The following is a 138220-nucleotide window of genomic DNA, read 5'->3' as shown; positions in this document are numbered from 1 at the left end:
AAGCCACATTGACATGCCAATCTCTTACATTTCCGTACAAATTCCATCTCCAGCTCCACCCACTTACCCATGGGTTGAGCCCACCTAAATCCCATATAACCTCGTGTTGCAGCAGCTTTGTCTCCTGCGTCAGCACTTCTCCTGCTGTGTTTGTCTCACTTGTTGACGGTTGCTTGTGTTGCGATTGAAACGTCGTGATTTATAAAATTTTTATCAACGTGACTTTACCGAAAGAACCAGAGAGTATGGATTCCTGCAGTCACGAAAGCTTCAAATCAAGATTTGAAAATAACTTTGTGAGATTGTGGTAATAAGGTAATCTTTTGATGTGTGTGGTGACTTGTAAACAGCACTAAATTTTCCATTATTTTCAAGTATAGACTTTGAAAATTACTGCCACAAAATGCTGGCAGACATCACAAGAATAAAACTAGCGTTTTATTAATCTCGGTCCACTCTTATCCATTTGCATTTTTGCAAGGGGCTCCAAAATCTATTTTTTTCGTTCTTGATATTGTAGCGTATAACAGCCAATTCATATTTTTTTTATTCTAAATAGTTTCATATTACAATTACAACTTTATTGTGAAATAAATTACTCTTTGCTCATCATACTATTTGTGCTTAATTTACTTCAGATTGTTGCGTATATTACTTTTTAAACATGGGAAAACACTTAAAACCATTTATCAGTAAATAGAAAAGGAAGTGACTTAACTTAAAATTCAGGGAATGCAATCTCAATTTCAGGACCGTGCCTTTAACTTTACCTTTTAGCACTGGTGTGGCACATGTTGTGCACACGTTGTGGTCTACCGTTGCAATTTCTGAGCAGCTGTAGAGCTGCGACGATAGTTTCGGAGGTCAGCCAATTCTTGTAAAGCCGAGAGAAATAAAAACACATCCCCTCTCGAGTTATTTGACGTTTTTTTATGTATGTAAGCTCCAGCTGAACAGTGTTAGACTACAGTGCCAGTTAGTGAGATATTGTATAAAGCTGGACATTTCTCATGTAGCATCATACTGCATGGTTGCTTGTTGAAATGAATGTGGATTTTTGTATTATAATAAAATAAATATACAGAGTGAAATGTAACTGCTCAGTTTTATATGGCAGTGACGCATATCCATCAAGGTGCAATATGGTGATCGACTATTTGGTGCGAAACAACTGTGACCATTGGGATGTCTGGTGCAATGCGTGTTTAAACTAGTAATCTATCTGGAAACTACTGTACGTGTCAATAAGAAAGTAACTGCAATAAGTTACACACTTTTCACTCATCAATTATAGGGTGGTACATTGGACCAATGTGAAATGTACTTTCTATTTTTAAACAACCACATGCCAAACTCGTTACGAATAATTTTTGTTCTACTTATTACTGCCTTGATGCAGCACAGCCAAAACCGTTTAGCCTGGCCTTGAAAATGCGATATATTCTACTGCCTATTTCACAACTATTTACACTAGGCAAAAAAAGCAAGTTAATCGTTTTTGTGGATTTTCATTTCATAATTGACAGTGCTTTTAGAGTAATTATACTACAAAATATAGTATAGGTGCACGGTGGTCCGCAAACATACTTTGAAGGTTGACTGGTATGCAGGTACAGAAAATGGATGGAGTGCCACTTCAGACCTGAGTTATTTTCTCACTAAGGAGTGAACACCATTTACTTGTTGCCTTGTGATTTATTACCGGCTGGAGGAACAACACAATGTTGTCTGATTAATTACAATAACGAGCATAGCTTTTACACATATGCTATTGTTCAATAAGTCTTGTAATACATGTATTTATGTCGTCTTATTTTTGTATATGTTTTATTTAAACTCTTAAAATAATTATTTATGATTATAATCACGAATAATGTACAGCCTTCAATAAAAGCACTGCTGGCTGAAGGTCTCCCGGCATCATGTTGGTCATGGGGGGTTGTTTGACCATACTTTACCACACTGGTCAGTTGTTGATTGGTAAATGGGGGTGCTGGTCTGAATGGTGAAGGAGGGGCAGGTCTAATTAACCATGGCTGGGAGTCAAACTCAGGTAAACAGGTCTATAGTGTTGTGTGCTATCCACTCTGCTCCACACTCTTATTGTTATACAGTAAAATGTTCAATCCCATCCTATGCTTTTTAATCCCATCCTATTTAAACTGTAGTGACCTTCGACAACATTCATGAACATAACCATGAACAGTACATTTTTTCCACCCTGGTTTAATTAATTTTTAAAAGCCAAATCTCCCTGCAAAAGTACAGAGCTGGAAAGGAATAATAGTGAAACATGTTATTCTCCTCCGGTCCAATATAACCATATGGCAATAAAAACATGCACTGTTCATATGCAATAACTGTATGCCCTAAGAAGTCCACAATTCATGAGAGCACTATAGGGTAAGGAGGGACATTCGCAAAATGGTTTTCAAATTAACTGCTCGCAAAATCAGAGTGGATGCACTCTGTTAACGTGCATATTTATGTATTTGCAGATAACTTTTGAAATCAAGTGTCAACTGTATTGTGCTCATCCATGCACTGTGCCTCCATCTCACTATATATAGGGCTTATCAGGTGTTCTATGCATGGGGCTGCGAGGTGTGGCCAGGAGGTGACAGCACCAAGTGTCACTCCCTCGTACGTGTCGTGAGTTTCCTCCCGGTTCTTCGGTTTCCACCCACAAACCAAACACTCAGCAATAGTCATGGCCAACATCCCAAATGTAGTACCCTCCTGAAAAAAATCTTGAGACTCAGTAAATAACTACCATTATCCACTTTGAATGAGTGGCAACACTGAATTTCATCCTATAGTATTCCCCATAAACATCTCAACAAAAGAACCATGTATCAATAACTGCTATACACTGTTAGAAAACAACCAATGTTCATACTACTTTGAAAAAAACATAATCCAAAGAACAACCACGTGTTTTGTTACAATTCTATGGTTCTTTCGGTAAAGTCACGTAGATAGAAAAAATAATAACAATAAAAGCATATTTCGATTTAAAGCTTTCGTGACTGCAGGGATTCATCTTCTTGGTTCTTTCGGTAAAGTCACGTAGAAGGGAAGTAATAAAATAATAAAAATAAAACATAATAAAATAATTCTCACGACGTTTCGGCCACAACGCAAGCAGCCGTCTTCAGGTGAAAACCAGGTCTGTCGAGGCGACAGCGTCTGAATGAAACAGCACCATGCTTGGAGCATATATTTAAGCTGGGTAGGAAGGGGGGGAAAGGGCGCCTTGACAAAAACATTTGCATATCAAGAGGAATTTAGCATATTTATGGGAAATGCAGGTATGTGATTAGAACTACTTATGCCCGTGCATTATGCAGGATTATTTACATTGGAGAAACCAAACGACATGTCTCGGACCGCATCCGTGAACATAAAGCAGACTTGAAACATGGTAGGACAAACACCTCGGCCGTGGCAGATCACTGTTACAATTCAGTGGGCTCACATGATATTGACTTCTCCAAGACAGAGGTTCTCTGCAAGCCATCTGGCTACCATGAGAGATTCGTTCATGAGGCGATCCACATATACAAGCACAAAGACAATTTCAACCGAGAAGATGGATTCTGGCTTAGCAATCATTGGAAGGACGTAATAAACCATTTCGGATCTTAACTGATTGTGTTCACGTTTACGGTGACTTTCAGACCGGGTTCCACTCACTGGCATTGTATTCTCCACAGGGAAAGGATTATTTGCTCCGCTGCAAGTTTCCCATCCATACTCTCCCATTGACATATTTCGTTGCTTCCTCTTAGTATCTTTCACACGACGGTCAATGGTACAGTGTAAAATAACAAATAGTATAAAATGTATATGCTTAATACAATGTACAAAGTAATATATAGTATCGTAATTGTATAGTGAATATACAGCAGTGTGATATACATTAGGGTGGGTAGAATAATACATAGTGTAATATTACAATGTATAAGGTATAGGGTGGTTTATAGCAATACAGTATATTATTTAATGTTGGGTTTGTCTATGGCAATATATACGGTGTAGACTCGTGTGATGTAAGAGAATAAAGTTTAGATGGAAGCATATTATATTTTTTACGACGTAGAATTGTAATGTATTACTTACTGTAAGTAACTCAGCTTATTGTAGAGTATATTTAGTATACTGATGATACTATGTAGTTTATACTTTAATTGTTTACGTGTTGGTTTTAGTTACTGCAGCTACATACTATTAACACTCCTTCCCTTTATTAATACTACCCCTATCCCCTCCCTTTGATGCTGCTAATCCTGCATAATGCACGGGCATAAGTAGTACTAATCACATACCTGCATTTCCCATATCCCCTGCCTTTGATGCTGCTAATCCTGCATAATTCACGGGCATAAGTAGTACTAATCACATACCTGCATTTCCCATAAATATGCAAAATTCCTCTTGATATGCAAATTATTTTGTCAAGGCACCCTTTCCCCCCCTTCCTACCCAGCTTAAATATATGCTCCAAGCATGGTGCTGTTTCATTCAGACGCTGTCGCCTCGACAGACCTGGTTTCACCTGAGGACGGCTGCTTGCATTGTGGCCGAAACGTCGTAAGAATTATTTTATTATGTTTTATTTTTATTATTTTATTACTTCTCTTCTACGTGACTTTACCGAAAGAACCAAGAAGATGAATCCCTGCAGTCACGAAAGCTTTAAATCGAAAGCAAATACCGTTCTGTAAATACAGAATGAGTAAACCAACAAATTACTGGCGAGGCAATGTTACGTCAATGGCATTCAGAGGAAATGGTTTTGATAATTGTGTAAAGGAGAGCCGACACAAGATTGCAGGGGTTTCGTCCTTTAATCCTTTTCTTCCATCCACACCTGTCCCCAGCCGTCCCAATATCGTTCCCGCCAAAAGGCCCCCTCTTCCCGCCCGTTCTCTCCTTATATCTCCTCGATCACCCCTCCCACTAACCCACCTATTGGTTGGAATCCTTCCCCTGACACCCCTACATCACCCCCCCCCCGCCCCGGAGAAAAAAAACCGTCCTCGGTTCTGCCTCCCCCATGGACCATTTAAGTCTCCCCATGCCTCCCCCCACTGACAGTGACGACAGCCCTTAACCCCCCCCACAACCATACAATGCAATATAACACAACAAATCAATTGCGCGGCCTGCCCAGGTCACCAGCCAGCATCCCGTAACAGCCCGGACATCCACAGGCAGCAGATGACCGTGGCGGCCCCCTCCTTCGAAGGCCCTCTCGTCGCGGTCCCTGGTTCGGTGGTGCCGGTGTCGCCTTGCCTGGCGCCGCTGTCTCTCCGGCCCCCACTCGTGCCGCCGCTCCGTCAGGCCTCACATGGGGTGCTGTAGGTGACAAGGGAACACAGGGCACCAAACCCCCTGCCGGTCGGCGCGTGGTGGTCGGCGACCTTGGCCTGGGTAGGGATGATGATGATGATGATGATGTTGGCAGTGATGTTGGTGGTGATGTTGGTGAAGATGACGGTGGAGAGATGTATGGCTTAAGGCGGGTGGGGTGTACAAACCATCGTCGCTTACCCAGTTGGACCTGGACGCACTGCGGTCAGAGTGCTTTAATGACCTCGACCGGCCCTTTCCAGGGTCGGTGCAGCTTTGGTGAGAGGCCAACCGGCAACTGAGGACAGTGTAGCCATGCCTGGTCCCCGACTTTAAAGGGCTTGGCTGTCACTGTCCTCTCCCGTATCCGTACATTACTCTCTTGGCTTGTGGCCGATGCGGCCTCGGCTGCTTGGCGGGCCTCTCTCAAATAAATGAGGGAGGTCTTTAGTGCCTTCGGCCATGCGTCGGCTCTTGCGGGAATGTCCGTCAGCTGCACCTCAATAGGCGGAACGGGATCCTGTCCGTACATCAGGAAAAACGGCGAGAACCCCCTCGCCGCGTGCGGGGCCACCCTGTACGCCGCTAAGACTGAGGGAATGTGGAGGTCCCAGTCGGAATGGTTTTCGTCCACCACTTGGGACAGCATGGCCGCTATGGTGCGGTTAAGCCGCTCTACCATCCCATCGGTCTGGGGATGATACGGAGATGTTCAGACCTTTTCAGTGCCCAGGATACAGCAGACGTCCTTCAATAGCTGTGAGGAGAAATTCCTGCCCTGATCCGTGAGCAACCGCTCCGGTGCCCCCTTATCAAGGACATAGCCTCCCACGAAGGCATCGGCGATGGTCTGTGCCGTTTGGTCCGGGAGGGCCCACGCCATCGGCCACCTCGTGCAGTACTCGACTCTGACCAACAGGTATTTATTTCCCCGTGGCGTGACCGGCAGTGGTCCCAGGATGTCCAACGCAACCAATTCGTTAACCCTGGTCACCGTGATGGGCTGTAGGGGCGCCCGGCTTACCCGGGGTGGCGGCTTTTGCCGCGCACATTCGACGCAAGAAGCGACCCATCGATGCACGTCAGCGGTCATACCTGGCCAAAAGTACCGACCCTGTAATGTGTACAGTGTCTTCCGCCCCGCCAGGTGCAGCAGCTGGCGGCCGTGTACGTCCATAACCAATTGTTGACGCAGCGACTCCGGAACTACCAGGCATTGCCGGCGCCCTGTCGGGTCCCATCGCATGAGGAGGTCCTCCCATACGATGTACTCCTCCCCCCCTGCCTCTGCTGAGGCGCGTAGCGTTTGCAGTGGGCCTTCCTCCAGCTGTAGCCGTCTCCAATCGTCCAAGGTCAGCCCCAGGTCGTGGTCGGTCAGCTGGACCTCACCCTGTGCGCCCTCCGCCGTGCGTACGGGAGCGATGACCGTCCCCTCCGGCCTCGCCTCCTTGCAACGTGCCCCGCCTGTGGTGCATGCACAAGGGCCCTGTAGCGCCAGTCGGGACAATGCGTCTGCGTTGGCGTGTCTGGTCCCTTTGCGATGCACTACTTGGTACCTGTACTCCTGCAGGCGCTCTATCCATCTGGCCAGCTGGCCCGAAGGCTGGTCGATGCGGAGCGAATACTGCAAGGCCGCGTGGTCAGTGCGGACCGTAAATTTGCGACCATACAGGTAGGGTCGGAATTGCTGCACGAAGTGAACGACTGCCAGGAGTTCCCTACGCGTGACGCAGTAGGGCTGCTCCGCTGATGAAAGCACGCGACTACTGTAGGCGATAACCACCTCCCGACCCTGCTGGACTTGCGACAAAACACTGCCGATGCCCACATCGCTGGCGTCCGTGTCCAGGATAAAGGGAAGGCCAAAATCCGGAAAGGCCAATGGTGGTGCATCTGTCAGACGTGAGCGCAGCTGCTGGAATGCCTCTTCCTCCAGAGGGCCCCAATAAAACCTCTGGTTCTTCGCCGTCAACACGTGCAAGGGCTTGGCAATGGTTGCGAAGTTGGGTACAAACCAGCGGTAGTAAGAAACGAAACCCACAAACCGGCGTACCTCTGGGACCGTTGTGGGAACAGCCCAGGCCCTCACGCAGGCCGTCTTTTCCGGGTCTGTAGCCACTCCAGACTCACTGACGACGTGGCCCAAGTAGCATACCGACGACTGCATAAGGTGGCACTTCGACGGATTGAGCTTCAAGTTCGCGTTCCGGAACCGCAGGAATACCTGACGTAATCGGTCAATGTGTTCCTCGAATGATCGGCTGAAAACAATGACGTCATCCAGGTAGATGAGGCACGTTTCCCATTGGAGGCCTGCTAAGGCCAACTCCATTATGCGTTGGAACGTCGCCGGCGCAGTCTGGAGGCCCATAGGCAGGCAGTTAAACTCGAACAGGCCCTGTGGTGTCCGGAACGCTGTTTTAGGCCGGGAGTCTGCGTCTAGTGGGACCTGCCAGAACCCGGACAATAAATCCAGCGTACTGAAAAATTTTGCTTCTTGACTAGGACCACCGGTGCCCCCCAGGGACTCGAGGATGGAGAAATTATGTCGGCCCGCAGCATCTCCTGCACCGCTTGTTGAATGTGCCCTTTTTCCATTGGGCTCATTCTATATGTGTTTTGGCGCAGGGGTGCGGCATCTCCCGTGTTGATGTGGTTCTGCGACAGATTTGTGCGCCCTAGGTCGAACGGTCCCCGGCTGAACACGTCTGAGAACTCCTGCAACAACGAGTGCAGCTGCAGTTTCTGGTCGGGCGGCAATCCCGGCACAGGCCCCGCCAGCTGGTCCATCCACGATTCGGCCCCTCTGTCCTCGGACTGGCTGAAGCTGCCTACAAGCTCGGGCTCTGTCCCTGGGGCTCATAGTGACAAGGGACTAACGTGGGCCAGAACTGTTCCCTCCTGCATTGTCGCTGTTCTATCGGAGGTGTTCAGCACCTGAATGAACAGATGCTGGTTCCTCTGTACAATAGTTTCGGCTCCCACCTGCGCATGGCGATCCATGGCAGCTGACGCTGGAGACACCAGGATTGGTGAGTCTGGTCGGGCTGTCACGAGGGGGGACCGATATTGCAGCGGAATTAGCATCTGGGCTTCCGGGGGAATGGAGACAGACTTACTGACCAGAGCCTGCACGTAGGGTACACCCCGGCTGGCCCCCTCCGCCTTTAGGAAATGGAGATGCGTTCCCTGGACTTCCACCCGCCCATTGGCCAGATCGATTTTCATTGGCATCCGCCTCAGAAAGTCCGTCCCCAACAGGCAGGGTACGGGCAACGTTGCGGAGACAAGGATGGGTCCTGCTACCGAAAGCTGCCCAATCTGTATCGGGGCTTCAACCTGGCCCAGGAAGCCCATGCTGCCTCCATTTGCTGCAATGAACGTTGTCTTGACGGGGACTAAAGGTCGGATTTTATCCGGCAGCATCTCGTGCATGGTGCTCGAGATGATCGTGGCTGATGCCCCCGTATCCACCAAGATACGTGCCGACACTCCCGCGATTTCACCGACCAGGACCGAGGTTCCTGACGTGGCCGCTACCACCCGCCTTGCCAGCTTCCTCCATTGTGTGGCTGAGTCCGGCCACTGACCAGGCGGCGTCTCGTTATCCTGTGGTGCATGGTGAGATGATGGGGGATGGATGTGAATGGACCGAAGATGGGGTTCCTCCCTTTGGAGTGCGTCGCAGCAGGGTGAACGCGCCCTTGTTACATAGTGTGGGCTTCCCCCTGGGTTGCGGGCTGGGCTCTCTATGTGGTGCAAATTGCCCCCCCTTGGTGACGTAGGATGGGCCCCCCTTGTGGTGTAGGGGGGCCCCCCCGGGGGGGCCCCCCCATTATAGGGGGCGGTGGGGACTGGGGGGTGGGCCTTCCCGTGAGCCCCTCCCTTCTCCCTTCCCTTTCCTTTGTCACGGGGGCGTGGTCCCCCTGGTTCCGTCTCACTCTGCCGCAAAGCGGTGGTGAGGCGGGCCGTGGAACTGCTCCAGGGCGCAATGTCAATTTTGTGGGCTGCCTCCGCCCCAGGGCCGTTGCCCCTGGCAACTCGCCGGCGTCGCAGGTAACTGGTGACGTCACGCCCGCCAGCGACGTCACGCCCGCCCGCGAAACCACGCCCGCCCGCGACGTCACGCCCGCCCGCAACGCCACGCCCAGCCGCGACGTCACTGCCGGCCGCGACGTCACCCCCGGCCGCGACGTCACTTCCGCCCGTGGCGTCACTTCCGCCCGCGACGTCACCTCCGCCCACGACGTCACCTTCGCCCGCGACGTCACTTCCGCCCGCGACGTCCCTCCCGGCCTCGGCGCGATTCCCGGCGCGGTTCCCGGCCTTGGCGCGATCCCCGGTGCGGTCCACGGCCCCGGCGCAATTCCCGGCGTGATCCGCGACACCACTTTCGGCCGTGACGTAACTTCCGGATGCAACGTCACGTCCGTTCGCGACGCCACTCCGGGTCGCGACGCCACTTCTGGTCGCGACGCGATCACCGGCCCCGGCGCTATCCCCGGCGCGATCCCCTTCCCCTGACCCGGACAATGGGGACCGGGGAACGACACCGACGGCGCCCACCCCGAGGAGACTCCCGGTAAGTTCGCGGCGTTGGAATTGTAATTGCTCGGCCCGACCGAGAGGCCGGGCGGGACGGCGTTACTCGCCTGGATCCTGTCGGCGTTCGGCCCCGGCGGGTTCCAGGTGACGTTGGCGGCCTCCGGCTCCGTGCGGCACCCCCTCGCCACATGCCCCTCTCGACCACAACGGTGGCAGACCCACGGGGCGTTCCGTCGGGGGGGCTCGGCGCGATGTTGTAGAGGCGGCTGCCAGCGACGCGGCAGCTGGTCGCGCCCCTGGTCCCTCTGCTCCGCCAGTCCCCGGATCGCCGCGTACACCTCCCGCAGCGATGGCTCCATCTCAGACGTCGGGGGTCCGTTCCCAGCTGCCCCACAGGCAGCCTGTGGCGACGGTGCAGGTTCGGCGGTTGGTGTCGCTGGACCCAGTAGCGCCGCGGCAACGGCTCGGCTGTTCCCCCCTGCCGCGCCAGCCACCCGGCCCACGGGTGGCGCCCGGCCCATGACCTGCTCGTGGGCTTGGATGGTCCGGTCAGCCCACAGCGAGGTGCGCTCCCCCGGCGTCACCACGGGCATTACAACGCCAGCGCGGCAAGCGTAGGCGATGAGGTGCTCGACCACGAGGTCCTCGAGCGCTTCTTCAGCCAGGCGAGGGAAAGCTCTCCTCGCCAACACGAGCAGCGCACCCCTGTAGGCTAAAGGGGATTCTCTAGCCCCTCGCTGGCGGTCCTGGAACCGTTTAAAGGCTCCTTTCGCCGGGCAATAGATCTCCCCCAAAGCCTCGTAGGCCGCCTGTAGCGTGGTCTTGCTGTGCGAGGGAAGGGAGGTGTAAGAGGAGAGTGCTTCTTCGCCCAGAACGGATGGCAGCGCTCGTAGTGCCTCTTCGTCTGTCCACTCGAGAGCGTGGAAGGCAGCCTCAAATCGGCGGACAAACCCCTCCCAATCTTCTTCCTCAGCCACGAACTTGTCGACGGGCCCCAGCTGACGTGGCCGTCCTGCCACCTGCTCTCCGTGTTGGTGTTTAGCCCTGGGGGTTTTGGCGGGAGCGGCGGCGGCTGGCGTGACGAGGTTGGTTGCGGCTCCTGCCCGGCCGGCTGGTCAGCCTCCGGGTCCCGTGGCCTCTCCTCCCGTAGTACGCGTGGGGGTGGGGGTCCCGGGGCTGGCGGGCCCCCCATAGGGAGCCTCTGCAGTAGCTCCTGGAGTGCCCTCTCCACGCAGGTCATGCGGTCCTCCATGGGGTCCTCCAGGCGATCCGGGCCCCCTGCTGCTGCTTCTGATAGCAGGCCCCCTTGTTGCCCGGGATGGGAAGGATACACGGCCCCTGCTTCCTCTTCTCTTGGCTCTTTTCCGCGGGAATTCTTCTTTGTAGCCATTGTATATCCCACCGCTGCCACCAGATGTAAAGGAGAGCCGACACAAGATTGCAGGGGTTTCGTCCTTTAATCCTTTTCTTCCATCCACACCTGTCCCCAGCCGTCCCAATATCGTTCCCGCCAAAAGGCCCCCTCTTCCCGCCCGTTCTCTCCTTATATCTCCTCGATCACCCCTCCCACTAACCCACCTATTGGTGGGAATCCTTCCACTGACACCCCTACAATTGCAATGTGTTTATGAACAGAATTCATTACACAATGCAGTACTATTTATATATATATAATTATTGTTTTTTTTATTATTAAATACTAGGTTGTTGGGGGGCGCCTATGGCTCCCCCGGCACCCTCACAAACGGCCCCGCCAGCCGCTGCTGGGAGTGCACCCCGGGAGCGCGAGCCTCAGGCGGCCATCAGTGGAGAGCATGGGACTCCCTCAGGGCAGCAGTGGACGGAGCACGGCTCTGCCTCAGGGCAGCAGTGGAGAGAGCGTGACTCTCCCTCAGGACAGCAGCGGACGGAGCACGGCTCTCCCTCAGGGCAGCAGCAGAGAGAGAGCGGCTCTGCCCCAGGGCAGCAGTGGACAGAGCACGGCTCTGCCTCAGGGCAGCAGTGGAGAGAGCGCGGCTCTCCCTCAGGGCAGCAGTGGACAGAGCACGGTTCTCCGTCAGGGCAGCAGTGGAGAGAGCGCATCTGGGTCTTTCACGGCAGCAGTGGAGAGAACGGGGGTCCCTCAGGGCAGCAGTGGACGGAGCACGGCTCTACCTCACTCTCACTCACCCGTCTCCTCACTCTCAATCACCCGTCTCCTCACTGTCACTCACCCGTCTCCTCACTCTCACTCACCCGTGGACCGAGCACGGCTCTGCCTCAGGGCAGCAGTGGAGAGAGCGCGGCTTTCCCTCAGGGCAGCAGTGGGCGGAGCACGGCTCTCCCTCAGGGCAGCTGTGGAGAGAGTGCATCTGGCTCCCTCACGGCAGCAGTGGAGACAGTGCGGCTCTCCTTCAGCCAGCAGTGGAGAGCACGGGGGTCCCTCAGGGCAGCAGTGGATGGAGCACGGCTCTGCCTCACTCTCACTCACCTGTCTCCTCACTCTCACTCACCCGTCTCCTCTGAGCTGCATGCGATTGTGTGCGAGTGATAGTGTAGCGGTTAGCGCGCTGCGCTATGAACCCGGCAACACGGGTTCGATTCCCGCTCACGGCCAACACCATTGACGATTTATCTAAACCGGTCCCGGGCCTCCCCTAGGTCGACTCAGCCTCAAATGAGTACCTGGTGTGGTGTGTAAACATTGCCACTCGGGAGACAAAGGCGGTCGGGCGTGGTGCTGGCCACCCACCCCCTCGTGTGCCGTGCTGGCCTTCATAGGTGCTTGCTAACAGCACTTGCCCCCACAGTCTGCGCAGGCTATACGGGGATCTTTGTCTTTTGTGAGCTGTGTGTATGAGTGAGCCGTGTGTGAGTGGATCGACCATCAGCTTTCCGGCGCTGTGGCCGTGATGTTGCTGCTTCTCGGGGCTCTGAGGTGCAGGGCGCACGACAACAACACGAAGTGGGCAGCTTGCGGTCACGTGATGTACTTCAACCAATCCGGGGGCGTACATGTTTGGGAAGGGCGCACGTCTGGTTGGCTGCTTGCTCGCGGTCACCTAACGCACTTCAACCAATCCGTGCCGCGTTAATCACAGACACAGAGTGACAGAATGACAGAGCTGGGTGTTTATATATATTTTAGCAAACATTATTTGAAAATTTATTTAATCAAAGAAAATAGTATTTGTATACAAATATCAGAACAAACATCTAATGAATCATTTATATGAGCAAGAATTTAACATACTCTACTTTTTTTGTTCCATTAAATTGGAATACGGAAATGATAAAGTAAACAGTAAAAAAAGATGAATTCTTTAAAAAAATCTCTTATATATTCCATAATTATGCAGCTATGAAACACAACTAAATATTGAGCACATTATCATGCAGCAGCTGGACAGCACAACAAAGAAATACACTGATTATTGCCTTGATTGTGTGGTCAGGAGTAATAGGAAGTGGGATCTGTAGGGGTTGACATAACTCGATAGGAAGATACCCATTGCCTTCCCAAGGGTTGCCAATAGTATCTCAGGGATTTAACAAGCACAGATGGTAATGACTTAACCGTCTATTCAGCTGCCACCACCTTTAATTGAATCTTGGTCTCAAGCATGACCAATGCATCCAGAAACATCTACTACATTCCCAGCATTTCCAAAAGCAATTGCAAAATCAAGTTTTCATCTTAAAATCAGCATCTGTTATGGTGTATTTCTTTTTTATTCCATCCCACTTACCACACAATTTTGATGTTATCACATCTTTGTATTATTAAAAGCTCCCAACTTAGGAAATACGTAATACCATAAAGAATAATGAAGTATGTTGATTGGTGCACATGGAGGCCACATAGGACTGCCATATCATTTGGCACCAAAAACAATCGAGTCACTAAGGATGCTGGTTAATAAGGCACTCTGCATTGCAAGCTTGCCAGATGTTACAAACTACAGGGTCTAATAACAGCAAACTTTTCAAAACTCACAAGCCAGCATAGGGATCTTACTGTACACACATTGTAGCACATTTAACACAGTCCGTCAACAACAATGTACCAACATGAATGTTGATAAATTAATTCATGGTTGTGAGAATAACTGTAGACATCGTCAAAGCAGCAGTATCAGCTGTTGGGACAAAATAAGTGGACCTACTTACTAAATGTTTACACAGACAATAAATATCTAAATCATGGAATGGCTCAAACTTTTTCTGTTCAAAAATGTAGATAACTGAACTACAGACCCAATACCCTCCTATCTCATTAATTAATTATTTGTGAATATCATTTGGAGCAGAATAACACAATTTAGAGGCCAACCAGGAAGGCTGCAAAGTCAAAGTTGGGCTCAGGATAAATATGAGCAAAACAAATGTCATGGACGACATTTCTCACTAAAAAATTGATATGTGTCAGAGGGACGCAACTGCAAAATAGAGCAGAATATGTGCAGATATGACAGCTCATGAAGGCGGACTGGACTTAAAATTATGAAAAAAAGAGCCGTACAATAATTGGTTGGATCTATTTTAGAAAGCTGTACTTGATAATGGCATGCAACAATGTGACTATCAATCAGTGCATATTACTTCCTATGACGTCTGGATCAGAAACATAGACACTGACAAAGGAAGCATGGAGAGGTATATGCTTTGCATTACACCGACAGATAGATAGAAAGAAACAACGATCAGAGAACATAGAGTAATTAGTTAGATAACAATGAGAGTTTAGAAAAGTAATTGGGTTTAGGCAGGACACCCGAGTAACAAGGGATGATGGCTAATGGTTAAAACTGGCAATGGATTGGCAGCCAAAGGAGGGAACACACCCAGAGATGGAGCAATGAGATCAGCGCATGTGAAAGATCTAGATGGACTGTTGGATATCGAGACCTTAAAGGATAGCGACGGGATTGAGGAGGCCTTCATCCAGAAGTGGATATATCTTTCATAATTAATTTAATCAGGAGATTAAATAAGCCCATTGCTGGCCATTATAATTATTATTGTTGCCACTTACTGTATTGTTGATTTCAACCTGACTATACATTTCAGGCCATTTATACTGTGACAAATTACATTTATATAACTGCACAATGCAAGCTGACAGACTGCAGGCAGTTAGAAGCCATCAGTGCACAGGGGGGTGTTGGAATGCTATCATTGGGCGTTGGGCAGTGGACGTAATCTTATTTAACAGCTTAGATGTGAAGGTCACCCCAATGCCTTCTCAGCATGGAATATCCACACAACAACTCTACATGCTATGATACATACATTTTTTTGTTTTCTCAGATATAACTAATTTAAATCTTGCACGCTCAAATGAAGATTGTTACATTTCCAGTATGGAGAATAGCCAGTTTAAATTATGTTAATAACCTTAAACTTTGAATACAGAAACATGTAGTTCTGAAACACTCATGTGAATTTCAACAAACCTGCACTTTCAGTTCAACATGCTCTTACTGTGCTTGCTGAATTACTCACATTAACCTTGACTGCACTGCCTACTGAGCACCACCCACAAAGGACCTATGCAATGAGTGGTCATAACCATTTACCAAGCACTCCAAGCCAGGCCCATATACTTATTTGACTTCCTCTTAATAAAAAAAAACCTCCTCCACTCCTCGAACAGGTTAACACTCCATTGTGTGAGAATAACATCGTCTTAAAAAGATGATAATAATGTAGTGTCAGTAAAGCAGGTAGCACATGCCAGGTGTATGCGACTGCATCTGCAGCCATTGTACCATAATACATAGTAATATCAATGCAAATAAACACTACTACCACATACCCACATTGCAATAGGAAGGACCTAAGTGTTCACGCAGCATACCCTATTTTATCTGCTCAATCAACTCAGGCATGTCATTATATATATTTCCAGTGAATCTCAACCTTTCTGTAGACTGAGAATGTTTTACAGATGTTATACAAACATCCTCCCTGTAGTTATTAGAATGATAATAGTAGGTTTTTACCCTTTTAACTGGTACAAAACTGACACCTTTATTCAAGGCATCATGTTTGCAATGACCACAACACAAGTAGTCAAAAAAGCAAACAAAAAGAAGCAACTCTGATAAGGATGATAATATGCACTGTCCTTGAAGTTGATTGGCCCACACCCGAGACGGCTTTCTTTAGAGCCTAGTCCCCATTGGTGTAGGGCCAGATGACACCAGAAGGCGTACAACTCAAACACAGTGCAATATCAGAGTATTGAGAGCTCGGGGTAAGCATTTACACTATGAGATCTCTTTTACCAGTGGCAAAATATAATAGTAGGTTTTTACCCTTTTAACTGGTACAAAACTGACACCTTTATTCAAGGCATCATGTTTGCAATGACCACAACACAAGTAGTCAAAAAAGCAAACAAAAAGAAGCAACTCTGATAAGGATGATAATATGCACTGTCCTTGAAGTTGATTGGCCCACACCCGAGACGGCTTTCTTTAGAGCCTAGTCCCCATTGGTGTAGGGCCAGATGACACCAGAAGGCGTACAACTCAAACACAGTGCAATATCAGAGTATTGAGAGCTCGGGGTAAGCATTTACACTATGAGATCTCTTTTACCAGTGGCAAAATATAATAGTAGGTTTTTACCCTTTTAACTGGTACAAAACTGACACCTTTATTCAAGGCATCATGTTTGCAATGACCACAACACAAGTAGTCAAAAAAGCAAACAAAAAGAAGCAACACTGATAAGGATGATAATATGCACTGTCCTTGAAGTTGATTGGCCCACACCCGAGACGGCTTTCTTTAGAGCCTAGTCCCCATTGGTGTAGGGCCAGATGACACCAGAAGGCGTACAACTCAAACACAGTGCAATATCAGAGTATTGAGAGCTCGGGGTAAGCATTTACACTATGAGATCTCTTTTACCAGTGGCAAAATATAATAGTAGGTTTTTACCCTTTTAACTGGTACAAAACTGACACCTTTATTCAAGGCATCATGTTTGCAATGACCACAACACAAGTAGTCAAAAAAGCAAACAAAAAGAAGCAACTCTGATAAGGATGATAATATGCACTGTCCTTGAAGTTGATTGGCCCACACCCGAGACGGCTTTCTTTAGAGCCTAGTCCCCATTGGTGTAGGGCCAGATGACACCAGAAGGCGTACAACTCAAACACAGTGCAATATCAGAGTATTGAGAGCTCGGGGTAAGCATTTGCTTTTTTGACTACTTGTGTTGTGGTCATTGCAAACATGATGCCTTGAATAAAGGTGTCAGTTTTGTACCAGTTAAAAGGGTAAAAACCTACTATTATATTTTGCCACTGGTAAAAGAGATCTCATAGTGTAAATTATTAGAATGATGTAGGCATAAATGTGGAATGGAATACTTTTTCGATTGATGTGTAAACGATTTAATGGTTGCGGTCGCGGATCCTAACATGCCTTAATAGACCCCTTGAAGCTTTGGAGATCCGCGAATATTGCTTGCACTTCTGGGGGCATCTCCCAAAAAACACCGTATTCAGAATCCCCAATAGAGACCACATACATTTAGCCACCAAGCATGTTTTTGCAGAATGAGGAATGTCATAAAACGAGGGGAGGGAAATTACGACCAACTCCAATTTATGAAGCCCCGCAGCCACATGACAACCAACATATCAGCTGCACGAACCGAGTACTAGAGAGGAATATTTTTCAACCGAGCAACATTGTGGTTTATAATTTTAGTATTTTCTCTCACTGCAATGAGCTCGTCATACTCAGCTGAGGCGCTCATTATTGTTTTGTGTTATTATTGGATAATGCTAAGGTGTGTATTAATGTGTGGCCCACGAAAGGTATCTGTAATTCCTATTCAGGGTCTAAGTAAGGGAAAATGGTCCCACCCCTGTCGTAAAAGATCAATGTAACATTGAAAGTACTTTCCAAAAAATATATTGAAGGATGTTTCATATTTTAACCTATGCTTCACTTATATCTGTCACCTCTGTAATCAGCATTAAAATAATTATAGAGTTGCAAGTTACACTTATTGAAGCATAATTTTTGTAAAGGTGTGAAAACATATGATAATATTCTTATTTTAAAAGCATTTCTGTTGAATATTCTCACTTTGTCCTTTGAGATTAAAATTGCATTCCATTTAGTAAAAAAGTGTGGAGCCCATAAAATTCGCAAATTCTCATTGTAGGTGTATATCTAGACCAGTCTAAGAGATTCAAAATTTCATACATTTCTCTTCTGTTGAATATAATTACCATTTGAAAGGAAATATTTTATAAAGTTGTCTTAAAATTATATATTTAACATAGGCAATTGCAATACATGGAGAGTAATTTTAGGAATTATTACTATTCATCAAAACGTATAGACCTCCCCGGCACCTGAGAATTATAAAAAATATATATTGATCAGGCACTTGCATACAGCTTATGCAATGCAGGGGTTTTTTTCTGGCAGCAGCACAACGCTGGCGAATTTCCTGATTGGCCAAAAGAGGCCTCCACAGGAATTAGTCGGGAGGACGTCTTTTAAGGTGATTGGAGAAAAGGGTTTTAATGAGAATAGCTGGGAAACAAAGTGGAACCCAGAGGCGACCGTTGGGATCCGTTAGAGAGGAAGGACAGGGTTTGGCTATGGGAAATACAGTGAGGGAACATTCCAGTCTGGGACTGGAACGATATAAAAGGACAGAGCACAAGGGGAGGGGACGTTCGAGGGAAGACAAGAAGACAAGATCGAAGCCTAGGGTCCCGTATTGTGGTTGTGTCCCAATAAAGTGGCTCTTGTTACTTCGTCGTCAGAGTCGTTTCAAACGTATACATTATGCTGGTGCTAATTAGCAGAGGTAGACAATGTACAGCAACAATGTTGTCTTTAAGAAATTACACTGGCACATGACATACGTAGATACTCTTTAACCCTCGCGTTTTCTCACTAAAACCAATCTCATCTGACCGCATACTGTACCATCCCCTGGTTTTTTGTTTTATTCAACACAATACAAGCCATCTGGCTACCATGAGAGGTTCGTTCATGAGGCTATTCACATATACAAACACAGAGACAATTTCAACTGAGAAGATGGATTCTGGCTTAGCAATCATTGGAAGGATTTGATCAACCATTTCGGGTCTTAATTGATTGTGTTCACGCTTACGGTGACTTTCAGACCGCATTCCATTCTCTTCCTTTCCCCCCTCCTCTTTTCCGAACATAGATGGACTCGTCCATCTGAACAACTGCCAAATCGCTGTCCGTGGTTCTGACGTTAAGAAAAAAACGCCACTTTTTTTAAATTTCCTTGCTGTGGATTTCACACCTGATGATGATTGCTTGTGTTGCAGTCGAAACGTCGTGATAATTTTTGTTTTATATTTTTAATATTTTGTTTCCCTTCTACGTGACGTTACCAAAAGAACCAAGAATATAATATCGTCTCGATGTTGTCCGTACAGCAGGTGGAGGGCAAATAGAGCATTTATAAAATGGTTAGTAAAACTTGATAACTGATTAAACCGTTTGTAACTTTTCGTGTAATTGTAACATCTTGCCATCGTGAAATATACTGCTTTGAAATTGGTAAAATATAAAGTATACAGTATTTGACAATAGCAAAGCACTCTAAGTCGGCAGGCTAATGTTATGTTGCACAAAATTAGAGTGGAGGGTATCTGAGAGGGCGTTTACAGAGTGGGACGGAGTGATGGAAGAAGCTCGTTGTGGTGGTACATCGCAGGATCGGGAAAGGTGGTGACGGCTTTGGGGGGGGGAAGGTCTTCATTCAGCAGCAGATAGATCTTGATGATGATGTAAAATTATAACCAAATTGATTTCACTGTGTGGAAAAAAAACCTGTCAACTAAAAATGAGTAATTATGTGCAATTGGCAAATATCAAATGGATTTTAATGTTTATGCCCTGTATTATAGTAAACAAGGTGAATTTTCAAAACGATTTTATAGGTGCTCTGGCGGGTCAAGTCTGGTCAAGGTCAACACAAATACTTGCAGGTTCTGAAGTTGTGCGCACTATCACCATCGTCAGCCATACTCAATGCACTGCTGGATGAAAGCTTCCTCACGTCGTCGTTATTTGTACGTATCATGTTGTAAACATGACATTTTCAGTTATAGTTCAACATATCATCTTTTCTGTACTTAAATAATTTGCTCACTCAAACCAGGAAGTTGATATAAGAAATTAAATGCAGGATATTCACTGTCCAGGCCATAACAAAAGCAACGCATTTTCCATATTGAGGTTAAAGTAAAAAAAAGTGTGAAATATTGGAAGATATATTCATAGGATTATCTCTATTTTATCAACATTAACTTTTCCAGTGTTATCATAAAATATTTTCACACCTTCACGCCTAAACATTTCCACCACGTTCGACTATATTGGGGGTTGGAGGGTCTTAATGGCACAGAATTGACCAGATTATTACATGGCATAACGAGATATTTCCTAGTTGATATTTCCTAGTTCTACACCACAATTATGTTCGGATTTTGACATAAAGAGACAGTCTCTGAAACAACATAGTGTATTTGGCAAGATTGTACTCAATATACTCGACTTCATTCACAAGCAGATACATTGTTTAATAACTTGCAGACAATCATATTTCATAAAGATTATTAAAAAAATGTTAATGGACAGTTGGTTTTCATAGTCTAACAAATATATAGCTCTTCTTGGTTATTTCGGTAAAGTCACGTAGAAGGGAAATAATAAAATAATAAAAATAAAACATAATAAAATACAATTCTCACGACGTTTCGGCCACAACGCAAGCAGCCATCCTCAGGTGAAGAACAGGGCTGTCGGAAAGACAGCGTCTGAATGAACACCACCAAGCTTGGCAGCGTATATTTAAGCTGGGTTAGAGGAGGAGGGCGCCTTGAAAAAGGAATTTGCATATCAACAAAGGAATTTAGCATATTTATAAAAAAAAATGCAGATATGAGATTAGTCACTACTTATAGAATGTGTGGGTGGTGGGGGGGGTCTCAAAGTAATATTATGCTCGTGTATTATGTAGGATTAGCAGTAATAAAGGGAGGAAGTAATATTAGCAGTAATAAAGGGAAGGAATTTTAATAGTAAGGAGATGCAGCAGCCAAACCACCACGTAAAGAACTAAAATATAAACTACATCAATATCATCAATATACTCAATATATACTCTCCAATAAGCTGAGCTACTAACAGTAAGTCATACATTACAATTCTATGTCGCAAAAAATACAATATGCCTCCAACTATACTTTTATCTTACATCACACGGATATACCCCGTACTATATACTGCTATAGACAAACCCAGCATTAAATTGTACACTGCATTACTATACATCACCATACCTTAGGGCTTAGACTATACATTGTAATATTACACTATGTATTATTCTACCCAACCTACTGTATACCACACTGCTGTATATTCACTATACAATTACGATACTATATATTACCTTATACATTATATTAAATATTACATTTATACTATTTATTATTATACATTTATTATACAATCTGCTATACACTATACCATTGACCGTCGCGTGAAAGGTACTAAGAGGAAGAAACGAAATATGTCAATGGGAGAGTGGTGACAGGAGACTTGCAGCGGAGCAAAGACTACATTCTTCACCTGAGGACGGCTGCTTGCGTTGTGGCTGAAACGTCCTGAGAATTGTATTTTATTATGTTTTATTTTTATTATTTTATTATTTCCCTTCTACGTGACTTTACCGAAAGAACCAAGAAGATGAATCCCTGCAGTCACGAAAGCTTTAAATCGAAAAATATATATCTGCATTATATATAAAACAATTACATGAAAACATTACAATTAAATTCAATTGTGTTATACAAATGTGTTTGTATATTAAGAAATAGAGCTTTCCATCCAGCGATTGTTTACAAAACTTGCCATTAACATGATTTTAATGGCAAAAACGAAATCTATCCAGTAGTCTGGATTGTAGTAAACATTTAAGACCCGATGAATAGCAACCATTTAAAGATTAGGATATAAATAACTTGTATACGAGTCAGGGGGTGCCGTCAATTACAGGAAGGCAAACTGGGGCTCAAAAGTATTAGGTATAAGGCAATACATAATGGATGGTTCTTCTCAGGAAGAGGCACATTTCCGGAGCAGATGATGCCACTGCAGGGTTGTTAACACAGCCCTTTATCGCTTTATCGGGGGGTCTCGATGGACACAGGGATGGGTTGGATTTTCTGTGTCATCATGAAGACAGGCTGAGCCAAGCTGCTCGGGCTGCAGTTCCCCGGAGCTTTGCTTTGTATGGCAACAAACCTACAGAATAAGCAGGGTGACATTTAAAAACCATTCACATTTTCAGAGTATATTGTCATGCAAAAGTATATATTGAGACTTATTCATCAATTCCTGGACAGGAATCACATTTTGATGACAGCAACAATTATCGCAACCGCAGTATCAGATTACGTATTTTCAATAATTTTCACCAAAACACATTTCAATATAAAGCAACATACTGCATTTGCATTGGCCCAAATAAATGGGGCAATGCACATTCTAGTTAAAATAACCGTATGATAGCTACTGCCCCATTCTCCAAATGATTTTAGCACGAGCCTAATGCATTGTGTAATTCATCTACACATTTCTAGATAAAAGGCATATGAAGAGTTGAAGCAATAACATCAGATCACTTGCAGAAGCTACACTGTTACATCGGGAGACATTGAGAGATGGCGATGACTGGTGGATGCCTTCATCATGATCATGGATGATCATGATATTGATGATTTGCTTTGAAGGCAAGATCAGCAAGATAACTGGGATGCAATTAAGACCTTATTCCAACCTCCTACCATCATCTACTGTAGCAGGAGCTGAATATCTCCTCTAATATCTGGACGGCAAAATCATATATTTAGAATTGGAGCAAATCTCAAATCATCAGCAACAAAAACCTTCCAAGGGCTAATTGAGATTGTCATCAACATCCAATGCATATTGGTTTTAAAAACCCAATAAGCACACTTAGAATCTGACGCTGTGGACCGTGTTGCCATCTAATCTGGTTAAGGCGTCGTCTCAGCATAAATGCAATTTTTACAGATGTCAAATTAACAGTTCAAGTTCATTTATTAGGTATAGCCCTGTGAGCCATTCGGCTCTTGAATCGGGTGCAACCGCAACAAACAAAAAACTAAAACATGAACAAAAAACATCTTAAAGTGAATATGTGACTAAGTGCAAACAGAAAATCCAAGAAAAGACAGCAAAATATTGCAGAAAAAAACACCGTACACCAACGCTGTGTGCAAAAATCCCAGTGGGATGCAAGTCAAACAACAACAACCATGAGACAACTTAGATTAAGGCCATCAGTCTAACTCTGTACTACAACAAACAAACATGGCTAAACCAATACACTTTTCGAAATCACCAAAATAAAGCCATGAAAGCAATAAAAAGCAATCATAGGAACTGTGACGGAATTTTCACAATAAATGGCATAAACATGTACTACCAAAACCTTGCAGCCATAGCTGGCTGCATGAGCCACTCCACAACAGCAGGAGCATCAATAGGAGTATTATAATTTTTCAATGCACCTTTAAGATCAGCACACTAAATCAAAACACAGGTCATACTTTGTAGCGATCATCCGGAGCGAAACATTTTATTTTAGGCCACTGAATAGCACTGGCAGCTAGGGGTGTACAACTCCTCTAGAGCAGTTTTGAGTGAAGATCTCATAGGTAGTGACTCAAGTTTCAATTTATTGGCAACAGCATTCCAGACCCTGGGGACATCAATAGCAAAGGCCCTTCCTCCAGTATATTTTCGGCAATAGGGAATGTTAAGCTGGTAAATGAGTGTAGACCTTAGGTCAAATTTGTTCTTTGAAACAGAGATGAGATCCAGCAGGTAATCTGCGGATTTTTTTGCAAGTACATAATGAATAAATAAGATCTGGTGCACAAGCCGTCGAACATTCAGAGATGTTAAGTTTGACCCAATGTAGAGATCACAGTGGTGAGTCCTATATGGGCAGTTCAATGCAAATCTTAAGGCCGAGTGATACATTGAGTCAAGTTTCTTCAGTACAGTACTTGGGGCTGATTTATACACAATGTCACAGTAATCAAGTAGAGGCAGTATGGTAGCTTTTATCAATTCCAAACGGAACATAGGGGGGAAGCAGTGCTTGTGTCGATATAGAAAACCAATTTTTATTTTCGTCTTTTTCCCAATATAATCAATGTGATCTTCAAAATTCAGTTTTGAATCCAGGATGACCCCAAGATACTTATAGATCTTGACTTGCTCTATTTGATCATTATTTAAGGAATGTAATTGGGGGAAAAGAACTTCCCGCTTTAGTCCTGGTGAGAAGCATAGCACCTTGGTTTTGGCAGGATTTAGGACTAGTTTAAGAGCAACTAGCTGATGTTGTAGTTTGTTGAAATCACTCTGGAGCTTAGCAATCACGTCATCCGGAGAGCGGCCAGCAGCAATCAGTACCGTGTCATCTGCAAAAAGATTAACCCTGGAATAATCCAGTTCAGTGCCCAAGTCATTTACATAAAGAGAGAACAAGAGGGGCCGAGAATGGAACCCTGTGGAACCCCTTTTGTTATCTTAACACTGTTTGACCTCCAACCATCTGTGAATACAGTTTGGGTGCGAGAAAAAAGGTAATTTTTTAACCATTCTACTGTGTTTTCGGAAAAACCGAGGCAACTTATTTTACTAAGCAGGATGTTGTGGTCTACTGTATCAAAAGCTTTGGACAAGTCAAGAAAAAGACAGGCGCAGTACTGCTTATTATCAAGGCTACTGTAAATGTGATTCAGAGAGTCTAATGCAGCAGATGTGGTGCTGTATTTTTTTCGGAACCCAGATTGTTTTAGATGTAATAGATTGTTGGCAGACAGGAAACTGCTAATTTGGTAGTTCAATAATTTTTCAAAAACTTTCATCAACGGGGACAAAATTGAGATGGGTCGGTAGTTATTTGGATCATCTTTAGGACCCCCTTTGTGAAGTGGACGAACATAGGAATGTTTCCAATCTAGAGGAACTGATGCTTCTTTGATGGACAGGTTGAAAATATGGGCTATAGGTTTGTATATTAGGTGACCAACAGTTAGTAGAGCAAAGACGGGAATACTATCTGCTCCGTTAGAGGAAGACCCTTTGAGGTAGGACAGTTGTTTCAGAACATTACTTTCGTGGATTGGCTGAAAACTAAATTCGCTTAATGTTTGGATAGGGGTGTAGGGATTTGCATCAGCAGGGGTCACTCCCAATACATTATCAAATAGGGTACCAGCTTCAGAAAAATGAAGGTTAAAATTGTCAACTATTCTTTGGGGATCTGAAAAATATTCCCCATTTCGGTTAAGCTGAACGGGCAGATTATCTGTTTTGGATGCCTTTTCGATACATTTGATTGTTTTCCAGAAAATCCTGGCATTTCCATGAGATTCAAGGAGAGTGGAAGAGAAGTAGTCATTTTTTGCATGCCGTATTTTTTTGACGCATCTATTCCTTAAAATCCTGTATTCTAGCCAGTCATTGACCAAATTACTTTTCTGAGCACATGCCCAAGCCTTGTCCCTAGTTTTCATGAGCTTTGTAATCAAAGGATCAAACCATGGTGGACGGTTGCCTTTAGTTTTAAATTTAACCAACGGAGCATGTTTGTTAAGAATTTGGAGAAACGTGTACCTGAAAGTCTCCCAAGCCGTAGTCAGGTTTGGAATATCACAGACCTTGTCAATATCCGAGTGAAGCACATCATTAGTAAATGCCTGAGTGCTGAAGTGTCTCATGGAGTGCTTCTCAACCAATTTAGGGGGGGCTTTGGGTCTGGTTGATGATCTCACCCCAAAAATGAAGGAGTGATCACTAAGGTTATTACCCAGAACAACAGTCAGTGCGAAATTGTGAGGGGCATTTGTCAATAGGACGTCAAGCAGAGATGACTGTCCCGGATTTTTTAGGTTGGGTCTTGTGGGGACATTTATTAATTGAAAAAGGTTAAATTCATCTGCAAAATTTGTGGCAACGGCCGGCGGGTTTAGCCAATTCCAATTTAGATCACCCACTAAAACTATTTCACATTTAGGGAGGCCCCCAAGAAGCTCTCTCAGTGCAGATGCAGCTTCAACATCCTTCCCACTAGGCGGTCTATAGCAGCACACTACCAATATGTGTTGATTATTAGGGAGAGCTATTCTGAGAGCCAGACCTTCAAAGCAACATTTTTTAAACAAGGAGTGAGCTGGTGAACATGCAATAGTATTACGAACATAGATGGCAATTCCACCTCCTTTAGATCCTCGGTCAAGCCGAAAAAGGTTGTAGTTGTCAATCGTAATCTGCAAGTCGTTGACGGCAGGAGTGAGAAATGTTTCTGTTAGGCAAAAAATGTCCGGGTCAAGATTTGCTACTTCTAGTTTTAGTTGACTTAATTTAATCATACGCCCTCTGATGTTGACATGTAGAACACCAACACCTTTTCTGCCAGAAAAGTCTACAGAATTATATGAGTTCTTTACATTTGGGCCAGGATGAAGCTCAATACCACCCAAAGTGACATGGTATACAATAATCGATATATAAACGCCTAACTTTATCTGTGATGAACGCTGCACTTCCCGTCATTTTCATACAGGGGGCGTGTAGGTTTGAACGACGGAGGCGTACGGACAGACGTTCGATTACGTTGGAATCAATCTGCAGGCGATTTGGTGTTGAATCCCAGAATCGATTCCTAGAATCGACTGGGCCTCCACCTACACGACTTTGCCTGAAGCTTTCGTGACTGCAAAGATTTATATTCTTAGGTTTTTTCGGTAAAGTCACGGAGGTAAAATAATAATAAAATAATAAATGAAAATAACTAAATTAAATCACGACGTTTCGGAGGCAACACAAGTCTCCGGCTTCAGGTGGGACCGTGACAGCCAAATTTACTGTATCAAGTGAAGGGAAATCCAAGAGACAAGATCTTATATACTGGTTAAGGGGAGGGGAGAGGAGCTTATCTAAATGTGGCAGTCAGGGACTGAGAGGGTGGCGGGGCTATAAGGGGAAGGTACCTGTTAAGCACCTCTGCAAGAATTACGGCCGGTGTTGGCTTCCAAAACAAAAAAAATAGCAGCACTGTTAAACGCTGGGGATGTCAACAACTCGGTAAAATACATGGTTAATAACATCTTTCCAATGATTTCTCAAATTGTACCCATCATCACGGTTGAAGTTATGTCTATGTTTGTATATCTGGATGGCTTCATGCACAAATCTTTGATGGTAGCCAGAAGGTTTGCAGAGTACCTTGGTCTCGGAAAAGACAATATCATGAGAGCCCACAGCGTTGTAACAATGATCAGCAACGGCGGAAGAATCAGTTTTGCCGTGTTTCAGATCTGATTTGTCCTCGCGGACCCAATCAGAGACATGACGTTTCGTTTCCCCAATGTAACAATCACCACAGATGCAACTCAGTTTTTTAAATTCCAGGGTATTGCAAGTCAGGAATGACATTTCACAGATGGGATTAGATCACGGATTTTATGTACTGTACTGAATCGGACCTGAATCTTATGTTTGTTTAGAATTTTGGAGATCTTTTTGGTCACGCCTGCTATGTATGGCAACGTGATGGTTTTGATCGGAGTTTCAGTTGGTTGTTTCTGTATGGTGGGAGAAACAGCTTGGCGGATAGTACAGTCAGAGTTTCCGTTCATCTTGAGGGCCAGATGTACATGTTTCAATTCACTGGTCAGGTGGTGATGGTCAGCGATGCAATGAGCTCTGTGGTATAGCGTTTTGATGAGAGAATTATTTTGAGATGGGTGGTGGTGAGAATCCGGTTTCAGGTAGGAATCTGTGTGGGTGGCTTTCCTGTAAACAGAATGTCCCAAGGATCCGTCAGGTCTCCTCTCAAACAGAATATCTAAGAATGGTAGTTTGCCATCTTTCTCCACTTCCATGGTGAATCTGATGGATGGATGTCTGGAATTGATGTGGTCCAGGAAATGGTTCAATGCTGGGAGGCCATGTTGCCAAATGATGAAAGTGTCATCCACATATCTCTTCCACAGGGAAGGATGCAGGGTAGACATCTATATGGCGTCTTATTCAAACTTCTCCATGAAAACATTAGCTATCACTGGTGACAAGGGGGAGCCCATAGGGGTACCCTTATTCTGTTTGTAGAAGGTGGCATTCCAGTTAAAGTAAGTGTTGGTGAGGCAATGCCTAACCAACGCAGGTACATCCGAGTTCAGTCCATGTTGGACCAAGTCTTCAATTATTGTTAAGGTGTCAAGCACTGGGACTTTTGTAAACAGAGAGACCACATCAAAACTGATGAGGATATCATCAGGAGACAGTACCATGTCCTTGATCATAGAAACCATTTGGGTTAAGTACTGCTGAAGTGGTCTTACCAGTGAAGGGAAGCAGAGTATCTGATAGAAAACGGGCTAGCTTGTAGGTAGGAGAGTTGATCGTGGACACTATGGGCCGTAGTGGGGTGCCTTCTTTATGGATCTTGGGAAGATCATAGAATCTGGGAGGTCTTGCAGCCGAGGGTTTTAGGGAGGGACGTTTGGTTGGTTCGATTAGGGAAGTCGAACTGGTGATGATCTTGTTGGTTTTAGTCGTTAGGCTGTTAGTGGGATCACTAGTTATTAGTTATTTTTAATTATTATTTTATTTTATTATTCTGTTTTACCTACGTGACTTTACCGAAAAAACCTAAGAGTACGACTTTGCCATTTGTTTTGCAATGACGACGACAATTTCCCATTTTCCCCGCATACACTATCAAAATCAACAAGTCGCAGGGACAGATGTTCCATTACGTTGGTAAGCGCGCAACTTTATCTATCTTTCTATGATGAATAATATAATAATATATTATCAAACTTCTAAACAGAGCATCGGGTGCTTGCATGAATTCGTCGTTCGTGTGCAAATTTTGTGACTTTTCCTGGCCAAAGGCCGGAAATGCTTTTGTGAATGGGCGCCTCGGGCGTCCGCGAACAACTAGTGCAATATAAACTGTTACAATAAGAAAAAATATATGCAACTATTACCTAGACACCCTTATAAATGAGGTGCTCTATCTCAAGGGTTTATCCAGGTAAACATTTTATTTAAAAATATATTCAAAAAAATGTCAGACATTAAACAATATATATGCACACAGTATATACTTCAGGGTCATGTGCAGTCAATAACTTCTGTAATTGTACAGCTTTAATTTCATCCACTCAAGGTTCCATTCAAAACGTGATTCTGGCATATTCCCTCTTGACTATTGTTATTCTATGGCATATAAAATCAACAGCAAGCCACAGAAAATCTAATATGACAGTACATCCTTAAGTGGTACAAATGTGACAATTAACCAATTCTGTATATGAACCCAGACAATAGCATATGTTTTAATGTGATTTGGTGAATAACAATACCACTAAACAGGTCAACCCTTCATATGATAAAACATGAATTCGTAACATTTAGTAGACTATAATCTCCATTTCAATGTATTACATAGAATAAGAAAATATCATTTTCCATCTTGGAGACCTTAGACCTGCCAACCAACTGTGTACCGTTCATGTTATGTTTTGGATCCAGCCATCTGGCTCAGCAGTCGAGCAAGCAGGCTTGCAATGTGGAGAGTTAAAAATCCAGGTTGGAGGTCGACTCAGTTTGTCATCCCACCCCTGGGGCGATAACCTGAGTACTACTTTGAGGCATGGGAGGGGGGGGAGTAAGCAGGTCAACAGGGGTTGTCCTATGGAGAGACTCACCCCTGTCATAAGAAATGTCCACAACTGGCTCAGCATGAGCACCACTCCAATGATCATTTGAGCAGGAAATCACTTTGACTTTTGGAGCTTGACACACATGGTAATTTAAGACAGCCATGACTAATGTGTTCTCTCTGAACTGTAAAAATAACGAATGTTTCACATGGCTCAATTTAGGAGAATGCATTTTGTTAAAAGGTTTTCTGATTATAAGCATGAACGCATCACATTTGTTTACCTAAAGTAGCTGGTAAGAAGTTATTACGTGAATTGTTAAATCGCAATATCATGAGGGATGGTGGCAGCTTGGGGAGGCCTTCATCCAGCAGTGGATTGACCAAGGCTGATGATGACAATATCTCACTGGGCAAATAATGAAAAAAGTAGTACAATATTGCATGAAAGCAACAGTGCGCACATCATGTTTATGCTAAAAGCGCAAGTGTTCATATATTGCACAACATGCCAGATTGATGGTCATGTCGTGCAGTTCATGACTAGAAAAATATCTTCCACGAAGATCATGAACAACATTCAGGATGTTGAGAGAGCAATGCTATTGGTTAACACAAACTCAGTTTTAAAAAGGGGAAAACTCTGTCAAAAACGGGAGACTTAGAGATTGAACCACGTATGGCAAAACAATCCATTATTCGAGAAAAATGTAAAATTATTAAACCAAAATGTAGAGCTTAACACATCAACAAACCTAGTGTGGAACACAAAGGTAATTGGTCTGACAATATCAAAATCACATTTGTTTACACGCAAATTGCCATGTAACAAATGTACACGGACCAATTTTGGGTGTAGTAAAATGTTAAACCAGAATGCATATATGCTTCCTTGGTTTTAAAAGTCAAATTCAAGGATGCTGGAATGACATTAACTTTGATCGACTTTTAATTTCCATCGTATAAATGATTTAATTTCAATTTCACAGTTGCTTTGTACCGCACCCTTGCCACATTGTAAATAATTCTACATATATAATTAATGTGTCCTCTGTACCGTGTTAATGCAAGCGTTTCCAGTGACAAACGGCCCACACAGACTATATATGAATCCCAGCATGTTGATTAAACTTTCACAACCCCATATTGGACAACCCTCCTTAACAGCACACAGCCGTCCTGAAAAAAATGCCCTTCAATAAATTTCAGACCAGCACACGTATAAACATACTGAACCACAAAGACCATCTATGGGTGTCCACTGTTTAATATGTTAATAGACGAATGAAAAGGCTGCTATTACAGTATATACTTTCCTATTGGTTAAAACCTATGGTCCCAAGACCACTGGTGGTACGCAAGGCTGTGGGGAAGTTATTCTTTACTGTTCATTATCACAACTAGTAGCATCAGTCAGCTCATCGGTGGAAGTCAATACAAAGCAAGTTAATACTGGTAGGAACCTCCTGGTTACACCAGCCCACAGGGGATTATTGTGTCCATCCGTCCGTCGTGCATCCAAAAATGGGAGGGGTGGGGCTGGGTGGAGAGGGGAGGGGCTGGGTGGGGAGGGGAGGGTGGGGAGGGGCTGGGTGGGGAGGGTGGGGCTGGGTTGGGGGTGGGAGGGGTGGGGCTGGGTGGGGAGGGGCTGGTCACCCCGTGGTGCGCCTATAAAACTCAACGTTTAACCTACTCACGCCGGCTTGTGCCCGTCCTCAAAGTCGGCCATATTTGCGGAATACACCACGCCGCCGTTGACCCTGGCCATTGACCGAGCAACCCAACGTTCCTACCAGCTCCCTCCGCAGGAATGTGTTAGTTTTTATGCTTTTTAATTACATTTCACAGCACTTTTTGAGTAGTTTGAATTTTCAAGACACAATTGGTGCACAATTGTCCGCACATTCGTTTTTGGGTTGATAGTGGTCCGCGAGTCCAGAAATGTTGGAGAACCACATTTATGGCCAACATTGTAATGTGAACACAGGGCGATCTATTTAGAGATGCCCCACTAAAATACAGCGGCAGATACAACGATGGAATGTGATTAGTGTCTGTTGAGTGTAGCATCCTGTACAAGCAACACATTCTCATTTGTCACCATCTTCTATTAACACTGTTGCTTGAATGTGCATGACGGGACTTTCGTTGGCCCACACCCAAACTTCTTTGGAAAATAAGTTATGCGAGCGTGCCACCGATCCGTTAATCCCCATCCATGCTGCCTGCCTCCTTCCTTCTCCGTTCCTCTAATGCAGTGATTGTTAACCTGGGGTGCACGCATCCCCTGAGGGTGCGAGATGCCATTTCTGGGGGTGCAAGACATGGCCAGATTTTTTTAGAAGGTAAATAATCGAAACACAATTTAGCACGGGCACATAAGCACAACTACTTTGTTTAATCAAACCTATGTATTTATTAGCATACGTTTTTTACTATTGAGAACCAAAGGGGTGCAAGGCTGCAGTAAAGGTTAAGAACCACTGCTCTAATGTGATGGATGCCATCACTTTCACAACCTTTAACCAATTGTTAAGAAACTTCCAGGGTTATTATAAATCAGTGTGGCATCTATAAATGAATAACCCTCTACTGTGGAACATATCTTATCTCCATGATCCCACTTCAAAACGTGAAAAATAGTTAACAAATCATAACAATAAAAACAATGCATTGTAAATTTAATATAACTAAGATTGGCAAGGTACAGTAGGTACTGTCGCTATGTCAAGGTAGCAATTACACACAAAACGGCGTAAATCCAGCCAATGAATATACAACTCGTTAGCTTCATGTTAATGTACTGGCAAATGGATCTTGTGTGATTGCAATCAATGAGCAATCAATGAGATCCTAGGGACTTCACATATAATTTCAGCCAGTGTGAATTTCACACATTTCAAACTTTTGATGAGATAGTCATGGGTGTAGTGTGGAGACACTGGTGGAGGCACCCCCTCTTGCTGGGTGTAATTAATCTGGAAGTTGGACAACCAGGAGCTTATGTGGGCATCGGTCTATTCGTCCCACCAGCCAAGCAGGATCTTAAAAGCTATTCATATTCATCACCACTGGGCACCGACTAAAAAAATGTGGCAAAGACACTCTTCATTAAAATCCACCAGACATCGAATGTGATTAAGGGACACGCACTCACTTGAATACAAAGGACATACTGTAAGCCTTAGCATTTCCTATTAATTGAAATACTGCACAGCAACTCAGTAATAATTTACAAATATAGGCCACAACATTATTGAGGGAACTAGGACGTTACATTAATCTGAGACTTGTTTAGATAATAAAATGTTTGATGTTAAAAAAGCAACACTTGTCCATATACAGTGAGTGAAAAAAATATTTGATCCCCTGCTGATTTTTGTACGTTTGCCCACTGACAAAGAAATGATCAAATTTCGATTTAAAGCTTTCGTGACTGCAGGGATTCATCTTCTTGGTTCTTTCGGTAAAGTCACGTACAAGGGAAGTAATAAAATAATGAAAATAAAACATAATAAAATAAAATAATTCTCACGACGTTTCGGCTACAACGCAAGCAGCCGTCTTCAGGTGAAGAATGATACACTACCAAGCTAGGAGCTTATATATAAGCTGGGTTGGAGGTGGAAGAGCGCCTTAACAGAAAGAATGTGCATATGAAGAGGAATTTAGCATATTCATGGGAAATGCGTAGGAGGTGGGCGGGGGGGTTTCAAAGTCATATTATGCCCATGCATTATGCAGGATCAGCAGCACCAAGGGGGGGTGCAGGGAGTAGCATTAACAAAGGGAAGGAATGTTAATGATATGTAGCTGCAGTTACTAAACAACCACATAGAAAACTAAAGTATAAACTACATAAAAAACGAAAGTATAAACTGCATAGCACCATCAGTATACTTACTATACTCTACAATAAGCTGAGTTACTAACAGCAAGTAATACATTACAATTCTACGTCGTAAAAATTATATAATATGCTTCCATCTAAACTTTATTCTCTTACATCACACGCATATACCGTACTATATACTGCCATAGATAAACCCAACATTAAATTATATACTGTATTGCTATAAACCATCCTATACCTTATACATATTAATATAACACTATGTATTATTCTACCCACCTTAATGTGTATCGAAATGGTTTATTACGTCCTTCCAATGATTGCTAAGCCAGAATCCATCTTCTCGGTTAAAATTGTCTCTGTGTTTGTATATGTGGATCGCCTCATGAACGAATCTCTCATGATAGCCAGATGGCTTGCAGAGAACCTCTGTCTTGGAGAAGTCAATGTCATGTGAGCCCACTGAGTTGTAACAGTGATCTGCCACGACTGAGGTGTTTGTCCTACCGTGTTTCAGGTCAGCTTTATGTTCACGGATGCGGTCCGAGACATGTCGTTTGGTTTCCCCAATGTAACTGCTACCACAGAGGCAACTTAGTTTGTAGACGCCAGGGTACTGTATGTCTGGAACCACATCTTTTACAGACGGTACCAGATCACGGATTTGATGTACTGTGTTGAATCGGACCTGGATCTTGTGTTTAATCAGGATTTTGGAGATCTTTTTTGTGACCCCAGCAATGTAGGGTAAGGTGATGGTCTTGAAAGGCTCCTCAACAGGATCCTTCTTGATGGTTGGAGTGATGGCTTTGCGGATTGTGTAGTCGGAGTAACCATTAGCCTTAAGAGCTTGGCGTACGTGTTTGAGTTCACTGGAAATGTGTTCATGGTCGGAGATGCATTGGGCTCTATGACATAGAGTCTTGATGAGGGAATTCTTCTGGGATGGATGGTGGTGGGAATCCGGTTTTAGGTAAGCATCCGTATGGGTGGCTTTCCTGTCGACAGAGTGGCTCATTGAACCATCAGGTCTCCTTTTGATTAGGACATCCAAAAAGGGTAGCTTGCCATCTTTTTCGACTTCCATGGTGAATCTGATGGCTGGGTGTATGGAATTGATTTGGTCGAGAAATTGGTCTAGAGCAGGCCGGCAAGCTACCCTTTTTGGATGTCCTGATGGTGTCCTCAAGCTGCCCCTCACCAGTCTAACCGAGGAATTCAAGTGTGCAAAAACCAGGCTCCAGATGACACTGAATGAATCTCGAGACCCAGTGGTGAGCAACAACGCGCCGACCTTGGCAACTGGGCGCAAATGGAGGCCAGGAAAAGCAGTCCAGGAGGCAACAGCAGCCCTCAGACATGCTGACATTGCGGGTCATGTTCAGCAAGGGAGAGGAGGCCTTGGGCTAACTAGCCGTGCTGCTTGGAGTAAAGCCACTGCACCAGAGCGGCGGAAGATGGTAGTGCAGGAAGTACGCCATCAGGAGGAGGCTGCAAGGTGGGCCAAGGCAGTCTCTCTTGCCAAACAGGGACAGTGCACTCGATGGGACAGTGTGGAGAAGAGGAAGATCAGCTGGAAGGATCTGTGGGCCATGGAAGCGAGGCAGTTGAGCTTTTCCATCAGAGCAACATATGACGTCCTTCCAACACCAGTTAATCTTCACCAATGGTATGGTGAAGATCTGGACTGTGCCCTCTGTTCCATGCCAGCCAACCTCAGGCACATTCTCACAGGGTGTAAAACAAGCCTCACCCAAGGACGCTACACTTGGCGTCACAACCAAGTCCTTAAAAACCTTGCGTCCGCCCTGGAGGACAAGCGAGCTGCCACCAACTCCCTACCACCCCCAGCAGCATCACACCCCTTACGGACGACCTTTGTCCGCGAAGGGGCTAAACCACCGAGGAGTGGCTCTACACCAATAGAGCGAGACCAGCTGCGCTTGGCCCGCGACTGGAAAATGCTAGCTGACATTGGCCGGCAACTTGTGTTTCCTCCGGAGATCGCAACCACCACCCTAAGACCTGACATGGTGCTCTGGTCCCGTTCGCTCAAGAAGGTCTTCATCATTGAGCTCACAGTACCTTGGGAGGACTCAGTAGATGAGGCTTATAAGCGAAAACATCTGCGCTATGCCGATCTAGCTGCCGAAGCACGGCATCATGGCTGGAATACAGAAGTCCGACCAGTGGAGGTGGGCTGCAGAGGTTTTGTGGCAACATCTACAACCAGACTGCTTAGAGACCTGGGAATTAAGGGCCAGAGCCAGCGTTCGGCAATCAGAGCTGTATCGGAGGCGGCAGAAGGCAGCAGTCAGTGGCTCTGGATGAAGAGGAAAGACCCCAGCTGGGCCCCAAAGTGAGAGGGCCAGGAGGTATGCAGTCAACAATGCTTGACTCAGGGAGGAGGACACCCCTGCCATGCATAGTCCCATGGGATGTTGGCTATCAACAACAAGGCAACTCCTATGACTAATTGGGAATGGGACGCAAGCGTAGGATTGATCACCCTGTCGCTGGCCGCCTTTGGGGAGGGTGTATAGTATGAAAGGCCGAAACACCCTAGGAACCAAAGGTTCACTACTGACGATGCACTCCCCAAATTTCACCAGGCTCACTGTCCATGAACTCTTGGAAGTGCTTGCACAAAGGATAGTAACATCTCATCCTGTGTTCTTTGGAATCGGTATATGCTCGTGTGATGTAAGAGAATAAAGTTTAGATGGAAGCATATTATATAATTTTTACGACGTAGAATTGTAATGTATTACTTGCTGTTAGTAACTCAGCTTATTGTAGAGTATAGTAAGTATACTGATGGTGCTATGCAGTTTATACTTTAGTTTTTTATGTAGTTTATACTTTAGTTTTCTACGTGGTTGTTTAGTAACTGCAGCTACATATCATTAACATTCCTTTCCTTTGTTAATGCTACTCCCTGCACCCCCCCTTGGTGCTGCTGATCCTGAATAATGCATGGGCATAATATGACTTTGAAACCCCCCCGCCCACCTCCTACGCATTTCCCATGAATATGCTAAATTCCTCTTCATATGCACATTCTTTCTGTTAAGGCGCTCTTCCACCTCCAACCCAGCTTATATATAAGCTCCTAGCTTGGTAGTGTCTCATTCTTCACCTGAAGACGGCTGCTTGCGTTGTAGCCGAAACGTCGTGAGAATTATTTTATTTTATTATGTTTTATTTTTATTATTTTATTACTTCCCTTCTACGTGACTTTACCGAAAGAACCAAGAAGAAGAAATGATCAGTCTATACTTTTAATGGTAGGTTTATTTGAACAGTGAGAGACAGAATAACAACAAAATCCAGAAAAACGCATGTCAAAAATGTTATAAATTGATTTGCATTTTAATGAGGGAAATAAGTATTTGACCCCTCTGCAAAACATGATTTAGTACTTGGTGGCAAAACCCTTGTTGGCAATCACAGAGGTCAGACGTTTCTTGTAGTTGGCCACCAGGTTTGCACACATCTCAGGAGGGATTTTGTCCCACTCCTCTTTGCAGATCTTCTCCAAGTCATTAAGGTTTCGAGGCTGACGTTTGGCAACTCGAACCTTCAGCTCCCTCCACAGATTTTTCTATGGGATTAAGGTCTGAACACTGGCTAGGCCACTCCAGGACCTTAATGTGCTTCTTCTTGAGCCACTCCTTTGTTGCCTTGGCCGTGTGTTTTGGGTCATTGTCATGCTGGAATACCCATCCACGACCCATTTTCAATGCCCTGGCTAAGGGAAGGAGGTTCTCACCAAAGATTTGACGGTACATGGCCCCGTCCATCGTCCCTTTGATGCGGTGAAGTTGTCCTGTCCCCTTAGCAGAAAAACACCCCCAAAGCATAATGTTTCCACCTCCATGTTTGATGGTGGGGATGGTGTTCTTGGGGTCATAGGCAGCATTCCTCCTCCTCCAAACACGGCGAGTTGAGTTGATGTCAAAGAGCTCCATTTTGGTCTCATCTGACCACAACACTTTCACCCAGTTTTCCTCAGAATCATTCAGATGTTCATTGGCAAACTTCAGACGGGCATGTATATGTGCTTTGTTGAGCAGGGGGACCTTGCGGGCGCTGCAGGATTTCAGTCCTTCACAGCGTAGTGTGTTACCAACTGTTTTCTTGGCGACTATGGTCCCAGCTGCCTTGAGATCATTGACAAGATCCTCCCGTGTAGTTCTGGGCTAATTCCTCACCGTTCTCATGATCATTGCAACTCCACGAGGTGAGATCTTGCATGGAGCCCCAGGCCGAGGGAGATTGACAGTTCTTTTGTGTTTCTTCCATTTGCGAATAATCGCACCAACTGTTGTCACCTTCTCACCAAGCTGCTTCGCGATGGTCTTGTAGCCCATTCCAGCCTTGTGTAGGTCTACAATCTTGTCCTTGACATCCTCTTTGGTCTTGGCCATGGTGGAGAGTTTGGAATCTGATTGATTGATTGCTTCTGTGAACAGGTGTCTTTTATACAGGTAACGAGATGAGATTAGAAGCACACTCTTAAAGGGAGCGCTCCTAATCTCAGCGTGTTACCTGTATAAAAGACAAAGACACCTGTTCACAGAAGCAATCAATCAGATTCCAAACTCTCCACCATGGCCAAGACCAAAGAGTTCTCCGAGGATGTCAGGGACAAGATTTATACAGGTAACAAGCTGAGATTAGGAGCACTCCCTTTAAGAGTGTGCTCCTAATCTCAGCTCGTTACCTGTATAAAAGACACCTGGGAGCCAGAAATCTTTCTGATTGAGAGGGGGTCAAATACTTATTTCACTCATTAAAATGCAAATCAATTTATAACAATTTTGACATGCGTTTTTCTGAATTTTTTTGTTGTTATTCTGTCTCTCACTGTTCAAATAAACCTACCATTAAATTATAGACTGATCATTTCTTTGTCAGTGGGCAAACGTACAAAATCAGCAGGGGATCAAATACTTTTTCCTCTCACTGTACAAATGTCAAGTTGTACTATCTGACCAAGACACCATCCAGCCAGTGAATGATCAGTATCATTATTTATGTTAGTTACCTAGACAATAACTACAAAAATAGAACCAAGTAGGGAGGCTCTCATGAAGTGTGATATTTACGCTTTAGACTTGGAAGTACAGCTCTTGCAAAATGGATATTAAATAAAAGATTCAGATATTTAACTTTACTTATCAATGCCGAATATATTCGTAAATATATATCAACCTCCAACATGACATCATACGATTAGCAATGGTGTTCAGGCTTCAACGGAATCCTGACATTTGAGTATTATTGAAATAAGCACTAAGTATCAACTGTCAGCTGAGTATATTTCTGGCTCCACCACCCCATTTGTCATCTTGAAAGTACACGTTTCCAACACCACTCTGCCCCAGTCTATGAAAGCAAAACAAATGCTTTTTTACGTATAAAATGTAGCAGGGCCGTAAAAGAACAGCCTGCATTTTGCCATATACTGACCGTGTTCAATTCCTAATCAAATAGTACTACTTGCTCTATAGTATGAATTCAAAGATTGCATACCTGAAATTATGCTGTGCAACATTTGCAAAAAATATATTTTGCCCATATCTGGTGCTTTTGTCAGATAAATTAGTTTGTAAGCATCCTCACTGGAGTGTGGCCTGAGGCTGCATGCAAAAATCATATGCGAACCATAATCAAATAATTGCCTTTTGATGCCCCAAGCCTTTGTATTTTCCATATCGTGTGCCCTACTATTTGCAAAGCATCCAGTCGGTCAAAAGCCTTTTCAAGCCTGTGGAGCCTTGCACTGGATTATAGACAGATCAAAAAGTGGCCTCTTGGCAATCAGCACCTCTTTTTTTCCACTTTACAAACGATAATGCACCCTCAAGCTATCCAAATATTACCCTGGACACCAAAACAACTTTATATATGAACACTCAACCAAGCTGAACCATTTTAATCTAAGGTTATTGGCATGATTATTCATAAGATGTCTGGAGGACTCAATGTGTAAAAGATCGAATTGATATCTACTGCACTGCTTATTGTTCGTTTCTCAGTCCGCTTGTCCTGGTGAGGGTCGCGGCAGCAGCATGTTGAGTAGGGCGGTCCAGACCTCCCTTTCCCTGGCGACAGACTCTAGCTCTTCCTGGGGAATTCCCAGGCGTTCCCAGTCCAGCCGAGCGACAACAGTCCGGCCAACGTGTCCTGGGCCGGCCCGGGGTCTTCGCCCAGTGGAATTTACCCAATAGAGTTCCGGGGAAGTCTACCGGGGGCCATCCTTGACAGGTACCCGAACCACCTCAACTTGCTCCTCTCAATACGGAGGAGCAGCAGCTCGAATCTGAGGCTCTCCCAGATTACCAAGCTCTTCACTCGATCACGGAGAGTGAGCCCGGCAACCCTGTGGAGAAACCTCACTTTAGCTCCTTGTACCCACAATCTCATCCTTTCGATCATTACCCAAAGCTCATGGCCATAGGTGAGGGTGGCAATGTATATCGACCTGTAAACGGTGAGCTTTGTTCGAGATCTCAGCTCCTGCTTCACTACCACAGAACGCTAGTGCCCGCAATACTGCGGACACACCAATCCGCCAGCCCATCTCCCGCTCCCACTTACCATTATTCGCGAGAGACCCCGAGGTACTTAAACTCCTCCTCTAAAGGCAGCGGTTCCCCTCTCACCTATAGAGAACAATCTCCCGGGAATGAACGATTACCTCAGCTTTGGAGGTGCTGATCTTCATCCCAGCCGCTTCACACTCTGCATCAAACAATTCAAGTGCATGGGGCGCGACATCTGCCCGTTACGCTTCCTCCTCCACCGCATCGGTTGGCTCCCACCGGGCCCCCATCCACCGATTGATGGGGCCCCCGTGCTGGCGCCCTGAGGGACATACTCGTGCTGCTGGTTTTGGAGCCACACGGAGTTAGACCACACGCCCATGCACACTGCAGCTATCGCTAACACAGGGGGCACGAACGTCCTCAAACCTGTAAGCGATTACCTCTTAACGCGCGCGCACGCCGCGGCCCCGCATTCACTCTCACCGCGCATTCCCCCACGCAGTCGCTCTACACAGAAATTACAGACACCACACCTATGCTCTGTGCTAACTTTTATTCTCAGCGCAAACCACGCACTACCCGGGGGGAATATTTTGCGAGAAGAGCCGAGCCTACTCCTGCCCAAGTCCCCAGTCACTCAAACGCCCTATCATGTACTTCGTAGCTGTACTCACGGCATCGCATGGACAAAGAGGACAAAAAAGCCTTGCCTATCACTGCTTCGTAGCGGCACTCACTGGCGTCACATGGATGCTGCGAGCGGCCCGAGAAGGCCGGATGGCAGGGGGGGGGGGGTCTTGGTGGCCAAGATGTTGAAGATCTCTGTTTGAATGGTCCCGAGCTCTCCTTTTATCCCCCTGACTTTTAAAAGCCCGGGGTCGTGTTGTCCGCACAGCCAATCGTGTGCCTACCTGTCGTTCCAGCTCTTTTCCCCCTTTTTTGCCCTTACATGGACCATCGCAGCCGATGCTTCTGCGATCCATTGTCTGCCCCTCCATACTCAGGAATGCATTACTCACCCTTGTTAATTCGGAATAGCGCCCGACTGGCGAATACACACCCTGCGAGTGTATATTAGGTAGGGAGGTCGGGGGGGGGGGGTTGTGGCGCTGCGGTCCCCTGTCCTCATGGTCTGCCCTTCTCGCTTATTCCCCCCCAGCTTCTCCCGATGTCATAAATGACTCATCGCGGCTGGCCCGGTAAACCTTTTTGCGCCCATACACTATTAAGCCAACTCAGCGGCACCGTGATGTAAATTGTCCTGCGAGGGTCGGCCAAACCCCTGGCACCGGGAAACCGTGGGACTTTCCTGATAGGGACCCTTCGGATTAAATCTGTTGTGCCAAGCAATCCCCCAAGCCAGGACACTATGTGTGTGCGCTGCGTGTGTGTACTCAGTGTGGGGGCCAAGATCAGACTAACGAGGCAAAGAGGACGTCATCTATTATAAACTCCTTAAAAACAGATTTTTTTTTTCAAAACAACGGTTTTATTCACAACTTCGTTTAACTCACGGTCGAGAAGTACGTCAATGATGCGGCGCCTGCTCCCACATCAATGCTTACTTGAATAAATTGTTTCTTTTATAAATGAATCTTCAACGTACATCTTTTGTGTGGAGGGTGCCCTAAACTAATTCAAACGGAGCAGGCACGCCTGAGACACGTGGCGCCTGCTTCTTGGGCGAGGCGATTCGAGAGTTTAGGGACCACAGCGTTTTTGACCTACACAAAAATTTATATAAATAATGCGTACATACAAAATGTTAAATGCTTTAAAGGAGCCAATTAATTGAATAATCGATGCCGATTTTGTTACAGGCATGCATTGTCACCAGATCTGAGTACGTGCGCAAAATTTGGAATTGATTGGACAACAGAAAGTAGACTAAATTTTGATTACAAGATTTGACCACGACAAACAGGAGTCAAGTTAAGTAAAACCATTGCAAAAAGCAGCGATGCCACCTCCATGCCCCCGTACTGGATACTCTCCATACCTCGGCTGCGCCTTGATGTCCTATTCATGAAAATCACAAACAGGAGTGGAGACAAGACACACCCTCGGTGGAGTCCAACATCCACAGTGAACGACTTTGATTTACCACTAATAACATGGACACAGCTCTCACTCCAGGAATAGAGGGACCAGATAGCACACAAAAGCGGCACCGGTACATGATACTCCCGCAGCACCTCCCACAAGACATTGAGGGGGAAAACGGTCATATGCTTTCTCCAAGTCCTCAAAGCAGAGATAGACTGGAGAAGCATACTCCCGTAACCCCTCAAATATGTGAGGAAATAGAGCTAGTTCATTGTTTCATGACCATGGCAGAATCTGCATTGTTCCTCCTGAATCTGAGGCTTGACTACCGGGCAGAGCCTCCTCTCCAGCACTCTGGCATAAGCTTTTCTAGGACGCTGAGGAGTGTGATTACTCTGTAGTTGGAGCACACCCTCTGGTCCCCTTTTTTAATGGGAACCACGACCCCAGTTTGCCAAACCAGAGGTACTGTACCCACCTTCCATGCAACATTGAAGAGGAGCGTTAGCCACGACACTCCTACACTGTCCAACGCTTTCAATAACTCTGGCCGAATCTCGTCCACCCGAGTTGCTTTGCTGCTATGAAGGCCCTCAACCACTGCAACTTCAGCAGCCACGATGGAAACGACCCCCCTCCCAGTTGTTTCCAGGGCTGCCTCCTGAGAGGGCATGTCCACCGGGTTGAGGAGCTCCTGAAAGTGTTCCTTCCACCTTAGTTGAGGTCAATGTAACACCACCCTTACCGAAAACAGCCTCGGCCACATCTCGTCGATCCCTCCCAAGGCGTTGAATGGTTTGCCAAAACATATTTGAGGCTGCCCAGTAGTCCCTCTCCATGGCCTCTCCAAACTACTCCCATACCCAGGCATTAGCTTCAGCGACTGCTGCAGCTGCCGCCCTCTTGTTAAGCCGGTGCCTCTCCATCGAGTAGGGAGACCTTTTTCTGAGCTTAGCTTGGAAAGCCTCCTTCAACTTGACAGCTTCCCTCACCACTGGTGTCCACCAGCTGGTCCTAGGGTTGCCACAATGACAGGCACCAACTGCCTTCAGGCCACAGCTTTTCGCAGCTGCATCCACAATCGAGGTCCTGAACATCGTCCACTTGGAATCAATGTCCACAACCTCCCCGGGAGTGCAGAAGTTTTCCCGGAGGTTGAAGTTGAAATCTTTCTTCACTGAGTGTTCCACCAGACATTCCCAGAAAACCCGCACAATTTATTTTGGCCTTCCCCGTCTATCTGGTTTGTGCCCAAGTGTTGAATCCAACTTTCCACGAGGTGGTGATCAGTTGACAGCTCTGCCCCTCTCTTCACCCAAGTGTCCAGAACATACGGCCTTAGGTCCGATGATACAACTATAAAGTCAATCAATGACCTTCGGCCCAAGGTGCTCTCATACTTATGAGCATCCTTGTGTTCGAACATGGTGTTTGTTATTGACATTCCGTGACTAGCACAGAATTCCAATAACATCTCACCGTTCGGGTTCAGATCAGGGGGGCCATTCCTCCGAATCATGCCTCTCCAGGTATCTCCATCGTTTCCCACGTGAGCATTGAAGTCGCCCAGTAAGACTAAGGAGTTTGTAGGCGGCATTCTGTCGAGCACTGCACCCACCGTCTCCAAAAAGGCCAAATACTCTTAACTGATATTTGGTGCATAAGCACAGACAACTGTTTTCCTTTCTTGAGGCGACCCTCTCATCCACTGGGAAAAACTCCAACTGAACAGCACCCAGCTGGAGGCTTGTGAGTATCCGCACAGCCGTTCGGGGCTCGTCACCAGGGGTTACTCTGGAATAGTGGACCACCCCCAATTGACAAGTTTGATTCCAGTGCCAATACTGTGTGTGGAGGTGAGACAGACTATATTAGTCGGTACCTTTCCACCTCACCAGCACACTACTTTTCCATGGACTTCCATTATCATTGTATATGCATTCCTACACAAAAATGTGACCCCAAGACAAAATAAAATCACACTTAAGAATGCAGCAAACCTTTTTAAAGCACATATTGAATGGAAAATCGATTTTATGATAAAATAATAACTCAAAACAAGTCACGAAATAAAAATGCTGTACAGTACATACATCCAAAGTAATTGCGATAAGGTCTATTTTTGCACTTCTGAGATCACTTGCACTTAATGGCCTCTTTCCAGATATCTTGACTTAATTTTACTGTTAAAAAAGGAGGCGAAATCCTGCACAGTATAGTGTTAGGCTTGATCAACACAAAGGAACGAACCAAGACAAGCCAAGCATGGACGGCACGCATAGCAGCGCAGGAAACCAGTACAGTGTGAAAAGTGAGCCACCCACACCACGTGGAACGGCATAAAATGCACGCCTGGACAAACGATAGACTGAGCATTACTCAATCTTTTCCCCCAAATCATTTAGATTTGTTGTTTCATACGTTCCGAAATAGTAAAATTCTTATATATTGAGTTGAAGTATGAGGAATGAATGCACATACTGTACTACTTTAAGGTACTGTTTAGGTGGCAGAATTGTTGAGTATGAATTCCTGTAGTCACGAAAGCTTCAAATCAAGTTTGAACCACCTCTACGGGGATGATTTCCACACAACTCAGACATGACTTCAACCAAAAAGATGGATGCAAATTTAGCAATCTTTGGAAAGACATTGATCAACCAGGTAAAGTGTTAACTATTGTGTTGGCCGACTCTCTGAGTTGCATTACATTTCTAAGTTTGCCAAGTTTGATCTTTTTTATTTTTCTCTCTCTCACCCTGTTTTCTCTTTGAATTTCACCCCCACCCTCTCGCCCGTAACAGCAGCCCCTCCCTCCCCCCCTCGGATTAGCCGAGGTATGCCTAGCTCTGCAATCTTACATTTACTTGCAAATTCCATCTCTAGCCCCGCCCACTTACCCTTGGGTTGTACCCACCTCAAACGTATATAACCTTTGGCTACAATAGCTCTCTCGCTACATTTCTTCCTGCCTCAAGCAGTCCACCTGCTGTATTTTTTCACCTGAAGATGATTGCTTGTGTTGCGATCGAAACGTCGTGATCTATTAGTTATTTTTCTATCCACGTGACTTTACCAAATGAACCAAACTGTATGAATTTCTGCAGTCACGAAAGCTTCAAATCAATACATTTTCTCTTGATTGTTTCTCCAATTAAAAAAAATCATCGTTTTAGAGTTTCAAGACAAAACTAGACCAGATTACACGGCTTCCCCTGGAATGGAGGCAGATTAATACATATTTTAGCCTAGTCTACCACACTGGCCAGACATCTTGAAAGAGGTGAGAGTTGCCTGCATTTTACCCCACCACATGCAACTTATTTATCGATTAACTGTAACACAACCTTACAATTTTCAAATGTAATGTCCGGGTACGTAAACGTCAAATATCCTGACAGCGCTGTCAGCTCCAGCGCTGGCCAGTTGTAGCCAGGCCTCGTCCTCAACATCGTCCGTGTCGCATCCCGCGCGCCCCACCCGGGGCCGCCAACGCAGCCGCTTCACAGCCAGCGTGTGCGACATGCTGCAGCAGAGGTGCAAAAATTATCATTCAAATCCACCGGAATGTTCAACAATTTAGAAAAAATTACGTCTATGCATGTTTTATGTAAACGCTTTCCAACGTGCATTGGTCTTTGAAAGAATTTAATTATGAGTATAGAAGAAAACAGTTTGCTGTTAGGGCTAATTAATTTGCATATTTGCAAAGAGTCCTTTTTGCTCTGGACTGTTTCTTCATGTTTTCGGAAACCCTTTCATAAATTTGGCTGGGTTTCAATTGAGTAAGTACCCGATTGCAACACAACCTTACACTGAAATTGTGTTCATATTGGATCATCTCTATAGAGTCCCCCCCCCCCTCCGCGTTACGGACGGTTGGACAGAGCTAATGCATTAATGTTTAAACCTTAGTTGGAAAGTGTAAAAAAATATTACATTCTTGAGTTAAACTTTTATGAGCGGTGACATGCAATTTAAGATGAGATTTGTAAATACATTTACATTCAATGCGATTCCAAAACTGCTTACAGCAATGCATTTAATGGACTCCGAGAATGCTAAATTGCATAAGCTACAGTTGCAAAAATATAGGTGAGTGGGGTCTGAAAAAAAGCAAGTGTATACATTTGAAAAATTCTAATCTCATTAATAAAACATTGTATCCTATGCATGACATTAGGAAACACATTTCGCACATACACTAATGTGAATGTGTCAGCTGCATGCGGTATGCAGATGTGTGCAGTGGGTTGTACTTTTTGCTGAAAGAGGCCCACGGTGTCCAGTCACGAAGAACGGCAGAATCAGCACTGGCGTTCCACAAGTACAGGGAAATCTTCCCACTTTCCAACCCCACCGCCATCAAGTACCTGATCAACAAGAGATAATACCCTTTTAGAAAATAACAGCAGGCTTAAACACGACGATGTACATTTACACAGGCCCACGTGTTTTTAGAGGCAAAACAACACAAATGGTTAGTTAGAATGGCTTGGGCCTTCGACATAGTGAAATATAGCTACTAAATTCAATTATTAGAGTGAATCAATTATAGCGTGTTACTTTTGGAGAAGTGCATGGACAACATTGAAAATCAATTAAAGGACCGCACAAAACATTAGAACACTGAATTGTGTATTTTACCAATATTTTATGAAATGCTTGATTTACCTCTAAAATATAAAATATAGTTGTTCAACTGTACACTTGTTACTGCTCATCATATTACAAACACAACTGGCAAAACCAAATTAACTTTAAAAAATTCCAATCTGCAGAAAAAAAACAAGAGCTGAGGTTTAGTTTTGGAGCAACAATTGTACCGGGGCTAAAATTGACATCATGACCTCAACTATACTTCAGATTTTAATACTTAAGGTGGGTTATACATAAACGTTACACAAGACACAGCAGGAAAAGGGGGAAATTGGAATACATTATCTCAGGAAATACATTGGTCAATAGGTGTAATGCATTGTAAGCATCGACTGCTAATGTGGGAGCTTCACTTACACAAAGGAAAATTACATCAAAGTTAATCTAACCTATATAATTCATTTTTTGTCTGTCTGTCTATCTGTCTGTCTGTCTATCTGTCTGTCCGTCCGTCCGTCTGCGTACGCTCCCTTGCGGGGGATGTAGCTCTCGGACCGTGGGGTTCGCCGAGATTAAATTTTGCAGGTGGGCACGCCCCCGGCCCCGCGGTAAACTTAGGCATTTCCGATTTTTCGTCTCTAAACTTTAAATCGGACCGATTATCGATTTAGTGCGATTTCTCTTTAATTATTTATTTAAATCTTTATTCATTTATTTAATATCGCCGACCGGCGCGGACCACGGCGGTTGCCCCTGGCAACGGGTAGCAACAACTTCGCTGCGGGGTGGACGCCATTTTTAATTCCCGTAAAAAATATGCGCACGCATTAACACGCGACTCTGAGGTAAATTCATCAAAGTTTCACGTCCTCTTCACTCCCCCCCCCCACCCCAATGTGTGCAATTACTATTATAGGGTCGGTAGATAATACAATTATAGCGATTAGACAGTATTATTGTAGCGCGGGGGGGGGAGTTAACGGCCCCAGTACCCAGCCTCAGGCCGGGTGGGCAATCTAGGCGAGGCCGGAGGCTCTGCACGGTACTAGGCCTCGACACGCAAGTCTGTCAGGCGTCGACTTTGTGGTATAAACTCGATATACCCAGCGTTGCCCGGGGGAAAAATACATTTAAAATCTTCTGAAAACTTTAAAACATAACATCCCAATGAAAATACAACTGTGTAATTAAAACTCTAAACCCGACCGCGCCAAACATCGATTCTCTGAATCGCTAAAAGGAATCGAAGGTTGTAGATTCATTTAGAATCGCCTTATTTCCGTTTAATATTAGTTGGTTATAGAGTTTATATAAACTGCTACGAATGGGAAATATCCGGCGTTGACCGGGGCTAAAATATAATAAAAACTCCTGAAAACTTTAAAACATAACATAACAATGAAAATAAAACTCTAATTAAAAATGGAAACCTCCTATGCGCCAGGAATCGATTCTTTGAATCGCGCAAAGGAATCATCGAAGGTTGTAGATTCCTTTAGGATCGCCCTCAACATGTGGTGAGGGGGAGAGTGGTGAGGGGGAGAGTGGTGAGGGGGAGAGGGGTGAGAGTGGTGAGGGGGAGAGTGGTGAGGGGGAGAGTGGTGAGGGGGAGAGTGGTGAGGGGGAGAGTGGTGAGGGGGAGAGTGGTGAGGGGGAGAGTGGTGAGGGGGAGAGTGGTGAGGGGGAGAGTGGTGAGGGGGAGAGTGGTGAGGGGGAGAGTGGTGAGGGAGAGAGTGGTGAGGGGGAGAGTGGTGAGGGGGAGAGTGGTGAGGGGGAGAGTGGTGAGGGGGAGAGTGGTGAGGGGGAGAGTGGTGAGGGGGAGAGTGGTGAGGGGGAGAGTGGTGAGGGGGAGAGTGGTGGTGGTGTGGGTGAGTGGTGAGGGTGAGGTTGAGTGGTGAGGGTGAGTGGTGATTGGTGAGGGTGAGGGTGAGTGGGGAGGGTGAGTGGCGGTTGTTAGTGGTGATTAGTGAGGGGTGAGTGGTGAGGGTTAGTGGTGAGCATGAGTGGTGAGGGTGAGTGTTGAGCGTGAGTGGTGAGGGTGAGTGGTGATTGTTGAGGCTGTGATTGGTGAGGATGAGTGGTGATTAGTGAGGGTGAGTGGTGAGGGTGAGTGGTGAGTGGTGAGGGTTAGTGGCGGTTGTGAGTGGTGATTAGTGAGGGGTGAGGGTGAGCGTGAGTGGTTAGGGTGAGTGGTGAGGGTGAGCAGTGAGGGTGAGCAGTGAGGGTGAGTGGTGATTGGTGAGGGTGAGTGTTGAGGGTGAGTGGTGAGTGGTTAGGGTGAGTGGTGAGGGTGAGTGGTGAGCGTGAGTGGTGAGTGGTGAGCGTGACTGGTGAGGGAGAGTGGTGAGGGAGAGTGGTGAGGGAGAGTGGTGAGGGTGAGTAGTGAGTGGTGAGGGTGAGTGGTGATTGGTGAGGGTGAGTGGTGAGGGTGAGTGGGGAGGGTGAGTGGCGGTTGTTAGTGGTGATTAGTGAGGGGTGAGTGGTGGGGGTGAGTGGTGAGGGTGAGCGTGAGTGGTGAGGTTGAGTGGTGAGCAGTGAGGGTGAGTGGTGATTGGTGAGGGTGTGATTGGTGAGGATAAGTGGTGAGGGTGAGTAGTGAGGGTGAGTGGTTGTTGTGAGGGTGCGTGGTGAGGGTGAGTGGTAAGAGTGAGTGGTGAGGGTGAGTGACGGTTGTGAGAGGTGATTAGTGAGTGGTGAGGGTGAGTGGTGAGGGTTAGTGGTGAGGGTGAGTGGCGGTTGTGAGTGGTGATTAGTGAGGGGTGAGTGGTGAGGGTGAGCGTGAGTGGTGAGGGTGAGCGTGAGTGGTGAGGGTGAGTGGTGAGGGTGAGCGGTGAGGGTGAGCAGTGAGGGTGAGTGGTGATTGGTGAGGATGTGATTGGTGAGGATGAGTGGTGAGTGGTCAGGGTGAGTGGTGAGCGGTGAGGGTGAGTGTTGAGGGTGAGTGGTGAGCGGTGAGGGTGAGTGTTGAGGGTGAGTGGTGAGTAGTGAGGGTGAGTGGTGAGCGTGACTGGTGAGTGGTGAGGGAGAGTGGTGAGGGAAAGTGGTGAGGGTGAATGGTGAGTGTTGAGCGTGAGTGGTGAGGGTGAGTGGTGATTGTTGAGGCTGTGATTGGTGAGGATGAGTGGTGAGTAGTGAGGGTGAGTGGTGAGGGTGAGTGGTGAGTGGTGAGGGTTAGTGGCGGTTGTGAGTGGTGATTAGTGAGGGGTGAGGGTGAGCGTGAGTGGTTAGGGTGAGTGGTGAGGGTGAGCAGTGAGGGTGAGCAGTGAGGGTGAGTGGTGATTGGTGAGGGTGAGTGTTGAGGGTGAGTGGTGAGTGGTTAGGGTGAGTGGTGAGGGTGAGTGGTGAGCGTGAGTGGTGAGTGGTGAGCGTGACTGGTGAGGGAGAGTGGTGAAGGAGAGTGGTGAGGGAGAGTGGTGAGGGAGAGTGGTGAGGGTGAGTAGTGAGTGGTGAGGGTGAGTGGTGATTGGTGAGGGTGAGTGGTGAGGGTGAGTGGGGAGGGTGAGTGGCGGTTGTTAGTGGTGATTAGTGAGGGGTGAGTGGTGGGGGTGAGTGGTGAGGGTGAGCGTGAGTGGTGGGGTTGAGTGGTGAGCAGTGAGGGTGAGTGGTGATTGGTGAGGGTGTGATTGGTGAGGATAAGTGGTGAGGGTGAGTAGTGAGGGTGAGTGGTTGTTGTGAGGGTGCGTGGTGAGGGTGAGTGGTAAGAGTGAGTGGTGAGGGTGAGTGACGGTTGTGAGAGGTGATTAGTGAGTGGTGAGGGTGAGTGGTGAGGGTTAGTGGTGAGGGTGAGTGGCGGTTGTGAGTGGTGATTAGTGAGGGGTGAGTGGTGAGGGTGAGCGTGAGTGGTGAGGGTGAGCGTGAGTGGTGAGGGTGAGTGGTGAGGGTGAGCGGTGAGGGTGAGCAGTGAGGGTGAGTGGTGATTGGTGAGGATGTGATTGGTGAGGATGAGTGGTGAGTGGTCAGGGTGAGTGGTGAGCGGTGAGGGTGAGTGTTGAGGGTGAGTGGTGAGCGGTGAGGGTGAGTGTTGAGGGTGAGTGGTGAGTAGTGAGGGTGAGTGGTGAGCGTGACTGGTGAGTGGTGAGGGAGAGTGGTGAGGGAAAGTGGTGAGGGTGAATGGTGAGTGGTGAGGGTGAATGGTGAGGGTGAGTGGTGAGGGTGAGTGGTGAGGGTGAGTGGTGAGGCTGAATGGTGAGGGTGAATGGTGAGAGTGAGTGGTGAGTGGTGAGGGAGAGTGGTGAGTGTGAGTGGTGAGGGTTAGTGGTGAGAGTGAGTGGTGAGGGTGAATGGTGATTGGTGAGTGGTGAGGGTGAGTGGTGAGGGTGAGTGGTGAGGGTGAGTGGTGAGGGTGAGTGGTGAGGGAAATTGGTGAGGGAGGTTGGTGAGTGGTGAGTTGTGAGGGTGAATGGTGAATAGTGAGTGGTGAGTGGTGAGGATGAGTGGTAAGGGTGAGTTGTGAGTGGTGAATGGTGAGGGTGAATGATGAGTACAGTCAATATGCACTGCTGTTATCATACCAGGTACCACCACCACAATATGTACTCCTCTCATCATAGCAGATACCACCACAGCAGTATGCACTGCTGTAATCATAGCAGGTTCCACCACAATATGCACTGCTGTCATCATAACAGGTACCAACACAGCAGTATGCACTGCTGTAGTGATAGCAGGTACGACCTCAGTCGGTATACACTGCTGTAGCGATAGTAGATACTGCTATCGAGTTGGTAGATACCGCTATAGTAAATACTAAAACAGTCAGTATATACCGCTACAGTCAGTCAATACTGCTACAGTGAGTATATACTACTATACAGTCAGTACATACTACCAGGGTGAGTAGCTACTAGAGTCAGTAGATACTATTATAGAGTGAGTAGATACTGCTATAGATTTTGTAGTTACTACTATAGTCAGTGGATACAACTATAGAGTCAGCAGATACTATACAGTTAGTCGTTACGAGTATATAGTCGGTAGATACTACTGTAGGCCCAGTAAATACTACTATGGTCAGTAGTTATTACAGTCACTAAATACTACTACACAGTCAGTAGCTACTACTGGCTCAGTAGATACTACGGTACAGTCAGTAGATACTACTACAGAGTCAATAGATACCACTTCCTCTGTTGTATGTAAGGTGTTGTTAGTATATATACCTACGAGGGGTAAAGATAAAAAATATCTTTACCCCTCGTAGGTATATGGGGGGTGGAGACCACAATTTTCGGAAACCTTTTGACATCAACTATTTACCCCACACTTTCTACAACTTTTTGAACTTGTGAAAGCCTCATATATTTGTTGGTGGAGAAATGTACAAACAGCCCACCGGGCTTTGACAATACCTTAGTATCTGTGTATATATATGTAAGGTTTTTTAAGAAATATATTTTTCACCCGGGCAAAGCCGGGTACTTCCGCTAGTGAAGCTATAAAACTTGCTGTATTTTAATATTTCATGCCACAAAAGGTGCCAATAAGGCAAAAACAGAAATCCAAGATTAATCCCTTCACTTCTAACACAAAGACAAAGAATATATCAAAAAAATAATCCTGCAGCAAATATTCCAGAGAAAAGAAAAAAGCCAAGATAACTTTCCTACGCATGTGAATGCTTTGCGAAGTATGTACATGCGACGTCTGCAAAAACTGCTCGGTGACTAGAAATACTATCACAAGCCATGGTCAATCCAATACTGGCTAAAGGCATTCCCAAGCTCCCACCACCTCTCAGAAATTATAAGCTAAGGTAAATAAAAACGTCAAAAGGGGCTGCTCTGCCTATGGGATATATGAACAGAGCCATCAAACAGTGGATTTGCACAATTCAAATAACTTACATTTTTGCAGAGTTATTTCTTAAGATATTTTAAAATAGCGTAAGACTGCCATCAACAGCAGATGACAAAAAAATCACTTGTAACTGTTGTTGTTTGCTGGTAATTTTCTATATTTTTTGCAAATGAAATGAAAACACAAATTGTTTAAAAGTCACATTTTTACCTGCGCAAGAACATTCACATTCTTGTTTCATGACATAGGCATCAACCGCCTTGTCTGCCAGTTATGGAAAATGAGATTTCAGGGGAATCATCCTATGCCAGCATAAAATGCTTTTGGTCTGCTCTAAAGTCAGATGCGGCCTCCCTTGTGACAAGTCAGTGTAATTCATAAAGCCAGAGGTTCTTATGTTTTGCCCGCTACAATCCAGTGCAAACATTTTATATCTCGCACACTTTTCACAAAGCGATTGGTGCACAAGGTTAATTGAGTTTGAGCTCAGATGATTCGCTAGCACAGTCCTGTTTACACTGTGTAGGGACAAAAAAAATCACATTAATTTTGAAAATACAAATTTGGTCATTCTTGAATTGGTGTGACCCAAAAACTCGAATTCAATAACGTTAACAGATATGACACAAAAGATAATAACTATAATACAATAAACACAAAATGACAGACCCCACCGTGCTCAGCAGATATCGGTCTTCATATTCCATGCCAAAAAGTATCCACTCAAGTGATAAAAAACACGGTACATCATTTAATAAAAAAAAAAGACAATACATTTTAAAATAGCTTCCTGGCTATCAACCGTTACACAGCAGTACATGTCAATAACAGTTAAATGATAGGATGTAATTAGCATTAATCAATGTTCGCATTTGGTGTGTGGATGCAGCACTGCCAATTGTAGGTTTATGTCATTCTCCGCTTCTATTGTGAACCTGCCCCAGTCCTCCAGTAAATTAAAAATGAAAAACTAAATTGTGCCAGCACACTGCCAAATTTAAGAACTTAAAAGATACCAATTATTTAGAGCAGTTTACTTAATCTCGTCATTGTTCATGCCTTACAAGTCAAAGATGAAGTAATTTAATCACATGGCAACATCATCATCTTGAATGGTAGCAACTTCAAAAGCTTATAACTTTCTTTGACCCTGTACAAATGAAAAAAACCGAATCCATCTCATTCCCACAACTTGTATGCATTTTACTTCTAAAGTGGTTACATAAAATGATTGCTATATTGTCACGTGATATCCCCTGACACCACCTCTTTCCAACATGTTCTTCTCCTTTCTAATGATGCGGAGTTGTTCAGCAACATGTATTTGTTCATGTTGAGGTTGATGAGCCTGTGAATGGCTTCAAGAGTTGCCTGATGAATAGCGGAAATGAGGCCAATGAATAGCCAAAGTGCTACAATAATGCAAATGGGTTCGATATTTGTGACCGCCGACAAACCTTGAGTTATTCCTAGTTTATCATTGGTGTAGGAGAAAGCCACATCTACCATGTGAAAGTGTATGCGAGCCACACCACACAGAGGTAAACGACAAATGGAAAGTTCTTTAGATGTCAATAAATTAACGCTAGTGAATACCTGCCGTCACATGCCTCGCGAGGGGCAAATGCTACAGCTGTCGCAGAGTCTGTGGCGTCCAGGACAGAGGAGCACTGGCAGATGGGGCCCATGGCACCTGTTGGAAACGCATTCTCCTGCTTGCCCCACACCACCACCTGGCACGTAAAAACAACTCCAGGTGAGAGGAGTATTTTGCATCTCCGGACAGACCAAACATTTGCATTCCCAGAGGGGTGTTACAGACGATACGATATGGCGATGAATGTATATGTTCATGCACACTCCACATCTTTTGCTCAACACAATTCTATTTACGTGCCAAAATTATCATACACCTAACAAGTCACCTTCTTGTCTCTGCTGGTCGTTGTAAAATATTTGCCGTCGTGAGACCAGTCGCAGGCCCAGATGACGCGCGTGTGCACGGCCGTCTTCTTATCAGTGCTTGCGAGCAGCCTGTACAAAGAGGCTAGAAACACAAATGTATAGTTTTAGAAAATAAAAAAAGCCGGAGCACTTGCAATAACATTGTCAATACAGTAAAATGACTTATCGCATTGTTTTTTTCATTATGCCTAAAGGTTTACATTTCAGAATGGGTATGAACCTTGTAATGAAGAATATTCTGCAGTATGAAATATACATTTGGAGAAACACAACGTTATATTTCATGCTTACAAGAAATTAGTGATTAACATGCATTTTTACAAAACTGATTATGGTTCCACATATGTTAAAGAATATTTAAGACAAATGCAGCAATAATGTCAAAACTAGATTGTTCAATTCCATGTGTAGTGGGTTCAACTGAGTCGCAGACGTACTTCTTGGAGGCAACACATATTTATTAACACCAACACATAACACAAAGGGGTTACTGCCCTTTACCAGATAACCTATAATGGTGGACCAGCAGGCTAACTCTGCTTGTTACTGGGAGTAGCTAGAACGGACAGGACCCTAGCTGGGGTCCTCATCCACGTGTTGGTGACTTCTTCTTGGACGTAGAACGTAGATCTTCAGATGACGATAGCAACGCTGAACCCCGGTCCCTGTGCGGACCACAGTTTATATGCTGTTGGATCGTGGCTGGCCCCGCCCTTGGCCACGACCACCTTCGAGAAACGTCTTGTCGTTTCTCGACGCTTCCCGTAGGATCTACCCTGACACCTGACCACCCCCAAGCTCCCCACCTGGGGCCCCTGTGTAGATCTTACTTGTCACGTGCCTTCCAGGGTCAACCAGCATTCCATGGCCTAGGGCAGGGGTCGGCAACCTACGGCTCCGGAGCCGCATGCGGCTCTTTACGGGCTGCTTCTTGACGATATGTACGTATGTACAGTATGTACTCAGATGCATTGCGGCTCTTGAAATACTGAATTTTGTACCGAATTGGAAAGAAATGGCTCTTCTTGTTATTTTGGTTGCCGACCCCTGGCCTAGGGTAACCTCATCCCATGGCTGACACTCCCACACTCCCTCCTGTAGGAGTCAGCACTACACGCCATGCGTGGTGCCACTGAGCGCTATCCCAGCGCCCACCGAGCCACCCTAGGGCTGATACTACACCCACCTACAGGGTATCAGCGATGACAATGCATCGCACGCCGTGCCTCGCTAGAGCCGGCATTACAGTGACAGACACGATGTCGCTACATACGTGATGTCCGCGATGTGAGCACATCACACGCCGTGCCCCTTTAGGGCCGGCACCACACAGTGACATCCGCGATGTCACTACACATGTCTAGCTCATTTGGCTCTTGGTGAAAAACGGTACACTCTCTCTACAACAAAGTGCTAGAATAAATCTGAGAGTATTAGACACTCTTTTGGTTCTTTTGATAAAGTCACGTAGGTAGAAAAAATAAATAATAAACTGCGACGTTTTGATCGCAACACAACCAATCGTCATCAGGCAGAAAGACACAGCAGCAGAACTGCTGAACAAGAAAGGGCTGTTGCAACCAGAGGTTATTTACAGGTTTGAGGTGGGTGTCACCCAAGGGCAAGTAGACAGTTTACTTGAAATATAACCAAAAATTATGTCAGAACAGAGAAATAAGCCAATTTACACACTTGCAAAAGCCACTTACTCAACTTAAAAAATTAACCCGTAAAAACAAAGTTTTTCACTATAAATCCTTTATATGCGTGGCATCGGTTTCATTTTATTATTCATTTCTGTTTTTCTTGAGTAAGCAAGCAAGCAAGTGAAGTTAATATAAAGGATTTAAAAATGAAAGATCACCTCTTGACATGCCCCGTATATTCCCGAGGGCACTAGCATTGACCCGTTTTAACACTTTCAAGAACCTGGCGGCTTCAATTTAACTGCTCTATAAATAGTCTCCACTATACAGCGTGGGGGCAGGGATTTCATGCCATGTGGTTAGTAAACATTTGCGTCATCATGAAACGGGCGGCTAGTCTTCTCGTCCTCTGGCTTGAGATGGCTGCCACCTATGGGTCAGATGATTGTCTGCCACCATTAAGCAATTGGTCATTAAATATTTAAAAAATTTTCCCTAAACAGTGTAAAATTTTGGAATTTTTTTCACGAAAATTAATTGTCACGCACAACGAGTCTATGTGCAAAATGTCAGCTCGATTGGATCACGGGAAGTGGGTTTAAAAACGACCGAAAGATTTGCACGGTCGTAAGCAAGCAAGCAAGCACGCAAGCACGCAAGCAAGCAAGCAAGTGAACTTAATATAAAGGATTTAAAAAATATAATTCTCACACACAAATGTGATTTTTTTTTTTACATTCCGACAGATTTACATTCCGGAGATTTATAATTACTGTATGAGCATGACTGATTCAAGTCTGGAGTTACCACCATGGTAAAATTTATGATGTGCTGTGACAACACCATAATAAACATAGGACAGAATGTCTTTTCAGAACACCACTTCTAATCGTATCCTATTGTAATTCAGAAACAGCTGCAATAACTAATACAATTGTTGACACGGTGGTAATAATCTACTGAGATGTGCAAAGTTTAAGCTAAAATTAGTCTTTTAAGGTCTTGCATGTGCATAGAGTAAAGGGAGTGGTGTCTTCAGTCTAAAAGGTCAGAAAAATATGTTGGTCTATAAATATCTTGGTGTTTAAATATGAGCAGAGTACACAACATAACGTGACCCCTGAAAATCGTGGGCAACAGGATATCACACAGGTCGGTGGAACCGGTGATGACAGTGCCTCTCCATGCACTGTGAAGAGCCACATTGGCCATGCTAATATTCTTCGCAGGAATGCAGGTAAGACACCACTGAAAGTAATCATAAAATGGGGGTGGCAGCATTGCTTAAACCATCTAAAACACTCTCCTTCCAGGCTACCCACAGCACTTAGAATTCTATTCGATTTTTGCGTATGTCAATATATTGAGGAGCTAAATGCCACAGTCGAGGTCTGCTAGCTATACATGGGTTTCAGGAGAGAGTTGGTGTAGTTTTGCAATTCCTCTATTGAAGGAGCGCAGACTACAGTGGATTATTATATGGTACTAGCTGTACTACCCGGCTTCGCCCGGGACTTGTATCCACCACGCCCGGCCGCCTTTGTCTCCCCAGTGGCGATGTTAATACGCCACACCAGTTACTCGTTTTGAGGCTGAGTCCCTCCCTCACCGCTCTCCCTCCCTCACCGCTCTCCCTCCCTCACCGCTCTCCCCCCCTCACCGCTCTCCCCCCCTCACCGCTCTCCCCCCCCTCACCGCTCTCCCCCCCTCATCGCTCTCCCCCCCTCATCGCTCTCCCTCCCTCACCGCTCTCCCCCCCTCACCGCTCTCCCCCCCTCACCGCTCTCCCCCCCTCACCGCTCTCCCCCCCTCACCGCTCTCCCCCCCTCACCGCTCTCCCCCCCTCACCGCTCTCCCTCCCTCACCGCTCTCCCTCCCTCACCGCGCTCCCTCCCTCACCGCTCAGCCTCCCTCACCGCTCTCCCTCCCTCACCGCTCTCCCTCCCTCACCGCTCTCCCTCCCTCACCTCTCTCCCTCCCTCACCGCTCTCCCTCCCTCACGACTCTGTAGAGGACGTGAAACTTTGATGAATTTACCTCAGAGTCGCGTGGTGGGTGTCGAGGCCTAGCACCGTGCAGAGCCTCCGGCCTCGCCTGATTTTCCCACCCGACTGACGCTGGGTACGGGTGCCGTCCCCCCCCCCCCCGCGCTACAATAATACTGTCTAATGGCTATAATTTTAGAATCTACCGATCCTATAATAATAATTGCACACATTGTGGTGGGGGGGAGTGAAGAGGACGTGAAACTTTGATGAATTTACGTCAGTCGCGTGTTAATGCGTGCGCCTATTTTTAAGGGGAATTAAAAATGGCGTCCACCCCGCGCCGAAGGCGTCGCTACCCGTTGCCAGGGGCAACCGCCGTCCAATGAAAGCGGCGAAGGCGTGGCTACCCGTTGCCAGGGGCAACCGCCGTCCAATGAAACTGCAGCCCGCGGCGAAGGCGTCGCTACCCGTTGCCAGGGGCAACCGCCGTCCAATGAAAGCGGCGAAGGCGTCGCTACCCGTTGCCAGGGGCAACCGCCGTCCAATGAAAGTGCGTATGGTCCGGCGACACACACACACAGACAGACAGACAGACAGATTCGCGATTTTATATATATAGATATCGTTTAGATTACATGGCCACAATCACACTGTGGCTAGTATTTAATTATCCATTTATGAAGGAGAAGTGCACATCAGCCTGTTGATGTTCTGATGCGGTTGATGGTACACCATGTCTTAGAATGTCCCATACAATGACAACATCATAAGACTACATCTCTTTCTTAACAACCTACTCAAGAAACCATGCGGTATTACAAGAGATGTGAATAATATCGCGAGTGCTACAAATGGCTCATCGTCCTATTCTTGGTCGAGTGAAGCTCTGCAAACATCAATAAGTAGGCACAACACTCTCGCTCATATATGTTGGACACACTAAATATATTTATATATCCCATCAGATTTATCTATTAAGTACCATACAAATTCAAACCATTTACAAAAAATCACTTCGACCCTTTAAACTGTTGATGGAAAATGATTGATATGACACTTTGTCAGTTCACATGTTTTCCAAGAGTTTTGAGCCAGTGAGGTTCAGCTACACCATCTTTCTTACCTTATCAGTGCCTTCATTGATTATTTTGCAATGGCACCAAAATTAAAACTGTACAGCACACATCATTAACCTTCTCTTTATTTTTAGCTTTGCTTTAACATATACAGTACAGTATTGTTTTCATTCTGTACATTTACTGTATGAGTTGCATTTAACACTATAGAAAATATTACTCATACATAAAAAAAAATACTTCCTGTTTCATGTTTGGGTTAATGTAGGGTAACATAAAACAAAGGAGTCGGAGGGTGTCGTATTACGAACTGTGAAACAAACCCCACAGTTTTCCCATTGATGCCTTTGAGTTTGCGGATTGCGGATTTGCTGACTGCAACTATTTTCAAAAACGTAACCTGCACAGATGGACAAGGTTTTTGTGTACTGTGTTTGGCAATTCATTACGATTTCAGTTTGATAATGCTAATAAAAGTATTGAATAGTAGGAGGGACCAGTGACATAAGCAGATTCACAATGAAGGTCAGTTTATTTACATATTAATTTTACCCATGTTTATACGTCCATGCCAACTACATTACAGAAATTATGAACAAGCAATATGACCACTAATTATGTCAGTATGATGACAATGTCAAATGTTCTCACTGTTAATTTTCTTATTATCAAATGAAACAACTTTACTGAATTTGATCCGGCTCCATTTCACACTTTGGCTCAGAGTCACATCGTTATGAAATGACCAGAACCTACTGTCACCCTGATGATTTGCCCCATTGCTGTTTGCACAATCATGGGTGTATTTTTGCCAAAAATGTACATTTGTCAAAACGAGAATCGGGCCCATTCTATATCATTATCGGTATCATTATGAGTTACGGCACACTGCCAATATGAGTTCCTTTCACCTCTGATGCCAATGCAGCATAGATTAATGCAGATATGCAAATATAATAAAAACACAACCGCTAAAACAAAAATGGGTCACATTAGAATTCATGATTCAAAATGATATTCTTCACATTATTCCACTTTGACTGTACAACTACCTAAGGCCAAAAACTCCTCTATGGATGAAATGGAAAGGTCATTAGTTATTTAATGTGAAACAAACACACATTTTTAGTGGATACCAATCAGTTACTCAAACAATACTCAAGGGAAGGCTGACATGCTCACAACATATTGCACAGCTTAAAATTGCTCATAAATTTAATTTAATTTTAAAAAGTAATCCAGTCATATGTTAAGAATTCAAAAAATAAACCTGGCAAGGATGGTTGCCAATAGCTACGGGTAATCATTCACAGGCTGCCGACTGCCTCAGCCAAATCACTGTTTATTGCTCTTGCAGACAAAGTATGCCCTGACCTTGACCTGATGATGCAGCTGTGATGAGAAAACCGGTCCATTATTTGCCTCATCACCCAACTCCAAATTATATAAATAGGGCTACTTGCTCCAATTTTACCATAGATACAGTTACTGTAACTTTTCTTCTTCATTTACTACAATAGTTTTGCTTCTAAATTACTTGCATTATATCATTGGAGATGTGTTCACATGGGGGAAAAATCAGCCCCAAGACATAATAATATCACACTAAAGAATGCAGAAATACTTTTTTTCAAGCATATAAATTAACGGAAAACCAAGAATTTTACAAACAAATATTAATACTGAAATAATTTGTGGAAAAACTAGTAGTTTGTCAAGGGAAAAAGTACAGTATGATAACTGCACACAAATGACCTGGCGCAGTATGATATGCATATGCTGGGACAAACTACAGACCGTGCATTTGTTTATTCCCCCCCCCCCCCCAAAAAAAATCATAATTTAAATTCCAAAATACGTGAATGCAAATTTACTGTAACATTTATCGAAATGGTTCCCAAATTTATGAGTTACGTTTTAGCGACATTCTGTATATTGAGTTTCTGTCTAATAAGGGATGACTGTACTTCCAACAAAAACCATGTAGGAAAAAGTGTAACATATTCCATGCACATGCATGGTTTTCTCCAAACTTATTTATATATTTTCAATTGCTCTGAGTAAAAAGAACACACTTCTTCAATGGAGATCTAAAAAAAAATATTCACACTGACAAATATAATTGGCCTGTACATATTGTGAGAGAATGACTAACCATACATTACACATTGGCATACAAATGTTGTGACATCGCGGATGTCACTGTATGGTGCCGTCCCTAGAGGGGCACGGCGTGCGATGTACTCACATTGCAGACATCACTTATGTAGCGACATTGTATATGTCATATTAACAAAAATAGGGTTTTTCCCCTTTTTTTTTTCTGGCAACAAAACTGAAACCTTTTTACAAGGATTCATGTCTGCATTAACCACAATACTTGCAGTCAAAATGCAAACAAAAAACACACAATGCTAATTTATGCATTGTCCTTGAAACTGATTGGTCCACACCAAGGAACGGCTTTCTTTTGAGCCTCAACCCAATTGGTGCTCGACCAGAGGACGCCAGTTTCAAGGGCAATGTATATATTATCATAGTGTGTTTTTTGTTTGCATTTTGACTGCAAATATTGTGGTTAATGCAGACATTAATCCTTGTAAAAAGGTTTCAGTTTTGTTGCCAGAAAAAAAAGGGGAAAAACCCTATTATATTTTGGTACTGGCAAAGGAGGTCGAATGAGGATCGTATATGTCGCTATGTAATGGCGGCCCCAGCGAGGCACGGCGTGCGATGCATTGTCATCGCGGACACCCCGTAGGTGGGTGTAGTACCAGCCCTAGGGGGGGCTCGGTGAGCGCTGGTATCTCGAAGGTGGTCGTGGCCAAGGGCGGGGCCAGCCACGACCCAGCAGCATATAAACCGGGGTCCGCACAGGGACCGGGGTTCAGCGTTGCTGTCGTCTACGATCTACGTTCTACGTCCAAGAAGAAGTCACCAACACGTGGACGAGGACTCCAGCTAGGGTCCTGTCCGTTGTAGCTACTCCCAGTAACAAGCGTAGTTAGCCTGGTGGTCCACCACCATATGTTATCTGGTAAAGAGGCAGTAACCCGTTTGTGTTATGTGTTGGTGTTAATAATTGTGTTGCCTCCAAGAAGTACGTCTGCGACTCAATTGAATCCACTACACAAATAACAGCATGAGCAAAAATAAAAAAAATTCCCTAGAATATTAACGAACCTCACTGTGGATCATCTGAATAATCTCATATTGAGAAAGACCATGATATACGTTTACAAATGAATTCACATGTCCCCACTGAAAAAACTTGGTGTAAAAATTATTTCCAAACTAACAGTTTATTCTTCGAATTACCACTATACAGTAGAACCCCTCTTAAAGACGGTAATTGGTTCCACGAAACTGGTCGTTAAGTGATTTTGTCGTTCAGCGAGTATAGGAAATACATGTTAAAGGCTTAATTAGTTCCGATAGCATCAAAAGTTACCCTTTTTCAACCAAAAACCGTACTTTATAATATTTAAACAATGGAATATGAATACATAAAGATACTAACATTATAAACACATATTAAAATAAACATGGTTAATTAATGCATTAATTTATATTTACTGTACCCACAACAGCCCGTCGTTAACAGGGGAATGGTCGGTAAGCGAACACATTGGGCTCTATGGAGGCCCGTCTTTAAGCGATTAGTCATTAACAGGGGTGGTTAAGAGGGGTTCTAATGTACAAGAATTTGTTTACTTTACGCTCATATGTGTTCAGGAGACATTTATTGTAACAGATCATCACGGCTAAATGCCAACAATTAAAATCACACCATGCCACCACTTCCTGCCTTTTGGCAGATAGCACAAATGTTTAATAATTCCCAACCAACCTTCCGATGTCTGCTTATGCAGTATCTTATTAACTTGGTCTCGGGTCTCTGGGTGCCCACTCTAGTGCCTGCCTTGGTCACATGCCCTCCTCCATCTTTCACACACGGTCCAGCCACCAACTTCCTCTAAGCGATTATAATGCTTAGCAGGCAGATTATATTACAAACTCCCAAGTTACCCTTTTTTCCAGGAATTGTTATCAATTAATCGTTTTACATTTTTTCCAAATGTTCCAATTGTGCCAATGGTATCTGCTATGAGATGAAGAACTTTCTATTTAACTCTAGCAGCCAGCAGTATATCACCCCATGTTCGAGGATTACCCCTGATATATGGTTTCACAAAAGTATTGTGAATCTTCCATTCTTGCCCATTAGCCACACTATATAATGAAGCCAAATGTTGCTTTACACTCAAGAGATAGAATATACAAAATTAGCAAACCAAATGTGTTATCAGTTATTTTTTGTGTGTGCAGTCATTGGTTAGTAGGGTGAGACAGTCTGGTTGCCAAGATTTTACCCAGTCTCTCAGTGGTGCTGCCTCAGTGCTCTGACATGCTATTGGACTGCTGTCATCTGCCCACTTAACACTGTCTGCATGCACCTATAGAGCTAAACCGGCAGAAGATTATTTCAAGTTGCAGTTATTCTGGCTCTCTGACCCAGACAGTAACACAAACAATACTCCTGTTGCAAACATTATTCCTGACCAGGAAAGGGGTTTCTATAATCATTATTACCGTCATCTGTATGTGGCTGTGACGCGTCCCGATGGCGCCAAAGAGACCACGTCCGATCTCTGGAAACGGCCAAGAGGCACGATCCATCGGGTGAAAATGCCAGCTGAGTGACTGTGAGGCCATGGTATGATAAGATGCCCACAACACACCATGTCTCGGCATCCCACAGAAAAATTGCTGCGTGCTCCGGCTTGGATGCCTGCCGGAGGGCATGACATAAATACATGCGGTACAAAAGATACCAAAATACAAAGAACAAAAGGTACATCTTGACAGCCTTAGTGGTCAGTATGCTGGGAAAAAGGGCACTTTATAAAATTGGGGTAGACACAAATAACCTCTATTTAATGGAGACAAAACAACCATTAACATAATTGTGGAGAATATAAATATTTCTTACACAACCCGTCGGCCTCACAGCCTTCTGGGAAAGCATAATATCTGAAGCAGTGATTCAGTAGAAGCAAACTCTGGACCGATTTCAATTGACAAGTGTCTCATCAGCAGTCAGGCTTGCTTTAATTCATGCTTGTACATTACCAGATGTGATAGGTAAGGAAACAAATGACGAAATGTGCAGTGGACACCTACTGGCTATCTGCCCATGGATGATGATGAATAGGCAAGGGCCCTATTCAGATATGGGTCCTTATTGACACAAAACCATAGACAAAACACGATATGTCAAAACCAGTCGAGTTTGCTTGCACTAAATCAATGGAGGCTGTAGGGAAAATAGTCTGTGTAAAAAAATACTCAAAAATATACGTGGAGACATTGTCTGTGTATCTATTCTCTCCACTTGGAACAGCTTCAATAGATATGATTAAAGTAAAACAACATTAAATTTTGACTTAAAACTTTCGTGATTGCAGGAATTCATATTCTCGGTTCTTTCGGTAAAGTCATGTAGATAGAAAATTAAATAACATATAATAAAATAAATAATAAAAATAATATCTTGAAAATAATAAAGCAAAAACCCACGACGTTTCGATCACAACACAAGCGGTCTTCATCAATTTATTATTCATATTTTTTTAATTTCATTTTATTATCTTTTACAGGTAGTCCTCTACTTACGATGGAGATGCGTTACGACGACCCCATCGTAAGTCGAAGATGGCCTCGCCTACCCAGGAGTCTTAAAGAATGGTGATAATTTAGCAAAACAGCAATTTACAGTGCCGTACCGTATAAACTATACACTGTATGTATTTATTAATTAATTACAATACTCTATTGCACAGCAAAATGTAAAGTAAAAAAACAAGGTAAATTCTTAGCCTACCTAAATGAACTGCAATTTAATAGAAAGGCGGGAGATGCGTACATGCCGGCAGCGTCCCAAAGTACAGTATCGTACCTCGTATGCTGCTGCGTTTGCCTGCCGCGCGAAATTTAAATATTTTACAATTTTGTCGTGTCGCTGTCGCCATCGTAAGATCGAAATATCGTAAGTTGGACCATCGTAACTCGGGAACTATCTGTAATTTATTTTCTAGCTACGTAACTTTACCGAAAGAACCAAGAATATGAAACATTGTAGAAATTATTCATTATCCAAAGCTGCTTATATTTCTGCAAATGCAAGAAAATTATCTAACAATGAGAACAAAAAACAGTATTCTGCCTACATCTTGACTTAAAGCTTTCGTGACTGCAGGAATTCATATTCTTGGGTCTTTCGGTAAAGTCACTGAGATCGGTGACGATTGTTTGTGTTGCGATCGAAACGTCGTAGTTTTTTGTTTTGTTATTTTCTTTGAACCTATTTACGTGACTTTACCGAAAAACCCAAGAATAAGTATTCTGCCTTTTATTAGCTTTCCAGATGAACTAATTTAACATGCAATACATGTATTGTTTACAGAATTACTTTAATATCATACAATTAAGACTTCATTCTAGAATGGAAAAAAACATTAACAATTAGGCATAGTCTCGATCTAATAAATAACACTGTAACAAAAAAACGCATTTTTGTTCCTGGGTATTAAGTGTTATTTCCTAATTGCTTACGCCTCAAAAGTACAGAAAATGGCTATTACTCCCCACAAACTTTGCTTTAGTGACCAGGACAGTGCTATTTTGAAATGTACCTATTTTCAATGAGAAAACGTGTGCATTTGTGTCATTCCTTCACATAAAGTCCTGGTCACAAAAGCAAAGTTTGTGAAGAATAGCTATTTTCTATACTTTTTAGGCATAAGCAATAAAAAAAATAACACTTACTACCCAGGGACAAAAATCGTGTGACATAGTGTAATGAACGCTATTGGTCAACAGTGGCGTTTATACACACCTTACAGGATGATGCTACCAAACTCCCTGCTGGGTGAGCTGCAACACTGAATACTTCATAACCATGACCATACCTGCAGACAAATAAATGCAGAGAAAGAACTGCAATATTACAATCCACAGCAGGAACGTAACTAATGCTTCACATCATTCATTAAAATTGATTGCTACACTCACATTTGCATTTTAATCATGTGTGAGAATCGATTATTCTTCATGTGTTGAGACAAACTTGATCACTACAGCCACTGGAGGCATTAACATTATTCTTGAAATAAAATTGCGATCCTGAATTCTAACAATCGAATCGTGCAGGGCGATGCAAATAATTACCTGCCTAACTCACATTAATAATAAATAAATCACCACACATATTGATGGTTTATCTTGTTTTCAATAATTTCCGAGAAAATATTTGAGTGGAAATATATGCAGGTTTTATTAAGAGTCAACACTCACAGCTTTTGCACTTCCGGCCACAGGGTGTTCTGCAGTAGATGGTCCTCCATTGGGGGTTCTAAGCAAGCAAGTGAAGGAGTATTATGTCAATGCGACAATTACTGTTTTGTAATCATCACACCATCGATTAGCACCATCGATTAGCACGGCTGGCTACGTACGGTGCAAAAGAAGTTCAACATACACACATCACAGGATATTCTAAAGCACGTGGGTCAAGTGGGTGTGTTGCAGTCTTACCTTGTAAAGCAACGGCTTGGAAGTACATCTCTTGATATTGCTCATTGGCCGACACCTCTATCTCCCGATCGTCATTCGGCTCACCTCGGCAGGTCACAATGTCTGCTTTCAGGTCGTGATTTGTAAAAAAAAATAAAAAATACTGTCTTTTTTATAATTCCTATATTTTAAAAAACACATTTTAAGGGGGTGTTTTTAAAAGTCACTTCAACTATTGTACAAATTATCACAAATAAATGTATTTTGCTGAGCTTTACCATATTTAAAAATGTGTAGGAAGACAGACATAAAAAAATATACCTTGATATACAGCCTTATTCGACAGACCAAGTGCAGGAACACTTGCTCCCTCTGGCAAATCACTGCTCACCTAAGGAAGTTACATTTATAGTAAAAAACAAATGGCATTACAAATAATGTTTAAGTAAAGAAAACTGTACTTTAACACATCACAACAGCATGTTCAGTGAATTATTTCTTTAATAAACTATGAACAGCTTGAATGAACTTCATTGCGCCAGGTAATCACGCTCGGGGTGCGGGCCATTCACTATTAAACAATAGCAAACCATTTGTTTTGTAACTCCAGAAGACAACACAGCTAACATTCAACTCCCACGTCTCCCTCCCAGTCCTTTGTTGCTGACCCCCTACCTAATGGCTTCACCTGCAAAAAAATATAGTAAAATATTAAAAGTGGTGTCACACAATTGGGTAGCGCTGGTCCACGTCTCGTGTGTTCGTTTTGTCTCACCCCGGCGGCAGTGGGAAGCTCTTGTGCTTGGTGGCCACCGATGCTTGCCAGGTTGTGCAGGAAACTTCGAGGGGCGGAAAACACTCGCAGAACCTTCTCGTCAGCACCCGATATAAAGCGGTGCTTACCGAGCGGCGCCAGGCATTGCATGTCGTAGCCGTGGATTTGTGGCCGCGCGACCTCGTGCCATGTCACCTGCACACGCGGATACCAGGATGCATGTATGTATGTATGTTGAACCTCTTTCGCACCATACGTAGCCAACTGCGGCTTTTAGGTGGTGCATACATAACCCAGGGTTGAAATGTCGCTATTCTGATCGGGAAATTGTTGAACAAAGTTTGGTCTCGAAAGTGGTGACATTAGTTTGCTCACAAAGTAAGCATGCTTAACAGGGAGAAGTGCATAACAGCTGCCACTATTATTTCTCTGCATAACATCACCCTCCAAAATTGTATTTCATACGAACTCGATAAATATAATAAAACCAGTGGAACTTACATTCTTAAAGAGTACAGGACGTCACACATTCACCCTGATCAATTAACCACCCATGCTCAGTGCTGTATTTAAACATTAATGTAACTGTCATTTTCCATAGATATTCACAAGTCTGACCTTTTAATATACCGTATTTTCCCGCATATAACCAGCGGGGTATACCATTTTTTACAAACAAAACAAGACCTTGCGGGGTATATGGAGGTGCGGGCTATCCCAAAAATATTTTACACGTGTGACATGTCATAACTCGTTAAATTGTTTCATGGTAGGACTATCCACTATGCAACACTTACCTTTGACTAAAGCACTGCTGAATAAATCACTCACACTGAAATTGCACATGTTATCACGTTTTAAATGAATTGTTTATACAATTAAACGACAATGTTTGAAGTGCGCGCACTGTTTACCGGCGACGGGAGAGCTGGGGGAAAGCGAGAAGTGGGGGTTGGGGGGTGGGGCAGCTGAGGGGAGGGAGAGGTGGGGGGTGGGGGCGAGGTAAAGGCGTTACCGTAGTTCTGCTATTATCTGCACAGGTGCAATCTACCAGTGCTAAAACTGTACTTACGTATGTACCAAGTTAAGTGTTACTTATTTATTGGAAATTTACTTTTGTTACTTATTTACTGTTTTAAGTTCACTCGTTTCTCGTTAGTTTGTTTTCTTTGTGCAAGTTATGATTTTAATGTTAACAATTGATAGTGGAATGTATTACAAATGTAAACTTCGTATTAATATGATGGAATTAAGCTGCGGTAATGACGTTAAATATATGAATGCATGCGGGGTATATGGAGGTGCGGGCTATCTGAATTATTTTTTGCATAAAACGCTATTTTTGCGGGGTATATGCGGGAAAATACGGTACTCTCGTGTATTCTTAATGTTGTGTACATATGTGTACTTCTAAAGCACAGAAAAGCATTTTAAAATGTTTAGTGCAGTTTGCACTTTACAATACTCAAGGAACCTATTTATGCCTTGGCTTAACTGTTGTTTCCTATACAAGTTCACAGTAGACCTTTTTTACATATCCGCCTCTTCACCTCAGTTCCCAGAGAGATAGATATGTGACGTTATCCTGTAACGCGGAGCAAGTGTTCTGTAAAACGACACTGCTAATGATTACCTGACAGCGGTCTCTTTTCCACGGTGCAAAGATTCGAGTGGTCTGGTCAGAACTCACACTCAGAATATATCCTCCTTTTTCGGGCTCCCAGCACAGATCCTGGACTGGCCCAAAGTGTCCCGAGATGACAACCCCCGGCCTCCACTCCTCCTGAATGACACGGCACCAATGTCAAATCGGCAAGCGCAGCACATGAGGTGTGCGTTAGCTGACACCATTATTCTCTATCCAGGTGCGCCGAAGGCAGGCATTAAGTTACCTTCTGCTGACAGTCACTGTGCCAGAGATGAAGGGCACCGTGGAACGCGTGAGCAATAATGGCAGTGCCCTCGGCGCTGAACTGACAGCCCAGAAAGCCCAGCGTGTTTCCTCCCACCTCCCCCACACGTACCTGTGGAAGCAATCAAACCAGTACCGGGTTGGCGATTCATTATCCAAAGACCCACTTGCAGCCATGAATTTGAGATATGTGGGTATGAAAAATATTTGAACTGGTGGTGATACACAATGCATCTATTCAATTAACAGGAAAATTTGCTGAATATCGCAGCCTAGATTTGTTTTCCAATGCATATTTAAAATATGTCCAATATTCCGAGTGTGACAATTGCTACTTTGCAACACAATTAAAACAATCTCTTTGCTTTGTAGACGATGTGAGTGCCTATTACAATTAAAAAACCATGAGAGACCTCCCACACATGTCGAAACACAGAACTATTAATCATGAACAAATCCAAAAAAAATCAATCTGCACCCATGTACATTTGCATGATGTAAAAAATGTCCCGTACAAATATTTCCATTACAATTTTAACACGATTCAGTTAAATATAGTCAGGGTATATTGCAGCTTCACCAAGTAAACATCTAAAGGTGCACCCCTGACATGTCTTGCTCACTCCACTGTTGTTTGATGGACCTCCACTAGAGGCAGATCTCGAGGCCCCCTTTCAAGGGAATATTTATAGCATACCCTTCCAAGCTGACCAGACATAATTCAAGCGGTATGAGTACCCACTCTTCCCCACTACACGCGACCTGTCGGTTACCCAATTGTCCTGTACCCATTTATACTGCTGGGTGGACAGAGGCAAGGGAATACATTTGGCCCGTTTAATTTTGGAAACTTGCCCTAGAAGATCGAACCGGTGACTTCTCAATTGCAAGTTATGTGCTAAACATTACACCACGGAAGTGTCCAGCATTTATTAAACTTAAAGAATACAAGAGCTAAATGGCAGACAGCTGAAAAGTATATATTTTTTAGATTTGTCAATAGAATATCATACGATAAATACGTAGATCTTTTTGCCGTTTTAATTGATAAATGATTCAGGAAGGTTAAATGTGTAGGACTTGAGAAACACGCGTCACGCGCTGGGTTGAGATGCGTGCATTTGGCGGACAGTGAGGGCAAACGGGACACAGGGCGCTGAGCGACTTACTGTTGTAGCGAATTAAGGTGGCATAGTAGTTAAGGGGGGCCGAAGGTGGCCGGGGGTAATTGAGGACGCAGGCCGGTGATTGGACGAGAGGTATGGGTGTCTGAAATTGGCGCCGCCGTCTACAACAACAACGCCACGTGGCACTGGGGGAGAGTAGCGAAGCGGGGGATGATCCAAGGGGAATTGGTTCAGGGATAAAGGCGGAGAGCGTGGAGAGAAACGGGAGTTGGTGCCTGGGACGAGTGACGGAGGGAGAGACGGAGCCGCGGATAAAGAGAGTATAGTATAAGGTAGCAGTGGACAAGGAGAATACAGTGTACGGTAGCAGTGGATAGAGAGAATACAGATAAAGTAGCAGTGGACGGAGCGAGTACAGCGTAGGATAGCAGCGGAGTAACGGACCTTGATGGAGAGAGCTACGACGGAGTGGGACAGCAGAGAGAACAAAGAGCGACCGAGCTGGAGAGAGAGAGAGGAGGGTCGCTGGAGGAGCAGGAGAGCGAGCGAAGCCAGCATAGCGGAGCAGGCGAGCAGAGGGACATTGAGTGATGTTGATGGGGAGTTGTGAGTGGAAGAGTACGGAGGAACATTAAGTGATGCCGACAGCGGAGATGTGAACTATATGAGTTAATAAAGAACCGAAAAAGACAAAGAAGCTGTGGCATCAGTACGAGTTCTACATATGCACATTTTCTCATAGTTTACTTGGCAAGTTCACGTTGTAAGTTTTTAGGCATTCAAGATTCATGACATCCGTGTTCAAGGACAGGAGTACACTGCCAAGAACTTGGTCAGAGCCTGGGAGCTTTCACTGGCACGCTGAAAATACCAAATACCGAAAGAGGTATGCTGCCAACAGCCCAGATGAATATAAACCCTTTGCACTGTTGTTTGGTTTTGCTTGCTCTATTGAAAACTCAAGCGCAACTTTTGTGTTATTGACTATAGCATCAGTGTTAGACCAATGCTTATGCTTGTAAAAAATTTTTTGTAAACTTTATGTATATTTGCTTTTCCAAGGGAGAAACGGTGAGGAGCATATTATAAAATGTAAGTTGTTTGTGAATGCCAACGACAATTCAGTTATTTGTAGTTTCGGTGAAACTGAAGCTCCACAATCCTTAATCCATGACCTTTTACTTTCCTATTCTTTTCTAGCTTCAAAACAGGGTTTGCTGTTTGCTGCAGAACCGATGGAATTTTATTACAGAAAACAAAGTAAAGTTTCTTTTAAAAAATACCGATAGTATTTATGATGAGGGAAATTGAGTTAAACTTCATTGCGCACGTGTTTTAAATTTAAGAATATTAATTGTGGCGCATTCAATTGTAATTACTATGCAGACAAATGCAGACCAATTTATTAAAATACACGTCCAAATTTCAAGTTGCTAGGTCAACACTTTGGTGGCAAAAACAGATGAACGTGATCATTACCACGATCTAATACAATAACTGACAATGACATATTTCACTTTGAACCACATTGCTCTTTGGAGAAGATGCATAGCCAGTCACACTCTGTAATGATTAATCACGCATAGAAAAAACATGAAATTAAAATCATTATTTACACTTTAATTATTTTTTTTAAAGCCACAACATATGATGAAACTCCCCTTGCACATGTCTCAAACATGAAAATCATATTTGTCTTGTAATTATCTGCTCTTATCCACAGAAAATTGGGAAGTGGAGGCAGATTGTTCCTATCATTCGCGCTCGTCCATGAATAATCATTCACCTGGAAATGGTTCCTAGATTCACTACATTTATCCTATTGTCCGCAGCTTTCTGTGGATAAGACGAGTGACCCTAAATTCATTGCAAATTAATCTTATCCGAATTCACATGCGGATAGTAGTGGGTAACTGGAGGAAATTACCTGCAGAGAAATGCAGATGAAAGGACATGCCATTAATGCCTCCCACATCAGCACGGGAAAAGGAGTTTAGATAGCTCGTTTTTGTTTAGACAAATGTACCTTCCACAGGACTTTGAATGTTTTACAGTAAACAGATTTAGAGTTGCTTCATGCTCAACTGTGTTCCTAATGTAAAAGACATTTGTTTGAATTGCCCTCTCATTGCAGGTCAACAGTACAAAATACATAACAAAATGAAAAGGTTAAGGATTCAACTGACCTTCTCAAGCCAGACACCTGTCTCCTCATCAGGACTCCAAATGATCATGGTCTTATCCATTGACGCCGAGAGCAGATTCATTGGCTGGCTGTGCTTGCCATCTGTTTGCATGTATACACAATCACAACTACTAAGAAATACACAGACTCCAACAAATCAAATATTTATTTGAAAGCACCAAGCATATTACAACAATGTATTCAGCACTTATATAACTAAGATTTTCCATTCCTGTTTTGTAAAACAGTTATGGTTTTAAAAGAAAGAGCACACCCAAAAAAACAGACCTCTTATATTATAGATAATATAACTAGGCTGTGTCTGGTAAATGTTTTAGAGTTTCAGTCTTGAGATCAAAGATTTAAAAACTACTTTACAGAGTGATACACAGTGCTTCAGTTAAGTAACTGCAGTGAGATAACAGGACATTGAAAGGTTCAGCAGTCAAACCACAATGATAAGTAACTTACTAACTACAATAGACTCTCGATTATCTGCGCTTATGATGGGGACGGCCGTGGAAAATTCAAAAACGCGGTTAATCCAAAAATATCAATTTTCCATCGATATCAAAGCCAAGAAACACTAATGTAGGTATAAATTATGTTTAAGCAAAAAAAAAATCGTTTGTTAATGGACAAAACTAAAATTTGTAGGAAAAACTCGACCGATCGATGCGCACGGTCAGTGATAACACTTTCCTGCTCCCACGCAGAAGACTCGGCCCACTAAGTCGATGACCGCAGTGCCACGCCAATCAACATCAATCAAACCCCGACCATTGTTGTAAAGATATGCAACTCCTGTACTGTAGGGGCGATCAATTGGATTTCAGATTAACCAGAGCACATATTTGTTTGGTTTAAGCACGTGACTTGTAATAAACATTTCCAAGAACAATGTAGAACTTTTTTAGATTATTAATTTGGGCTTAAGGGAAAATGTATGAGTTATTCATTTATGTTACAATCTCAGATAAACAGTTAATCCGCATATCAGATAAACCGCGCGGATAATCGAGTCTACTGTATTTTTATTTTACCAGGTAAGGCCCACTGAGTTATATAGCCACAAATGATAGCTTAACGAAGTGGCTTATCATGTGGACATTTATAGCAGCTAAATACTCTCAACGCATGTTTTTAAATGTGGAGATAAAAAACAGAGGACCGGGAGAAAAAGCCACCCGACCACGGGGAGAACACGCAAAATCCAAATATACAGGCGTCAGGGTCGATGTAGTCAACATCTCACCACCATGGCATGCCATCACTATAATGCTACAATGGTTCTTCTAAAAGTAAAATGTTAAGTTTTTCCTCAAATCACAAAATTATTGTCAGATAGCCAGGAACAGAGGTACATATCACCTCCATGGTGATCAGCTTCTCAGGCATGTTTCCTCCTTCAGCTGTAATTCTGTTATCATTCTCGTCCCTTCTCACCATGACAATTCCCCAACAAGCCCACTTCCCTTCCTTAACAGTATTGTGATGTGCCTAATTGCAATTGTTCACTGATGATTATCATAACCTCAGGTTAGGTTTTTCATTTTGAAACAATTAAGAATATAAACTGAGAAGTTTAATATAATTTTGTAAGAATTTTTTTATGAAACTGAGCTTTCAAATATTTAATTACTACATTTTATGTTTTGAATTTAGGGCTCCCAGTTCTGGGTTTACATGCCTGTACTATTTCCTAAAATGTTTCCAAAAGAGTATATCATATTTACTTATAAAATGCAATGCTATGAAATGTCTTCAGAATTAAGATATCAATGACACATTTGAAACACGATAATTGTTTTTTTACCCTTTTATCTGGCAACAAAACTGACACCTTTTTTACAAGGAGTCATGTTTGCATTGACCACAATATCTGCGGTCGGAATGCAAACAAAAAACACAACTCTGATAATGTATGCACTCTTAATTTGGAGCTTTCGTGACTGCAGGAATTACTCTTTGGTTCTTTCTGTAAAGTCACGTATAAAGATAAAATAATAAATAAAATAATAGCATACAACGTTTCGATGGCAACACAAGCAATCATCATCAGGTATAAATGAAATAGCAACAAAAATCTAACCAGAAAACTATAGACAGACATATAAGCAGTATCTTAGTGATATCTGTCTGCTTATACTGGTAGGAACGAAGTGGACCAGCCTACAATAGATTATATCGTCCGTTTGTCCGTCCGTCCGTCCGTGTAGCAACATCGCCCCCTACTGCAAACACTTGGCATGACCCTACAAAAACCTTTAGACTCAGTGACACTTTCCTGGCTAAACAAGTGTAACATTCCCTTATAATTCCCTCAGATAGCTTTTAATTAAAACTTTTAAATTAAAATTTAACTCACAGCGCCCTAAAGCCTACAGCTAGGCCTAAAGCCTCGAACTACGCCTCAAACTCTTCCTTCATATCGTACCCCCGCGTGTGTGCAAGGGAGTTAATGTTTAACAATGTTACATTCCCTGGTGCTTTTAAATAGAAACATTTAAATTTAAAGCTTTTACATAAATAATAAAAACATTTAAATTTACAATTAACTCACGGCGGCCTAAAGCCTACAGCTAGGCCTAAAGCCTAGAACTACGCCTCAAACTCTCCCTTCGTATCGTACCCCCGCGTGTGTGAAAGGGAGTTAATGTTTAACAATGTTACATTCCCTGATGTTTTTAAATAGAAACATTTACATTTAAAGCTTTTACATGAATAATTAAAACATTTAAATTAAAAATTAACTCACAGCGGCCTAATGCCTACAGCTAGGCCTCACACTCTCCCTTCGTATCGTCCGATTCGGTGTAGCAACATCGCCCCCTACTGCAAACACTTGGCAGGACCCTACAAAAACCTTTAGACTCAGTGGGGCTTTCCTGGCTAAACAAGTGTAATAATACATTATGTTTATATTCTTTGGTTATTCGTTCCTACCAGCCCACCCCGCAGGGTCCTGTTATGTCTGTCTATAGTTTTCTGGTTAGATTTTTGTTGCTATTTCATTTATACCTGATGATGATTGCTTGTGTTGCAATCGAAACGTCGTATGCTATTATTTTATTTATTATTTTATCTTTATACGTGACTTTACCGAAAGAACCAAAGAGTAATGTATGCACTGTCCTTGAAATTGATTGGTCCACACCCGAGACAGCTTGTGGACCAATCAATTTCAAGGACAGTGCATACATTATCAGAGTTGTGTTTTTTGTTTGCATTCTGACCGAAGGTATTGTGGTCAATGCAAACATGACTCCTTGTAAAAAAGGTGTCAGTTTTGTTTGCCAGATAAAAGGGTAAAAAAACAATTATCATATTTCGCTACTGGAAAAGGAGGTTCCAATGGTGTAAACAAGAGACCCCCCCCCCCCAGTATAGCCTTAACAGACTGTTGGGGCAAGTCCTAGTAGTGATGTTTACACATCGCATCAGGTACTCATTTGTGGCTGAGTCGACCTAGGGGAGGTCCAGGACCGATTCAGATAATCGTCACTGGCGTTGGCCATGAGCGGGAATTTTACTCAGGTGGCTGGGTTCGTAGTGAAGTGCGTTAACTGCTACACTACCGCTCCCGACTTTTTAAAACACAAGCAGGGGTCTCACCAATACAAGACGAAAGTAAGCAGGAAGCAATCAGCTTTTAAAAAATGTCCGCTTGTCGATATAGCCAGAGCTACTCATTAGGTATTCCTGACGTGGGGTAGCGGAGCCTGCATTCATTTTGCGCATGAGCTGTGGGAAGGCACTCCTCTGTGTGACCTCGGATGCCTCATTCCCCACGCAGTGGCCTTCTCGCAAAAAATCGAAGGAGCCAAAAATCTGGATGTGAAATTAAACCGCGGGCGCCCACATGTCAGAGTCCATTAATGAGACTGAATTTAAAATTTGCCAAAACATACAGTGTATAATGTGCAGCCTTGTTTTCAGAATTCGGATAAAGGCTACTTTGTGTCCTCATTTGATAAATATTCATAAAAAAACTAAGTGTAAATCAAATCATCGCAATACATAAAAACACACTTATGGCAGTGTTGACGAATGTGTTGATTTTTTTTATTATATGTGCCTGTGCACCAGTGCAAATACAGTATCACCAAATAATGTCCAATACAATTATAAAAACTCTTAACAGATTTACCATTGCTTCTTAATTGGCAAACTGTAAGTAGAATAAACCAATAAGGTCTAACAGAGAAATAGGATTAAATGGCCGGATACCAGCAATAATATAATCGGCAGGCCTGCGCAGGATTTCAAAATGCTAACGTTACTCACCAAATCCCTAATGCGTTGTGATCATGATCATGTCGATAAAGCGAAACAATAGTTTCTCATAAGCATAACAATTAATTACACAATGCTACAGACATGATACATTTCACGAGGGTGTCATGTGTTACAAAAAATTATGCGCATTGAAAGATGTAATATACCATAGCTTGAATATAATTTACAAATATAGTCGATACCTATAAAACAAACACGTAACATAAGGCTCATGTCATGATTGCTTATCATTATTGATAATGCAATATTCATGAGCCAAACAGTCTTGGAGAACCATCAACAGTTCCCCGTCTCTGAGTATTGTATTTACAAAAAAAAACTATGTAAAGATTTTAAAAGGCAAAGGTCCCTGTGTAGCCCTTAACAGGCTCCTGCTGCAAGTGGTGTTGGCAAGCCAAAAACGACACCAGGCTGCCTTTGTCTCCCCAGTGCTGATGTTTATTACACACCGCAACAGGTACTCATTTAAGTCTGAGTCGACCTAGTGGAAGCATAGGATTGGTTGATATCTGCTGCCACTGTTATTGGATGCGAGCAACATCTTCTTAGGTTTTTTCGGTAAAGTCACGTAGAAAGTAAAATAAAATAAATACGTGACTTTACCGAAAAAACCTAAGAAGATGATTCCTTGCAGTCACGAAAGCTTCAAATCTAGAATTAATGCGAGCAACAATTGAACTGGGTTCATAGTGCAGTGCACTAACAACTTCCCCACCGCTACTCACATGTGCATTCAACTTCTTTCGCACCATACTTTGACACCCACACACATACCACCGCCTGTTAACCTCATGTAAAAATGTCTTACTCTAAAAAATATATAAATAAATACAGATTAGAATGCAAAAGTATTTCATCATGCAATAGCCATAACTCAGTTTATGTTTAAAGTGTCATTCCCTACAGTCTACCCTTGAAGTTAAACATTGCACATCTAAACTGGTGTTACTTATTAACATTACATGCAACACATACAAATGTATAAAAATTAGTGTATCAAATTATTTTAAATAGTTTTCATGACCATCAGTAATTGTTTGACCGAATGCCAGGAGATTTGCAACGACACCTTAATTAAGCAAGAATAATAAAGATATTCCCAGCGTTTTATAACAAAGCATTACAGCACAGTCAGAAAATTAGCTAATACAAAGCCGTACGGCCTTTACAAAAAATACAATTCAAAAGAAATCAAATGAGTAAATGCTATTATTAATAATTCATCCACTCTTGGATGAAGGCCTCCCCATGCTTTGTCAGTTATGGGGTTTGTTTGATCATACTTCATGACGCTCATCAGTGAAGGTTGGAAGGCCCAGGTCTGGTTTTGATCCCAATCGCCACCATTAGCCATGGCCGTGAATCGAACACAGGTTGCTGGGTTAATATAAGTGTACTACCCAGTGCGACTGCTGCAGCCAATATATTCCTTGCACCATATTCTAAATATCTTTTAGGGAAAAAAACACATTGGAAAATTGTTCATTCAGCAATATGCATGCCAATTTGTTTCAAATTCTGTACTTTTCTCCATACAATTTTAAATACAGAATTACGAGATGCTTAAACAATTACCGTTGTAATCGAAGACAGTGTAATTTGACAATGAAAATACCTAAATACTGTCCATGCATAGTAACTGATGTTTACTATCGAAATTGCCACTTTGGATAATGAAAAAATTTGCCTATCTGCTTTTCTCTGCAACTTGCCACATTTCTGTAGTTGTAACATTTTGCTTTTTGAAAACGAGCAAGAGAGACAGCAGAAAGGACGCAGACCTCAGCATACAATTAAGACGTAAACCTGCTGTCTACGAAGGAGTATGCATTGCCACACAGGAATTGGACAGAGTTCACAAGCAAACTAATTATGAGCTGCTGGGCAGGACTGCTTACAAAAGTAGTCTAACACATTTTCTATGCTTTATAAAGGTTAAGGCCACACATCGCAAAAGATAAATGTAAGAAAAATATATCGATAATTGTGCAGTACCTTGCCATGAGAATTGTTTCTTTTTTTCATTAGTAATACACCTCTGTAACAAATATTGGGTTCAATCTTGATTTGAAGCTTTCGTGACTGCAGGAATCCATACTTTCCCAACTGATGATGGACGCTTGTGTTGCGCCCGAAACATCGTGATCTATTTTATTTTATACCTACGTGACTTTACCGAAAGAACCAAAGAGTATAAATATTGGGTTCTATACAGTATAAAAATGCGTCCTGTATTCCAGAAATGTTACAAAAAGGCATAATACCTTGAATCGATGCAGGCTGCCAGTGCACCCCATAAACCCTGTTTTCATGTCCAGCCAGCACTGCTTCCAACTTGACATAGTACAAGAATGTCTGATCTGCAAAGTGAAGAAAAAATAACAATTGAGAAGATTATACATTTGAGCAAAAAGAGAGAAAAGTTTCGATGCAAGCTAATAATGTCTCTCTATGTATCTGTGATATCTGTCTGCTTATATGTCTGTCTATATGTCTCTGGTTCTGTGTTTTATCTCTCTCTTAAATTTAGCATTCTCAGGAAGAACGTAATCAAGCAGGTAGGGTGTTGACTGTTATGTTATCCGACTCTCTGTTGTATTACATTACATTTCTAAGTATACTAGATTTGTGTTTCTATTTCATTTATACCTGATGATGATTGCTTGTGTTGCAATCGAAACGTCGTATGCTAGTATTTAATTTCTTATTTTCTTTTTATACGTGACTTTACCGAAAGAACCAAAGAGTAAGCTAATATTTAATTTCGATTTAAAGCTTTTGTGACTGCAGGGATTCATCTTCTTGGTTCTTTCGGTAAAGTCACGCAGAAGGGAAGCAATAAAACAACAAAAACAAAACACAATAAAACAACTCTCATGAAGCCTCGACCACAACGCAAGCAGCCGTCCCCAGGTGAAGACTAGGTCTGTCTGGGAGACAGCGTCTGCTTGCGTTGTGGTCGAGGCTTCATGAGAGTTGTTTTATTGTGTTTTGTTTTTGTTGTTTTATTGCTTCCCTTCTGCGTGACTTTACCGAAAGAACCAAGAAGAAGCTAATATTGGTTTAATATTTCTCAAAGTTACCACTTGTCAGGACAGAGAAGGTATTTTCTTTCAGTTTTAGGACCCCTTCTTCCTGTCGTGGAAAAGCCAGCTCCTCTCCGGGTGACTTTGGGGAGACTCTCCATAGGCGGATCATGCAGTCTTGCGAGCAGCTGGCCAGTAAGAGATCTCCTCCATCTACTCACACCGCAAACCACACCAGGGCCAGACGAGCACCAACACACAGCCTCTATTTTAGAGCTCAACAAGAAATACCAAAGGGTTAGTTAGGGTCGGAAAAAGAAAAAAATGCTCAACACATTCGTCAATAACATTGTGGCCTTAAAAGGAAAATAATACATAATAGATGTTTCAGGCAATGGCCCTTCTTCATACACTTAAATAGAGGTGTCAGAGAGATATGTGGATAATAAGAGTTGAATGCTGCATTTACTCCATGGAGCCAAAGTCAGCTCCTTACTATTAAAATTCCTTCCCTTTATTACTGCTAACCCTACTTCCTCCCTTTGTTGCTGCTAATCCTACATAATGCAGGGGCATAATATGACTTTGAGACCCCCCCCACCTCCTACGCATTCCACAAGTAGTGACTCATCCCATATCTGCATTTTCCATAAATATGCTAAATTCCTCTGTTGATATGCAAATTCCTTTGTCAAGGCGCCCTTCCTCCTCTAACCCAGCTTAAATATACGCTGCCAAGCTTGGTGGTGTTCATTCAGACGCTGTCTTTCCGACAGACCTGTTCTTCACCTGAGGACGGCTGCTTGCGTTGTGGCCGAAACGTCGTGAAAATTGTGTTTTATTATGTTTTATTTTTATTATTTTATTATTTCCCTTCTACGTGACTTCAACACATATTTCACCTGGAATGGAACTTTCTACAAACAAACTGAGGGCAACTCAATGGACTCCCCCCTATCTCCGGTTGTAGCCGTTTTCTTGGATAAATTTGAGACTGACACCATCCAGACTGCCACTCTATGCCCGACCTTATGGAAAAGGTACGTGGATGACACTTTTGTCATCTGGCCACATGGCCGGCCTGCTCTAGACCAATTCCTCGACCACATCAATTCCATACACCCAGCTATCAAATTTACCAAGGAAGTCGAAAAATATGGCAAGCTACCTTTTTTGGATGTCCTAATAAAAAAAGAGACCTGATGGTTCAATGAGCCACTCTGTCTAAAGGAAAACTACCCATATAGATGCTTACCTAAAACCGGATTCCCACCACCATCCATCCCAGAAGAATTCCCTCATCAAGACTCTACACCATACAGCCCAATGCATCTTCGACCAGGAACACATGGCCAATGAACTCAAGCACGTACACCAAGCTCTCAGGGCTAATGGTTACTCCGACTACACAATCTGCAAAGCCATCACTCCAACCATGAAGAAAGACCCTTTTGAAGAGCCATTCAAAACCATGACCTTACCCTACATTGCGGGGGTCACAAAAAAAATCTTCAAAATCTTGAATAAACACAAGATCCAGGTCCAATTCAACACAGTACATAAAATCCGTGATCTGGTCCCGTCTGTAAAAGATGTGATTTCAGACATACAGTACCCTGGTGTCTACAAACTAAGTTGCCTCTGTGGTAGCAGTTACATTGGAGAAACCAAACGACATGTCTCGGACCGCATCCGTGAACACAAAGCAGACCTAAAACACGGTAGGACCAACACCTCAGCCGTGGCAGACCACTGTTATAATTCAGTGGGCTCACATGACATTGACTTCTCCAAGACAGAGGTTCTCTGCAAGCCACCTGGCTACCATGAGAGATTCGTTCATGAGGCTATCCACATATCCAAACACAGAGACAATTTCAACCGAGAAGATGGATTCTGGCAAGGTCGGGCATGGTGTAAGAATAGTGGGAAAATGGCACGAGAAATGTGGTCCCACCCAAATTGCCTGCAATCTTAGTAGGCCGGTCATTAAACTCAAGTGTCTGAGGAAAAAGTTTGTGCAAGAAACACAATTTATCAAAGCACTCAAACTACCTTACTTATCTCTGCTCTTACATTGTTTTGAAGCAGCTACATTCATCGCACAGTGCAGCCTCTCTGGCTTAACTTAATTCTGCCATGAAGAACGGAAAAACCATGCTTCCCTCACAGCAGGAAAAGCAAACAGGTTTAGAGACTGCTCCAGCGTGTATTCCAGAAAAGCAAAAATGGGATTGTTATTGCTAATTACTTATCAGCAATATGGCATTTGATGTTTTAAATGCATTATGCAAATACTAATTTATGGATGGCAAATGTATAAATGATTTGCATCTAATTATGTTATTACTAACAACACAGCTCATTTCATTCAGACTAAGCAATAAGTAGTGTCATAAATACAGATATTACCATTCAGTTCTATTTTATATTAGATTAGATTACAAATTTTGTTTTTAAATCCACATTAACTGATAAATGTGTTGCATTTAATGGTATTTTCATGTACATGCTGGACGGTTAGGCTATAATATTGGGTATTATCTACAGCAGCAATGGAATCGTGAAATATGTATCTGGTCTTGTATGTTCAAATCTAGTGTGTGATACAATAAACATCATGTGAATGGCAATAAAGGAAGATGTGTGCTTGCAGAAACATTTTACACATCAAATTAACTTTGAAAAAGCATTGCCCAGAAGCAAAATTCACAAAGTGCAATTGAATTATTCTGCAGATAATCTTCTCAATATTTTTACCAGAAGAACACAAAATAGAAAGTCACTTAAGGATAGAAAATATTGTAAACATGGCTTAAGATGTAATTTAATTATAATTGCACGGCACACGGCAACAAGCAAGCCAGGAGAGAAGGCACGGTCTTGTTTTAAATTAAACAGCAGAGGAATTACAAATGTTCCAACAAAATGGATGAAACGTTTTGCGTTACATTTGCGTCTGGTGCCATCGGACCCATTTGTCTCAGTTCATACCTTCTTGAACAAACTCCAGGCCTTGAATCCAGTCCTCATGTCCAACTAACAACTGCTGCTGGACAAACTGCAGTAAAATAAATATTAAGTGTCAATCACCATTATGGAAATTTCTGAAGCAATCGAAATTAAGAGTGTTTAAAATAGCACAGCACATTTACTATTATGTGCACACGTTGGAACACCATTGTAACTTACTTGAAAATTATCTTTTAGCAATGTCCTGAACTAAAATTATTTTTGAACAGATTAATTTGAAATAGTTCATTGGGTATTGTAGGCTGCTGCAACATGCATGACTCAGCAACAAATGCAAAAAAAGGAGTTACAATTTCAGGGTAAATTAAAATCAGCCTTTTGTTCATGATGAGTTATGTGGGATGGCAGGTTACACATCAAGCCATTAATACTCTTTGGTTCTTTCAGTAAAGTCACGTAGAAATAAATAAATACAATTACACGACGTTTCGATTGCAACACAAGCAACCGTCATCAAGTGAGAACTGTATGTAAATGCAAGCTCGGAGAGACACATATACAGAGAGAGAAACAAACACAGACACGGAGAGAGACACAAACACAGAGAAAGAGACACACAGAGAGACAAACACACAGAGAGACAACCAGAGAGAGAGACACAGGAGAGACACATAAAGAGACACACAGAGAAACAATGCCTCTGTGACGAGGTATATCGAGAGGGGGGGGGGTGGGGCGGATAAATTAGCATGTCAATGAGAGACAAGGGGGAATGGGATCTGCAGCAGGGGGAGAGAAATTAGAAGCTTGAGAAATCAATTCACATCTAGAACTTGAGAAATCAAACCTAGTAAACTTAGAAACGTAATGCAATGCAACACAGTCGCCTAACACGTTCTTCCAAAGATTGCTAAATTGAAGTAAAGTATGAGTTGTGTGGAAATCTTCCCCGTAGAGGTGGTTCATTCTTAATTTGAAGCTTTCGTTGTTTGTGTTTCTCTCTCTGTTTGTCTCTCTCTCTGCGATCGAAACGTGTTGCGATCGAAACGTCGTGATCTATTATTTTTTCTACCTACGTGACTTTACCGAAAGAACCAAAGAGTATTTTGGAGTTATTTTTTTGAATAAGGACCAGTTGCACCAGCGCAAAGAACAGCACAACTTGGAATCACAAGATCAAGTTATATTTTTTCTAGATAAAACACACATTTTAGGCACGGGCCAATGCAAAATAATATTATTAAGCAAGAGCTATGCTCTATGAAAACATATGAAAGTCATCTACATGGAAACACCCTAACTCAAACCCTCCATCCTCGTTATGGGAGAAGGAAACCATCGTTAATGAGTCGTCGTCTGAAATTTGTTAGCGAAAGGGACTATAACCTGGAATGTAATGTATAAGATTTGGCCATAGGTCCTATTGCAGTACAACTAAAAAAGGAAACTCCTGCATTGAGAAATTGCGTTGCCAGTCATGCTCAAGATCTGGAGGTCATTATGGCCAACACTGCTGAAGCCACCACACCTGGTCATCTCTTTTATTTTTCCAGAAAGTCAACCATTACACAGTAGACATGAGACCCACCCACATCTCTTGTTACAATATCCCACTATTTGGCTTTAATACTTACCCTTGTTCTCCAGCGTTTCGATGCGCACTCCAATGGTAGTCTCGTTAACAGACCATCCACCCTCTCTGACACACATGCTCCACTAAGGCATTACAGTATCTTCTTAATTATGTTTGCAAAGCTTCCATCCACCGTCTATACAAACTTGCTCATTAGTATTTACCCTCTCCAAACATAAAATCCCTCCTCTTCTTGACATGTACCTGTGCTCAAGGTTAGCTTGCTCTGTAGTTGTTTTGTTAAAGTATAGCTCTTAAGTAATGGAATCATTGCTCTTGCCTGAAACATTAATCTTAACACCAAAGTTCCAACCACCTCTACTCTCCCAAAGTTGTTCACGTAGTGCATCAAAAACCTGCCACGGTAACACAATAAATATTTAGACCTTCTCCTCAGAACCCACCAAACCCAAAGTAAACTTTAGAAAACCTATTAAAAATTTTCATGTGAAGAATAAATCAAGGTGGATAATCCGCATGATGTTTTCTCAGCTGGAATCAGCATTTAATTTTAAAGTGTTATAGCCTCTTGCAAAAACCGCACTGGATGTCGCGCTTCAAATCTCCTCGTGATGTATCAGAGTACGTGTGTATTCAAAGTATAAAAGCAAATACTTTTTATTAATTACAAACGGACTGAAAACCAGATGGTCTTTCTACCCAGAGAAGTCCAGAATATGCTATGCACATCTAATGGTTTCAAAGAAAAACAATAAACAGAGAAGGATGACGACCATCACAGTGTAAGTAAAATTGGTTTAAGGGTGAGCCATTTATTATATTGTTTACGACTAGGAACACATGAAACTTCTGCAGTAAAAGGATGGCGCATATGTAGAGACTGATGATTTTACACGAAAATATAGATTTTTCATGTATGCTGAAGAATAACAATTATTCACCCCCTCTCCTTGTCTCACCCAAATCCCGCATGACATGAGCAACCTCTTGACGTCATCACTCCGTCGACTTCACCTCACCCATGTCGTGTGACGTCATCAAACCCTCGTCTTAGCACCCTCTCACCACCTGTCCCCAAATCTCGCGTTGTGACGTCATTACCCCCCTCTCAAGTGTCACGTGACATCACTCTACCCACCTCTCCTCACCACCTTCTACATCGCAAACGTCATAAACCCCGTCTCACATCACTCTAATTTCACGTGACGTCATCCTCCCTCTCCTCCACCTCACTGAGCGTGGTTGGCTACTTACGGTGCCGAAGTTCAAACATACATATACTAGTGTCATGCGACGTCATGACCCCTCACCTCCCCAGCGTCTATTGACGTCATGACACCTCTCCCTCACCTCCCCAGTGTTACATGACGTCATCACCCCTCTACTCCAACTCACCACCCCAGTACTCGTGATGTCACAACCCCCATTCGCTCTCCACGTCCCGTGACGTGATCAACCCCTCTCCTCACAACCCCACCCCAATCTCACGTGGTCATCCCGGTGTGTTACAAACGAACACGCGTATTGTTATATAGAGATAAAATGTGCGTGACTAGTGCCTGTAATCTATTAAATCTACACTGTGGTCATTACACATCTGGTTCAAACACTTATTGCAGTGTCAACTGCTGAAATTTAAAGCAGTGATAGTGATCTTCTAAAAATAGCAATTCCCTTTTCCATTCATACAAAGTACAAGGTATACATTAATGCACCATCCATTACTAAACATAATCATAATCAACGTTTTTGGGTTTAGATCGCGTTATTTATGAATGTGTCGTAACCCTCCACCACCCGACACGGCCAATCAGTAAAAAAGTGTCACGTTGACAAAAGACAAATTAGTTCACTGCTTGCAGTCACGAAAGCTTCAAATCTAGAATTAGTTCACTGCTTTAGCCCACCGGTGTTGAAGCGCGAAACCACAACATTTACAATTTGAGTACGACGTTTCGCTGGTAATTGCATCCAGCATCATCGGGCAATTCGCCAGAATGGTGAGGCTCTGCTGTGTCTCCCGTTCTTATATAGAGCAGCAGGGTGACGTCATCATTAACACATTAATGATGACGTCACCCTGCTGCTGCTCTATATAACACACCGGTGGGCTAAAGCAGTGAACAAATTTGTCTTTTGTCAACGTGACACTTTTTTACTGATTGGCCGTGTCGGGTGGTGGAGGGTTACGACACATTTATAAATAACGCGATCTAAACCCAAAAACGTTGATTATGAATAATATTGGTCGCGAAAGCCTACGTGTTAAACATTACTAAACAATTATAGTTAAGACAGAAGTTTGAGCTAGGTCTATAAAACTATGCACACATTTGGTAATATGAAGATGTTATTGCTGGCGTTTCATACATCTAAAGCCATACTTGCCTATCAATGGCATTTCTGGTCAGGTAGTTCAGCAATAAAGCAAGCGGTTTGCAATCGGGATACCAATTCAAATCCTGGTAGGGGGTTGACTCAGCCAATCATCCCTCCATTGACGATAACGCGAGCGAAACTTTATGGGGAAGTGGACAACAGTTGACCCAAGGAGAAACTCACCCCATGCCATGGGGATGCGGAATTTACACCACTGGCTCAGGACTGTATTATGATTGTTATTGGGATCAAACATCGAAATGGATTTTTTTGCACTTTCTGTACGCAGCATGGACGGGTTGTGCTTTTTCTGTAGGATTTTATTGCTTACATATGTGATGTTCAGATGTGTACAATGAATTTTAGGTGTATCTTGTAATTTTATTGTTTGTTGCGGTTGAACCCAAATCAAGAGCCGATCAATTACACTGAAACTGAAACATCAATGCTAAGTCGCTTAGAAATATTGGCGACATACATCCCCTCAACATTTTAAGAGTCCCAGGTGTTCGTCAAGATATGAGCTACAATTGTTTCCAATGCTTGTTATTTACTGTTGAATATAACTCAAGCGTTTCGGTATAATTAAATAAGGAATATTAAAAAAATTATTAAACCATGCATGTCTAATTCTTCTTTGATAAATGACGGTACCTTTATGGAGGCCCTGTACATTGAACAAGGTCGCAGTATCACTGGCTTAAACAACTTGTGGGATTCGGGACACCGAGATGTGAATATGCGTGAAATTGTTCACGTGCAAAATAACAAACACAATTGTAATATCCTATGTTATGGGCATGAACCTAAAGAACTACACACAATGTACGCCTCTCCCAAAAGGCACCAGACCTCTCCTCGGAGAAAGCTGAGAATCCTTATCTGTAACAGAAATTAGTTGCATTAATCATCATATCCCATCAGCGTATCAGCTTGGAGACCTGACAATCAAATCTATAAAATCTCTGCTCACCAAAGCTACACGCTCACGTCCGTCCACCAGTACCATGGGGACCAGCGGCCAGCGCACACAAACATACAATGCAATCCTGCACTATAAACTTTACTGCTCTCTGGAGAGCATGCTTTTTAGCACTTTAAACACCAGCACACACCCATTAAAATTCCGGACTATAAATGTTTAAGCTTATTAGGCATGTCACGATGCGTTTCGTTCAAGTGTGTGTCAAAAAATCGACAATTTTCATTTGTTCAAATTAAATGCTAATTTATTTTTTTTAAATAGCATTTAGGCTTATGAAGCTAAAAAAAATATTGACAATAAAACTTGAAATGGTGAAAAGGAGTTACACGAAATAACCAATCTCAAACCAAATCACATCCCTGAATCGTGACAATTAATCGATGGGGAGGGGTAATTGATTACAAGTGTATACCATAGCTATAAAAGAGTTTTGTTAAGACACTGTCAAATAACTGCCTTAACGTTATTTATATATCATTTAGTTTATACAGTACACACGTGCAATTACGAACAACCGCACTGATGAATAAGCTCCCATAAGATATACATTTTTAACCATATGATTTGCCAATGTGGATTGACACTTGCGAGCCGAACTGGGGAACTATTTACAGTGTTACATGCAAATGTACAATATGTCTGCATATTTGTGAGTTTAACCATACTTCCTTCATAACGAGGACCGTTTTTGCATTTAAACACAGTACATTGTGTGCCGACGAACCGTTCAACTAATGAACGGCCTCAGAAACGGAACCCATTTGTAAGTCGACTTGCCGTAAAATCTTGGTCATTTGAAAACTTTTATTTGCCTATACTGCATCTAATAATCTGCACATGTGTTTTTGCAAAACATTTTAGAATTTCTGAGAAAGAGTGGTGCAAGGACAATGCATATTAGATGCCTAAAATGGTATAAATCGTAGAACTGTGCTGCCCTCCCATGGCCTCAAAAAGTTATTAACAATTTTTTTTTAAGATTTATAAGCAACTAGCGGGATGCACCCGGTGTTGCCCGGGGGAAAAATATATTGAAAAACTTCTCAAAACATAAAAACATATACAAATGAAAAAATAACTTTGATCATTACCTCATTAATACAAATTAAAATAAAACCCAACGCGCGGTGGAAAAAAAACCTACGCTCGGGCGCCAAGATTACATTCTTTAGATCACGCAAAAGAATCGAAGGTTGTAGATTTCTTTAGAATCTGCCTATTCCCGTTTATTCGATACCACAAACGCTCACCAGATATCGATTCTCGCCACACACTTCATGGTAATTTCCCCCCCCCCAAAATACAAAAGTCAATTTTTATACGTTTTACATTGTGTACAATATGGGAGCTAGCCACATGGCAAATTAAAAGTTTGTTACCTATTTCCCCCCCCCCCAGCCACGCATTTGTGCGGGATACACAGCCGACACAGAGGGTTGGGGGGGGGGGTGCGTGACATCAGCAGGCACACTGCGTCACGCTGCCACATGCGGGTGACATGACAGTTGTGACGGCACCGCTCACTTGCGTAAAAAATATATCCATTAATGCGCCCCCCCCCCCCAAAAAAAATACCAAAGTCACCTGAATACAGTCGCTTGTGTTGCGATCGAAACGTCATGATCTATTATTTTTTCTACCTACGTGAATTTACCGAAAGAACCAAAGAGTATACATATAATATATGTTATAAACATTTGCTTGTGCTTCAGACATTCCAACAACTCAGAAGGATAGCGGTGGAAAACTAGTGTATTAGTCAGCATCAAAAAACACCTAAGAGACTGTGTTGGCAGTGGTACAAAAACAAAGGTGAAAAACATGAGTATCACCATTAACGCTGTCTTATAACTGAACAATATACACGGCTACTGTAATAGACTCATGCCTTGCCCAAATTTTAGCTCACTAAATATTAGGAACAGTATATTAGAATGAATGCCAGATTAATCTAAAAGGCTTTCGAGTCTTCATCAAGGACTTTCCAATAAAACATTCATAACCCCCCATTTTCTTTCATGCACCATCAGTGAAATATATAAATCCATTTGCATGCAAACAACAACAAGCACGAAAACATTTCATTATCAACGTATTCAAATTATGCAAATGTTTTCTATATTGTGGTATAAATACAAAAAAGTCTGGTCTGTTCAGTGAAAGCGGTCACCCACAACCACAACTATTATATAAACACAGGTCAACAACATGGGACCCAAACTAATTTCCTACAGCCTAATTGTCCATCATTCATAATTTAGCAAACCCTAGTGAGGGGTTGGGGGGAAGAATGTACATGCATATACTGCAGCAAGGTGAAAGCTATTTGTCAGCAGGGCACATACCGTCTGCAGAAAGCGATAAAGGCCCCTGTATTGATGGACACATGTAATTAACCGTCTGACAGAAAAGTGCACACCACCTCTGCTTGTCGCCCACTCTCTACTATTGCTCCAATTTTCACCCAACACCCACTCCTTGTCGCACCCACTCACTCGAATGTAACAATTGCTGCCTTAAAGCTATTGGTTTGTGGTCCCGAGCAAGAGTAAGCCCTGCAAATAACCAGGCAGCACAGGCGAAAGATAAGGCGCCCTTGGGTCATTTTAATGCATTTTTGCATTGACAATTCGAGTACGCTTGATTATATTTTATTCATATAATGAAAAGGCCGGTGCGTATTTCCATTTGGAAATAAATTGTATTTTACATCACTCAATTATTTCCCAGTACAGTACTGAATAACTGGTTCACATCTGGTAATGGTGTGTAAAATTAAAGGTATACCATTTTTTTCTAAAGTTACTTATTGTGGTCTAGTTACTTTTAGAGCACAATTTGCACATGTAGTCATTTTGTTTCTGCAGTAGTAGCACTTTCAAATAACAAGAAATTAGTCTGAAATTCTTCCTGGAAAAGCAGTGAATGATGCTCACCATAGCTACCAATTACCCCTGGGGGGTGTAAAATCATTTTGGCAGCAGCAGAGCGTAAAATGTAGGATTCAGCCGAGTGAAACTACTCCCTGTATTTACAAATTTCAAACAAGAAGGGAGGACAGCAAGCTCCAACGATTTTCTGTACTTTTTATAAGAACCCCAATCTAGTAAAGTCTCAACTTTCCATCATTTCTACTTATCTTTAAAAACTGACAAAAAAACTTATTGTGTTTAGGTATGGAATTTTCACTTTTCAAATGTGTTTTATCCTGGCTCAGAAATGTATGTCAGAAAACCACACAAAGTTACTCACCTGCCCATATTGCTGAGTATACAGCTGCGATTTACAACCATCTCCTCCACAGGCGAGTATGGGTTCTGATTGACAAAAAAAGTAAATGACTGAATAAATATATCAGCTTAACAACATCAGTCCAGTGTTGTAGAATAATGCCATGCTTTTAATGTTTTTTTATCCCAGTATTGTTAAAATATAGAATATACAGAACTGTACTTGTATTAAACAGCGCACCTTTCGATCCTGGTAACTCGGCAAGAGAGATATCCATTGCGAATCCCGTTCCAAATGAAAGTTCTTGAACGCATTCAACTACAAACACAAATGCACGTGTCACGTACCTCTGACCACTTGATCACACAATCGTTGGAACAAAGAATAGGCTGCTAATTAGATTTAGTTTAATGTTTCTGGATTGCATGAAAAAGCATGTGTTATCATTCATTAAACATAACTATTTTAAAACTTCAAGGATAATAATATAACATTTTAATTAGACAAGACTAAAAATCAATCTGCCATGTATTATTAGTGGTACTGTGATGTATTAGAGAATATTTACTGCAAAATAAGTAATATTTTATTCTACTTTTAATACATGCTCTCCACTCAAGACTGCTTGCCATTTAATGAGAGCTATTATGTCTAGAGTTTTGTGCGACCCACTGGTGTAAATAACTGTTATTAAAATTATGATCCAATTATGCTTTGACTTCAATGGTAAATATGTATAAAATTTGTAAAAATCAAACTTATACAGTTGTGAGCAAGCATGTACCCTTGGATGCAGCAACATCATCATCTTCTGTAACGTGCCTAAGCCAAATCCGCACAGTGGAATCAGCAGCAGATGTGACAAGCATTACAACGTCAGGCTCATCTTGCCTGGAGGCCAGGGAACGGCCATCCACTGCTGTCACTGCCCCTTTGTGTCCTTGTAACTTTTCAGAGCATACAAACTGTCAATTTATGAGATTGTGGGGGGGGGGGAGATACAAAAACAAAATAAGAATAAACCCAGCTCTATTTGGATCACAGACAAAACCAGTAAACGTAATATCTTAAGTCATGCTATTGATATTATATTGTTTTGTATTACATACTGCTGTTATGGCATAGATGTAATGTCTAATTTGCCCAACATTATAAAGGTGTAGTGGCATATTGGCTCGCACAGTGCGCTAACACGGTGATCTGAGCTCGATTCCTAAATAGCAAACATTACTCTGATCAGCATGGTGAAGTCTAGTTTAAACAAACCCCATGACTGATACGGCACAGCGAGGCCTTAATCCAGCGGTGGATTAAGGGCTGAATTATTTTCGTTATTTTTTTTGCCTGTTACTAATGTTTACATTTTTTTATATGTAGTGGCAATTTAGGACAATATAACAATACTTTATATATATAAGTTGTAGTGGGTTTAAACTTTGAACCCGATTTAATTTTAAAAATTCACCAAAACACGTTTTGTATTCTGGACATGTACACAACAGTAGGGTGAGGTGAACAATATGCAGCGAGCAACATTATTGTACAAACCTGAGAGTTCTGCTTCACCCAAAGGATGGCGATATTATCAGACCCTCCTGAAAGGAGCTCTGTTTCAGGACCTTAAACAGGATTACAAAACGCAATACAGTTTTGTAATAATAAACCACTGAGTAATAGGACATAATGCCGTTTTATGCACGGTAATCCATTAACCGAGTAATAAGCTTGGTAAAATTTCAAGTAACTTGGTGTGAAGCAGTAAAACTTACTCAGGTCATTCTTTTGAATCCAATGTACACAATTTACTCGTTGAGTGTGCTCATTTAGAGTGCTGTAAACAAACCCTGCAGAATTTTCCTTCTGAAAACACACAAAATTAGTAATAATGTTTCGTTGTAAACAGTACCATACATGCAAAATGCATCTCAAGCTAGAAGGGAGCCAGGTGGTGAGCTGGCACCAACAAATGCCCAAGCTCTGCAGTCCTCCATATATTTCGATATTTTCAACCAATTAAAGTGTATATTACAATTCATGTGTATATTACATTGCGACTACAGTCTGCACTCTGTCGTAGTGGTCCATAATGGGAACATTTAAGCAATTTTCCCCGCATCAAACAGCATACGGTAACGATTATAATGACATTAAGCTGAAGCGGTTTTAAGACGAGTAGATTTGAACGTAAAAAAATCACAATTGCCAATTATTTACTGGGACACGAACAATTACATGTACATGTACAGTAGTTGTTCAGTGCCGTGTTGTACAAATGGAGGAGCGGTGCCCAGTCACAAGTCGCAAATTGTCATCTAGTCCAAAGCAGAGTGCAATAATCAAAGCACTCAGTTCAAATGACCTGAAATATGATAAGTCCTATATGAATGTATTGTAGAAAGAAGTAGTATTATCTAATGTAAAGGCCCATCTTCCCAGCTAATGATGATCACTTATCCATCGCAATTAGAAGAACCATTTGCTAAATCTATTCAGCTTTGTCTGAATGTGTCGCAAGGTTGGCAGCATCGGGTTTTTCATGGTTTTAATTTAAAAAACCCGATCATCTCAGATGGCCAAAAATCCAGTTTTATTCACTTGTATTGCCTGTTAATCCCAATAATTATAGCCCCCACCAAAGAGAAGACAAACAACACGTTCCGCTACAAGATGGTCAAAGGTCGCAAGACGCCGATGGAGTATTGGCTGTCCGATGGCAGCGAGTGGCCTGAGCTGCAAAAGATCGCGGTCAAGCTGTTCAGCATTGCCACGTCCAGTGCCGCATCTGAGAGGAACTTTTCCACCATGGCCTTCATTTACTCTAAGGTGAGCAACAGCCCGAGCGTGAAGTCGGTGGAGAAGCTCGTCTTCATCAAGAGCAACATTCACACCTTCTTCGACGGTGCGGTTGAGATGATCAAAGAGGACAGCGAATCTGATTACTCTGGCGCCAATTGACAACTTGACTTTCCGGATTAAAACCATGTTTTTTTTCGACAAATCGTTTTTTTTAACAACACCAATAACCCGATCAAATTTGCACAAAAAAATATTTTTTTCCACCCTTGATGTGTCGTGACAATGCCCCCACGAATAAACCAGGCCACTTACCACCACCAATATCGACTCTGTAAACATAGGTAAAATACGAAAATATGGTTGATCACATTAGCCAATGAGATACTAACCCACATCTTAAGAATCACACTACCCAACTAAACACTTATCTCTAACCCCACCCCAAACTAGCCAGCCAGCCCCGAGCACTAGCCCAGGGGTCGGCAACTAAAATAATACGAAGACTTTTTTTTTTTCAAAATCGGTAACGAAAACGTAATTGTGTATTTCAAGAGCCGCAATTGCATGTGAATGAGACGGTGGTCCGAAATATATGACGTCAAGCAGTTCCTTAAAGAGCCGCATGCTGCTCCGCAGCCCGCAGGATGCCGACCCCTGCACTAGCCTTGAACAAAATGCGTTTATCGAGGACTCCTTTTCAGTGTTGGTTGCTTTTCACTTGTGTTCACATTTCAGTGTTGAGCGTGTCAAATATTTTACATTATTTAAACATATTTTACATTTAATGACTTGAGGATTGGCACATCGGTATTTTTTGTCTAGAAATTAACTTTAGTTTCATAAGTTATTTGAGGAATACTTTCGTCAGAAGGGTTGCGATGACGTTTGATAGATTTGACAATATAGATATGGTGCATGAAAAAAAGTCTGTTTTGGATATTTTAGGCAAATCAAGAATGTTTTGCGTCATATTTATGTTCATTGGTCTGGAAGGCACGTCCACCAAGATGTTTCACTCACACCCTTGCAAAACCGTGTACACATCTACAACGGAGCATAAGCAATGTTGACGTCTGGTTAATACTGTTCTTGGATGGCAGACTACCTGAAAGTATTGTCAGGATTTTACTGTGAATTGGTAGTTGAAATTGTACTCTTAGGTTTTTTCGGTAAAGTCACGTAGGTAAAAAATAAAATTAAAAGTTAATAAAAGTAATAATGAAAATAAAATAATAAATCACGACGTTTCGGAGGCAACACAAGTCTCCGTCATCAGGTGGGACCGTCACAGCTAAAATGATGCAGTAATTTTAGCTGTGACGGTCCCACCTGATGACGGAGACTTGTGTTGCCTCCGAAACGTCGTGATTTATTATTTTATTTTCATTATTACTTTTATTAACTTTTAATTGTATTTTTTACCTACGTGACTTTACCGAAAAAACCTAAGAGTATGAATCCTTGCAGTCACGAAAGCTTCAAATCTAGAATTGGTTGAAATCGGTACAGTAGTTGGATTACGTGATGCGTGCCGTTTGTTGGGGGTTGTTTCTGAGCGGGTAATTTCTGGCGGAGGACCTAACAACCGAGTCAACCCAATCAGTGCCTCTGGATGTTGACAGCTTGACAGGTGCAGCCAACTCGACAAACGTTTTGAGTCCATTAAGAGCTACTTTAGTGGCACATTAAATACCCGACTGGTTACAATATTAGGTCAACTCAATGCATGTTAAAAGTGTTATCCTCTTGGTATGAGTTTTCTCCGCGCACATATCAAACAGGCAAACATCCCAATGCCAGATCCTCCTGAAATTCCAGACTTCGCAACAAAACAAGTCATCTCTATTAATTTAAGCTTTTGAGAGGCAAAAGTTGTACACGAACCACGATTAGTATTCAGAATGTGTTTTTTACACCATGTATTCCGTACTGGTGGTTATAAAATGTGTGATCTTGCAATGACGCTGTCCGGCCCTTTAGAAACGTGCAACTGTTACAGCAAACCGATGGCTGTGCTTGGTGAGAATAAATAACCACAACTGCAACACAAAGCCCCCGACAAAATCAATCATCAGGAAGAATGAGAGACACAAACTCGCCCAGTGGAGACTGGCAAAATGAGGCGCAATACCGCAAACGCAACGGCACAACACCGTAAACCTTATTCAAATGCAATCAGCGAAAGAACGAAGGAATTGCGCGAACCTGGGGCACGTAGAGTACCACAGAATTCGCCGAGCCGAAGCTCACGAGGCCGTTTCGGCCCCAGCACACCGCATGCGGGGCCCGGGTCGCGCTCGCGGCCACGTGGCTCAGCTGCACCGTGGGCGCCGCCATCTTCCAACGAAGACCGCAGACGGCGAGGCGCAGCGGACAAAAGAAAACCTGTGGGAAAAAAACGCGATTTGAAAGTCCCGTGCTGTGACGTGAGGCCAATAGTAGTCCTGTAAAAGGTTATCTAAATGCTAAAATGTCAACAGGTTTAATAACAATTCTGCAACGGACAGTGTAATGAAAAAATATAGATAAACCAAACATCAACCATTACGATATTTATTATCAAAAGGGCATTACTTATTATTTAAAACGATGCATATAGTTAAAATACTGCAGGCGCCATTGCATTGATACATTGGCATTGCATCATGAATGTCAATTGTGTTTATAGAACGTAATAGATATGGATAAATTATCATGTATCCGAGAAGTTGACATATTATACTCTGTGGTGAAATTATTTATTCTGACTGTTGTTGTTGTTTGACTTGCACACAGCGTTGGTGTACGGTGTTTTTTCTGCAATATTTTGCTGTCTTTTCTTGAATTTTTTGTTTGCACTTAGTCACATTCACTTTAAGATGTGTTTTGTTCATGTTTTAGTTTTTTGTTTGTTGCGGTTGCACCCGATTCAAGAGCCAAATGGCTCACAGGGCTATACCTAATAAATGAACTTGAACTTGACATTTGTTTTAAATGCATTTGTAGGTAATTTCCCGTCCTTTTTCAAGAGAGACCAACCACAGCATAATTTATTGTTGCTATTTTACAGCGGTGCACAAGCACACGTAGCAACACAAATATAAACACACTAGCCTTTTGCCCGTCCAAGGACGGGTGTATTTCAGTAAATCATCTGAAACTTGCAAGCGAAAAGCAGACTCAATTCGTGTGCAATTTGTAAGGCCGTGGTGACACAGACTTACTTAATTTAAAGGTTAAAATCCCTTCTTCATCATGACGTCCTTTTTACTTCTATGTCTCAATAGCGCTACGAAGATCACGTGACGTGAGGGTTCTGCCTTTGTAGTGAGGGTGGTGAGTTGACGCCGAGGAGGGGGGAGGAGGTGCCTCGCCCCCCCATGTGGAGTGACGTCAGCCGCTAATTATTATGAATTGGAGGGGGTGTCCATTTGGAGGACGTCACCTGTTCATGCTTATTAATGAGGAGGGCTGTTCGATGTGGAGTGACGTCACCTGCTCATGATTATTAATGAGGGGGGGGTCCATGTGAAGGACGTCACCTTTTCATGATTGTTAATGATGGGGGCTGGCCAACGTGGAGTGACGTCACACGCAGGACACATACATTCTTGGCTCATTATAGTAGTAAATCCGTCAACAACACTGCCTCTAAATTATAAATATATATGAGACAACGTTTTGAGCAATGCCCCATTTGTCAAAGCTGAAAAAATGCACAAACTAAATATGCAATGAAAAAGGGGCATTACCCGAAATGTGTTGGGTTTTTTTGTTTGAACCGGTGAAGAGGGAGAGGTTTCTTCACCAACCCGCCCCGATGGCTTCGTGAAGTATGGTCAAACATCCCCCATGACCAACAAGGCATAGGGAGGCCTTTATCCAGCTGTGGAATGGCATAGAGCTGTAACCAGTCAAACATGGAACATTGGACCAACGTTGATCCAACGGTTTCAACCACATGCCAACGTTGGCACAACGATACTTTTGGCATGCTTACAAACATTGAATTAACATAAATACACCCTATGCTCTACTACCTATAATATCACAGCCATTTTTCAGGAGTTTGTCGGTCTTTATTGACAGATTAAATATTCACCAGTTCTGTCAAGCGTAACTATCTGGCACGAGGCCGCTGTATAAATGTAATGTTCAGTGAAACTCATGAAGGAGTCTGAAAGCCTCCATAAGGACTGATAGCTTCTCCAACTCCTCACTAAATTCTGATCAAACACCCTGGGTAATACCTAATCTTCATGATGAATAATCCATGTAGGCCATTCATAATATTCAGTACAGTATGGTATTACATTCATCTTGGCTGAAAATGTTTTGTCCGTAAAATTTGTGATCTCTTTCAAACCAGAATCATGTTGAGCATCACAATACTCAATACGATTGTCAAAATGTATATTTACATACATAGGAGTGTTCTATTTAAAAACAAGCTTAGGTGTATACTGTATGCATGTGCAGACGAGAGATATACGTGGTGCGCGCTTTTAAGCGGGTGCAACCGAGGTCGAACAGGTGGGTAAGCTGTGACCGGAGGTTGGCGTCGAAGAGACGGGAGATGGGGGGTGATGATATGGGATTAATGGGGCAACTGGTGCCGGCCTGGCGGCATCTTGAGGGGAAGCACGTGAGGACTCGGAATGAGGGGGGATATATAAGGGGAGTGTGCGTAAGCGGAGGTGGTTGTTGCCCGGGAACCAAGAGTGAAGACATCTCGCCACTGCCGCTCCAGCCGTCAACAGTACCTCAACCCTCACGCCGTCGCCAGGCGGGTGTTGGCTGAACCCCCCGCCCGGGACAGATGTGTGAGCGGGTATGAGGGAGCGTAGGTGAGGACAGCGGTGGAGATGTAGAGTTGCTGAGTGCGAAGCTGCTGTGTGCAGAGTCGTTGAGTGCGAAGTCGCTGTGTGCGGAATCGCTGAGTGCGAAGACGCTGTGTGCAGAGTCGCTGAGAGCTGCTGTGTGCGGAGTCGCTGAGTGCAGGATAAGTGAGGTGCAGAATAGATAAGAGCGGGGAGAAGTCAAGTATATGTGACCTACAGATAGTTATAGGAGTGCCTATAACTGGCGCAAGAACAGGTGAAATAAAGTGTTAGCAGGTGACTTGTTACAACATGTCGGTGTGAGTATTTTTTTAAGACACTACACATGCATCAGTTGACCGTGTGCACAGGTGGAGGGGTGGCGCATGTGTTTAGTGCACTCTGCTGTGAACCGAGATATCCGAGTTTGATTCCCGACCATGGCTAACATCAGTGGTGAGTGATATCAGAATCGGCCAGTCATGGAGCCAACCCTCACTGACCAGTATGAAGTATGGTCAAACAGTCCCCATGACCAATATGATGTGGAGAAGCCTTCACCCAGCAGTAGATGTTTCGTATGAAAAGTTACACACATAGATGTTTTGATCCGTGTTATATGGTGGATTACCATGACCAGATCTGTCAGCGACGATGTTGCTTTTAATCCTATATTTCTGGGGAGCCCTGGGTAATTTCCACCTGCGCTGGCAGCTTTCTGATTCGTGGTGGCCTATATGCCACGTTTATTCTCTTCAGCATAAATGGGGCACATATAGAGGGATGACGCTGAGCTCTGCTGTAATTTTACGAGATATTTCTTCTGGACCTCCAATCTGGTGCATCTGTCTGACAGGGTTTTTGATGTATGCAGGAGGTGTGAAGCAACAGAGTTTGCAGACACCTTTACTGTGTGGCTATTTGTGGGTCCGATGGCCCTCAGATTCTGCAGTAATGCCAGGGCTTGTGGCTGAAGTGTATAAATTCTAAAGGCTCTATATTCTTGTGCCACCTTTCCAACCAGGCAGAGTATAATGAACCTATTATGCGGCCCGCATACTTCACTAATTGGCACCTAAAGGCAAACACTTCCAAGAGCATAGTATAGTTGCAATCCATATAGCATCGACTGGTGCCTTGGATTGGTTGAAGGAACTTAACATTCAACTATGACATCTATACACACTGTTGCTTACATGCCATACGAAAGAAGAAGATTATGTGGTGCCTATGTCCAGGTTGCCAGTCTCTTCATACTTCTTCAGGAGTGTTTCCGATTATAGAAGCCAACACGAGGTGTAAGTCTTCCTGAATCATAATATTTCAGGAGGCTAGCCTTGGTTGTAAGGATAGTGGATAGATAACCTTTGTAGTGGCGGCAACTCAATATAAGTTAGAAAAAATGACCTGTAGATTATTTCAATAAGATCTTAACTGGGTGGATAGTCACAGAACTTAATGAGGACAAAGACTATCTGTTGTTTTACTTTACCGTCACGATGAACTCTCTGACCGATAATGACAAAAGGGTTGTCAGTCATAATCTACAACAGATAGGCGCAACGTCTTTGAATAACTCTTTGGATTACTGCAAGTCATTTGCAATACAGTACAAGAATAGACTAAATAAATAAACACTCATTCTGTACGTCATACAGGAACACAAGATGATGTTGTGGCATCATGCCAGGGTTAATAGCAAAGAACTGAATGACCAACATTGTGGAACGAACTGGCTGTTCTGCACAAAGCAAATCTAAGGCTGACTACGGACAATAATAAATAGAGGAAGACAGAGACAACAGCAATGACACCACAACGACCAAAAAGTCATGGGACATAATGACATGACATGAAGTGTTATATATTGATTTTTTTTTATCTGACACTCTAAAATCGTTATTCTTATATTGGTTTTAATGAGAGAAAATAAGTTGGGATGAATGCCTCTCAACCCGTGTTCGTCGTTGTGGTTGTTTGACCATACCCTACCATGCTGGTCAGTGCAGGTTGGTGATGGGTGGATGAGGGGGGTGGGGGTCGCAGGTCCAGTTCACTCAGCAAACATTTTAACCATGCCACTGCTCCACTGTTTTGGCTAAGTATCAATTCTCTCACATGTATGTATTTTGAAGCTATTTCGCACTGTAACGTAGCCAACCGTGCAACCAAGGAGATTGCTACTGATTTTTGTTGTTGCAACTACTAAATATTTGTCATTACAGCATTCGGTATGTTGCAGTAACTTTAATCAAAGTTAAACACATTTGCAAATAATATATTGCTGGGAACACCCAAGGCGCCTTCGTGTGTTCAAGCTGTGAGTTAAACATTGATAAATCACTGTGTAACAAATGTATACTTTTTTTGTTCCTGGGTAGGAAGTGTTATTTCCTAATTGTTTATGCCTCAAAAGTACAGAAAATTACTATTATTCCCCACAAACTTTGCTTTTTTGATCAGGACATTGATATTCAGAAATGTACCTATTTTCAATGAGAAAACGTGTGCATTTGTGTCATTCCTTCACATAAAGTCCTGGTCACAAAAGCAAAGTTTGTGGGGAATAATAGCAATTTTATATACTTTTGAGGCATAAGCAATTAGAAAATAACACTTACTACCCAGGAGCAAAAATCGTGTCACATAGTGATACAGGTTTTTTCAGTGAGATCGCGTAAATATTTTAATGTGTCGTTAAATCCTTCACTACGCAACACAGCCAATTAGTAAGGTTTGTCACGTAAACAGAACATGCCAATTCGTTACTGGTACAGCACACCGGTGTGTTGGAGAGCAAAGCCACAACATTTATAATCTGAGTACGACGTTTTGCCAGTAATTACAACTAGCTTCATCAGGCGACAGCCAGATTTGTGGAGAAATCCTCCTATTTCGTTCCTTAAATATAGGGGTAGATGTGATAGAATCACTTGTGTGCCCTTCTTGCGCGAAGTGGGGGAGGGATTAATGAATGCATTTAAATGACAATAGGTATCCATTGGCGGTTGGGTTATGTACAGTATATGGTAAGCAACGTACATTATGCATGCACATTATGCAAGCGCATTATTGTTCTTGTACCCCCTCCGTGTTAAACTGAGTTAAACATTGGTTGAACTTGCTCACATATACTGCACAAACAAATACTGTAGAAACTCCACAGTACATCGCTGCATCTTGCTGTTCATCACTTTAACATGTATTATTTTTAAACAATAGAATTGCTGCTGAATGCAACTTAATGAATATGAAAATTCTTAGCACTATATTGTTAAGTTGTGAATATGGCAGTGTACCATATCTGCAGTTTATTAGGGCTGTTAGTCTCACAACTGACATCAGCAAGAGAAGTCGTAAAACGTGTCATTGAGTTTAGTTTTAAATGTCCTTGCCCTCTTACTATCTCCAAGAAGGTCCAATAGTACAAGCCTTGTTGAAGATAATCTTAAGTTTCCTCTGATCTCCGTACATGTCATTGCTACCATTTAACTCGCGCTTAAGTTCAAATATATAATTTAACTGTATTTAAAATGTTATTCTTTGTTGCTAAAAAAGTCTTAAGAAAATACAAGACAAAACAGTATTACGCATGCATAAAAAGTATCATGTGAAACCAGTGGCGGCTCCTGCAAAATCTCTCAGGGGGGGCAAATGTCTGGATGATTGATAAGGATAAGGTCCACCCATGCAATGGATAAATTAACAGCTTAAGCATGTAAAGGCAACTTCACTTCTTTAATATTAATGAAAAATAAAGTGACTCTTACAATACATCTTGTTTGTTTCTATACTCACTATTAAAACAAACCACTCGAGTTTTTTTTAAATTAAAGATTCCACTAGGTGGCGACAAATTATATTGTTGGATGAAACGTGCTTACGTATGATGACGTAAGCACGTATGATGACGTAAGCACGTTAGGGCGAGCCCTCCCGGAAGCCATAGAGAATGCATTGCAGCGCCCCCGTTCGAAAAAAAACATCTTTGAATGTAAGTCTATGGGGCCACTCGGGGCGATTCTCAGCTGGAGGGAAATCGCCCAAAAAGAGGCGGTACTCCACAGAACGTAGCATGACGCTGATTGGACTATATCCAGAGGCACAGTGACAGCTAGCGTGACTCTGTGGTTGAATGACATTGGTGGTGCGTCGCCCAATCGCCCTAATGAAGAAACCGCCCCTGTGTGAAACGTTAGAGTTTTGTATCCAGTGCTTTGTTAAGACATTGTTCACAATTATGCTATAGTGGGGTTTCTTCATTCCACTGGTCTTCACGTTCATTGGGGCGCTGCCTCCAAGTTATGTTTTGCTCTATGCTTCTTCCCTCATGAGTTTCAACCCCTCCTTGGTCCATTCTTTGATATTGCTAGCTTGGCTGATTCTGCCATCTTCTCTAAGAGCATTGGTTCGCATCCTCTCTGCAACCCACGGCCACTTGCAGCCTTCCAAAAACATTTCACAGACCACGATTCAATCAAAACGATGGTGTTTTGTGAGAAAATAAATAGTGTCTGCAACACTTCTGCGGATCACTTCCCACAGGCTTGCGGACCAGAGGTAAAGGAATTATCACTGCTCTAAAGCCTTCTATTCATCCTTCCAACTCCATGCTCCTCATCCTTTTCACGTCCCTATACTGACATGATATCGTGGTGCACGTCAATTATGCAGCACTTTGGAGGTGGGGGTGGTGGATCACGCAGATTTCATCATGTACATAAGCCATCCAACTGAAGGGTTACTATGTAGAAAGTCTGTGGCAGCACAGCAAATAGATGGCGTAATTTAAATATTTTCAACAATTTTTTCCCGTAATAAAACCACTGTTATGTTTCTTTCATCGGCCTCAGAGGGATGAAAGACTGTAAATCCATGATCGGGATTTGTACTAGCAACCTAAGGATTGTAAGATATATATTCTAACACTGCACCACCTGACTACATCCCTAATGCAACTGAAAAAATTCGTATAACTTTTATAAAATATACACACAATTAATGTTACATGTGTAGTGTCCTCCTTCCTCCCGGAGTGTGTGTGCGTGTGGTGTGCGGCACACACACTCAGTCGGAGATGAGGTAGTTACAGGAGGCACCGTCTCTCTCTTTATTTATCCGTTCACACCAACTCCAGCCTCCTCTCTCTCAACCATGCTGCCGTACAGCCCAGCCTAGACACAACCCTGCTCGCGTTGCACCGACAGCGTCGACCGAGACAGCCATCTACTGTCCAGCTGCGCAATGATCGGGCAAAGACAGCGGCGACGAAGGCGGCGACGATGACAGCGACGACGAAACGAGTCCACTCCCAGAACCGGCAGCCCGGAGTTCTCGCTCTCCGCTGCTTTTATTCTATTCGGCATGGCCCTAGCCGCACCTCCCTTCTCGAACCCACCTGAGGGTTCCAGGGGCCTCCCTATGAGGTCTTCCGTGACCCTTGCCCCAGTTCCTCCGCCCTGCCGGCATACCCGTGTATATGTTCAACGGCATGTGCGCTGCTAACCGTCCACCGCAGTTGCCGCTGCTAGACAGCAGTCGGCGCTGCGTCACTACACATGTATAGTAAATGTATCGGTTTGATAAAACAAAAGCATGTTTAAATGGGAACGCAATGGACAATGTCAAAATGCAATATGCTGAATTGCACATTTTTATTGAAAAAAATATAAGCCTATGTGTAAAAAAAAAAAAGTGTGAATACAGAGCTTAGTAGCTGTGTCCATAATACGAGGGTGGGGGATACATCGGGTTTTCACATCACACAATGAGGATTTATAAACAGCGCCATTCAAAGAAGATATTTGACACGTGATTGTGACTGGCACACTTGGTCCATGTTAAGGATTGGCTGACTAGGCATATGTTGTTTGCTGGGAGCAGATCCAACACACGTTTGTGGCAGTCTGACTGGACAGAGAGGGGGAAGTCTCTTCGTGTGGACTCGACACATGTTCATGGAAGGTACATTCGGATCGTGTACATTTAGCGCATGAGTACAGTGTGGTATAATAAAACAATATTCGATGAGCATTTTCACGGAGAATAGAGAAACAAAATCTAGAAACAAAAATGTGCGAATACAAAATAGAGAGATTCAGTGACAAAGGGAGAACAAAAATATCGCTTGTTATTGGAGCCGATATGCATGCATCTGATGTCAGTTTTCCAATTGCAGTATTGTGCAATATGTGTACAAGGGTGATGTTTTTACCAGTGATCACTGTTATGCAAAACGTGTTTTCAGTTAACTTTTAATCTTCTTGTTGGTAATTGAAAAGGGACCCTGGGTATGAAAAGCAATACATTCTATGTAGTATGGGCAGCTTGCATCTATAGATATAAAACACAATTTAGGATTTGGATCCAATCAAAATAAAATACAGCAGAAGTCAAATTATCAAATTAACGGATTATTGGTGGTTCATGACTGCTCCCGTAATCCGCGGCAGAATAAAAACGTTTTGCGGACCATGAACCACAATTCGCAGAAGTGGGCAGGGCTAACGCAGAGCTGCAGGTGCAGACCTGCAGGTGCAGATCTGCAGGGAAATGCGGAGGCAAGGCATTTTAATTTTTTGTTTAATTTTGGGATGTTTATTTGAAATTATTTTAGATTTTTTTTTACTGAGATATCGAGTTAAAAAAGGAAAAAATCTTTGAACATAGACAAGTGTCAGAATTGCGTAATTGAAGTCTGGAAAAAAACTGGTAACCTCATTCCATTCGTGCGGGCTGGATATGTTCAGGTATCACGAAAAACTATTTCAGGTATTACCGTTCAAGTTAACCATGGCAAGGAACCAAACTCATATCACTTGTGGCACGTTTGTTAGCAATGTCATATTACCTATTAATACACATTTAAAGACTCGTGAGAAGTGTGATTGTAGGAATCTAGCAGGAAATTGTATCATACATTGCATATGCAGCTATTATTTGAGTTTCTCTGTCTTTTTCAGAAAATAATTTCTTTAGAACTGCTTTTTGATGTTTATTTTGTTGTCCCTCTGCTCTGCACCTCCATTTAGCATGGTTGGTGGCGTATGGTGCGAAATAAGTTGAACATACATTCATATTTTGTTGTACTGTATTCTGAAATATGTATCAATTTATTTAATGATGTTTAAGTTAAATAAATGCACAGTTCGCAGCTTGCACAGATATTTTAATTAATATATACAGTACTGTACTCATTTGTTTGTACTGTACAAACATGTTCGTCACTTTATAATGCATTTGAAAGAAAATAATCCACATTTGTTTCACTTTGGAGCTCCCTTTGTCCCAAAGTCTCTGCAGCTGATGATTGTGCACCATTGAGTGGTGATTGGTCAGCATTTATGAGGGTTACTGTGGTGCAACCATCACAGTAACCTATCAATGATGTATTGTGCCATTTGTGTACATTTCCCAACTCAACAGCACTGCCCTACCGCGATCGCAAATACCTTATTAAAAATGTTTAATTTAAATCAGCTTATCAAGTTAAACTGAAATAAAGTATACAGCCACCACTATTAACACCAGCAAATAATTGTATTACTGCCATTTATTGTAGGATTATCAAACCGAGATTACAAAATAACACCTTTATCTCAAGAGGAAAGGGGATATTGAGACAAAGGTTAATTTAGTTTGTCCAGCTCACTCTGCTTTGCCCATGGGCGGAGTTTGCAGAGGGGGGTACAGGGAGGGGGGCACAGGAAGGGGGGCAACACCCTGCCCAAACTAGATACTTTTATTTATTTATTTTCAGTAGTTTACAAAAATATAAATTATATGCACCCGAGATTCCTAATGTGAGGGACACAACGCACCTCTCCCCCCCCCCCCCGGTCTGTCTTCAATAACTGCCTTAGGTATATATACTCTGGCGTGTTTTCCAATTGTATCCCTTTAACAGATGGTTTCACTTGTTTAAAAGTCATCTTATAAATTACTTTTGTTTTGCTCATATGTAACTTTGCAGACTTTTTCAACATTAAGTTCTTCAATTATTTCCTTCACTTCATTTCCATTGGTTGTGTGGTGGCCAGGTTGTAGTTGAAACCTGCTTTTTGCATTGTTTACAAAGACAGAAATCCCCCGTATCGGCTTAACAGACTGTTGGGGAAAGTGCTGTTAGCGAGCACCTATGAAGGCCGGCACGGCACACAAAAGGGTGGGTGGCCAGTACCACGCCGACCCCCTTTGTCTCCCAGGTGGTGATGTTTACACACCGCACCAGGTACTCATTATCTGAACCAGTCCTGGGCCTCCCCGAGGTCGATTATAATCGTCACTGGTGTTGGCTGTGAGCGGGAATCGAACTCAGATTCCTGGGTTCGCAGCGCAGCACCCTCACCGCTACACGACCAGCCCAATGTTGACATACGTTTAGTGTTGTTTGAGCATCTGCAACCATTTGGGATGCAAATCTATAGCTCAAGTTGAGCAGATGTCACCTGCTGCAGGAAGACATGATGCTGAAGGAGTGTCCAGTGATCTTAATGTAATGCGAGCAAGGATTGAGGGGGGGCGGAGTCTGGGTCACGTGAGGAGAGGGAGGAGTTAGGGTCACGTGGGGGAGAGGATTTAGGGAGAGAACCGGAAGGGGATCGGGGAGTTGAGACGGAGTGAAACGGGAGGAGGCCACACTGGGCAGTACGGGGAGAGTGGCGCGGTCGCCACGCGTTGGGAGACGTCGGCACCGTCAGCCATCGGTGTCAGGACGCAGAGGGCTAGCGGGCTGTGGAAGGCTAGCTGCAGAGCGGAGCAGCGGTGAGGCTGCAGAGCGGAGCAGCAGTGAGGCTGCAGAGCGGAGCAGCAGTGTGGCTGCAGGGCGAAGCAGCAGTGAGGCTGCAGAACGGAGCAGCAGAGTGGCTGTGGAGTGATCGTCGGAGGAGACGCAGGCCTGAGCGAGGACGCCGTGTGAGCGAGATTCTACGAACCCAAAAAAAGGACAACGGAGATCGAAAGAGTCCTTTATTACATTGGTGTCAGAAGTGAAACGGCATGTCAAAACAGCTCAGAAGAAAGAACGTCCCTGCACCATCTTCTGCAGCATCTTCTGATGACGACCTCCCTCCAGCGGTGGCGCTACCGACGATGGAGGGGGGAAGTGATGCCGGGACGAGCGACGGTCCGGGCGTGCAGGACGTGGCCGCTTCGGTGGGTCCATCCGCGCGAGTGGACGCTGATGAAGGATGGCGACAGGTGGCTGCCCAACTGGAGGCACTGAAGACGGTGTTGGCGCAGTTGTGCGACCTCGTGACGCCGGCGATGACTTCGGGGAGGCCCGGCGGGGAACAGCGGGCCGGGGCCTTGCTGTCGCCATCAGCCCTCTCCACCACGCGGCACAAAGACGCCATCTTGGGCGTGGCCGAGGAGGAAGGGCGGGAAGCCGCCATCTTGCGCCCTCCACCGCGGGAAGCCGCCATCTTGCACACGTTGTGGAGTGACCCATCTTGTCGCTGCCGCGTGAGTCACCATCGGCGGAGGACGGCGGAGCAAGGACCCGCAGCCGTCATTTAACAACTGTTAAAGAGTTCTCCATCGGCGGCGATTGGAGCGCATTCGCCTGCCGTTTTCAAGCGGCTGTACGATCCGCCAAATGGACGGACGCGGAGGCCCTGGAAGTCCTACCAACACTTCTCGACGACGAGTCCGTCAGGTTCTTCCGCTCCATCAAGGCCGACAAGAAGAGGATGCTGCAGGGTGTCTTCGAGGAAATGGCGGATGCGTATGAGCCTCCGGACGATGCCCATCGTAGATTCGTACAGCGGCAATGGGCGCCCGAAGAATCGCCGGAGGCATTCAGAGGCGCCGTTCTGGAACTGGCGATGGCCGCATACCCCGAGACGGAGCCGGATTTGTTGGAACCCCTTGTATTGGGCAAGATGCAGGAATTATCTAGAGACTTGGGGATCCCCATGCCGGTGTGCAGCCATGATAAGTTGACGTCCCGTGCTGCGGCTAAGTGCTTGGAAACAGGTGTCAGCTTGGACGGGGGGCCACATCGTTGAAGGCGGTGCTACGGGGTGGGATCCTAAGAAGGCGGTCTACGTTCCTGATGACAAGGGTCCGCAGGAGTTGACGGCCGCCTCCGCCCAGTGGCCTGCTCGGGGGGGAACGGGGCTGAGGTCCGGGCCGCCGGCGCGGGAGCGTCGGGACAGAGGGGTGCCGCGCGCCGAAACGACATGGAGTGTTTCCGCTGCGCCCGTAAGGGCCACTTTGCCAGGGATTGTTGGGCTCGCATCCCGAGGCCGCCCCAGCAGGAGGCCTCGACCACGGACGTGACGCGAAAGGACCATCCAGGACAGGCAAGTCGGTGCGCATCAGACACCCGGCAAGGCCTGTCACCTCATGCATCACCATCGCCGCGCGGTCCGTGTGTCGTTAACAACAAGGGGCCGCCGATTGCCCCGTGTTGCTCGCTGACGCAATGGCGGAGATTGGCACGGAGGGTGGTTGCGGCCGCTACTGGGTCGTCCACTGTACCGGGTTCTATTCAGGGGGTCGAGGTGCGTATTTTGGTGGACTCCGGTGCGTCCGCGACCATTATTTGGGACGTCATTTTCCATCTCTTGGGCATTCCGCCGGGGAGAGTACGACCGGTTTATGATTCGTGCATAGCGGCGAACGGGGGAAGTATGGGCATTGTGGGCCAGGTGGACGCCAACATATCGATTGGGGGGGTGTCGGCTTCAGGGACCGTTTTGATCTCTAAGTCCCTCGCGGTACCCTGTTTGTTGGGGACCGATTTCCTGGCAAAAATGCCCATTCAAATAAGGGTTGATCAAAATTGCATTGAATTACCGGGGGGTCGGAAAATTTCATTCTTGCCGTCGCCCTGGGGCCGGTCTGCCCCTGTTTTCCAGGTGCAGGCACTGTCCGAGGTATCTGTTGACATTCCACCTGGTTCGCAGATGCTCATCCCGTTGAGATATCGGAAATCAGTACCTGGCGTTGAGGGAGCGGCGGGCGCTAGTTGGGGCACAAACGATTGTTCGGCCGGGCCAGCCTCTGTTTTTACAAGTGCTGAATGGTAGTGCGGAGAATGTTAGCGTACCGGCCGGAACGGTTTTGGCTCACGCCACGACCGCATTCACGGCCCATGACGACCAGGGCCGCCGGGACATGGTAGGGGGGGGTTTCGGGGCCCACGGGGCAGGATGATCGATGGGTTGCCGAGTTGTGCGGGGATAATTCATCCCTGACCAGGGAACAACGGTCCGCGCTTCGCGCGCTGTTGCTAAGCTATTCCGAAGTGTTCAGCTCGGATGATTTTGACTTGGGACGCACCTCCTTGCTTTCCCACCACATTGATACGGGGCACGCCGCTCCGATTCGGTTGAACTCGCATCGGTTGAGCCCGACGGAGCGGGATCAGGTTCGCGGTGCAGTGGAGGACATGCTGGCCCCGTCTAACAGTCCATGGGGCGCGCCGGTAGTCCTTGTGAAGAAGAAGGATGGGAAACTGCGATTTTGCGTCGATTTTGGAAAATTAAACAAGGTGTCCATGGCAGACGCGTACCCCCTGCCGCGTATGGATGATTCCCTCGATGCCTTGTCTGGGGCGAAGTTTTTTTCAACGCTTGATCTCTCCTCGGGATTCTGGCAGCTTCCCCTGGATGAGTCCTCGAGGGAAAAGACGGCTTTCCGTACGCCGCAGGGCTTGTTTCAGTTTAATTGCCTTCCGATGGGCTTGAATGCGGCCCACGCCACTTTTCAGCGGTTGATGGAGCTGGTGTTAACGGGTCTGCAGTGGGAGACATGTTTGATTTATTTAGACGATGTCATCGTCTTTAGCCGCACATTTGACGAACATTTACAGAGATTGGAGACGGTGTTTGCTAAGATGCGCTCAGCCAATCTAAAATTTAAACCCAAAAAGTGTCACCTACTGCAACGATCCGTGCATTATTTGGGACACATAGTCAGTGCGGACGGGGTGGCCACGGACCCAGAGAAGACGGCGTGCGTTCGAAACTGGCCAACCCCGGCCTCAGTTGGGGACGTACGTCGCTTCCTTGGGTTCGCCTCATATTATCGCAGGTTCGTTCCGAACTTTGCTATGATCGCTAGGCCCTTGCACCTCCTTACGGGGAAGGGTCGGAGGTTCAGTTGGGGACCGCCGGAAGAAGCGGCATTTGAGGGCCTACGCGATCGGTTGGCGACGGCGCCGACATTGGACTATCCGGATTTTGATCGCCCTTTTATTCTGGATACGGACGCTAGTGACACCGGGATCGGGGCCGTTCTGTCACAGTCCAAGGGCGGCGTGGAACGCGTGGTAGCCTACGGTAGCCGCGTGCCGTCCCCGGCAGAAACCCGCTACTGCGTTACTCGCCGCGAACTATTGGCTATTGTCTATTTTCTCCGCCAACATCGGCCGTATCTATACGGCCGTTCGTTTATTGTGCGCACGGACCATGCGGCTCTGCAATATGCCCTGAGAGTTGACCAACCATCTGGCCAACTGGCACGATGGTTGGAGACCCTGCAGGAATTTTCCTTCGACATTCAATATCGGAACACGGACGCGCTCTCCAGATTACCACAGGGGTCCCCTTGCGCTTGCGCGTCGGGTACGAATAGGTGTACGCCGGTTCAGCTACCCCCTTGGCCTGTCGTGTCAGCTGTCGAGGTGCCTGAGGCTCCGGTGTGCCCAGGACATGCCGATGGGGTTCTGAACCTGCCGCGCTCGGTATGGATTCGCGAGCAATTGGTTGATGACTCGTTGGGGGCTTTACGGAGTCGGGCCGCGAAGGGAGCGGGGGGACTGCTGTCCGGTGGGATGCCAGGGGCCGCTCTCCGGGATGGGTTGCTCATCTAGAGGGAGGGGTTGCAAGACCGCTGGCGTCTGGTGGTACCGTCGTCGTTACGGTACGAATTGATTCACACTCTGCACTGCGACACTTTATTACATCTCGGGGTGCAGAAAACTTTATTAACATTGCAGCGAGACTACTTCTGGCACGGCATGACGACGGATGTCGTCGGACACATTCGGGCGTGTCCCGAGTGTGCCCAGCGGAAGCCGCCTAAAAACCCATATGTGCCGCCGGTGCAGTCTATACAGGTGTCTCGAATCAACGAGTTGGTGGCGCTAAATATTTTGGGACCCTTCCCGCCATCCGCTAGGGGCAATACATTTTTGCTGGTCGGGGTGGAACATCTTTCCCGCTGGCCGATGGCTTGGCCCTTACCTGACCAGTCGGTGGCGTCTATCACGGACGCCTTCCTGTTTGGATACGTACTGGACAAAGGGGCGCCGGAAAGGCTACTCACGGATCAGGGGCGAAATTTTTCTTCTAAATTGTTGGCGGAAGTGTGCGCTGCTCTGGGAACCAAGAAGGTTCGTACGTCTCCCTACCACCCGCAGTCAGATGGCATGGTGGAACGGCTTAATCGGACGCTGTCGGCCATGCTGTGTCACACGGTTAACGAGAAACAAGCTGATTGGGATTTGCATATACCTGGGGTACTCTCCGCGTATCGGATGACGTCTCATGCGTCCACAGGGTATTCTCCATTTTTTCTAATGTACGGCCGCGAGAATGTGCCGCCGGTGGACGTACAGCTGGGTACGGGGGCGAGGGGTCCTGTAAAGCCTCTCCCCGAGTACATTCAGGACACTGTTCGACGCGTCGCCGAGGCACGGGAGGGGGCCCGATTAGCTACTGCCAAGACTCAGGCGCGAAACGAGCGTTGCGCGCGGCGCTCGACCGGTAAATGCCCTTGGCGGGTGGGGGACATGGCATGGCTGCACTGCCCGCAGGTGCGGCCGGGGACCTCCCCTAAGATTCACAAACCATGGCAAGGGCCGGTTAAGCTTATTGAGGTCCCTAACCCGCAGTCCGCGCGGGTTCGGTTCGGATCGCGGCGCTGGTACGTCCATACGTCTCGGTTGAAGCCTTACGTGGCCCCGCGGACGGATGCGTCATCTCCTGATGTTGCCTTGCCGGTGTCTGTTGCACCCGACGCACCTCTGCCCTTGCCTGTTGACCCTGCAAGCGCGCCTGTCGTGCCTTCTACAGACAAACCAGCCGTGACGCAGGCGGATGCGGCGAATCCTGCTCTGGGTGGGCCTACCACGGCGACGGGGACACTTGACCCCGCTGCCCCTCCAACCCCACCACAGACACGGTTGCGGGAGACCCCGGACTTGGGTTTCTCTGGGGAATGGGACCTTAGCGTTGACGGGCCTCCAACAGCGGCGGGCGGTTCTAATCCCGTCGCTCTTAAAACCCCGTCGCGTTCTCGGTCTGTGGGTGGGCCGCCGCCCATTCGGGACGGGCCGGCGACCCGCACGCGTTCCAAATCCCTTTCCTTTCGTTGATTGTGTTCTTGTTCTTGTTGTTCTTGTTATCGTTGTTATATTCTCTGTTGTCCGGTGATGCCAGATGGTTAAAATGTTGCTCGCATTATTTTATGATATTTATTGCAGCCGGGGACGGCTGGGTTTTCATCAGGGGGGGGGTCGTGTAATGCGAGCAAGGATTGAGGGGGGCGGAATCTGGGTCACGTGAGGAGAGGGAGGAGTTAGAGTCACGTGGGGGAGAGGATTTAGGAAGAGAACCGGAAGGGGATCGGGGAGTTGAGACGGAGTGAAACGGGAGGAGGCCACGCTGGGAAGTACGGGGAGAGTGGCGCGGTCGCCACGCGTTGGGAGACGTCGGCACCGTCAGCCATCGGTGTCAGGACGCAGAGGGCTAGCGGGCTGTGGAAGGCTAGCTGCAGAGCGGAGTAGCAGTGAGGCTGCAGACCGGAGCAGCAGTGTGGCTGCAGGGCGAAGCAGCAGTGAGGCTGCAGAACGGAGCAGCAGAGTGGCTGTGGAGTGATCGTCGGAGGAGACGCGGGCCTGAGCGAGGACCCCGTGTGAGCGAGATTCTACGAACCCAAATAAAGGACAACGGAGATCGACACTGAGAAAGAGTCCTTTATTACATTAAGAAGAAATTAGCAGTGAAAAGATGGAGGATTCAAAGTCTGAAGTAAAACAATGAAAGTGATAGTAATTGGAAAATAAAATCTGTGCATAGTTGTATATTGGCAAGTGAGAGCAATAGTTAATATATGTTTGATGGGGATGCAATGGTTACATGCTACGTCGGAAGGAGTTGAGGACATTCGTGCTTTGTTAGAATAAACTATGGTCTCTCATGAGGGGGGATGCCGTGTTGGGGAATATGTTCATGTAAACTAAAATAAACTATGAAATATTTTTTTATTTTACCATGTAAGGCCCACTGAGTGATATAGCTCTTTTAAGAAGTGACCTGGCCGTAAATAATACTGGTCTACAGCCAAAATGCTTCCGAAATAAATGTAGTCCAACTTTACTAATTCTGGGTCACTGAGAATGAAAATGATGCTTAAAATTGTTGATTGGCTCCAGTTTTTAAGATATGCTACTGGGTCAGTATATACGACCCTTGACTTGGGAATGGCGGAGGATACGTGAGTGTATCGATACGTGAGTTATAAAGGGAAGAGATCTAAATTTAAACCAGAAATGACTAAAATATATCTTTGACTGGATCTATGAATAAATCTATGACAGTGCTTGCATTTTGAGCAAAACAATGAATGATGCAATCTAAACCCGGTAGTGTGTCATACATGATATGAATTGCATCATGTAATTCCTAGAACTCATGGATGATGCAATCATAACTATGCTTACATCCCTCTGCTCAACAAATTGCCCTATATCAGCTCTATAAATCATACAGTATCATGCTCTCTTATTTGTCAGTGTTTGATTTTGCAAAGGGACACATTTTTGTTTAGCCAAAGTGAGCAGAGATGCCTCGTACTTGTGTGAACAAAGCAGATAACTTCTGTTATGTTCGTGGTGAAGTGACTTTTGCAATAAAAGTGCAGTTTCACCACTATTGTTAAGAAAGCCTATCACCTTTATTTTGGCTGCAAAATTGGGGATCAGGACAAGATGTGGGCCCACACATATGCTGCAACACTTGAGCAACAAATCTTCGCCAGTGGTTGAATAGGAAAAGGAAATCTATGCCTTTTGCAGTGCCAATGATTTGGAGAGGGCCAATATATCATATCAGCAATTGTTACTTCTGCATGGCACCTCCAGTTGGGAAAGGTGTGTGAAAGAAGAAAAAGTGGACTGTGCATTATCCAAACATTCCATCAGCAATACGCCCAGTACCCCACAGCGGAGGACTGCCGGTTCCTGATGCACCAGGATCATTCTCACTTGAGTCAGACGAGGAAGAGGATGAAACTTCTGGTCCTGAACCAGCAAGGTCACATGACCCAGATTTTCTCCCATTCCTCCTCCTCTGAACCACACCTCATAACATAAGGTGAACTGAAAGACCTTGTCAGGGATTTGGAACTACCCCAGAGTAAGGTAGAGCTGTTGGGCTCCAGACTGTAGCAGTGGAATCTCCTCGCAGGTTATGTTAGGGTTTCCATGTTCCATGACCGTCAAAAGGATCTTGTCCCATTCTTCTTCATGGAAGGTGATCTTGTAGCCGACAACATCGATGGTGTGATGGCAGCCCTCAACATAATTTATGATCCAGATGAGTGGAGACTGTTCATTGATTAATCGAAGATGAGTCTTAACGCTGTTTTGCTGCATAATGGCAATGTTTTGCCATCAATTCCAGTTGGTCATGCAGTCCATATGAAGGAAACCTATGACAACATGAAACAACTTTTGAGGTGCATAAACTATGACCAATATCAGTGGCAGCTTTGTGGCAATTTGCTTTCTTGGTTGGTCTGCAGACTGGATACACAAAGTAATGCTGTTTTCTCTGCGAATGGGATAGTCGTGCGAGAGATTCCCACCACATCAAGATAGATTGGCCACTCTGACAGTCATTGTAGCCTGGGAGTAAAAGTGTTGAGCATCCACCACTTGTTGAATCAAGAAAAAGTTTGTTACCACCCTTACACTGCACATCAAGCTGGGTCTGATGAAGACCTTTGTCAAAGCCATGGACAAAACACAAGCATCTTTCAAGTACCTCCGTAGAAAATCTCCAAGGTTAAGTGAAGCTTAGATAAAGGAAGGTGTCTTTGTTGATCCTCAGATTCGTGAACTTCTTCGAGATGATGTATTTGACAGTGCACTGCATGACAAGGAAAAAACGGCATGAAACGCCTTTCAGTTAGTGGCAACAAATTTTCTCGGAAACAAGGCAAACAACTACAGGAAGTTGGTGTAAAACCTCCTCAAGGCATACAAAAGCCTTGGTTACAACATGTCACTAAAGATACATTTTTTGCACTCTCATCTAGATGTTTTCCCAGTGAGCGACGAGCATGGCGAGCGATTTCACCAGGACATTGCAACAATGGAGAAAAGCTATCAAGGCAAATGGACCCCATCAATGCTTGCAGACTATTGCTGGACAGTGACAAGAGATGTTCTATTTAATGAATACAAGAGACAAGCTAAGATGCGCAGAGTATACACTGAATAAGGACTAAACTATGTACTTATATATACATAATAGTGGTTTGCCTTTTGTTTAATAATACATTTTATTTATATAACCCTTTTGTTGATTTTTTAAATCCTTTATATTAAGTTCACTTGCTTGCTTGCGTGCTTGCGTGCTTGCTTGCTTGCTTAGGACCGTGCAAATATTTCGGTCGTTTTTTAACCCACTTCCCGTGATCCAATCGAGCTGACATTTTGCACACAGACTCGTTGTGCTTGACAATTAATTTTCGTGGAAAAAAAATTCCAAAATTTTACACTGTTTAGGGAAAACAAATTAAATATTTAATTACCAATTGCTTAATTGTGGCAGACAATCATCTGACCCACAGGTGGCAGCCATCTCAAGCCAGAGGACGAGAGGACTGTAGCCGCCCGTTTCATGATGACGCAAATGTTGACTAACCACATGGCATGAAATCCCTGCCCCCACGCTGCACAGTGGAGACTATTTATAGAGCAGTTAAATTGAAGCCGCCAGGTTCTTGAAAGTGGTAAAACGGGTCAACGCTAGTGCCCTCGGGAATATACGGGGCATGTCAAGAGGTGATCTTTCATTTTAAAATCCTTTATATTAACTTCACTTGCTTGCTTGCTTACTCAAGAAAAACAGAAATGAATACTAAAATGAAACCGATGCCATGCATATAAAGGATTTATAGTGAAAAACTTTGTTTTTTCGGGTTCATTTTGAAAGTGTTACATGAACAGGACAGGTGACATGTTATCATGATAATTGGTTTTTTACCCTTCTATCTGGCAACAAAACTGACACCTTTTTACAAGGAGTCATGTTTGCATAGACCGCAATACCTGCAGTCATAATACAAACAAAAGACATAACTCTGATAATGTGCACTGTCCTTGAAGTTGATTGGTCCACACCCGAGACAGCTTTCCTTAGAGCCTAGTCTCACATGGGTTGAACCAGATGACGCCAAAAGGCGCACAACTCAAAGACAATGCACCATCAGAGTATGTAGATGCTTGCCCCGAGCTCTCATACTCTGATGGTGCATCGTGTAGATGCTTGCCCCGAGCTCTCATACTCTGATGGTGCATTGTCTTTGAGTTGTGCGCCTTTTGGCGTCATCTGGTCCAACCCATGTGAGACTAGGCTCTAAGGAAAGCTGTCTCGGGTGTGGACCAATCAACTTCAAGGACAGTGCACATTATCAGAGTTATGTCTTTTGTTTGTATTATGACTGCAGGTATTGCGGTCTATGCAAACATGACTCCTTGTAAAAAGGTGTCAGTTTTGTTGCCAGATAGAAGGGTAAAAAACCAATTATCATATTTTTACTGGCAAATGAGGTTCCCACATGTTATCATGTAAAGCACACATGAACACATGAAAAGACCTAGGTTTACAATTTATGAGTAAAACTATTCTATCTATACAATATACATAGATGTAAAATGTTAAAACTTAAATATCTTGGGAACAGTAGCCAATCAGTTGCTTTAATTGTCATATTCGAATTCAGCACATCAAAATCCATAATAAACAGCACATTTCATCTCTGAAGCAGACGACATAAAAAAAATTGTACACCAGTGTAATAGATCAACGAAGTGGCTTATCATGTGGAAATGTATAGCAGCCAAAGACTCTAAACGCATGTTGATTCTAAATGTAGAGCAAAAAAGCGGAGAACCCAGATAAAAATCCACGTCACCACGGGGAGAACATACAAACTCCAAATATAAAGCAGGTTTCAGGATCGGGATCGAACCTACAACCTCATGTATACCAGGCAAGAGAGTTAACAAGCTGGCCTCGGGGTTGAGAGGTATTTAAATACGAATCTGAAGGGGGGAAAAGGGACTTGAAGGTTGGGCTGGTAGGTCCTCTGCACTTGTCTTATTATGCCCGACTGGAAATAAAGCTTTTGAGGGTTTATCAGTCTTATGTCTTTGGTTCCTCGAGTCCCTGGTTTGAGTGTTTTTAGAATAGTGGCTACAAATATACCCAGCTCCAGAATGACCCCAGTTGACCAGTCATGGCAATTCACAGGTAACTCTTTGCATCATCGGAATACCAGAAAAAAAGCAGTAAACTTAGTTACTTCACCTGTCCTGAAACAAATTGTTTTATATTCTGCTAACATGACTGACAGATAACACCATGTGCGTCTGTAGGTGTTAATAAGTAATCTGAAATGTAATGGGGCGACAGAGGCCATTGGTGGGTTCTTTAGGGGTTCAGTATAGATAAATATTTACAAAGGGTGTTTAGGCATTCAAGGTGGAGTCCCAATCGGAGTGTGGTGAGATATGTGCGGCAATTGATTTTTTGACTTTACAAAACTATTTTTTATTTCACCATATAAGGCCCACTGAGCTATATAACTATTTTTTTAGAAGCGGCCTGGCCACAAATGATAGCTCAACAAAGTGGCTTATCATGTGGAAATTGTTTCTAAATGTGGTGGGAAAAACCGGAGGACCCGGAGAAAAATCCACGTGACCATGGGGAGAACATGCAAACTCCAAATATGCAGGTGTCAGGGTCGGGATCAAACTCATAACCTCCTGTAAACCAGGTGAGGTAGTTAACATCTTCCCACCGTGACGCTATTACTGGTGCATAGACCTCCACGACAGGGAGCTCTAGAGAGCCGCTCTATAGTGTAAATTGGCCAACTCTTCCACACTGACCAGAAATTTGTTCAGAGACGGAAATACCCACACCTTACCCCACAACACACAGAATCAGATTATGTATTTATACTGGAGGAATCCGATGAGCCATACAGCTCTTATTCACAGATGTCCAGTCGGGGCAGGTCAGAACGTTACAACACACGACCAGCTGATGAACTAACTTATAATTATTTCATATGGCTGACACATAAACAATTACTGTAGATGTTCAATTTGAGGTCAGCTAGCCACTTAATTTCATTGTCTTGAGTGTTTGTGGAGTACTGGCGTGCCTCGTTCCAACTTGTATTCAGGGCAGTGCACCATAGTGTGTTATCTTATCTGGTTTAGGTGACCATGTTCGCCGGCAGAAGTATCCTTGATTTTCCATACGTGCGTGCAGTGTCAACATCTCCCTTGGCCTGTAGGGATATTCAGTAGTCCTGAGAGTCAGGGTAGCGGCATAAACTGTAGGGCTCCAGAAAATATGGACATTCCGGTTTAGCTACATGCATATAAGCTAGATATGGGTACAGTACTCCATACAGGAATATGCCAATGCGATTGAACAAATCGCAGCGCCTAAGCATCTGCTCGCCAACTCGGGCCGGCCTGTTTATGGACGTGTCTTCGTTTTTTAGCGACCCTCTTTTTCAGATGGTATTGGAAGGTGCACGTGCCACAGCAAGATACGTTCCGTTCGATATGACAACTTCTGTTTGTCGAAATGAAATGCGGACGTCGCATCATTTTCGGGTTTGGCTTTAGATGCCACCTCTGAAAATATTCCGCCATGATGTTTCAAACTGATGCTAAGGTTGCTTCAACTTCGGTTGTGGTGCGAGCTTGAGTATGTACATAGGGTCAGGTCGTCTGCTTATGAACATTTCCTGGAAGCTAAAGCAGGCATGTGTAGACGTTTAAAAGTGTCAGGGCAAGCAATGAGCGCTGGAGGAGCCTATTATTTAGGACTCTGGGCGAATTAACTTTGTTGCATAGGGGGACGTGGATTCTGCGGAGGATGGATTAATGTTTGTGTACTCATACTGCTGGTTAAACAGCAGTATGAGTACACCAAAGGGGTTTATGGATTGTTTAAAAACAGTTATTCTTTGGTATCCTATAATATTGGGTTCCATCTGTCTTCCATTTACACTTGCCACGCACTATCTCCCACGGTTAATAATAAGTGTCAATATGAAACTACATTCTAAACCACCTGCATTCGTGGTTTTATTTAAATTGGTGAAAATCCCCAGCTTTCTGAACGATTACATTTATTTCTATCAATTTTTATAGATTCTCTAATTAGTCTTGACCAGGCATAACTAGTTTTGCACAGAATTTCAGCATTATCAAAATCAATTGAGTGTCCTTGTTGGCACGCTTGTTCTGCCAATGCCGACAGTTGTGTTTTAATATGCCTTTGCTGTTCTTTTAGTCTCGTGCTGATCATCCGTCCTGTCTGTCCAACATTAATTGCTGTTGTTTCCACAACAGCAATTAATCCGGTACACACATTATGTTGATAGCTTCGGCAATAGATCTTTAGTACCAGATATTAATGTCTGTATTTTATGTACCGTGGCATATCTGACTCGGATGTTCTGTTTTTCCAAATATCTAGCTAGTTTATCAGTTACTCCCACAATGTACGGTATTTTAATAGTTTTAATTACTTGGTCAGTTTCAACGATTGTGTTATTTTATTTGGTTTTAGCATTTAGTGCCCTGTTGATTTGTGTATCATTGTAACCGTTCAATTGCAGCACTTCTTTAACATGTTTAATTTCACTTCTCAGACTATCACCATCTGACACTTTCTTAGCGTTTTGATGAGAGAGGATTTCTGTGTGGGGTGATGGTGTGACTGCATTCAGATTGGCCTCAGTGTGCATTTTGTTTCAGTAAACGCTGTGGATTATCTTACCATTTCGATCACGCCCGAGCAGAATATCCAGTAATGGGAGAGTTCTGTCAACTTCAACTTTCATGGTAAACTGGATGGACGGGTTTTGCGAGTTGAGATTATTTAGAAATTCGTTAAGGGTATCTTTGCCGTGTGGCCAGACCACGAATGTGTCTTCCACATATATAAACCAAGCAGAGAGTTTTAGTGTGCCTGAAGATATTGCTTTTGCTTATTTAGACCAACACTGTTGCGAATACCATTTTGAGTTGGTCGTTTCATTTGAAAGCATTCTCACACTTAAACATACCAAAGTTTTATTGTCAAAGTGTTAATATTTTTCAAAATCCTCTCGTGACTGGCGAGCAATTTCATTCAGTACAAAGGTCCTGTCGGTTGTACTCGTGTGTGGAATTAAGGTGGGTCAAAGTTTTTCAGGAGACCTGTTGGTAAACTTTAAAAAAATATTAACTTTGTGCAAAGGTCACGACGACCATACCCAGCCTCAAGAGAACTTAATTGATTTATAGCATGATAATAAACGTTTGTAAGCGCAGGATTTAAAGAGACTGCAGCGGTTTGTAAACTGCAGAACTTCGGAGACTGCCTCAGCAAATATGGCAAAACTGGAAAAAGAGAACATGGACATAGGTAAACAAATACAATGCTAAATATCTCATTTCCTATTGCAATACATTGATGTGTATCATTTACATGTAAAAAATATAAATTTATGTTTTGTTTCTAAACATTAGCGATGGAAGATGGAAAGAGTTCTGTCCCCAAGAAGAGGGTCAAGGTAAGTGGTTCTTTGCGTGTGGTTTATTCAAGTGCACGGATAATGCTACGCTAAACTTGTCCATCCGTTCAATACAATCGATGTGTGAAACTATTTTAAGATGCGCACGCTACATAATTGTGGATGTACGATATAATGTAAGTGTCGTGTACTAAACACTGAATATGTAGCGTACCGCACTGCACACGGTACTCTTGATATATTTTATACTAATGTTAATGAGTATTATTCTCTAGCCCTTTGGCAACCAAATAATGGATGTCAGTCATGAGGAGGGTCATTTGACCATATTTACCCACGCTGGTCATTGCATGTTGGTGAAAAGGTACGGGGGGAAAAAAACAGGTTCAGATATCACTCACCACTGATGTTAGCCGTAGCTGGGAAGCAAACTCAGGTGGCCAAGGAGCACAGTGGGTTGACCAATGTGCCACGGCATCTTATATTGTATACTCTATATACAAAGCATATAAAGCATATAAATGACACTACATTTTGCACGATAAAAAAATTCAACGCGGTGTTCTCATTTCTTAGACATTCTGCGGCTCCAACTACCCCGTCAGCATTGCCTTCATTGTCGTTAATGAGTTCTGCGAGCGTTTCTCCTACTATGGCATGAAAGGTATTGCAGCAAAATCTGAAAAAAATGTATTACGTTCCACAGTACATTACTTCAATTTATTTTGCTAATTGTTGTTCATGTTAAAATTGCTTTTTATAACCTTTGTGAAATCTTCTCATGTTTTTCTCAAGAATAAACATTTGATTTGAGTATCAGACTTTAAATTGTATTAACACAAAAAAGCAGCGGTTAGGCTGCCATGCACCGATTTTGAAGAGTGTGTGTTCATCGCATATGCAATGTAACATTTTATTTTTATTCTAGCTGTGCTGGTGCTGTACTTCCGTTATTTCCTGCACTGGAATAACAACACAGCCACGTCTGTCTACCATGCCTTCAGCGGACTCTGCTACTTCACACCCGTACTCGGGGCCATCATTGCTGATTCCTGGTTGGGGAAATTTAAGTAAGGGGACACACTGTCAGATTTCAAATCCCATTGTATATATGACGTTATAGTATGCAACGGCGCAAGGAGGCCTTCATCCAGTCGTGGACTGATCAAGGCTAATAATGATGTTCTATTATAGTAGATAATCATCTTCATCGAAAATGTATCCACCGCTGGATGAAGGCCTCCTCAAGTATGTACGCTACGTAATATAATATCTGGCTTTTCGCAGTGGCATAGTGCCTGACTCACAATCAGATGGTTGTGTGTTGAAATTTTATTTGGGTATCAACTCAGCCTAGGATTTAATGATGATAATAATAATGCTGTGGCAATAAACACTGGCCCCTGCTATTCAATATTTATATTTCCTCCACTGGTTCAGCACTGCCGATGGAGACGAGGATCACTCAATAGTCATTTGATGTCTGTTTGACACACGTTATAAATCATAAGGTCAATACTGCAGTCCGATGGGATCGTGTAACCTGTCGCCTGCTAGCATACAACCTACCCACACCGCCATTGATTTATTCACTTGCTATGTTTTCGTATTATTTGGGTCTTTTGGTAAAGTCACGTAGATAGGTTCAAATTAACAATAAAACATGTATTTGAACCTATCTACGTGACTTTACCGAAAGACCCAAAGAATTTGAATTCCTGCAGTCACGAAAGCTGTAAGTCAAGATGTGTTTTAGTACTCTACACTGTACAATATACCACCGCTTTTAATTAGTTTTTATCAGTTAAATTTTTTACGGATTTGTATGTAATACTGTAATGTGTTGCCTTGTTAAACTTTTCACAAATCTAAATTATTTTAAATATGCAAAATGCTATCACATGCTACAGGATCGTCATCAGCCATGATCAATCCACTGCTGTCATATAACAACGAATGTGGCTGTCCATTTAAGGGTATTTGACTTTACGAGTATGTGGGGATGACATTAGACTTGAATCCACTCTGGTCAATGTTTTGAGCACGTTGACTCACTTGGTGATTCTGTTTCAGAACCATCATCTATCTGTCCATAGTCTACGTGCTGGGCCATGTTGTGAAGTCCATTGGTGCTCTACCTGATGTCGGAGGGCACACTGTTCATGTGTGAGTAATTCGTGCTTATTTCTGTATAAAATATTGTATGTTGAACTTATTTCGCACCCTACGTAGTCAACCGTGCTAATCAGAGGTGCGGGAAAGGACAACAAACTAAGCACAAAAAGCAGTTCTAAAGAAATTAGTTTTCAATATAGATGTAAAATTACATTATTCCAGTGGCTTCCTAATATCAGAAGGAAAAGCATTCCAGATGGCCACAGAAGCTTGTCTGAAAAATATTAGAATGTAATCTTAATAGTGATGTGAACATAAAAATATATATAACAATGTGGATGCTGTTTGATAGGGTCTTGGCAATGGTCGGGCTAGGACTCATTGCTCTGGGCACCGGAGGCATCAAACCCTGCGTGGCAGCTTTTGGTGGAGATCAGTTCCAACCAGGCATGGTGAGATTTGCTTTAATTATAGCCACCTATGTAGACATGTGTATAGGTATTATGTAATATAATTATCAATATATCACGTATTAAGAATCAAATGTGACATTTGTTTTGTTCATTTATCTCGTGCCATCAAATTGTGAAATAATTTGTCGCCCCCCTCCCCTCTTGTCTGAGGATTTGCACAGTTATTATTAAATGGTATGTATGCATAATTACGTGTAATTATAGGAGAGATGGTATTTGTCTTTACAAACTAGAAAGAACCAGAATAAACATTGCCTCCTTAGCTTTTGATCTGTTTATTGACTGTGAATGTGTGTGTGCCGTGTGTGTTGTTTACAGGATCATGAGAGAGGAAAGTTTTTCTCCATTTTCTATTTGTCCATCAATGCTGGCAGCCTCATTTCAACCTTTGTCACTCCTATACTGCGAGGTAACTTAGAAACAGTTTGCAATACCTTGTTTTAAAGTTCGTTGGTAACATTGTGTATACACCATAATTAGATTTTATATGTTATCTACCTAAGAGTAATATTTTAAGAACGATGTCTAAAAAAAGAATGACTGATCAATATGTTCAACGCGAGACAGTAGAGTGGTATTCGTTTTACATTGTTTTACTTCACATAAAAATTTTTAATTGATGAAAACAATTATTTAAAAGAATACTTGAAAAAGTATATATATTTTATAAACATATATAAAAATATAAAGACTCATTGATATTTCTATTGCTGGTTCTTAAACCAAATACAGCTATGAATAACACATGTATATCGAGAAAGGTGACATTATGAAAGGAAGTGGTATTTATTTTGCTAACAGAACAAATGTAAAAACAGATAAGTGTATAGCGAACAAACTCTTGTTGCATTAATATAACGTCACAATGTTCTTAAAATAATTGTACTGAATTCGGGTTTTAAATGTACATATTGCTATCACATTTATCATGGGGTCAGTACTACTGCTGTGATATACTAATGTTGCTGTGGTAATAGTTCCAGTCGTTTGTATTTATAATTTTTTCCCTACGTCTATATTGTCCAAGAGGTATTCCCATGTTTTAAAAAGATGTAATTCACATTTGTGTTTGAACAGACGATGTGCAGTGTTTTGGAGCGGACTGCTATGCTCTGGCATTTGGCGTACCTGCCATTCTCATGGTGGTTGCTCTCGGTAAACCTGAACATTTTAAAGCATTGCCGTTTTATTCCAAACAATTCTAATAGCCAATGTTTTTATACGTATAAAAAAGTTAATATTATGCTATTATGTAAAATGTATTCTCAATAATGCATTACTGTATTGGTAAGATTATATTATACACAAAAACAACTGTGTGAAGAAGTCCTCTTCAATACATGTTCATGCTTTAAGTATATATTAATGGCAAATGCTGCACTACACTTTCATTTCAGTTGTCTTTATTGGGGGGAGCAGCACCTACACAAAGAATCCACCAGAGGGGAATGTATTGGTCAACGTGAGCAACTGCATTGGGGTGAGTCACCATGCAATGTTATAATCACATTCAAAACCGGAATGCAAAATACTGTTTCGTAGTGTAAAAATGACTTGTTACAAACGCAAAGAATATGCTTCTCGTAGAATACTGCTTTAGAAATTCACCTTATTAAACGGCAGGTATCAAACTCGCTCTTTGCCACATTTCTGACATAATACATATAATGTATCTACTTCATATGATTTTTAAAATATATAATTCACAGCCCTTTGTCCAGCCACTGCTGGAAACAAGCTTCCCCATGCAGTGTATGTCATTGGGGTTGTTTTAGCATATGTCACCACGCTGGTCCGTGTGAGTTGGAGATGGGGGGGGTGGGCGCACGCACGAAATAGTTCAGATATCACTCGCCGACAATATTTGCCGTTGTCGGGAGTTGAACACGGATGACTGCGTCAATGCTTCACAAAGTATATTTGTTTAAAAATGATGCTCCAAAGTTAAATATGCACACATCTTGAATAGGTACATTATTACATTATATTTTTAACTCACTTTTCCAGTTTTTTTATGAATTGATGTTTGAAACAACATCACATCTCATCCATCCCCTTTATAGAGGATGCTGCATCCACACATTTGTAATGGGGTCCTTCTTCTTTTGCCGATTATCTTTTACCAACTCTCAATTTCTAGTGTCTCTTCCACTCCATCAGTCCACCTGTGTTATCTTGTTCATTCCACCTTCAAGTTCTTTCGAATTCCCCATTTTAGATATATAGATGTATACAACAATAAACATTAAATACGCTTTCATTTAAGCAAAGGTCAAATACTGCTTTAAGCTACAGTACTTATACAAAGCCAACCATAATGTTTTTCATATATTTGAAATTTCTCTTTCACAAAAAAAAGTGGAAATTGAATGGTAAAATATTTACAAAAACATGTCTTCACATAAAAGGCTCTTAATATTAATTGTTTCCGGTACAGTTTGCAATCAAGAATCGCTGGAATCACCGGGGCAAGCAGTTTCCCAAGCGAGACCACTGGTTGGACTGGGCAAAAGGAAACTACAATGTAAATAACTCAGCCCTGAATGGTTTGCATTGTTGAAACAAATTATTCTGGAGAAATGTATTTGGATTAAGTGCCATTTCCTCCTTGTGATTAAATAAAATACAATGCATGTAACTTTTTGCGTGTAGGAGGATCTTATCATGGAAGTCAAGATGGTACTCAGGGTCCTTTTCTTATACATCCCGCTGCCAATGTTCTGGGCCCTTTTTGATCAGCAGGTGAGGGTGACCCAACTATCAAGTACCGTACATATAATTGTTTGCTCAATTAACATTCTGTAAATACAAAAAAATCTAGTGCCACAAAATGTCATGAAAAAGAAAACACATTCATAAGACTCTGTTGTAACTTCCATTAAAATAAATGGAATTAAGCTGCTTCATCCCTGATGTTTCAAGATGGTGAAACACAGACATTATTGGACAAAGAAGGGCCTCTGCCAAAAACGTTACCTTTTGTATTTATTCCCTCTTTAGGGCAGTCTTATTGACAAATGTGTTATGTTATTGTTAAATGTGTGTTCATTTTCGAGAATATTAATTTCACCACTGTGGTTACTTATCAGTGAAACAACTAAAAACCCTGTGATTTATAATTTCATCTTAGGGTTCAAGATGGACTCTGCAAGCAACAACCATGACTGGAGACTTTGTAAGAATAAAAAAAAATCACTGCATTTACTCAATACTGACGATACAATATGACTTAGCACGAACATGTTGTGTACATGTAGTAGGGAAATCCTAAAATCAGGCATAGATACGAAATTTAACATGACCAGAATTTTTGGTTGAACCAAAAACCTGAAGGGATGCTACTCATATGCCGTCACTTTCACGCTATTCCACCAAAGTGTTATCACGTGGTATCAGATAACATCATTTATTAGCACAAATACATTTTACATTTGGACATTTACACGTTCATCAACCTGCATTTTTAGATTCCCAAAATAACTTGAAATAAAGGAGGATAGTTGCAGTATATGCATTTTACGTGAATGTCACGAAAGAAGACAATGCAAATTGTTTTTATGGCGTGAAACCATTTCACACACAAAGGATACCTATGCATTAGTTGGCACTTGATATGTTTACATATATGCCCATATGAAATAGTTTAGTCCTGCATATTCATTCAATGTACTTTATTTTACTTTCAGGGTGCCTTTGTTCTGAAGCCTGATCAAATGCAGGTTTGTTTTTCAACTTTCTTAAATAAATAACGTATTTGTTATTTAGGTATGTTGATTTTATGTTAATTTTACATTTTGAACTACATTTTAAGTTTGAACTACATTTTTATTTTGTAATGTTCATTACCTTCTTCCTCAGACAATAAATCCCATCCTAATTCTTGTGCTCATCCCAATCTTTGACGTTGCGATTTATCCACTCATCAAGAAGTGTGGCATCAACTTTAGGTGAGTGAAATACAGTGCAGCACAAACAACTGAAAACCTTGGTCATCCGTTATATGATAACTTGCCAAAGTGAAGTTTGAAATGCCCCATCGACCTGATTTATAGTGCTTTCAATGTATGCACTACAGTATATGTCACAAAGTAACCATGTTGTTACTCACACCACTATCCATAAAAAACGTTTTTGGGTTAAATCGTGTAAATATAAACCCGACACAGCTAATTAGTAAGGTTTGTCACGTAAACAAAACATCCCAATTCATAACTAGTTTAGCACATCGGTGTGTTGGAGCGTAAAATGGACAAAATGTACAATTCGAGTACGACGTTTTGCCAGTAGTTACAACCAGCATCATCAGGCGAACAGCCAGAGTTGTGGAGACATTTTCCTACTTCGGTCTTAAATAGAGGGATATATGTGATGCCTTTGCACCTGATTGGCTCACAATGGATATATTAATTACCTAAACTTACTAAATGGCTCTGTCAGGTGGTGGCGGGTTTAACGACACGTTTATATTACGCGATCTAACCCAAAAACCTCTTATGGATAATATTGGTCGTGAAAGCCTACGTGTTAAACAGACTCACACCACTGTTGGCAGAAGGCCTTCCAACAGGAGCTCTAAAGAACCACTCTAGAGGGCATTTGGCATACTTTCATGCTGGTCAGATATCTCAGAAGAGGTGGGATTCCCTCCCCCCACTTTACCCCATGTGACATGCCAATCAGATAACTGTGGTATAACAAATTATACTGCTGGGTGTACAGAGGTGGGAGATTTAAAGAAAACCTGACTATTTCAACCACTGAGGGAGAACGAAACGACAACCTTTGAATTGCAATTCCATTGTGTTAAGCATTACACCAAGACATCATCCCAACCAAAAATTAACAAGGCATTAATGTCAGGGATCATGGCACAAAAATATAGCAGGTTGTAATTTGTGTACATTTTCAATAGCTGATGTTAAAAAAGTAAATTTCCCATTTTAAAAAGTATGTGTTTCTACCTTTACAGTCCGCTTCGCAGGATGGCAGTGGGTATGATCCTGGCAGCTCTTGCGTTTGTGGCAGCAGCACTGGTGCAATTGGAAATTGATGTATGCCATCTACAGCCGCACAAATCACACAAACTGCTACCCATTGTCATACATAGAAATCCAATTTTACAATTTATAGTACAATGTAGAGTACTTGGTATCGAGTTAAATATAGGTACATGATCTCCCTGCTTATCTGTTGTGATGCTGTCGGGCCAATATCGCAGGTGCTATTATCCACCAGTAATAGGATAAATAGTGCCACGGGTAACTGTAATTTTTGCGGATCCTACAGCTCCTGTGGATAATAGGACTTGCAGGTAATAGGGTTATGGATAAGAGTTCTCCTGTAATGTGCAATTTATGCAAATACCATAGTTTTGCATTTACAATATCTTCTTTACTGGATTAGGGAATATTTTTAGTTTTGCGCGTAGAGTACAGTACGTTACTGTATATATTACCAAAATAGATGAACAGTCAATGTCTCTTCATATATTTGTCTCTTCATGTAAAACATTTGTTTTAAACAACTCATCATCTCCAAGGCCATCTTGGAGTACACTATTTTAGCAGCATTGATTCATTACATTTCCAATACTTTACATTGTCCTTAATGAAATACACTTGAAGCCAAAATTGTTTCAAGTGTGACATTTCAGAAAAAAATATTCGGACTCGGTGTGGAATTTCCGAATACTGTAAATAAAGAACAATTATATATGTAAATCACTTTCTTAATCCACAATCCACTGCTGGATGAGGGCCTTCCCACACTGTAAGTCATGGGTGATATTTGACCATACTTCACCGTGCTGGTCAGTGGGGTTGATGCAGATGGGGTGTATCTACTGTATACAATACATTTTACCACACTGCCCTCTCCTGAAAACATACAATATGATCTCTGTACTATCGTAATGATGTAATTAATACACTGCCATTTCCTTTCAATTAGAAAACACTGCCCGATTTCCCATCATCGGGAGAATTCAGCTTGAGAGTCATCAACGCCGGAGCTCATCCACTGAACATCCAGTTTGAGAATTATGAGTTTGACGTGGCGAATATGTCGGTATGCCTTGTTTTTGGACGTACATTTTGTGTTTGAATTTCCAAATTATTGTACAGATGCTGTGTACAGCCTCGCAATTTTTGGAATCCACATCGTTTGCTTTGTCAAACATACGTGGCTATATTGTAATATTACAAAATTAAATACCAGTACAGCACATTAATGAGTATTAAATAATTTTCTGTATGTGGTATGCTGTTTTATTTAAATGTTTGAATAACAAAACCAACTACAATACTGTATAGAGCTGTATATGGAATGAAGACGACATTTTAATGATTAAATCACAGTACAGGTATACAGTACTTTTAGATGATTGGTATACATCCAGAAAAACAGAGGTAAATTTACATTGACTGAAATATATTGTCCTATAAAAATGTGACAAGAATATAATCTTAATACAAAATTTTAATTGCGTGAAATAAGAATTTAAAATGTAGACAGTTACAGTATGTGGCAATAGTGTGACCCAAGGAATGAAAATACTATGCAGTACTGTACTGTATTTTTTATGCAAAGATATTTACACTGTGTTTTTACAGGCTTCTGTGCACAAATCGTTCAACATTGTGGCGAGAAAACCGTTTGAAATAGTGGCATTTCGAGATGGCACAGAGTTCACCTGTCCCTTTAATGCTGAAGAGAGGGAGTCAATGACTGTAATATTTTATGAAATCCCAGATGAGCTACGCCTTCAATGTAAACAGGTGGGAAATTTATGCCTTCATATACTACACAATGGTATATACATATTACAACCAGAACCTATACTGGAGGACATGAATTAGAAATGTTTTTTTAATGTAATTATGTATTATGCTGTATTTTCCAGGAAAATGATTTAGTCTCAAAACCTGAAGAAGGCATGGCAGCAGTGAGGTAAAACCACGTGTTCGTCTCTGTGGTTTGCACATCATATTATGTAATGTAGCAATATTTTTTAAATAAACGTTAAGAACAGCACTACTGAATATAAACCGGTATGCACTCGGCAAAAAGCTAATAATTACATTTCATATACACTCTCTGCTTTTCTGAAACAAAAAAGAAACTCCTGTATTGGAACACAGCCAGCCATAAAGGGCCCTGAGACATTATTTCCCTTTTCAAACTTTAATCCCACTATGGGTAGAACCCTGGGACTGTATGTTGGCAATAAAAACTAATATTATTATATGTTAAAATTATGTAATAGTGCATAAAAATCAAATAAAAGTTAAAGGTAATTAACATAATTGCGTATTAAGATGTTTTCATTACAGACTTCCTTTTATCCATGGCCCTATTTCTATTCGTGGTAATCCATGACTTCCCATAAGTCTTTGCAGAATGGCATCTTATTATCTGTTATTTTTGTCACAGATGAGTCGCGCAAAAAAGTCATCCTAAGAGTAACACGTTGCAGATAACCATGCAGATAATAGGATCCACAATATGGGTCCCCCATATTACCGTGGATATGAGGAGTTCTCGTAGTTTCTCAGTGCAGATATTTAATAACAAGTGATGCATACAAGATAAATGGAATTTTTGGTGGAGATTTAAACCATCGTTTGGCCGTTGGACTAAGCTGTCCTATCCCCTCGGCTACAGCACCACCACACAGAAGACAGAATTGTATTTTTCCCTACTTTACATTTGTGGAATAGCATTAGCCCCACCCATGGCTCTCACTTCCCCAGTCCGCTGCATTGTAATCTATTCCATATTTCTGATCCAATTTCTCATTGTATTCTGTGATTTTGTTTTACCTATGTTCAGATTTGTTGGTGGGAACAGCGAAATTAAAACTGTTAATATTGGAACTTACAGTACAGTTAATGTGAGTGGAGACTATAATTTTACAGACTACCAGCTGGTATTTCGTGGAAAGTAAGTAGCCTACTTTTTTCACTTGTACACACAGAGTACAGTTTTAAAATGAATTCTATATTCAAAAACTACTACTTATCAATTTGCATAAGCATTTGGATTCCTGTATAAATATGATATAGTAAACTGTAGAGCAGGGTTTTGCAAATCCCTTTCCTTGTGACCCCTACTACCCAGTCAGGGTATGCCATTCCAAGTTTAACAGCCTTCTTCTGTTCAAATACAAAATGTTACATGGGGAAGCTTGCCATTGAGAATTACAACTTTTGAATGAGGTAATTGGACAGAGAAACATGTGTACATTATAAAAGAGACAAGTTAAAAAATGTAAATTATAATACATTGTCGTACTGTACTGATAATGTACTTTTAAATCAAGCCAATTCATTTTATAGTACGTGTAATGACTTAACACACTTCTCCTGAGATGGCACTTTATTGAAGACACGTTCACTTCACATCAGGCGGAAACCCCACTGCAACAGCCACGAGTCTCCTGCGCATCTCCCTTCTTGATCATTCTCGATCATTCTCGCTGACTGGACGCTCGCTCCACCGGCAGACTCTCCCGACCTCTGTCGTCACCTGACCACGCTCCCTTCTCGATCATTCCCATGGCCACCAGTCCCTTCGCACTCACAACTGATACCCCTGTCATTACCTCCCCTGGCCACTAGTGCATTCGCACTGTTGGCTGACTCCCCTGTTATGACCACCCATGGCCACTAGTCCACTCACAGTGCATGTAGGCTCTACTGTCATTACATATGTATTTGGATCAGCATGATTTGCTGTAATCATTAAAGTTCTGTATGGTATTTATACGGAACTTTGTTTTTATTATATATTTTGTGGCATGAAATTACGTGTTTTTTGGAGATTAGGATGACAATTAAGATATGTAAAGAAAACATGTATAAAATGTATATCGTTTGCATTTTCAGCCATAAAATCATGTCAGAAGGCATTTTTTTAGGAGAGGTTTTTTTGGATTTCGGGGCTGCCTACACAATCCTTTTGAACCCGGTAAGGTCTTGAAACACAACTCTGTAACGTGGTGTATATGAATACAATCCTTTACACGTTACAAGAAAAAATACATTGAGACACCATGTTCCTTTCCAAGCTTGACTAAGAAAAACCAAAGCACATAGGAGCATATAGATATGTTAATACTTCTGTATAAAGTTCTGTACTTTAAAAAATATCCGTAACATTTCAGCTTTAAAATAAAACATCCATATTATAATCCGACTAGGTTACTCTGTGGATGAGTATGCAGCTCTTGATTGGAAGGTTGCAAGTTCAAATCTTGATTGGGGGTTGACTTAGTCCATCATCCCTCCTGAGTGAATAAAGTAGGTACTACTTTGTGGGGAAATCAACGATGGTTAGTCCGATGGATAGACTCTGCTCAAATAGCTTTCACCTGAAAGCTATTTGAGCAGAAAATTATTTTCACTTTTGACTTTAAGATTTTACATATCATTGTCGTTATTGTGGAACATTATGGGGAATCAAAATATAGTCTTCAGATTTCCAAAACATTGCAGAAGGTAAAAAATGCGTAGGATATGTGTAGTCATATATTAATTTGGAATCTTACATTCCATTTCTTGTTTTTTTTGTTTTACCAAGGATGAATTCGGTATCCTAAAGATACAGGATTTGCCAGAAAACTCCATAAACTTAGCTTTGCAGGTTCCCCAGTATGTCCTGCTCACAGCTGCAGAAGTAATGTTTTCAGTTACTGGGCTGGAGTTTTCATACTCGCAGGTAAGTTACAATTTTCATTTACCATGCACACCAATGGTCCACCAGATGTTGTTACGCACCATATTACTGTGTGTAACATGTTTGTCTTCAATATGCATTTGAGTTTTAAGATCATGACTGCATATCCAATATACTCTACTCAACTGTTAATGTAAAAAAAAAAATCATGTGCATATGTTTGTACATACAGTATAACGTTTTAGTTATTGCCATGTGGTAACAATGTTTTGCTTCACGACAACTACTCTTCACATGCGGAATATTTAGCAAAAAGAAACTATCTAAGCTGTTGGGCTTCAGGGTCTGCAATGTTTGAGTATATTTTACGTTTGTGTGTTTTGCATGTACGAATACTACATTAACAAATACACACTCTTGTGCAAACCAGGCACCGACCAGCATGAAGTCGGTGCTGCAGGCAGGTTGGCTTCTCACAGTGGCGTTTGGAAACGTCATTGTACTGATTGTGGCTGAGGGTGCAAATATGGAGCAGGTAGGTTTATTTTGCAGAAAAATGTCAGAATGCCTAAGCTAATGTACAACATAATGTTGCATAAAAAAGCAAATTGTTCGTGCAGTTGCTGGTAAACAATACTGCACCGTTTCACTCCATGTACCGATAGCTTTTACCTGAAAAGACATCAGAGAGCGTAACTATACAACACATCCGCAAAAAACATGCGCAGCAGTGTTACTTAAAATGTGCATATTGTACCAACAGAATCATAATCAGATTTTTTTATACTGTCAGAAATCCGATGAGTTATAAAGCAATTTTTTAACAGATGCCCATTAGATGTCCAACATTTGAACAACACATATTAAGTTCGTAACGACACGTGATGCTGTGTGGCATTTCACTATGAAAGTTATTTGTTTTATTTAACCAACAGTTTACGTTTGAGAAGTAAAATGCGAATGCAATACTTTTGTGTCACTTAGTGGGTGGAGTTCATCCTGTTTGCCTGCCTGCTGTTTGCGGTGTTCATCATATTCTCAATAATGGCGTACTTCTACGTGTACGTGGACCCAAGCAACCTCAAAAACAAAGAAAAGGAAGAAAAGGGAAGCATCATTTCTCTGGACGACTTCAAGCCAATCGCTGCTGAAACTGACAAACAGACCAAGTTATAACCCATGCAAAGGAACACTACTTTGCAAAGAAACACATGTCTGTGTAGCAGAATAAAAAGGGGCTCATAAAAGGCATCAGTACATTTCAATGATATGTTTTGTATTGTATTAAATACAAATTGAGTGGACAGCACTTTTTACCTGATGGTGATCATTTAACTATCGTGCTTTCGAATTTTGTACATTATTGAAGATGATCAAGCAAAAATACTCCACTGTAAAATAAAATCAAATAGACAAAATGTAAAATAACAGACTGTCCTGTACACTGAAATGTAGGAATAAGACAGCATTTATTCAGCATTATCATTCCGATTATAGTATACTGTACTTTTGATAGTACTGCAATTTAAAATGCATACACATGGTGATTTAAAAGAACAATATAGATAATACTATAGATTGCATATTAATTTAAAAAAATTGGTAAACAACACTTTGAAATCGTACGTTAAGATTATATTGATTAAACGTGTTTTATTTTTTCCATGTTTTGAAAATGTAAAATTATTCAACTCAATGTTAAGTACATCTGACGTCTGTTTAGATGTTTAAAATTGTATGTTTTGTAACGGAAATGTAAATAAATCAATTTGAAATGTGTCGAGTATAATGTGAGTGCGAACTATATACACTTTACAGTGTATATAATTCAACGTTTACTAACTTTGCATGCAAAATTACTTGAGTAAAATATCAACCGGTTGGAGTATTGGCACAGTGAGATATAAAACTGGTGACCTAAGTTGTTTCTTAGCCACGGATAACATTGGCAAATTATATCTAAACTGGTCCTGGGCACCCGTTCATAAAATCACCAGCATAGTAAAGCGTGGCCACACGACCTCCATGGCCAACACTGTGGAGAAGCCTTCATCCAACATGAGACTGACAAAAAAATTAACCCGTAAAAACAAAGTTTTTCACTATAAATCCTTTATATATGCGTGGCATCGGTTTTATTTTATTATTCATTTCTGTTTTTCTTGAGTAAGAGTTTCATTTTTATCACATTGGAATTTTAAATAAAATATTAATTTCTTTTTTCATAAAAAGTGGAAAATTTTGGAAACATTTTTTCACGAAAATAAATTGTCACGCACAACGAGTCTGTGTGCAAAATGTCAGCTCGATTGGACCACGGGAAGTGGGTTAAAAAACGACCGAAAGATTTGCACGGTCGTAAGCGCGCAGGCAAGCAAACAAGTGAACTTAATATAAAGGATTTAATAAAGGATTTAAAAATGGTCGTAATTACACTTGAACTCCTAAATCTGCAGTGATAAGGGGATGGGGTTTTGTAGATCCTGTATTCCACAACTCACTGTGGCTTTATTCCAGAAATGTATACTAACACATTGTTGAGTTTTTAGCTGTGCGACTCAACTTAACTAAGCACTCCAATAAACTAGGAAAAACATTGTGATTTTCTTTTTAAAACCCAAATGGACTAAACTATCATGGGGTCTATACACAGTAATTTTAGTGTTATTTTAGAATTGAAATTAAAAGCAGATTTCGTTTCCCAGTCAGCAGACTATGTGAGCACTGATAGTCTGTTACCAATTTTTATTTCCGTTTCCATTTTGCTTTCTGTATGATGGGAATGAAAAAAATCATTAACATTTTTAGCCAGCCTCCAAAAACCCTAGAAAATTCTCACATAGTTTATGATTACACCCCCCCCCACCCCACGGGCTCCGGGAGTTGATGTGACTCGCAGGGTAGTCATTCATTTTAGAATTTGCGTATTTTTGGACAAAGGATTATTAGAGTTCTACTGTAATTTAAAATCTCGACAACTGTTAAAGTTGATAGTTGGCACTAAAAGCTAGTGCTACTCAGGAAAGAGGGAATACAGTAGACTCTCGATTAACCACGTGCGGTTTATCCGATTTGCGGACTAACCGTGCACCTGAGATTTTAACAAATTAATAACTCATGGATTTTCCTTTAAGCCCAAATTAATTATACAAAAAACTGTTATGAATTGTTATTCTTGGAAATGTTTCTTATAATTCACGTGCTTAAATCGAACAAATATGTGCTCCGGTTAATCCGAAATTCACATGATCGCCTGTACAGTACAATAGTTACATATATTTACAACAGTAGGTAGAGTTTGATTTGAATTTTCGTGGATCTTCTATCCACTGAGTGGGTGGATTCTTCTGCGCGGGAGCAGGAAAGTGTTATCACTGAGCACGCACATCGATCAGTCGATCATTAGTTTTTGGCATAGATATTTGTGGAAATTTTTATTTTTGGATTATCCGCGATTTTTAATTATCCGCGGCCTTCCTCCCCCTCATTAGCGCAGATAATCGAGAGTCTACTCTATATGCATGTAATAAAGGACTCTCTCTCAGATGTCGATCTCCGTTGTCCTTTATTGGGTTCGTAGAATCTCGATACCACGGCGTCTCGCTCAGGCCCGCGTCCCACTCAACGACCTCTCCACAGCCCTCGGCTGCTCCGTTATGCAGTCTCCCTGCTGCTCCAATATGCAGTCTCCCTGCTGCCCCGTCAGGCAATCCTTGCAGCCACACCGCTGCCCCGCTATCTAGCGTCACTGCTGCCCCTTACACAGCTAGCCTCTCACTGCCCCGTTAGCTCTCTTCGTCTGACACCGATGGCTGTCGGTGTCGACGTCTCCCACCGCGTGGCGACCGCGCCACTCTCTCCGTCTTGCCCAGCGTGGCCTCCTCGTATTTCACTCCGTCTCAACTCTCCCTTCCCCTTCCGGTTCTCTCCCTAAATCCTCTCCCCCACGTGACCCTAACTCCACCCACTCCCCACGTGACCCAGACTCCACCCCCCTTCAATCCTTGCTCGCATTACATGCATATGAAGAGGGAAGCAGATGTCCCTTAACTTTACAAATTTTGTAATGGGGCCCCCCCTCCCGGGGCCCCCCCTCCCACCATTTAAAACTGTCCATTCATAAGTTGAACCCGCCAAAACCAGTGACCCCCCACTTGGTTACTAAACATAAGCCATGCAAGTTACTCTAACCCAATATCAACATCACAGTACAGCCAACCCTTCCCTCTCACGGATTCAGCTATCGCTAATAGCCGAGCCCATCATGCCCCTGTGTCTCGGCCATTCGCGGTCGACTGTGAG

General features: G+C 43.1%; 2 protein-coding genes and 1 long non-coding RNA gene across 5 annotated transcripts; 2 read left to right on the top strand and 1 right to left on the bottom strand.

Moving 5' to 3' along the window:
* Window positions 1-27080: 27080 nt before the first annotated feature.
* Window positions 27081-54256, top strand: LOC144933086 (uncharacterized). The gene is made up of 3 exons (XR_013636979.1): window positions 27081-27098; window positions 28751-28778; window positions 54167-54256. It is a non-coding gene; the product is annotated as an uncharacterized LOC144933086 (long non-coding RNA).
* On the bottom strand, window positions 44976-96475 carry ELP2 (elongator acetyltransferase complex subunit 2). 3 transcript variants are annotated; one of them, XM_078857575.1, is made up of 22 exons: window positions 96271-96475; window positions 93039-93129; window positions 92818-92888; window positions 92054-92234; window positions 91510-91587; window positions 91291-91355; window positions 83102-83168; window positions 80165-80320; window positions 79346-79441; window positions 72784-72884; window positions 69451-69582; window positions 69192-69341; window positions 67559-67753; window positions 67105-67174; window positions 66805-66909; window positions 66565-66622; window positions 66107-66179; window positions 63802-64000; window positions 54459-54580; window positions 54130-54266; window positions 46398-46511; window positions 44976-45664 (listed from the first exon to the last, which is right to left on the bottom strand). In XM_078857575.1, exons 1-22 carry the CDS (start codon window positions 96400-96402, stop codon window positions 45496-45498), a joined length of 2562 nt encoding a protein of 853 aa, XP_078713701.1. In that variant the 5' UTR covers window positions 96403-96475; the 3' UTR covers window positions 44976-45495. The 3 variants fall into 3 exon arrangements, with proteins under 3 accessions (XP_078713701.1, XP_078713710.1, XP_078713719.1); XM_078857584.1 differs by having other exon boundaries at window positions 66805-66906; XM_078857593.1 differs by lacking the exons at window positions 44976-45664; window positions 63802-64000 and having other exon boundaries at window positions 46403-46511.
* Window positions 96476-104727: 8252 nt separating this feature from the next.
* LOC144935741 (solute carrier family 15 member 2-like) lies at window positions 104728-135513 on the top strand. The gene is given in 25 exon segments (XM_078862516.1): window positions 104728-104788; window positions 104791-104828; window positions 121453-121546; window positions 121651-121694; window positions 122232-122319; window positions 122584-122725; window positions 123729-123821; window positions 124123-124222; window positions 124562-124652; window positions 125321-125398; window positions 125641-125723; window positions 126681-126767; window positions 126896-126985; window positions 127374-127418; window positions 127930-127962; window positions 128102-128190; window positions 129213-129294; window positions 130193-130309; window positions 130855-131019; window positions 131145-131191; window positions 132074-132184; window positions 133129-133210; window positions 133823-133960; window positions 134349-134453; window positions 134903-135513. Coding segments are annotated over 25 exon segments (2295 nt in total). The 3' UTR covers window positions 135095-135513.
* Window positions 135514-138220: the final 2707 nt, after the last annotated feature.

The sequence above is a fragment of the Lampetra fluviatilis genome, chromosome 1 (genome assembly GCF_964198595.1).
Source record: "Lampetra fluviatilis chromosome 1, kcLamFluv1.1, whole genome shotgun sequence".
NCBI classification, from domain to species: Eukaryota; Metazoa; Chordata; class Hyperoartia; order Petromyzontiformes; family Petromyzontidae; genus Lampetra; species Lampetra fluviatilis.
Note: the sequence above shows the minus strand (reverse complement) of the source record. Positions and strands in the feature narration are given on the sequence as shown.

Bases quoted from the DNA above. Each gene is read 5' to 3' on its own strand.
- ELP2 (XM_078857575.1), bottom strand. From the start codon at position 96,402: ATGGCGGCGCCCACGGTGCAGCTGAGCCACGTGGCCGCGAGCGCGACC. The intron at 91,588-92,053 runs GTACATGCTTGC...TTGTGTTTGTAG, and splicing joins TGATGTTGCTGCATCCAAGG to TTGAATGCGTTCAAGAACTT. The intron at 64,001-66,106 runs GTGTGTATAAAC...GCCCTCCGGCAG, and splicing joins TGGTAGCATCATCCTGTAAG to GCATCCAAGCCGGAGCACGC.